Consider the following 128,829-nt stretch of genomic DNA (forward strand, 5'->3'; position numbering starts at 1 on the left):
TTATGTAGTCAACCAATCGCATGGCAGTTGCTTCAATGCATTTAGGGTTGTGGTCCTGGTCAAGACAATCTCCTGAACTCCAAACTGAATGTCATAATGGGAAAGAAAGGTGATTTAAGCAATTTTGAGCGTGGCATGGTTGTTGGTGCCAGGCGGGCCGGTCTAAGTATTTCATAATCTGCTCAGTTACTGGGATTTTCACGCACAACCATTTCTAGGGTTTACAAAGAATGGTGTGAAAAGGGAAAAACATCCAGAATGCGGCAGTCCTGTGGGCGAAAATGCCTTGTTGATGCTAGAGGTCAGAGCAGAATGGGCCGACTGATTCAAGCTGATAGAAGAGCAACGTTGACTGAAATAACCACTCGTTACAACCGAGGTATGCAGCAAAGCATTTGTGAAGCCACAACACGCACAACCTTGAGGCGGATGGGCTACAACAGCAGAAGACCCCACCGGGTACCACTCATCTCCACTACAAATAGAAAAAGGGGCTACAATTTTCACGAGCTCACCAAAATTGGACTGTTGAAGACTGGAAAAATGTTGCCTGGTCTGATGAGTCTCGATTTGTGTTGAGACATTCAAATGGTAGAGTCCGAATTTGGCGTAAACAGAATGAGAACATGTATCCATCATGCCTTGTTACCACTGTGCAGGCTGGTGGTGTAATGGTGTGGGGGATGTTTTCTGGGCACACTTTAGGCCCCTTAGTGCCAATTGGCCATCGTTTAAATGCCACGGGCTACCTGAGCATTGTTTCTGACCATGTCCATCCCTTCATGACCATCATGTACCCATCCTCTGATGGCTACTTCCAGCAGGATAATGCACCATGTCACAAAGCTCGAATCATTTCAAATTGGTTTCTTGAACATGACAATGAGTTCACTGTACTAAAATGGCCCCCACAGTCACCAGATCTCAACCCAATAGAGCATCTTTGGGATGTGGTGGAACGGGAGCTTTGTGCCCTGGATGTGCATCCCTCAAATCTCCATCAACTGCAAGATGCTATCCTATCAATATGGGCCAACATTTCTAAAGAATGCTATCAGCACCTTGTTGAATCAATGCCACGTACAATTAAGGCAGTTCTGAAGGCAAAAGGGGGTCCAACACCGTATCAGTATGGTGTTCCTAATAATTCTTTAGGTGAGTGTATAGTTTACCTTTGATGCTATGGAATATAGGGATAGCAAAGCTTTAAAGGGAACCTGTCACCGGGATTTTGGGTATAGAGCTGAGGACATGGGTTGTTAGATGGCCGCTAGCACATCCACAATACCCAGTCCCCATAGCTCTGTGTGCTTTTATTGTGTAAAAAAAACGATTTGATATATATGCAAATTAACATAAAAGAGTCATATCTTACTTGTGTGACCAGAGAATAGTCATATTTTCAAGCTCTGACTCATCTCAGGTTAATTTGCATATGTATCAAATCAGTTTTTATACACAATAAAAGCACACAGAGCTATGGGGACTGGGTATTGCGGATGTGCTAGCGGCCATCTAGCAACCCATGTCCTCAGCTCTGTACACAAAATCCCGGTGACAGGTTCCCTTTAAAGAGATTTTCCAGGACCTTGATGTTGATGGCCTATGATTACCAGCACCCCCACTGATCAACTTAGTAAAGAAGACTCTTACGCCTTCTTTGTTTATCAGGCACAAAACTGTACATTTAATAGCGGCTGTCCATGGTACTGCAGTACTCTGCAGCTTAGTTTGATTCAAAGGAAAGGTACTAAGCTGCAATACCAGGCACAGCCACTAGCAAATGTATGTCACTGTACATGAGAATTGGCTTATTTGTTGGCTGATTACCAATTCGCCCATTATGGCACATTAAAGCAGCATACAAAAAATGTATTCGCCGACCATGATGTAAACTGTAGTGAAAGTAATCTTCTTACAGGTAACTTGTGAGTCATAACCTCCCTTCTGATCCTCACCTGTGTCATGTGAACAAGACTCTGATTCTCCAACTGACACAGGACAGGAAATCAGTTACTTCTCTATTTATTCCTATGAGGCTGACATTGAGCCTCCCATAGAAAAGTAACTGACTTCCTGTCCTGTGTCACATGAAGCAGCTCGGTGTCAGAAGGGAGGTTTTAACTCACAAATACAGTCACTGATAAGATTACCTTCATTACAGAGAGAATATCATTTTTTGGGGAGTTCTTTAACAGTGGCCAGTTATGGGGAAAAAGTGTTCATATGAACGTCCATTCCTAGTAATTGGCCTGATTATCTGCTAATTTAAAACGTTCCTTACTCCTCTCATGTCTTGGTCTTTCTCCCTTGTACTAATATCATGTTATGTGTCATTGATCCAAATGGCATGAAGAATTTCTGTAAAACTAGTAATGATATTCCGCAAACAGTAATTACAAAATAAAACATAAAGTCAATGTCAAAGCAATGTCTTTTAATGTATAGGGTATAATGTAGACCACCTAAACAGGGCGTCACCTCTGAAACACTGAAAACAAAGGCAGTACCAATCGGGTAAATATGGATACATTCAATCTCATTTGTGTACATGTGAATAGATTTGCTTTGATAGGTGCAAATAACATCCAATACATATTCAACAGGGCAAGAACAATTTTCAATCAAGTTATGAAAAAAAAGTGAAAAATTTTACGTGTTAGTAAATACTTATATGATGACAACTAACCTAATATCTTCTATAGATTCATTAATTATACTCAGATTTGTTATACTTTGTTGGCTTAGTTATATTTTGCCAACTTTCTGCTGGTGCTTTACTTGGTATACTAATGAAACCTCATAGGTCCATAGGATGTGGTACAAAAATACTGACCATATAAGCTTTTCTAAGACAAAATCTACCCTTTAATATATTTCCTTTACATTAGGCAGTGCAGTATATGTCGTAGTGTATGGAAGGCTCAAATGCACTTTGTTTGGGTCCTTTTTGGCAGTAAAAGAATCTTCACAGTTATAAAGTTGCTCCTGTTTGTTGGCACTATGGCAATGAAATTTAACAAGTCTTTGCATCTTGTGCAAGTAGCTGGTGAGTGTTTTGCAAAGTGACAAAAAATGAAAAAAAAAAAAAAAGACTCTTGTGAATTGTCAAGTGATTGCTGTGATGTTCGGAGATCAGTCCAGGGCGAGCAGTGGCTGGGTGTTTTCACTGTCTCTGTGGTCCTCATGCATCAGCGTGCCAGGTTCTACTACTGACTGAGACCTGCAAGAAATAAGGAAACATCACAAGCACTGCTACTATTCATGAAGTTAGTTTTGTTTGGTAAAAAACAGGCAAAGAGAAGAACCTAAGTGATAAATTCCTCACTGAATACATGAAAATCAGAGGCATAATTATTAGGAGTTGGCTATCACATAGCTGTCACAATGGTCCATTCTGCCACTCAAGTAGACACTAATATTTGGCCACTTTCACACGATCAGTATTTGTCATTATTTAAAGCCAAAACCAGGATTGGAACCAGGGGCATAGCGTGGGGGGGGGGGGGGGGGGGGGCTGGAGGGGCCGTTGCCCCAGGCGCCAAATTGCAGGGGCCTCACTAGGCCTGAAGCCTATAAGGCAGTAGAGCGATGCAGGACTCGGTCACGATAACATCACTGTGACCTCCTGCGTCAGATCTCGCGAGATGACGCAATGACGCGGCGCAGGAAGGCACAGTGAGGCGTTCGTGACCGCCTGCGCTGGGACACACAAGCAGTGATGGAGACAGGTTATTTTTTTAATGTAACCTTACCTAATTGCAGAGGCACTGGGGGCAGTATGGGGGGTGGGAGAGGACTGGAGCAGAAAGAGGATATCCTACTGATTGGCATAGTAATAAGAGTGGAGAGGCGGCCATTATATTAATAATAAAGAAGGGGGACATTATAATAATAATAAAGAGGGGGCCAGTACATTATTATTAGTGTAATGGCCCCCTCTTCATTATTAATGTAATGGCCCCCTCTTCATTATTAATGTAATGGCCCCCTCTTCGTTATTAATGTAATGGCCCCCTCTTTGTTATTAATGTAATGGCCCCTCTTTGTTATTAAAGAGGGGCCATTACATTAATAATAAAGAGGGGGCCATTACATTAATAATAAAGAGGGGGGCATTACATTAATAATAAAGAGGGGCCATTATATTAATAATAAAGAGGGGGCCAGAACATTAATAATAAAGAGGGGCCATTATAATATACAGGGGGAATAATATTATGGGGAATGGGGGACTATCTGTCTGACTCTAGCACAGTATTGGGGGGCAGCAGGATGACAGTGTTGAGCCACCAGGAAGGAGAGGATGATAGTAAAGTAAGGAACCTAAAACATTTTCTGTGAAACTCTGCAGAGACGAGAAGCGGCTGAAAGAAGGTATCATGGCGGTCTTATCTCTGAATGAAGACGTTGAGGAAAGTCTACATCACAGGAGACGTCACTAGATGTAACAGGTATAGTTCGGTATCATACTGTAATAATAATGTCCATGCACATATCTGTTTCACGGTAGGGTTGGGGGAGGAGATTGAGAATATGGCCCACCCTGCCGTATCCTGGCCCCAGACTTCAGGTCACACTGTGTTCTGAATTCTGGGGCCTCACACCTATCCACTACATTATCCTTACTCAGAGAGTTATCTCTGTGTTATCTGAGGTGTTACATAGGACTGCTAGTGATCCACTACAGTATCTGTTAAAAGGGGCGTGCCTGGGGTAGGGGGGGGCGCAATTTTTGGCTTGCCCCGGGTGCTGGCAACCCACGCTACGCCACTGATTGGAACCAAAAGAGGAAATGTGAAATGGAAAGATTTGTGCCTCTTTTGTATTTTGGACTCACTCCTGGTTTTGGCTTATAAATACTGATGCAAAATGCTGACCAAATACTGTCCATATGAAAGTGGCCTTATAAATGATCAGTATGTGGTCAGCATTTTGCATCAGCATTTATATGCCAAAACCAGGAGTGGGTCCAACACAACTCTTTCCATACTATGTTTCCTCTGAAGGCTCCACTCCTGGTTTTTGCTTACAAATACTGATACCAAATACTGACCATGGGAAAGTGGCCTTATGAATGGTATTTGGAGGGGCACTGCTACAGATTGTGTGTTTGGGCTCAAGAACGTCACAAGAGGAGGGTGACCATCGTTTGCAAGTTCATGCTTGAGTTCGGCAGCCTGTGAGGGATTCAGTCACTTTTGACATCAAGAATAGACTAGCATGCAGCCTTATTCTTGCTGTCAAATCAATTGAAACCTATCAGTATACTTGCAAAACTCCCCCTGAGCCTCTGGGAGGTTCCTGGAAAAAAGGAGAGGCCTCCCGGTCTCCCGGAAGAGAGTTTGCAGGTTTCACAGGTGTCACAGAAGTGTCTCAGCAATCAGCTCTCACTGGTTGTGGTGATAGGTTGCCAGACACAGCCACGGTGTCCAAACACACTGCGAGGGGGACACAGTGCAATTCAAAAAGGGTGTGACCCGTCTGTAAAGAGATGTGGCTTGCAAAATGGAAGGCCTTTGGCATCTAATGTAATCAGTAGATGGCCATTGATTTTGATGGGTGCCATGCAATGGTATATTCTTCCTTAGTATTCACTACAGTTCCCCATCCACTGTGGTGTTGCAGTGGATTTCCAAAGACTGTCAGCCAGCATTCCCCATAGAAGACTGCATTCACATGGCTATATTTACAGCCAGTATGCATTCTGTCTATTCTGTACAAGGAAGGCTCAATAGCAAGGATTAGAATGACACCCCTCCCAGCCTCAAAATGGAATCAGTGGCAGATGTAGGTGAGCAATCCCCCCAGCTGTGCCTGCTCACTATCTTACTGACACTGCATTGTTGTCTAATTATAGGTCTCACTGTGTAGGAAAGGTCTCAGGCTACTGCTCCCGCATAGTTGCCATCAGTCCCCAATTTACAAGTACTGTCACTAATTTTTTGTGACAGTCCTGGCAAATGTGGGCTGTCTCGAGCCAAAAGTGGGTGTGGCCTATGTAAGCCCTACTCATAAGTGGCCATTCTTGGGTGGGTTTGGTGTCCTGGGTAGGGCTGCTTAAATATGCTTAACTTACCAACTGTTAGTAAGCAGATGTGGATCCACTGTAGTCACGGTCTAGCCAATGTCAAGGCAGACAGAGTCATGCAATTCAGTGAGTCCAAGTGTCAGGAGAGGATGGTCAGGGTTAGTACGGAGATAATATAGAGGTCAGGCCGCAAAAGGTTAAATTCAGAGATCAGGACAAAGTCGTTACATAGGCAGATAGACAAGATAACAGCACACCTTTGCAGGACACTAGAGTACTAGGACCTATTGCTCAGACATCCTCTCACAAGGGAAGGTGCCTGAAATACAATGTGGGGGCCAGTCGTAGGGTGGGGAAGATTTAGGTGTGCATACACTGGCCTTTTAAGAGACAGAGACAGAGGCAGCACAGAAACAGGCCTCAGCCTGGATGGAGTGGACGGAGCATGCTACTTGGTGGTTGTGCCCACTGGGAAGAAGCAGAAAGATGCCAGACTGCTGAGGACAAGACCGGGGGAATATCTTGGCAACTGTATTGGCCGGGAAGAAGGAGATGGTGGCAGGTATGGCCCACCGGTGATGCTTTCATCATACTGACACTGCAAAGAAGCTGTAGTCTGACACAGCAACGTTGGTTTATTTTTAGATCATCTATTAAATGGATACCAACTGAACACTTTGTACGACTGAGTTTGACGGTTCATGGCTCTTCCGAGTTCTGTTAATTACCTAATTAGTCTAATAAAGCTTTGATTAGATCAATTGTCTACATCTCGCAAAGAGAGGGCTAACCTGCTAATAAATTCTGCTGTTTGATTTATATTAGAGAACTCAGAGGATGTTCTAAATTATGTAACCATGAATTCTAATTCATGTGAAGGTCAAACTTTAGCAAGATGGGAAATGTGGCTAATTCATTTTAGGGAATTAGAACATTACTCTATAATGGCCTCGAGTTTTCCAAAACACTTTAAGTGCTCAAGTGCTTCTCTGTATAAAAGGCATCAGTTATAAATCATTTTGATCAAGACCTTCAATGTCTAAATGTCCACAAAAACATTTTACAGAATGTGCTGTAGAATATTATTATTACAGAAAAACCTGGTGCACTCTGATCTTGCAGTCATTGTTACTGTCCTCTATGTGCTTTCTTTTATTGGGACCTGGAGAAACATTGCCTGTGATTATGCAACAATCCATGGCTCTGTTCACCTATTTTTCAACCTTACCAACATATGCTTCTGATAGATGGATGTGATTCAGTGTAGACATTAGTGGCACATGATCCCAATAGGGTCTCATAGTAAAAAAAAAAGTATTGGTGCAAATGCTGAATGTAAGTCACAAATGTAATGTGAACATAGCCTATTATATTGTTGGAGATGTTTTTGAGATTTCCGATGTCAGAGAAAGGGAATGTGCCTTTCTAGAGACACTGTAACCCCATTGAGATCAGTTTAATATTTGCTACAATATGTCCAGTCCTATCCAACACTCTGGAAAGCAATAGATAAGGGTACTTTCACACTTGCGTTTTTCTTTTCCGGCATAGAGTTCCGTCACAGGGGCTCTCTACCGGAAAATAACTGATCAGGCATATCCCCATGCATTCTGAATGGAGAGCAATCCGTTCAGTTTGCATCAGGATGTCTTCAGTTCAGTCGTTTTGACTGATCAGGCAAAAGAGAAAACCGTAGCATGCTACGGTTTTATCTCCGGCGAAAAAAACTGAAGACTTGCCTGAATGCCGGATCCGGCATTTTTTTCCATAGGAATGTATTAGTGCCGTTCAAAATACCGGAATGCCGGATCCGTCCTTCCGGTCTGCGCATGCGCAGACCTTTAAAAATGAAAAAAAAAAAAAAAAAACGGATCCGTTTTGCCTGATGACACCGGAAAAACGGATCCGGTATTGCAATGCATTTTTCTGACTGATCAGGCGTTTTTCTGACTGATCAGGATCCTGATCAGTCTGAAAAATGCCTGATCAGTCTGAAAAAATGACATCCGTTTGCATACAGTTTGCCTGATCAGGCAGTCAGTTCAGGCAACGGAACTGCCTGCCGGAATCAAGCAACGCAAATGTGAAAGTACCCTAACATGGCACTCCAAAAGTTGGGGGTGTACGGATAGGATCTCACTCTTTGGCAAAAAGGATCCATCACTCAATAGATGAAATTTGCTGTGATTTTCATTTGCAATCCAAAATCAAATAAATGACACATTCAGCCATAATGACCCTTATGAAACCCAGATTGCAGCAGAATGACTGTGTGTGTTTAGCACTAGGTAACTCTACAGCAATCCGAGTTTGATTAGGTCAATGTCTGACTAAAATTTTTCACTTATATGAATGATTTTGGAAATCAAATAAAATACTCTACTGTGACCAAAATATACTAAATGCACAAAGAAGGAGTTGATGAAACTAAAAATCAAATGAAACTTTCTATGTGTGATGTAATGATGATATATGTAAGAAATTACAATATTACAGTGAAAGGAGACGTTTATTGGGGAAAACTGTACAATTGAAAGGAAGCTCTAGTACCCTGTTGGTCAGCCTCAAGTCTGGGTACAAGATGAGATATGGATTGGTATAGAAGCATACAGGTTCCGTATGGTATCCTGCGGCACATTTGCCCACAGATGTTGCAGCTGGGCCTGTAGATCCTACACACTCATAGATTGTCGGTCCCATAAATACTCAATTGGTGATAAATCTGGCGACCAGGCAGGCCAAGGAAGTGTTGTAATCTGGTGGAGACATTTCTCGAAAACCCTTGCTGTGTGTTGGCGAGCATTATCCTGCTCAAAAATGCCAATTGGAAGCCCTGCCATAAGAGGCAACACATGTGGCCACAGGATGTCCTGCATATATCACTGAGCTATTAGTGTCCTTCATATCACTACTAGAGGTGACCGGCTGTCGCATGCGATGGCTCCCAGATCATCACACCAGCAGTTGGAGAAGTGTTTTGCTCTACAGCAAAGGCAGAGTTGAAGTGCTCAACATAAGGCCTTCATTCCTGAGCCCTACCATTGTGCAATCCCAAACAGAACTTGGATTCATCTCTAGAGATGATAAGGTTTCAGTTTGTTGCAGTCCATGTTTCTCGTTCATGACACCACTGCAAATGAAGGAGTCAGCAAATGTCACATGTAATGGGTGCTGTGACATCAAATTTTCTTCTGCTAAGGAAATGGTCCAGGCAGAGACAGGGGTGTGTAATAGAAGTGCGATCTGTGTCTGGAAGGGAGAACTAAACAAAACTATGGGATCTAACAATCCTCTCTACTGGTGGTCTGTTCTCTGCGTATGCATACCCATATCTAATCCCTGCTCCCAACACCTCCTAACAGCTAGGTTATAATGGCCTAGGTCTGTAGTGGCTAACCTCCGGAACTCCAGTTATGGTAAAACTACAACTCTACCGAATACTATTTAGAATGCAAACTACTGTTTTAATTGAAAGCATGTCCTTGGTCTAGGTCAATGGCATTAATCTGATTGCAAGTCCCAGCTGTGACTGCTGAACCATGCTTACATCTCGTGCTGGGGACATGTGGTTTCTCCCTTCCATTTATGTCATATTCTTTAGGTACACGTTATACACCCCAAAAATGATGTGCCATATTTGTCAGTCACAACACCGTTTTACAAGAAGACAGGTGAAGTGGTGGGTGCCACATGTAGGGTCTGCTGTGGGTTTTATGCAGCAGAAAAAGAACTATGCACCCTGGCGCCAACTAATACTTTTATCCTTGTATCTCCTTAAAAATAAAAATAAAGCAGATTGGATGCATAGTCACAGAAAAGACTACTGTCGTGTGCATGATGCCTTAGTGAAATCAAAGGATGGCGAGTACTACCACAAACCATACAGCAAATAGCGACCTACAGATCATGGCATGAAACTTACGCCTCTCATGTCTATCATTGTTACCCAATAAACAAGAATACTGGTACCCACCACCATGATTTGTAAAGCATTTTCTGTATTGTTGAGCTAGTGTCCTTCAGCCGATATATCTTACATCATGAATTAGATTCCATTCTTTAAACTTAAAGGGAAAGTGTCATCAGTAAATTACCTATTGTTCAAATCATGTTTTTATGTATAACATATTTAGATTTTTTTCCCGATGTTATTTAGAATTTTCTATTTTAATATCTATATTTAAACAAAAAACATAAAATCCTGCAGTTTTCGCACCACCACCACTAAGCCTAATAATCTTGGTCTGTACAGATCACTTTACTGCAGTTATCTGCTTATCTGTCATTCTAATTGAGCCTATAATGATATAACTTCTGTGTATAGATAAGACAAGATCCAACATTCACAATAGGTTATTATAAGGATGAGCGAATTGACTTTGGATAAAACATCTAAAGTTGATTCGCATAAAACTTCGTTCAAATACTATACGAAGCACGAGCTCCTTACAGTATAACAATGTATTGGCTCTGATGAGCCAAAGTTATTGCGTCTGTAAAAAAACATTTCCCAAACTCGTGTTCAGTTCCAATGTACCACTTGGTGCATCTCCCTGGGTCTCCAACACCTCTGCCTCAAGGTCGGGATTTAGGGCGGATATAACTACCCCTTCACACAATATTGGACCAGAATCTTTCGAATCCCCCCCCCCCAGGAAAGCTACACAACAAAGCATCAGCCTTGAGTTTCTTAACCCCAGGGCGATAGGTGCCGATGAAATTAAATCTGGTAAAAAAACGACGACCATCTGGCCTGCCTCTGGTTCAGTCATTTAGCCGACTCCAGGTAAGCCAGATTTTTGTGATCAGTAAGCACAGTAATAGGATGAATTACTCCTTCCAACCAATGACGCCACTCCTCAAAAGCCAACTTAACGGCCAGCAACTCTCTATTACCCACATCATAATTCCTTTCTGCAGCCGAGAGTTTCTTAGAGAAGAATACACAAGTGCGTCATTTACTAGGTGAAGGACTCTGCGATAAGACTGCTGGTTGGTGAACCTCAAAAACCGTATAAGCGCCTTCAGACTTTTGGGTCGATCCCAGTCCTACACAGCACAGACCTTCTCTGGATCCATACGAAAACCTGAAGATGAGAGTAGGTAACCCAGGAATTGCACTTCCTGAACTGCAAAAGCACACTTCTCCATTTTAGCATACAATTTATTCTCTCTTAGGATCTGTAACACCTGTCTCATGTGACCCTGATGAGTCTCCATATCTGGAGAATAAATTAGTATGTCATCCAGATACACCACAACAAACCTTCCCACCAGATGATGAAAGCCAAATTAAAATTCTGGAAAACCGCAGGAGCATTAGTTAACCCAAGCGGCATGACCAGACTCTCAAAATGACCCTCTGGGGTATTAAACGCCGTCTTCCATTCATCCCCTTCCTTGATCCTGACCAGATTATATGCCCCTCTTAAGCCCAACTTGGAGAACACCTTTGCACCACCAATCTGGTTAAACAAGTCAGGAATCAAAGGAAGGGGGTACAGATCACAGACCGTAATCCGATTGAGCTCACCGAAGTCCAGACATGGCAAAGAGAAACCCTGCTGACACTGGGGACTTGGAAGGTCTAATATGTCCCTTAGCCATACTCTTGGCAATATATTCTCGCATGGCCGATCTTTCAGGTTCTGAAAGGTTATATAACCTAGATTTGGGCAAATTCGCTTTGGGAATAAGATTGATAGGACAATCATATTCCCGATGTGGGGGTAAAGCCGGGCAACCACTCTCAGAAAATACGTCTGAAAAATCAGAAATGAAACAGGGAACAGCTTTAGTGGTCACGACAGAAAAAGATGTATTAATACAGTTGTCCATGCAATAATCACTCCAATTGAGAATCCGTCTCGCTTGCCAGTTGTCACGCCTTGCCCTGTGAATGTGCGGAGATCTGTCATATTGGCTGAACATGTCTGACTTCTTTGTTTGTTTTGATTTGGATTTGAGCTGGATCCACCTTCCCTCAGGTGTACTGGGTTTCATTGTTAGTGAGGATATTTATCCCTCCTTCCCCCAGTTCCTGGGAGCTCTTGATTTGTGGTGGATCGTCTGCTCCAGCTCTGCTCAAGATAAGTCCTCTCCTTTATTTCCCTTTGTGTGTTTTATCTAGGCCTCTAGGGAGACGCTTGCTTCCTCCTGGTTTGAAGAAGCAGGTAGCCTCTTCCCTTTTCCCTGCTGCTTAGGGTTTGCCCAGGGTATTAAGGCTTAGGCATGAGGACATGTGCATATCCACCCTAAGGGTATGCACATGGGCACAGCAGTTTAGGGAAAGCTTTTAGGAATCACTAGGAGGTGACCCTTTTCCCCTAGCTTTTGGGCCTAGTTGTTTGTTCTGTTTGTTTTCTCATGTTTGGTTATTTCCCTGCTTACCTACCTATCGTGACACCAGTCAATGGTAGGATTATGTTTGCTCAACCATGGTAAACCCAAAACCAATGGAGCAGGCAGACCCTTTAGCACAAAACACGAAATGTATTCCTGATGAAAATCACCCACTATTAAACGGATTTCCTGCACCATCTGTGACAAACATTTCTGAGTAAGTGGTCCAGAGTCTATTGCAAACACTGAAATATTTTTCTCTAATGCACTTGTTGTCAACCCATGCAAACAGTAAACTGACCATCAACTAAGTTAACCCCTGCCCCACTGTCAATAAACACCTTAATTCCCACAGTTTTGGACTCTAGCGCCACCTCGGCAGACAGGAGAAATCGGGTACTACCAGTAAATGACAAAAGTAAGTTCTCTGACTCCCCACCCATACCACCAATAGTAACATGGGAAATAAACGTTTTTTTTTGTTTGTTTTGACCTTGACGCTGAACGTAAGGACAAACATTAACAAAATGTCCTCTTTTTCCACAGAAAAAACATACTCCCTTCTTATAAGTAAAACTCTTGCAAGCAGGCCCAGAGGTAGCTCCCTCTAACTGCATAGGTTCATCAACAGGCATAAACTCATTAGTCTCTCCACCCAAGGTGTCAGAGGAAGCCGCTACGATATATTATAGTTCGTCCTGAAAGTAAGGGATCTTAGATCTCTCTCTCAGGAGTCTATCCATACGTACAGCAAGGGACATAGCCACCTTCACTCACTCAGGATTTTCGTAAAAAGCCAACGCGTTATTTAGCCTCTCGGATAATCCCTGACAGAATTGGCTACAGAGAGCTGGATCATTCCACTGCGTATCCATAGCCCATCTCCTAAATTCAGAGCAATACATAAGGAGAGAAAGAAAAAAAAAGAGCGGAGGCAGTGCCCCGTGTGTGATACTGTTATGTATAGTTATAGTGATTTTATGTAGATTGTGCTTACCCTTTAGGGTTGTGAGGAGTCACAATGTCTATAATTCGCTTTGCTAAAAAAAATCCCATTCAGTGTTCGGGAAGAAATCTGCTGCTGCAGCCAGGTCCTTGCCCTTCACCGTGGGTTGCGGTTTCTGGGATGGGTAGATGCGCCAGTAGAGTAGAAGATCGGACCCTTTTTTCGGCGCTGAAGTCCCTCCAGGGCCCCTGAAACACGTTGACTTTGAATAAAACTCCTTTTTTCACCAATATTATCCTGGTCCTAAGTTCATCTGCTTCAGCGCCGAAAAAAAGGGTCTGATCTTCTACTCCACTGACACATCTAAATTCAGAGCAATAGATCTCCATAGAACGCTCTCCCTGCTGTAAACCACGTAACTTGGTCTTGGCCAGGGAGATCCAATCCGGGTCATTGTAGATAAGACCTAGAGCTTCGAAAAATTAATCTACCGACCGGATCACAGTCCCTCTGGTCGGTAGATGAATTTTTCGAAGCTCTAGGTCTTATCTAGCCCAAGACTGAGCGTCCCTTTTAAGCAACAACATGATTATACCCACTCTTTGAATCTCATCCATAGATGAGAGCGGACATAACTTAAAATATAATTTACACGACTCTCTGAACCAAATGAAATTATCTCTTTCCCCCGAAAATCTGTCCAGAAGTGCAACCTTAGGTTCAGGACAGGCGTGATAACTACTACTAGCACCAACAGTCTATGATCCCTGGATCTGCATGTGGAGGTCAGCTACCTCTATAGAAAGACCCTGCAATTGTCTAGCCAGTGCAGCGATTGGATCCATAGCCTCACTGACACAAACAAAAAAAGACGGTTTTGGGCGGTTGATAATGTCACAGCGCGGGGTGGGTAGCAAACTCCACAACGAACACAGGAGGGAATGGAAAAGGTAATAGGCCTGGAAACTAGGGAAAGGGGAAAGGTCACCCGAGCCCTGACTACTATCAGTATGAACAGACCTCGATGGTAGGAATGTTCATACACAGGAACCTAGAACCCTATCTGACCCTAAGAGGGCCCTGGAAATACAGTAGTGTCAGGACAAAAGATGACCTGTTCCCTCCCAGCTGAAGGAACAGGAGACTCCCTCAGGCCTAATACCAAAAGATAGGAGAATACAACAAACTAGAAATAGGTAAAAGACACTTAACTCCGAAGTACGCAGACGAGCAGGAACTCAGAGGAGAACCAAACACCAGCACTTCAACAACCAGAAAGGAGCTATCAACCGCATAGCATGATGGGTGAGACCAGACTAAAAGGAGGCGTTGGAATGACCACTTAAGCTACACCTGAGACAAGAGGTGTGGTCATAACCAGCAACAACACAGAAACAAGTGAAACCAAAGATCTTCTGACCCCTGTCACGGGAGAGACCGTGACAGTTTCATCTGAAGTTGATTCGCTCATTCCTAGTGAAACTATCAAATCTTATCTATTCTTTCCTTGACCTTTGCATAAGTCACAGAGCATGCCTAGTAAACTCTACCATAGAAGTCAATAGGGTCCCTTCCTGACCATTGTGTCTATGGCCCATGGGGCTGCCGTAATTTTGTTAATGCTTTATAAATGCTAAGAACAGCTCAGGCAAGATGGCCTCCCCATAATCATCAGAAACAGAATAAAAAAATCTGCAATCAGAAAATAAAAACAGATTAGAAAAAAGAAGACATGTTACTATATGATTTTAACTGGCAGATAAAATTTTGGGTGACACATTTCCTTTAAGCAGTAACACATCACATGGAAATAGCTCCTTAAAAGGGTATTCCTATCTGAGATAATGGGGGCATCTCTCTAGGATATGCCACCTTTGTCTGATAGGTGCGGGTCTAAGAGAATGGAGCGAGGAAGGTGGTTGCCGGAGGACCCTGGGTTTCACCATGTCCAGCCACCACCGAGCGCTCTCCCATTAATTTCTATAAGGCTGACGGAAATAGACAAGTCAGTGCTCGGCTATTTTAGGAGGCCACATAGAAATGAATGGAGGGCGGCTGCACATCCGCAGTGCGCCCTCCACAACTTTGGGGCCTTTGTGAAAATCGCAGCATGCTCTATTTTGTGCGTTTTTCACATAACGCAGGCCCTATAGAAATGAATAGAGTTGCGTGAAAATCGCAAGCAAGTGCCGATCCAGTGCGATTTTCGCACGGTTGCTAGGACACAAGCGGGATGGAGACCCGATCATTATTATTTTCCCTTATAACATGGTTATAAGGGAAAATAATAGCATTCTGAATACAGAATGCATAGTAAAATAGCGCTGGAGGGGTTAAAAAAAATAAAAAATTATTTAACTCACCTTAATCCACTTGATCGCGCAGCCGGCATCTCTTCTGTCTGCTTTCTTTGCTGTGTGCAGGAACAGGACCTGTGGTGACGTCACTCCGGTCATCACATGATCTTTTACCATGGTGATGGATCATGTGATGGACCATGTGATGACCGGAGTGACGTCACCACAGGTCCTGTTCCTGCACACAGCAAAGAAAGCAGACAGAAGAGATGCCGGCTGCGCGATCAAGTGGATTAAGGTGAGTTAAATTAATTTTTTATTTTTTTTAACCCCTCCAGCGCTATTTTACTATGCATTCTGTATTCAGAATGCTATTATTTTCCCTTATAACCATGATATAAGGGAAAATAATACAATCTACAGAACACCGATCCCAAGAAGAATCTGTGAAGAAGTTCAGGTGCCAAACATGCCGATTTTTCTCACACGAGTGCAAAACGCATTACAATGTTTTGCACTCGTGCGGAAAAATCGAGCATATTCCCGCAACGCACCTGCACCTTTTCCTGTAACGCCCGTGTGAAAGAGGCCAAAGAGTTGCTGAGGCTTCACACTGTTGTACCATAAACACTTCATGTGCTGCCACATGGTGCTGATGTCCCACACTGCATTATAGAGCAGTGCTTCTGTTGGTAATGTGGCAAATATACAAAGACGGGGGTTATGAACCCTAGTCTTAGCATAATGTCTGTCAACGTAGAGTGTACCAAATCTTCAAAGAGGCGCATCCTCTTAAAGGGAGTCTATCACTTAAATTTCCCTAATATCTTTAACCAGCAATGGCTATCGGACCGTTATGAAAGCATTCTAACTGTACCTTTATGTCATCTGCCGCCCTTCTCCGCTATCTGCCCCTTCCCTAACTTCTAAAAGCTTTTTCCTCGGAATCGCTGTGACACCAGGGGAGAGGGGAGGATTCAGAAAAGAACATATGGAAGTAATTGCTGTATAGCCCTATGTGTGGGTATTTTCAATTTCTATCGTCAGTGGAGAAAGCTAAAGAACCTTTGATGATGTCATCACAGGTCCTGTACATCTAGCAAGGGAACTACAGTGTAGTTCCCACACTAGAACAGTGACTCTGACAGAGCCTGTGATGACATCATCTTCAGCATCACAGGTCATGCACAATCTAGCAAAGGAAATTCACCAAGAATGGTGTGGTTCCCAGGTTTGAAAGGTGCATCTGCCAGGACCTGTGATGACTTCATTACAGGCCCTTTAACCCCTAACAGCAAGGATTAGAAGTGCAAAATGTGCTCTGCATTGATCAATTAGGACTAGAATGGAGTGGTAAGAAGAGGTCCTCCACTTTTCTCTTTGTTTGCCCCACCCACTCACCCACCCACCCATGCCGTTTTTACACATTGCTCACTCATATACTGTATAATACTGCAGACAGTTACAATCACCACTACCTTGTGTACCTCACACACAGTGACCCAGGGGTGGACACAGGCAGCAAATACCCCCTGTGCAAAGGATGTACCTGGGCCACCCCCCCAACCACACATACAAATATAAACATATATGTGCAAATAAAAAACATCTTGTGAATATGTTTACAATATGTATATATATTCTTTTCATACTAGGCCATGCCTCTAACTCTGCCCAAAGCATAACTATACACACCCAGTCCCCTTAAAGGGGTTCTGCAGTTATTTTAAACTAATGATCTATCCTCTGGATAGATCATCAGCATCTGATCAGCGGGGGTCCAACACCCGGTACCCCCGCCGATCAGCTGTTTGAGAAGGCAGCGGCGCTGGCAGTAGTACCAAGGCCTTCTCACTGTTTACCGCAGGCCCAGTAACGTCACGACTAGCATCACTGGCCTGGGCGCGGCTAAGCTCCATTCAAGTGAACAGAGCTTATCCTTACCTAGGCCAGTAATAATAGTCGCTGCTTTCTCAAACAGCTGATGGGCGGGGGTCCCAGGTGTAGGACCCCAGCCGATCAGTTTAAAATAACTGTAGAACCCCTTTAATGCCCCCACATAGTAAGGCCTCATGCACACGACCGTTGTGTGCATCCGCGGACGTTGTTCCGTTTTCCATTTTTTTTCCGCGGACCCATTGACTTTCAATGGGTCCGTGGAAAAATCGGAGAATGCACCGTTTGGCATCCGCGTCCGTGAAAAAAATATGACCTGTCCTATTTTTTTCACGGACAACGGTTCACGGACCCATTCAAGTCAATAGGTGATCTGTGTCCGTTTTTTCCTATCATTTCAAAGGCAAACTTGACTTAGATTTTTTTTTCATTTTTCATGTCCGTGGATCCTCCAAAAATCAAGGAAGACCCATGGAAGAAAAAACGGACACGGATCACGGAACTATGGAAACCGTTATTCGCGGACCGCAAAAAAAAAAGTCTGTGTGCATGAGGCCTAATTATTCCCCATTTGTGCCAGTACATAGTAGATATGCCCTGATATGTGCCCCCTCACAGTAGTAATGGTCAGATATGTGCCCCCTCACAGTAGTAATGGTCAGATATGTGCCCCCTCACAGTAGTAATGGTCAGATATGTGCCCCCTCACAGAAGTAATGGTCAGATATGTGCCCCCTCACAGAAGTAATGGTCAGATATGTGCCCCCTCACAGAAGTAATGGTCAGATATGTGCCCCCTCACAGAAGTAATGGTCAGATATGTGCCCCCTCACAGAAGTAATGGTCAGATATGTGCCCCCTCACAGAAGTAATGGTCAGATATGTGCCCCCTCACAGAAGTAATGGTCAGATATGTGCCCCCTCACAGAAGTAATGGTCAGATATGTGCCCCCTTCACAGGAGTAATGGTCAGATATGTGCCCCCTTCACAGGAAGTAAAAAAAATATACTCACCTAATTTCTCATGATCACAGTTCAGCCGCTGGTGCTCCACAGCAGCAGCAGGCTGTAGTGTCACACATTGCTCTGCTGGTCTGTGTAGGAGGAGGAGCACAGCAGATTTCCGGCCGCACCGCTCCTCCTCATACACAGACCAGCAGTGTGATGTGTGACACTACATCCTGCTGCTGCTGTGGAGCCAGGTCCATACTTAGATTTGATGCTGCCCTAGGCACTTTAGTGCCAGCTTACTCCCCCCAATGAAGTCCATAGCTGATGGTAAAATGCTCCTAGGCCTTCAGCTATCCCTCAGCACTCCCTCATACACTTGGACAATTAGTGGACTGACCTGTTACGTGTGCGCTTGGCAGCTGAAGGCATCTGTGTTGGTCCCATGTTCTTATGTGCCTGCATTGCTGAGAAAAATGATGTTTTATTCTTTAAATATTTTATTGTTTATACAAACGGGGGCGTTACCATTACACCTAGAGGCTCTGTAACTGCTGCGCCCTCTGCACTTTAACATGGCCTGGTGGGATGACATTTTCACTGCCAGGCCCTGTCAAAGTAGACAGGGAGCAGCAATTGCAGAGACAGCAGAGCCTCTAGGTGTAATGGTAACGCCCCCATTGCTCCTAGAGGATCATTTGCATATATTCAAATATTCATTTTTTTTCTCAATAATGCAGGCATATATGAACATGGGCCCAACACAGACCGGCACTGATGGGTGGCTTTAGCGCTGCCCTAGCCATTTTACAGGCTAAGGCAGAGCTAAAGCATGTCCATTAGTGCCAGCGACATCACCGGACTCACTGCCAGGCGGAAGCCACCCCCAAATAGTATGGTAATAAGGCTCCCTACAGTGCCCTCAGTACTAATAAGGCCTCCTTATAGGACACCTCTTATAATCTAGAAGGCACTTCTATAGAGCCCTCAGTAGTAGTAACGCCCTCCACCACTGCCCACAGTATTTATAATCTTCCCTGCAGTGCCCCCTGTAATTATACCTCCTGCCGTACCCCCCGAAGTTATAATAATCTCTGTAGTGCCCCCATAAATTATAATGCCCGTCCTCGCTCTCCAGTCTTCTATATCATGTAGTCCCATGTAAATAACACCAGTCCTCTCCCACCAGTCTTCTATATGATAGAGTCCCATGTAAATAACTCCACTCCTCTCCTTTCAGTCTTGTATACCATGCAGTCCCATGTAAATAACACAAGTCCTCTCCCTCCAGTCCCATATAAATAACGTCTCTTCCTTATAGCGCTCTATAACATGCAGTCCCATGTAAATAACTTAAATCCCCTCCTTCACCCCCCTTCAACACATTGTTCCATATAAATAACATCACTCCTTACCCTCCAGTCTTCTAAAATATCCAGTCCCATGCACATAACACCAGTCATCTCCCTCCAATCTTCTATAACATACAGTCCCATCTAAAAAACATATCTTTCTTATAGTCTTCTATAACACACAGTCCTATGTAACAGACACCCCTCCCCTCTGTTCAGCCCCTCTAACATACAGTCCCAGTTAAATAACATATTTCCCTCCCACTAAGCAGGGAGGAGATATAATGGGGAGAACCACATCTCCCAGCATTTCTCTGGCACTCACATTCATTCCATGGCAACACAGGTCTCTAACTGCTGATTCGCAGTAAGTACTAATAACCCCCCAACTCCGCCCCCTTCCGACCTCCACCCCAAGGTGCCCAGTTTACCCTGTTGGCAGAGGTAAGGAATGAAAAATATGATAAGATAAAAAATAAACCCCTCTGCTGGCACTGGGATGGCCCCCTCCCTTGCTGCGCCCCTGTGCAGCTGAACCAGCTGCACAGGCGGCATATCCACCCCTGCAGTGACCCTAATGTACACACTGCATCTATTATACCTTGTATGTCTAATATCAGTTATATATTATCTCTCTCTCTCTCTCTCTCTCTCTCTCTATATATATATTTACTAGCTGAAGGACCCGGCTTCGCTCGGGTATATTTCCTCTATTTCATTTTATTTCATTTAATGTTTGTGTGTGTCGTTAAAAGATATCAACAGTATTCCCGCATAACAGTGTCATCTACAGTACCCCGCTGCCTTAACAGTGACCACCACAGCCCCCCACCCCTTAACACTGTGCCCCATCTCCTTAAAATGGGACCTCCACAGCAGCCCACCCCCTTCACTTTGACCTTCACAGCAGCCTGCCCCTTTAACAGGGAGTTTCACAGCACACCATCCCCTTGACAATGACCACCCCAGGGGCCCGCCCCCTTAAAGGGAACCTGTCACCGGGATTTTGGGTATAGAGCTGAGGACATGGGTTGCTAGATGGCCGCTAGCACATCCTGCAATACCCAGTCCCCATAGCTCTGTGTGCTTTTATTGTGTAAAAAAAAAAAAAACGATTTGATACATATGCAAATTAACCTGAGATGTGTCCTGTCCCTCAGATGAGTCAAGCGTGAAGGCGCTCAGCACCGCCCCACATCCTCCGAATCTCCTCCTTGCTTCCCGACGTCAGAAAGCTAGAGCACCGTAATCTCGCGATGCGCGAGCTAGCGCATACGCAGTTTGTTCCCTGAGGCTGATGCCAGCACATGTGCTAGCTCGCGCATCGCAAGATTATGGCGCTCTAGCTTTCTGACGTCGTGAGATTACAGCACTGTAACTTTGTGAGCAAGGAGGAGATTCCTGGATGCAGGCGGTACTGGGCTCCTTTACAGGGGGCGTGGATGGGCTCCTTAACCGTGAGTAACCACGCCTTGGGCACCTTACTTGGCTAATTTAAATATCTATAAAATCACTTTTTAAATGAAATAAAACCACACAGAGCTAAGGGACAGGTATATTGCGGACATGCTAGCGGAGATCTATCTGTGCATGTCCGCAGCTCTATAGGGTAAAACTGGGTGACAGATTCCCTTTAACAGCATAAAAAATACATATGTATATATGAATCCCACAAAAAACTAAGTATAAAATACATAATACAAAATACAACACTTGTTCTGAATCCGGACTCTAGCTTTAAAGGGACACGGACAGGCCCAATAAGCATAATTATCTATATATACAGACGTGGACAAAATTGTTGGTACCCTTTGGTCAATGAAAGAAAAAGTCACAATGGTCACAGAAATAACTTTAATCTGACAAAAGTAATAATAAATTAAAATTCTATAAATGTTAACCAATGAAAGTCAGACATTGTTTTTCAACCATGCTTCAACAGAATTATGTAAAAAAATAAACTCATGAAACAGGCATGGACAAAAATGATGGTACCCCTAACTTAATATTTTGTTGCGCAACCTTTTGAGGCAATCACTGCAATCAAACGCTTCCTGTAACTGTCAATGAGACATCTGCACCTCTCAGCAGGTATTTTGGCCCACTCCTCATGAGCAAACTGCTCCAGTTGTGTCCGGTTTGAAGGGTGCCTTTTCCAGACTGCATGTTTCAGCTCCTTCCAAAGATGCTCAATAGGATTGAGGTCAGGGCTCATAGAAGGCCACTTTAGAATAGTCCAATTTTTTCCTCTTAGCCATTCTTGGGTGTTTTTAGCGGTGTGTTTTGGGTCATTGTCCTGTTGCAAGACCCATGACCTGCGACTGAGACCAAGCTTTCTGACACTGGCTAGTACATTTCTCTCTAGAATTCCTTGATAGTCTTGAGATTTCATTGTACCCTGCACAGATTCAAGACACCCTGTGCCAGACGCAGCAAAGCAGCCCCAGAACATAACAGAGCCTCCTCCATGTTTCACAGTAGGGACAGTGTTCTTTTCTTGATATGCTTCATTTTTTCGTCTGTGAACATACAGCTGATGTGCCTTGGCAAAAACTTCGATTTTTGTCTCATCTGTCCACAGGACATTCTCCCAGAAGCTTTGTGGCTTGTCAACATGTAGTTTGGCATATTCCAGTCTTGCTTTTTTATGATTCGTTTTCAACAATGGTGTCCTCCTTGGTCGTCTCCCATGTAGTCCACTTTGGCTCAAACAACGACGGATGGTGCGATCTGACACTGATGTTCCTTGAGCATGAAGTTCACCTTGAATCTCTTTAGAAGTCTTTCTAGGCTCTTTTGTTACCATTCGGATTATCCGTCTCTTAGATTTGTCATCAATTTTCCTCCTGCGGCCACGTCCAGGGAGGTTGGCTACAGTCCCATGGATCTTAAACTTATGAATAATATGTGCAACTGTACTCACAGGAACATCTAGTTGCTTGGAGATGGTCTTATAGCCTTTACCTTTAACATGCTTGTCTATAATTTTCTTTCTGATCTCTTGAGACAGCTCTTTCCTTTGCTTCCTCTGGTCCATGTCGAGTGTGGTACACACCATATCACCAAACAACACAGTGATTACCTGGAGCCATATATATAGGCCCAATGGCTGATTACAAGGTTGTAGACACCTGTGATGCTAATTAGTGGACACACCTTGAATTAACATGTCCCTTTGGTCACATTATGTTCTGTGTTTTCTAGGGGTACCATCATTTTTGTCCATGCCTGTTTCATGAGTTTATTTTTTTACATAATTCTGTTGAAGCATGGTTGAAAAACAATGTCTGACTTTCATTGGTTAACATTTATAGAATTTTAATTTATTATTACTTTTGTCAGATTAAAGTTATTTCTGTGACCATTGTGACTTTTTCTTTCATTGACCAAAGGGTACCAACAATTTTGTCCACGTCTGTATATGCATGCACAGGTCTTCTAATGTGGATTAAAAACATGTCAGTATAACCCCTGTCCACCTTATAAATACAGCAAACTCATGTTATCGCTCTTCTTTCTGCCCAAGGGGCGGCGTTTCAGCTTCACTTGCGCCCAGCCACCCGCGCCCCAACAGCCGCCCACTTCGCTGTGCGGCTTCTGCTATCCCCAACGTTCCGAGATCCCGCGCATGCCCAATAGAAAGCTATGGGATCTCGGAATGTCGGGGACAGCAGAAGCCGCCCAGCGAAGTGAATATTGATGAGCTGGGCAGCGCGTCAAAACGGCCATTGGGCAGAAAGAAGAGCGATTACATCAGGTTATAAAACATGAGTTTGCGGTATTTATAAGGTAGGCAGGGGTTATACTTATATGTTTTTAATCCACATAAGAAGACCTGTGCATGCATATATATATAGATAATTATGCTTATTGGGCCTGTCCGTGTCCCTTTAAGTATTTTCGCCCGGAAAAACTGCATAGTGTGAAAGGGATAAAAAGTCAAACATGAAAAATAGGTATAAATAAAGAAGACATCTAAATTACTAGGACATCTTCATATAACTATCGGTGAAACAAAATAATGGCTGTTGGTTGGGGGAGTGGGTCTACTTAAACCTGGAGGTTTGGCAGTCCATACGGTTACAACTAAGAACGCTACAGTTCGAAACGCGTCAATTGTGCAGTGGTGTAAGGTGGTGTCCACATGTTGTAATTTGTTACCAAAAATAAAGACGAAGCAACGAAACGATTTATAAGTGCTGGAACTTTCTTTACATTGTTTACGTCTGGAGAACTTGCCTGGTTCGTTCGGTGCACGGAGGATGATGGATACATGATGGTGAGCTGGATTTTTGTTTGTGGCCATTTGGCATTGCACTGCATTGTATGCAACATTAAATGGTGCCATTAGAAAATACAACTTGTCCCGCAAGAAAAAAAAAAAAAAAAAAAAAAAAAAGTTATGGCCCGGGAAGGCAGGGAGTAAAAAAACCTAAAATCCAAAAACGCAAAACAACAACAGGTTCTTGAAGGGATTAATTTCTTGTTTCCCAGTGTTTCTTCAATATTTGAGTTGCATATGGTTTCTGACCATCACTCTAACCTGAATGTGACCCTCAAGGTAAGAAAAAATAGGGACTTTTGACTTACAGTCTGCATATTTCACTAAACATTTAAACATTGATGCACATTCTCATTTTATGTCTTGTAAAATATTGTATACAATAAAGCACTAAACACTGAAGCTTGTTATATATTGTGAACCACATGCACATTCCCTAAGTAGATTATTACCTTTTCATATATTTCGGCGAGCAGTCTCTCTCTAGATTGGAAGGTGCATACTTCACATGGATAGCGTTGTAAGAAGTGTGGGTATACTCATTCTCATCATTGTAATCAGGACCAAGCAGAGTCCTTGCCCATGTTCCCATATCATATGGAGGGAGTGTACCCCCAAATTCCGATGGTAAACATTCTGGGTGGATCAACTGGTGCAGACTGTTTAGATTGTTACCATGGAGGAAAATCTGTAAAATACAAACAATAATAATTTATAAAACCATTACTTGCTGTAAACTAGGTATGCAAATGAGCTGTTAGCAAGTGCTGCCTCTGATGCCACTAGATGTAAGGCAGCTATCCTATAAGTCAATGTTTGACCTTTTACACAGGCCTAGAGACATGACTTGGGTAATAATTAAGCCAGCATCTCATCTGCAGACAGCTGTTTTGGGTTAATTGCCCCCTCATCAGTGCAGAGCAGAGAGTACTGGCTAGTATAAAGACATTTAGAAATTTGCTGTTTTTTTTAGGAGCGCCAAATTTTTTATGCACTGTTCCACAGAGGTCAGATAAAGTCGGTGAGACCGAGGGTGACTTTTTATTATATTTTTTTAATTTCATTAGATTTAATTCATCAGAAACCTGGGGCATTATGCTTTGTGTTCCACATTGCCTGGGATTTGGGGGTACTGTTTCTCCTCGGCATGAGGAGACTTATAGGCCATACATGCTCCTCTGGAATTCTGAGAAGAAAGGGATGCAAATGAGCTTGTAGCAAGCTCTGCCTCCAATGCCACCAGATGTAAGGCAGCTATCCTATAAGTCAATGTTCGACCCTTTAAATAGGCCTTGAGACATGACTCAGATATTAAATAAGCCAGGGCCTTATCTGCAGACAGCTGTTTCGGGTTGATTGCCCCTCATTAGTGCAGAACAGAGAGTACTGGCTTAACTGGGTGAGAGGCCTAAGTCAGGATTTGGGAGGTACTATCTCTCCTTGGAGAGAGAGCGCCTGGGAGTGCTTGACGCACACATAGTGGGAAACTGGCGGCACAGGGGGGCCTATACTAGGTTTAGGTATGGGGCCCTATGACAGCTTTGTACACCCCTGGCTGCTACATACCTGGGTAGTGGCGCATGAATAGTTGCTGCTCCTGAAGCTGAAGAAGAGCCTTTGCACTTGCACCGCTACTCATTGCAGAAGTGCAAGTGCCTGATTGTCAAGGCCAGGTGAGATGTCCGACCCTGTCAATCAACAGATCAACAGACAATTGGGCTCTTCTTCACCTGTGGGTAAAGGCTACCACAGAAGAAGAATGCTGATGAGATGGATCAATTCATTAGATACGATTTACTCATCTCTAATGAAGACAAATTAGAAAATAGAGTACTGTAATAAAAAGTTGCCCACTTCAAAAGTGTCCATAATGCAATGAAAGATGTTGAAAATGGTCAATGGGTTCTATCATCTGCAAATCCATATTGCACATCGTGTTTTTGTAATATGGATGTCACGGCATTTTGTGTGCGCTGTGGCACTTTTTACTGTCAAGGTGGGGAGTGGGGAAAACCCCCCACCGTACGATGACTGGGGGATAAGGAAAGCAACTAGGCCTGAACACAAGGATAAGGGAGCAGGTCACCTCCTAATGCATCCCTATACCTAGCCCTAACTCCTCACCGTATGAGCGGACCTGGATGGTAGGACGGCTCATACCCTGGATACCTAAGGCCCTGAGAATCCCTCACAAAGGAGCTGAGGAGAGGCGCCCTGTTATTCCAGGACACGGAAGAACAGGAGTCTCAAAAGGCCTAGAAGCAGGGAAAGGAAAAAACCATATGCAGCAAGAGAATCGGCAGGTAAGAAAACAAGACAACACACTTACCTGCCGCTGCCACCACGACTGGAACCTGAGACTACGTACCGGAGCCCTAACACCAAACAAGACACCGTAACAGCAACTCACACAGGTATCCAGCACACCAGACTCCGCCAGGACCCCTATGCCTCAAGGTGCATGGCAGACCCAGGTGGCACTGCATACAGGCTAGGAAGTCTAGCAACCATCCTGGAAGATATCACCAAACATACCAGACAAGGAACACCAAGCTAGACATTACAACACACCAAATCATAACCCCACACCAAACACACAACACATGTAAGGGAGGGAAGACATCGCTGGAGACCTCGATGTCCCACTAGGAGGCCCTCAATCTGGGAGATGGAAACATGAAGACCAGGAGCATATCTCCAACACACACCATGGCTGGAGTACCACTGACTCCTGGCCTCTAGCCCCAGGTAAGATGAAGCACCTAGTGACCACGCCCAACAAGGTGGTTAACCCCTCCAGCACCGAACAGAGGAGAAAACAACTGAAAGGGAAAGTGCACACACCAGCATAAATAGCTACAAGTTGACGTAGGCAACAACATGCAAGGCAACCATGTCACGGCACATACCACAAAGGCCGTGACACTGCCCCCGCATGCTGAAACAGCAACACGTTGCCACGGGCAACAGCAAGTGTCACAGCGCACACCAAAGGCCGTGACAATGGATCTATCACAAAATACTTTACTTGTGTATGATTTATCGCTGACCCCTGAACTTGTTATATGATGTTATATGCGGATATCAGAGGGTAAGATTATATCCTCAACTATACTAAGCACTCCGAATCATTCACTCTGTGTAAGAGGAGACAGAAAATAATCTCGTCTTCCAGTTCTATCTAAAGACTGTACATGCTTTGTGCATTAATATGCTCGGGAGAATATGACTAAGCTGAACAATACAGCCGCAGGAAAATAATGAAATTATAAAAGAGAACACCTTCTGCTGTAAACAGATATGCTCGATTATGTACGGCAGCTGAGCCTTTATACTGTCTGTAATTACACATTCCTACTGCCAGTAGTTTAATAGATTCCCCCTTCATATCACACATGAGATTCGGACTGGTTAGTTCCTGTTCTTTCTAAAGATCAAAGATGCCCTCATCCCAAAGCCTCGCAATGAATATAATCCATTCGCCATAGCTTTATTGATCGGAAGCAGACAATCTAAAAATCACAGCTGTGACCGCAGCACACCATATGCCTTAATCTCAGAGGTCACCAGGAAAAACCATCTGCGAGTCTCTGGAGATTTGGAGAAAGTACAGGAGGCAGCCTTGTATGACTTCTCATGTCTTACCCGTTTCCGTGTCTTGTCTTTAAGGAAAGGTTTAATTAAAGTATATAGAGCATGGATGTACCAAGGTTGATTCACGAAGTGGATGCCTCCAAAGCGAGCTGGAAAACTGTCCTAGAAGCAAGAAGAAAACAGACGCTCATTACTGGATATAATAGGATGGCCAGCTGGTCAGAAAGGCAATCCATTACACAAGTGACATGAGTTTAGAACAATTTTATCACTGTACCCAATTATATTTCTGCATCTAGAGGCTAAAACATACATGTTAGTCAGCAATAAAGAATTACATGCTGACTCCTATTAGGCATAGCATATGTAGGCTAATCTCGTGATTTTATATAAAGAAACTTCAAGTGACCCCTTATTCATGAGCTCACAAATAATGTGTAGCTATAGAGCATAGTCTGAGGTAGTCTGAGACACACCTCCTGTCTCATCATTGGTTTAGGCGGCAGCAGGGGGTGAACTCATACTACCTGTAGGCAGTGTAGCTGTACTACTATAATTTTTAAGCTCCTCACTAGATGGTTTGAGAACGTATTCAAATGGAATTTCCTTTATATAGTGTCATTGGCATTAGAAGGGGTGTAGCTAGGTGGAAGGCATGTAGATCAGGCAATGGCACCAACAAGTAAGGCTTCTTTCACATTAATGTAATAACTCTGAACAGCCTGACAGAGGTCTCTGGATCCAGCATTGCCAGATGTTACCGCAATGCTCGCCCTTTCCTGCAGAGATTTTTGCCCAGCCAAATCCTGGTATATTTGCTGGGCAATGGCCGGATCTCCACCGGACCCCATTATAGTCAATCAGACCTGTGGGCATTGCGGTAACATCCAGAGAACAGCCTGTCGTAACTAGTGTTGATCACGAATATTCGAATTGCAAATTTTTATCTCGAATATCAGCACTTCGAGAATTCGCGAATATTTAGAATATGGTGATATATATTAGTAATTTCGAAGATTTGAGATTTTTTTTAATCAGTACACATGATCCCTCCCTGCTTCTAGCTTGCGGGCCAATGAGAAGGCTGCAATATCTTTGATTTTAGGAGTAGTGTTGATTGCGAATTTTCGTAATGCAAATTTTTGTAATGAGAATTTTCGTAATGAGAATTTTCGTAATGAGAATCAATGATATCATGAAAACTCAGATCCGATGGTATATTCTAACCCCCAGGCATTCCCATGGTGACGGGAATACTTGTCAGGGAGGAGTATGCCAAAGTGGAACAACTGTACAGATAATTAAAAAAAAATGACGAATATTCTAAAAAATGAATATATTCAATATAGTGCTATATATTCCTTTTTTCGAATATTCGTAATATTCTAAAACAAGAATAGCAATATTCGAAACAAATGTAGAACAATTTAGCTAATATAGTGCTATAATGTTTTTTTTATAGTTGTAATTTTTTTCCAATCTGAACTTTAGATGAGAAAAAAATTACAACTATTAGAAAAAGAAGATTATAGCACTATATTAGCTAAATTTCTCTATATTAGTTTTTTTTCTGAATATTCGCTATATTGATATATATTCTTGTTTTTGAATATTATGAATATTCTAAAAAACGAATATATTCATTTTCTAGAATATTCGTCTTTTTTTCTAAATCTGTACAGTTGTTCCACTTTGTCATACTCCTCCCCGACAAGCGTCCCCGTCACCATGGGAACGCCTGGGGGTTAGAATATACCATCTGATCTCATTGATTCTCATTACAAAAATTTGGATTATTCGCAATCAACACTACTCCTAACGAATATTCGAATTTGCGAATATTCTACGAAATATTCGTGAAATATTGCGAATTCGAATATGACCCCTGCCGCTCATCACTAGTCGTAACTAATAAGCTAGTGTAAATGTTATGAGCAGCGGGTTGAGAACCCGCTGCCCCATGTGGTCAACTCCCTCTAAAGGCGATGTCTAAGCACATGTTCTTCACAAGATACCTTTGATTAATAGAGAGACTTTCCTGAGGGTAGTACCTAGTGCTAACTCAGAGGGGAACTGGAACACGAGGGAATCTGGACCAGAGTGTGAACCCACTGGACTGACCTCCAGATGACACAACACAACAGTGGATGCTGAAAGACCAGAGGCTGATCAGACGGAAGCATAGTCAGGGTACGAAGGCAGAAGTCAGAGCAGGCATCAGTCAGGCAAAGTCCGTAAATGTAGATCAGAGTTAGGGCAGGCAGCAATCAGGCAAAGTCCGTAAAACGTAATCCAAAGTCCGGTACACAGAATGACAATAATCAATAGAACACCTTCGCTCAAATCTGAAACTAGACAAGCTAGGAACCTAAGAGTTGCTCAGGCGCCTTCCTGGGGCAGGAGGCACCTTTAAATACTTTCTGCAATCCAGCCATATGCTGGGAAAATAGAGGGCGTGTACGTGCTGACTCACAAGGAAGCAGAGACACACCCATGCAAGCCTGAACAAACAGTACAGGACTCAAGCAGGAAGTAAGCTTTGGCATGGAGCACAGATACAACAGTTGAGCTACCTGCTGCCCACGCTTGTCAGTACAGCGCATGGCAGGAGGATGGTAAGAGGGAGCCCGGCACATATGCCTGTGGGTATGGGTAGCAGCACCAGCATGGACCGCTGGGGTAACAGTACAACTAGCCTAATTATACCTTTATCAGGGTATTTACCTATAGGGTTAGGGTAGAAAACTTAACATTTGCCTTGGGTAAAGAAAAGGCTAGCTACAACTGAAACCACAAGTGTAGACCGGGGTGTTATTGGGGTGGAGGCAACAGGGTTATTTGGACCGGATGCTGAATACTGGGCGAGAATATTTAGATATAGGGTGTTACTTTGACAGTCTGTGCACACAGCTGCCTTTCTACTTCAGGCCAGTATGGGCTTCGCCCCACTCACCCTATGTCTGTCGCAGGTCCATTGCCCCAGACCATGTATTCTGATAGTTTCAATGAACCTTACCTCATTCTACAGTTTTGCAAGAATTAACCCTCCTTTGATTCTGTGTGCTGCAAGGCTGTTATTAATGTGTTAATCAACTTCTGCTATTTATGCTGTGCTGTTTGTCTCACTATGCCTGAGCAATAGCTTGCTAGATCCTGCAAAGGTGCGCTTTACTCTGCTTGTCTACCCATGTACTGACTTCTGCCTGATTCCTGGATTCTGACTCTCTGCCACCTGACCTGACCTGTGCCTTATTTCCGTACTTCACTCCCTTGTGGCTTGCTAGATTCTGCAAAGGTGCACTTTCCTCTGCTAGTCTACCTGTGTACTGACCTTTGCCTGATTCCCAGATTCTAACTCTCGCCTGCCTGACCTGTGCGGCAAACTCCAGATTCCTGTATAGGGGTTAAAGAATGAAAACCAGGGGACTACCAAAGTAATGCCCTTAAGATTAGCCCAAAGTCAAACTGGTTGGTTGATGGAGTGGTTCCACACCCACTGGCCATGGAACCTGCTGCCCCATCCAAGCTAGGTCTGCCTGAGGTGTTCAAGGAATTGACCACCCAGCATGGTCACCAGGACCAATTGCTGCAATACCTCAATGCGCTTTATGCCCGCCTTGACCATTGCCTCTCTGATACCGCAACTTCCAGCCACAGTATCTGCTTTGACACTTCCGCAAGTCACAGTCTCCAGTGGCTCTGGTATGCCTCTGCCATTTCCCCCATGATATAATAGAGACCTCCAGACATGCCAAGGCTTTTAAAATCAGTGTACTATACATTATGAAGTGTAACCACACTAGTTCCCCACCGACCAGGCTAAAGTATCCTTCCTTGTCTCTCTCCTGACAGGAGAAGCTCTTGCCATGGTTACCCCTCTCTGGGAGAAAAGTGGTCCTCTGTACAGCAACCTACAAGGATTTCTGACCACCTTCTGCTAGGTTTTTGAGGAACCTGGCCAAACTACATATGCTGATCCTTCCCTTCTGCTTTTGCATGGTATTTTATTTGCTCTTGAGAAAGGGGAGTATACACCCTGAAACGCGTTGAGATACTAACCAATAAAGAACTCTCCACTTGGAACCCTGGTGTAATTCTTCTGGGATGTGGAGGCGAGTTCATACCACTCTATCAAGCAATCTCGGCGGGGGAGGGAAGGGTATAGGTGTCATATGCTTATCCTATACTGCCCTCCCTGGTGAAGTAAGTCCCCCATCTCCGCCTCATATATATACGCATTTATATATTACACTCTTTTCAGTACTACAATTTCGTACTGTTATTATTGTTTTAATACCACTAATTCCAGATTTTAATACCCACAACCACAGACTTCTTTTTATAGGAAAATATGCATATATACATATTTCCTTGTTAATTTCTTTTTCTCTTTCTTCCTTTACATATGTTCATATATTCATTTATTTAACTATATATATATATATATAATTATATATTTTTATATATATATTCTTTCCTTTTTAATATAAGATTTTAGCATAAGATTTTGGTCATCCAACCACCCCCCTTGGCGCCCCAGTACAAATCCCCCCTCTACTATCACCAAGCTACTTAGGGGAATCCCTAGCACACACATTTTTCCTTTTTCCTTTTTACGACAATCAGCTGCAGTGCACGGGAGTGCATGGCATACGTAAGGGTGCTGCCTCGGGAACTGTCATATGCCTTTTTTATTTCCTCTTTCTTTTTCCACCACCCAGTAGTCTCCCTGGCGCTTCTGTTACCACCCTCTTCATCATCCTCATTTTCTGGTTTCTTTTTTCCTAACTTATATATACCTTCTGCTTTTGTGCCAGGGCAATCAGACAGTTGGTCAGTAAGCCAAACAGTTTCACACTCTGGCTTCTGAACTAGCCTAAAACAATGAGTCCCTGGCAGGAGGTTTTCTGGGAAGGTCTGTCTGGGTGAATTAAAGATCAACTGGCAGGTCAAGATATACCTTTCACACTGGAGAAACTGATTTTTCTTGCTACCTGCATTGACATTTAATTCTGTGAGTGGCAAGGAGGTTACACGTGAGAGGAGAGCTCTCAGACTTGAAGCTTCCTTCCAGAGACCTCTAACTCCCCCACATCTGGCTCCAGCACAGAAACCCATGCAGGTGAATGAAGTCAGGCTAACAGAAGAGGGACGTTAGCAAAGGCATACCAATGTGCCTGTGTTGCAGAGCCAAGGGTCACCATGTCCGTACCTGTCCTAACAAGGAGGGAAACTCCAGATCCTAGGGTCAGTAGAAGAGATGACCCTAGGTGAATATAATCTCTCTCCAAAATATACTATATCTGTGTTGCTATGCTGTGGTGATACTTGGCTTACTGTGCAGGCCTTCCTGGATTCTCACTAGGCAGGAAACTTCCTGCATTAGGCCTTGGTGTATCATCACATACCTACCCCGCACCTTGAGAAGTCCTTGGTGGTGACAACAGTGAATGGGATAGTACTTCTTAAATTCATCTAGTACATCCTGGTGCCTATGGTAGTAGTTGCACTTCACTTGAAAAAGATCTCTTTTTGCATCCTGCCTGTGTCTACCAGTTACCTTCTTCTGGGACTGCTCAGGCTTCATCTGTACTGTCCAGATCTGTATTGGAAGTCTCTCTCATTGCCTGATGCCTGTACAGCCTGGTCGTGCACTACCTATTCCTCAAAATCTGCCAGGGTTGACTTCTGCTCGTGCCAGATACATTGACATCTTTGAGACGCTGCCTCCATATTGTCCCTATGATTCCCCCATTGATCTGTTGTCGGGGACAATTCCTTCTCATGGCCAGTTGTATCCATTGTCTCTACCTGAGACCTAGGATATGAAGGAGAACCTGGAAAAGGGCTTTACATAAAAGTCTTCCTCTCTGGCGGGAGCTGGGTTATCCTTTGTCAAAAATAATGATGGCTCTCTTTGAATGTGTATTGACTGCAAGTATTTCCCGCCATTGGTTTCTGAGCTCTTTGACAGGGTCTGTGAATCCAAAATCTTTACAAACCTGAATCTCCAGGTATATAAGGGGGACGAGTGGATGATGGCATTTAACACCCGCGATGGCCACTATGAATATCTTGTTATGCCCTTTGGCCTGTGTAATGTAATATCTGTGTGAGAACTGGCTATGTACCAATGTTTGTTTGAATAGATGTCCTTACCCTTCCTGGGCTATATTATTTCAGATATGGTATTTATATGGTTCCCGAGAAGTTGTCAGCAGTCTTGGAGTGCCCTTTTCCTACTGGTCTGCGAGCTACACAGCGTTTTTTCTGATTTGCCAAGTATTACAGACATTTTATACCATGTTCCTCCTCCCAGAACTGCTCCCATCAGTGCTCTCACCCTGAAGGGAGTGGATGCTAAGAACTGTACTCCTAAATCTGGGTCAGCCTTACAGTCCCTTAAACATGCCTTCGCTTGTGTGTCTATTCTTTACGGGCCAGATGTCACCAAGCAGTTCTTTGTGGCGGTGGACCCAACCTCCATAGGGGCCAGAGCCAAAAAAGTGATTCAGGAAAGATATTAGGGTGGTCCTTTTCTAAAGCCTTCTCTTCAGCTGAACACAACTACTCCATTGGTGACAGGGAGCTGTTGGCCTTTAAGATGGTGTTTGAGGACTGATGTCACCTTCTGGAAGGGAACAGTCATCCTTTTGTGATTTACACTGACCACAAGAATCTAACCTACATACAGTCTGTCCAGCGAATCAACCGACTTCAGGCTCAATAGTCATTATTCTTTGCCTGCTTTGACTTCGTCCTGCATTTCCATTTGGCCGACAAGAACATCAAGGCTTACGCCCTATTTCGCTCTTTTGATCTGGCTAACCAGGAGGAGAAGCTTTAGCACATCATCGACCTGGACCGCATTATTTCCATTGCGCCAATACAGATTAAGGACATCCTTCCATGAAAAACTGTGAAAAAATATGGTCCTTTGGTATAGGGGTTCATAAGACCATGGAACTCCTCTCAATGAACTATTAGTGTCCAATTCTTCCACCAGATATTCAGGAGATAATCACTTCCTATGTGAATTGCACTCTGAAAAAGTCTCTCAGACAGAGGCCTGCTAGCCTACTTCTTTTGCTGGTACTTGATGCTCTGTGCAACACATCTGGATAAACATGTATCACTCCTCAGACCTCTTGCGCTGAATCACTACTCCAAATCTTGTATATCTATGTCTGAAGATGACTTTGAAGTCAGGAGTATTTTGTATATGAAAAAAGTCAGAGGAAAGACTTTTTATCTGGTGGACTGGAAGGGCTTTGGACCAGAACAGAGAACTTTGGAGCCTGCTGAAAATGTTAATGCCACTGTCCTTTTGAAGAAGTTTTATGAAAATCTCTGGGGGTACTACTACTTTGGCAGTATTTGTCCTACTACTTATGGAACTCTGCTGTCCTGACCTCAGCATGTTACCAATTTGGAGCTTTCCCTGATCGCTTGGTGCTTCACACTGATGTCTCTCATCCCCATGGGAACCACACTGAGACTACTCCAGGAGGTAGTAGCCTGGTGTTTCCTCTGCAGCAAAGTCCAGATCCCTGTATTAGGGGTTACATGGTGAAAACCAGTGGACTGCCAGGATAACACCCTTATGGATTAACCCAAAGTCAAACCAGGTGTTTAAAACAGTGGTACAACACCCACTGCTGTAGCACAGGGAGAGAGCAGGAAAATTAACCTTTCCTGCAGGTAAGGGCTTTAGGCATCAGCATATAGCGTGATGCCGATTCCCCAGTGATAAGTACAGTGTTCCGGTGGTTCATCTGTCAAGGTAAGTGCAGGTATGACATACCCTTTTTTCAGTAGTAGTAAAGTAAAATTAAATTCTTATAGATCATCTCAGGGTATTGTCACACGGTTAGGTTTCCTAATGCAGTTTTTAATGCTTTTTTAAATTCACTCCTGATTTTTGCCAAAACGACATCATGAAACCTGAACACGTGGCCATAGCCTGAGCAACGTATGTACTGTATGGAGTGTAATATACTTGGCCCCTGTAGTCTAAATGAGCCACACATTGCTTGCATAAGTTAACTAAATTAACAGCTGCTACAGTGTCATTCCCACTGGAGAGTTCATTTTTTTGCACTGACAGTCGAAGGCTATAGACATCTGTGATCACTAATCATAGGTGGACATTGAATTAATGAAAATAAATTACTTATGTATGACAAAGAACCTCATGTTTATGTGTATAGGTAATACAGCAGTAATACAATTCAAAATCTATATATAATTTTTGTGTGCTGATCCATCTTGTCTTTGCTTTCTTTTCTGCAGCCATGGCATGCATGCAACTGCACATTTATTTATTTTATAGGACGTACTGACTAGCATTGTCCTACTAGGAGGATTATAGTCTAAAAAACAGTTGCTATACTTTGCTAACTAGTAGACACTGCATATTGCTTTGAAATGTTTGATTAAGAAGACCCTAATCTTGCTTAGACCAGTGGTCCCCAACCTTTTTTGCACCAAGGACCAGTTTCATGTAGGACAATTTTTCCAGGGACCGGGGGAGGGGGGGTTCTGGGGGGGGGGGGGGGGTTCTGGGGCGGGGCTTAGGGGGTGGGCGGGGTTTATGGGGGTGCTGGTCAGCGCTGACTGATTCACGCGCACGACAAAACACAAGGTGCATATTAAGCTATATAACACTATATAACGATTACATTTATTATTTAAATGTGACTCCAAAAAAAAGTATTGCAACTCCAATTCGATACCATGAAGAAAAAAAATACTCACACGTTAACCACATGTTGCATGGGGTTAACGTGTGAGTATTTTTTAATTTTTGCAAAGTATCAATTGCCCATTATGTGAGGAGGTACTTGATGGGGTCACTTGCTATTAATGTGAAGCAAAGTCTAAATTGATAAAGCCTTGTGCCTCATATTAATAGTAACACCAGCAAGTACTTCCTGACATAATGGACATCGAGCAGCATGGGGTTAATGTGTAGGCTGGTGTTGGGTACCACAGTATGATAAGGTTACTGGCTATTAATGTGAGGCACATGGATTCTAAATTGATGAAACCATGTGCCACATATTAATAGCAACCTCGTCAAGTACCACGCTTAACATAATGGACAACATGGGGTTAATGGCATCAGGTACATGCTGTTAATATGAGGCACATTGTTTTATCAATTTGGACCTGCATGTGCCTCACATTAATAGTAAGAAACCTCATTATGTGTACCTCATATTAATGGTTTACCCAATGTTGCCCATTATTTGATGATGTGCTTGGGGGCCACATACTTTTAATCTGAGGTACATGGGGTACTAATGTAATAGCACCATGTACCTCAGATTAATAATAGGTGACCCCCATCTGTGGGACAGTGTGTGGGTACCTGTGCTTTCCGGATCACTAATGGCTGGGGACTGGTCTGAGAACACAAGTGTCAGGGGGAGGAGGAGGCTGCCGCTGCTGCCGTTTGCCGAGCGCACTAGCTGAGACGGTGCAGCGGTAAACCCTCCCCCGTCCCGCCTCCTACTTTAATATTAGAGACATATTCATTGGTGGCAGTGGTGCGGCGCCTCAGAGCCCGCTCATTGTATTGGGCTCTGCAGCGGCCGCGTCATGGGAGGGAGGGATTCCCTCTCTCCGTCCCTCCCTCCGTCTCCACTAATGTTGGCAAGATGAACGCGCCGGCCGCGCATGCGCCTGGCGTCTGCGCTCCTCTCTCCTCTTTGGCCCGGCAACATATCTCCCAGGGCCCGGTCCTGGGCCGCGGCCCGGTGGTTGGGGACCGCTGGCTTAGACCACATGTTTAATATTTCTTACAGACATATTAGCAAAGTGTGGTCACCAAGAGCTGCTCTAGGTGGTCAGATGTTGTGTAGAGCCCCGTTTATGTAGTCATAATAATTTAAAGCTACACATTTTAGTGATCAAGCTGGGCCATTATGAAACAATTCATTATTTGGTTTTGCACTTTACAATGTTATTTTGGGTGGATCCTTGTCATGAATAGTGATGAGCGGCAGGGGCAATATTCAAATTTGCAATATTTAGCAAATATTTGGTAGAATATTCGTCATATATTTGCAAACTCGAGATTATTTTCTTGATCGTGAAAAATCGGCAATGTAATATTCGCGTAATGCGCGCGAAATACAGGCGTGGGTCACTATAGCTACATTTTTCAAGCTGCTAGAAGTTTCCTGAGACTGGAGAAAATGGTTGGCACAGCAGGACATTACAATAGCTTTATATGCAGATAGAGTGCTCCAGTATAATCGCGATTGCGAAATCAGCACTAATGATGCAAATATTTTGGCGCAATACGTGCAACTTCACATTTTAACAGGTCTGACTGCTTATTAGTGATTTGTGCACTAAGTATTGTTGTGAGCTTGTGACATCACAGCACTATGTATGTATGTATGTAGCATGTATGTATGGACAGCAGAACCTCGGAAATCAGCTACACTATATCAGGATATAACCTACACGGACTATCTCCCACTAACTATCTGTATTATATATATATAAGCTAAAACTATCTAATGCAATGACACAGGAAAGCACAGAGCACAGCAATGACACTGCTGTCTCTCTCAGATGTGCAAAATACTGCATACAAGGGCTGCTGGGGAGGTTCTTATATAGTAAGGGGTAGGCGACTTTCCTATTGGTTGCTAGGGATGTTGCTAAGCTCAGACAAAGACATTGCAGCCTTCTCATTGGCCCACAAGCGAGAAGGGAGGTTACTGATGAAAAAAAAATCTAGAATATTCGAAATAACGAATATATATCACTATATTCTAGATATTCGCGAATTCTCGAAGTGCAGATATTCACGATTAATATTCGCTAAACGAACAGTGTATAGTGTGATGGAAAAATAAATCCAGCTAGGAAAAGAAGCAATATGAACAATCACAATACATTAGTAAGTGGCTTGTATTAACTTCCTATACATAATAAATACCGTTTGCTGAAGTGAAACAACTCCTTTAAATGAGTAAAACGTTTGCTATCTTTTACAGCATTTGCAGCACATCACAAAAGTTTTTTTTTTTTTGTATTCTGCTAAAATACCCCTTTAATGAAGCAATAAAACATTTTACTTGAGATCTGTCATCAGGAAATTCACTGCTAAACCAGCACCAATGCCTAGTAGGGCTAGCTCATTTCAATGTAATGATACCTTAACTAGTGATCCAATACTTTATTCTGTAAGTACCTTTAATCCATATGCAAATGAGCCGGTAAGTGCACCAAGGGTGAGACCATGCCTTGCTCCTCCTGCTTCCTCTGCCAGCCTCCCACCTCCCTCCATCTTGATGGACAGGGCCAGATGAGATGACAATGCAGTAATGTCTCAAGAAGAATGAGAAGGCTGCACAAGCAATGGATTGCTAAGTGAAACGTACCATCACATTTGGCTGAGCTATACCTCCAAGACATCGTAGCTGCCTCCCTCTTAAAAACACAAGCAATGTTGCGGCTGAGTACATAGTCCGCACAATTTACATATAATAGAACATTGAGGTAAAATTGCCAATTTGTCGGACTCATTCCTTTAATAGAGCATTTGTTATGCAGGGTGTGCACTATGCTGCAGACCGTCTAATGGCTTTTGTGTTGTAGCGTTTTGTTCTTCACCCACGCAATCCCATAGGTCCTCAATGAAGCCACCTGAATATAACTATCCAGAACACAAAGAATGTCTGTGCATAATTAAAAAGTCCTAATTCCCAGTGTATTCCCTAACATGCAAAAGAGCAAAAATGAAAACATTCAGTAGCGACAAAATCTCTATATTCACGGTATGCTGTATTCATAATATTCACATCTCTCTGCTGCAGTTGGTCACAGAAAGTTTCTGCTTTGCGGATGGAACATGAATATATTAATGATTTATTTTTCAACTGTGGCCACTTCTATGGACATAGCAAAAAAAGCCAGTGGAGATAATATATACAAAATAGTATAAATTTTTTTGTATATAAAAATATGTAGAAAAAGGACGCAGATCGTGGATCTCACGGACATCTGGGGAATTCCCATACATTGTGGTGTCACGTTGTATAGTCCCCCATTGGGGTGTTTATGTTATTTTCCATCAGTGGTACATACATTGGGTGTCTGAGTCACAGTGTCTGACCTGGTACCCAGTAGGTGCTTATCAGCCTTGCGGGGATACATGACAGTCCAGTATTATATTTTGCCCTTCGCTTCTCTGTACAGTTTTTTCCATCTTGCCTTTTTCTACATATTTTTATATACAATAAAATTGATACTATTTTGGATATATTATCTCCACTGGCTTTTTTTGCTATGACATTGGATGTTCTTCCAGGTGGAATGTTGTGCTGTCAATCATATACAGATAGGTTTTGTAGGTTTACAAACACTTCTATGGACACACTGTTTAACACTGGTATGGCGGAACTGTATCTGGCTCAGCTTGTAATCTACCAGGGTCAAAATGCACAAATATAGGGCTTTAACATGGTCATATTGGCAGTCTACGTGCAGTGACCAGCATACGGGTCCACTCTTTCCTCCCTCACGGCACTCCCTTATATTGGGGACTCCTGCATGAGGTTAGGTGGGGTGCCCTTGGTGTTATATGAGTGTTTGGCAGAGTGGAAGGCAGCGGTATAGATGCAGGCCTGTTGGCTGCAACAAATAAAGTCTCTTTACTGAGTTGATGATGAGGCTTCCAGTACAGCTAGTGACAATAGCACAATTCAGATGTGTTTCCGATGCTGTATTTCCCCAATGGCTGTATATGGACAGAAATAATTATGGCAATTGTAGAACTCCCAGTCTCTCTCTTTCTGTCTAAAGACACTTTGCAATCCCTCTTAATAACCATACGCATGCTATCCTTTCTTCAGTTCCCGAGCTTAGGGATGCAGATTTAAAATCTGGATGGCCAATCTATATCTAAGCATGGCAGGTTCCCACTCTACTGCAGCAAAGTCCCTTGCCATAAATAGGCTGCACCTCACCGAAGTTATCTTCCATGAGAGGGATGTGGTGTTAGACCTTCTAAGATGGCTTGTCTCCTTCTCTCATGTGTACCTTAGTGTTGTAGTTGTTCCCTAGGCAGGTGAAGCCTCAGAGATAAGGGGTCTTTGAGAGGGAGGCTTGGTCTGCAGAGACTTTCTCACAAACATCTCCTTTGCTCTGCTCAGACTAGACTCAATAACCAGGTTTGGACCTTGGTCCATAATCCTGGTAACCTGACCAGTAAACAAATGTTAACCAAGTAACTGCCTATACATTTTCCATTCAGGTGTTCTTTTTTCATTTTCTGTCAGTGTATAACATACTACAGTCTACAAGTATGGAGCTGTTTAAGTTTTACTTAAATAAGTGCAGGAATATCCACTGTGAATAACGATCATTCATTAAAAGATCCTTCAATCCTGCATTACCTATTAAAAGATTTATACCTGCTCCCTACTGCTCTGGTGCTGCACACTGACTCCCGTTCCTCCATCTTCCAGTCCCCGGCTTCTTTTCTTCTGGTATGGACATGGTCACATGCTCCAATGATGTGTACCCAAGTGATGTGTCACCGCTGAAGCCAGTTATTGGCTTCAGCAGCACAGATGACCATAATCATGACCCAGCCGGAAAAAAAAACTGGGGACCGGAAGATGGAGGAATTGGAGCCAGTACGCAGTACCAGAGCCTGGGGACCGAAAGATGCAGGAATTGGAGCCAGTACGCAGTACCAGAGCCTGGGGACCGGAAGATGGAGGAATTGGAGCCAGTGCGCAGGTGAATATGAATCTTTCAACAGGGCATGCAGGCAAGCAGCTGTCAATTAATAATTAATTGTTCCTATAAAACCCCTTCCCATCTCGATGTTCATGGCATATCCCCAGAATGGGGCAGGAGACCTCTGTTGTTGAGATAAGTGCAAGTCCCAGAGGTACGACCTATGGGACATTTCTGGCATGCACTATGGAAATACCATATATGCAGATTTGGGAATGATCCTTTAGATATTAATTTATTTATTTAGCTTATTTGCTTCTGCTAACATAGACATTTCATTTTGAGTATGTGTGTATAATGTAAAAGCTAAGTCTAACATAATAAACTGACAAAGCTGGTGTGCCAAATCATAATGTGTGTGGCTAAGTGGAGGATCAATTGTGTGAAACTACTGCAATAAACGGAATCTCAAATGCAGTAAAGAAAATCACTTTGTGTGAAATGTTAGCAATGTTCTAGCAGTGAAACATCTGATTAACAGACTGAAAAATCTGTAACTGTGTAATGTGCACTTTATAGCCTATAAATAACCGGTAAAAGAATTGCTGGTGACCAGAGCTGGCAATTTCTGATTTTATAGAGGCTGAAGGTCTGCAGCTACTAGATTGTATATGGATAGAGAGATCTGTCTCACATGCCAACAGTAACCCCCATAGGTATCCTACATGGTAGTAGAGCCCAATTGTGTGCCTCACATTGTATTACTATCTTATGTACTCAGTAAAAGTAATGATGCCCACCTTGGTATTAAACAAGTCGTTTGACCCCATTTCAGCGGCGAGGCTCCTGTCACTGCTCCTTCCAGTTCTCGGCAGACTGCAAGTGTGACATTTCACCACCTGTGGTCATGCGCACAACTGCAGCCATTGACTGGCCTCAGTCGGGATGTGTTGCTTGGGGACATGTTACCGCTTAGGCCAATAAGTGGCTACAGAAATGCATGAGACCAAGGACAGGAAATCACTGTTCTGGTTCAGCAGGGGACCGGAAAGGAGCCTTGGCGCTAGAACGGAGAGGTGGTGAATACGCGAGTGCCTTTATTTCTTTATGTTAAACACTTTCTCATTTCAGAATTCAAATAGTTTTTGAGGTCAGAGAACTTTTTTCATGATCTCCAAAGTTCCTGCCAAATAAACAGTGTACCCGTAGCTTCACCTAGCTCCCAGAACAATTGGAGCACCCCAAGCTACAGGCCTTTGCAGACCTTTATCCTTCACTGTCAGGTGCCCAGGGCTGGCAAGAGCAAACAAGTCCTTGCATTCCACCAGTCTGTTCTAAGGTCCCAGTATTTCTTATGCTGCAGATCTGCAAGAGTAAATGGCTAGGAGGGCAGGATACAGTTGAACGTGGCATTCATCTGGTATTCTAGGGCACTGGATCAAACAATCCTGCTTCCAGGAAGTAGATCAGACGGACAGATTGATATGGCTGGCATATATAAAGATATGCAATAAATGTACTATATGTGAATGAAGAAAGTCCCATCAACAGATACATATTCTGGAAAGAGCGTTGGCACCATAAAGGCACATTCCACTGAATCGTATTCAGCTTGATGGAATTAATTCAAAATCCAAACTATTTATATCAAACTTTATTTCTTTGGAACTGGAATTTATAGAAGGTAATGCAGAACAAAAGTACTTTAATTTAACAGTATTCTAGTTTGCTATGTATATATTGTCTTCTCAAGAATATGAAAAGATGTATATCAATACAGGTCCATCTTAATACATTAGAATATTACCGAAAAGTTAATGTATTTCAGTAATTCAATCAAAAAGTGAAGCTTATACACTACGTGATATAGATATATGATGTGTATATGATGTATATGATATAGATAGACTATTTACACACAGAGTGATCTATTTAAAGTTTTTATTTCTTTTAATGTTGATGATCATGGTTTACAGCTAATGGAAACTCAAAAATCAGTATCTTAGAAAATTAGAATATTGTTAAGTTTAATATTGTAGACTCATGGTCTCAGATTTATCATATCTTCACTCCAGAATTCTGGCTTCAAAAAGCTGCAAATTAGGGCTCTTGCAACTTTTTACAACCCCACATTTTGCGACTTTTTGCATTTTTACACCACTGACTCCAGTTTTGTAATATGGGTGGAAAGGTGGGTGTGGTTAGCTATGCTAATGAGTTTCACTATTTTTATTATTGTGACTAGAGATGAGGGAATTTCTCCAAAATTCGATTTGGTTCGCCGAATTTTCCGAAAAGATTTGATTCAAATTAATTTGTGGCAAATCGCGTTAATAAACAGCTATTTTCTGGCTGCAGAGAGCCTGTATAGTGGTGTAAAATACTGTGCCTTGCAGTAACACGCATACTGCGTCTGCTTTGGTAGTGAAACAATACAGTAAGTCAGTATGAAATGCAGATGACAGGCGTCGCTCTTAGAATCACTGCACACTTCACTTCTTTGGGAAGTTACGGGGCCAAAACTGACCAAATAACTTAAGTGTGAACTCAGCCTTACAGGTCGATGTTAGCATCAGGTATAAAGAACCGTGTAGAGGCCCAAGATCCTACTATAGCAGTGAGGGCTAACCTTGGCACTCCAGCTGTAGTGAAACTACGACTTGCATGCTCCATTTATTTCTATAGAGTTCTGAGAGCAGCCAAGCAAGGGGGGCATCTTGAGAGTTGTAGTTTTACCACAGCTGGAGTGCCAAGGTTAGCCATCACTGTACTATAGCATGAAAGAGCGCACTTATTTTACACTGTTGTCAGCTGATTCAACATAGATGTCTACAGACCTGTTCTATTAATCGCTCATACGAGTAGAGCTCCCCCGACAGAGTGGAGAGGGTGTCAGCAGTAAGTTTGTGTTGACGTCACTGATTATTTTGCCCTTCCTCTGATCCGTCAGAACAATAACCCCCCAAAAAACATATCCTGTCTGTTGAGCATCCGCCTTCACTCGGTCAGCATTTGGTCAGTAATCCATCAGTATTGCTAAAAAAACAGAAGTGGATCCAAAGCAGAGAAGACACATGAATGGAATTTTTGTTTGTCTTCTGTGTTTTGTACCCACTCCTGCTTTTGGATACCAAATCATAAGCCAATTCTGTTGGGACCATACAGGCCTTACACCAGAGAGAATTGAGCCTTGTATTATCTGTGCACTTTTGATAAATAAAGCCGGAGAACCTGACACTTCAAGAAAAAGTGAGTGCTGGAGTCTGAATTTCTTTATTATTTCCATACAGGCCTTACAGCTGCTACACAGACAGGATCTGTTATGTGTCTAATTTTTCCTTCCTTCTGACAGATCAGAAGAAGGGTCAAATAAGTGATTATGTCAACAGGCCAAAAAGGCAAAATAGTGTCCCAGTCATGAAGTGGGGAGGGGGGAAACAGCATGAGACGTCCACAGAGTGTCTCAATGACGTAGTGTGGAGGTGGCAGCAGCATGAGGAGACCACAGAGTGGCAAGGTCACATTATGTGGAGGTAGCAGCAGCATCAGAAGACTACAGAGTGGCACAATGACAGAGTGTGGAGGTGGCAGCAGCAGCATGAGGAGGCCACAGTGTGGCAAGTTGACATAGTGTTGAGGTAGCAGCAGCATCAGAAAACCACAGAGTGGCAAGGGGACATAGTGTGGAGTTGGCATCAGGAGACCACAGACTAGCAAGGTGACATAGTGTGGAGGTGGCAGCAGCAGCAGCATGAGGAGGCCACAGAGTGGCACAATGACAGAGTGTGGAGGTGGCAGCAGCAGCATGAGAAGACCATACAGGCCTTACAGCTGCTACACAGACAGGATCTGTTATGTGTCTAATTTTTCCTTCCTTCTGACAGATCAGAAGAAGGGTCAAATAAGTGATTATGTCAACAGGCCAAAAAAGCAAAATAGAGTCCCAGTCATGAAGTGAGGAGGGTGGAAACAGCATGAGACGTCCACAGAGTGTCCCAATGACAGAGTGTGGAGGTGGCAGCAGCAGCATGAGAAGGCCACAGAGTGGCAAGGTGACATAGTGTGGAGGTGGCAGCAGCATCAGGAGACCACAGAGTGGCAAGGTGACATAGTGTGGAGGTAGCAGCAGCATCAGGAGACCACAGAGGGACCCGGTGACAGAGTGAGGAGGTGGGTGGCATTAACAGTAACTGCTGACGATGGTGGGTGTAAGAAGGAGCACTTGGCATCAGATGTGTGGCATCAGGCAGGTGGCAGCATCAGAATAGTAGCTGAGGCAGGTAGCCAGGAGAAACCAGTCTCTTTTGTCAAGGTTTGGGTAAGGCAGCAAGGATGATCTAATCTGATGCATCAGGCATTGTTGGGTGGAAATCCTGGCTGATCCACGCCTGATTCATCTTGACAAAGGTCAGTCTCTCCACATTTTGGGTGGACAGGCGAGTTCTCCTTGGGGTAACTATGGCCCCCACCGCACTAAACACCCACTCTGATGCCACATCACTGGCTGGGCAGGACAGCTTTTCCAGGGCAAACTCGGCCAGTTGTGGCCAAAAATCCAGTTTGGCTGCCCAGTAGTCCAGCGGATCTTTAATGACGGCTGGCAGGGTGCACTCCATCTGCTGGTTCTGGTTCTGCACTATGTCTAGCTGCTGGTGAGTAGTTTCTTAACTATTTGGGTGAAGAAAGCTGCTCATCAGTGACTCTAGACTCTGGCTGCTGCTAATGGAGCTGGTACTGCTCCTGCCACCCCACCCCCACTCCCTGCTGACTGTCCTCTAGTAGCTTGTCCTCGCTGTATAGTGGAGCTAAGCCAACAGCATAAAATACTTCTCTGGCTGAGGGAACAGAAAAGGACAGAGGCAGGTTGAGGATAGGTGAAGGCACAGGGTCTGCTCCCGTGCCATGCCAACTAAGGGTTGTGTCTGACGAACCCACCGACTCTTGGCTGGGGGTGTCTGATGTCACTTGCAACAAAGTCCAAGAACGAGTCAACCATTTAAGAACTGCTGGGTTGCTGGTCAAGACACGAACGCTAGCTGACACTGGGAGCTCAGGCTTCTCGAAGTGATCCCTGTTGCCACACCCCCTTACTCTGCTGTGACCTGTGCCTGCGCCAGAAACATTTAGGCCTTTGCCCCTCCACTGTGCAGGGCCTGGCACTTCTCTGTCTGACATACTGTTAGATCAGATAAGTAAATAAAAAGAAAAATTAATACACGCCAAAAAGGGCTTTAATTTTCTCACTTCAACACACAACAGCTAATAAGCCTCTCCCGCCCCCCCCCCCACCGGTACACGACAAAAAAAAGGCTTTAGAACATATAACTGCGGCAAATAATATATTTTTCCCCACTAATACACGCCAAAAAGGGCTGTGATTTTCTCACTTCACCACACAACGGCAAATAAGCCCTTTTTCTTTTTCCCCACTAATACACTCCAAAAAAGGTTTTAGAACATATAACTGCGGCCGTAAACGGCAAATAAAGGTTTTTTGCCTCTAATACACGCCAAAAAGGGCTTTAATCTTCTGCTAATAAGCCCCCCCCCCCCCCACTAATACACAACAACAAAAAGGCTTTAGAACATATATATAACTGCACCACACAAGGGCTAATAAGACCTCAATAACAAGAACGGTTTGCTGGAATTACAGAGGTATGATCTATTGCAAACCTGAAAGCAGCAGTATAATGGCAATTTGGATCTGCAGTCAGTGCAGCAAGGTGTAATAGGATTGTTCCTATTACCCAGGCTGTACACTCTCCTATTGGACCCTGTTCTGCTTCAATACTGTGGAATAATTCCTCCCTATCTTTCCCCTACATTTCTAATGCTTTTTCTCTGAACTTCTATTGAGCAAATAATACGTTTTCAAGTCTTTCCTAGCACTGTCCCTAGCGCCTGCTGACGTCTCTCCCTGCACTAAGTACACTGAAAAATGGCTGAATCCAAGATGGCTATCTATAGGGCTGTGACATCACAGGGCTGGCTGGCTGGCTGCTGATTGGCTGCATGCATGGCATTGTGGGTGATCCCTCATTCCCAGAGTTCCTTGCTCCATGTCCTAACATGTGCAGCAGCCACTTTAGGAAAAATGCATCGTTACCACGAAGGGTGAGGAAATTTGGATTCGGTGCAAATCGAATAATTCCTGAAATTCGGATCAAATTCCACTTCGTCAGCTTCGATTCACTCATCTCTAATTGCGACTTTTTAAAACAGTCACAGTCTTACTCCAGGAGGAGGGTTGAGTAGGAAAACTGGAGCTGCTTTTCTAGACAGAACTGTTAGGTTTAAAGGGAACCTGTCACCTGGATTTTGGGTATAGAGCTGAGAACATGGGTTGCTAGATGGCCACTAGCACATCCGCAATACCCAGTCCCCATAGCTCTGTGTGCTTTTATTGTGTATAAAAACCGATTTGATACATATGCAAATTAACCTAAGATGAGTCAGAGCTTGAAAATATGACTCTTCTCTGGTCACACAAGTAAGATATGACTCTTTTATGTTCATTTGCATATGTATCAAATTGATTTTTTGACACAATAAAAGCACACAGAGCTATGGGGACTGGATATTGCGGATGTGCTAGTGGCCATCTAGCAACCCATGTCCTTAGTTCTATACCCAAAATCCCGGTGACAGGTTCCCTTTAAAGACAAGACAAATTTATCAAACAACTTGCGACATTTGATAAATATGGCACAAAGTACTCCAACACAAACCCAAGCAAAACTGACGTCAAATATTCCCTTCATGGTTTTACATTCATGGTGTCACACTCTCGACCACCCCCTAAAAAGCTCACAACCACAACATGTGGTCATACCCTTATAAATATAAAGCAGTCTTGCAAAGGTTTGCTTTCAGTTGGTATATCTTACCGTTTTATATAACAGGTATGACTACATTTCAACTGATCTACTAAGGGAAGCCTATAATGTTTTTTAAATGCTTTTTAGCCTTGCGGAGCTTAACTTTTTCTTCTTTTATAGACTGGTATTCATCTGATTCTACTTTCTTACATTGGTACTGCCAGTGGAGCCGAGAAGATCTATCACGTTCATGCTACCAAACATATACAGATGTTCAGCTACCTAATAAAGATTGGTTTGCTAAAAGCCATCTCCAAATGATTCATACTGCACTGTAACCCTACATTCAAGTCAAAATTATACATATTCAACTCAATATCCATTGTTACTATTCCCATTAAAGCCATAAAATATTTCATTTACTTATATTACATCAAAGCTGCATGTTTTTATTTGAACAGATGCTGAATATTTTAATCCCCAAACCTCTATTGAAGGATTACACGAAAATCTCTAAATGTCATTTAGTAAAAAGAATACCAGCTGTAACCATGATGTCAGAAGAAACCGAACACAGATTCTGCCATCTCACACTAGGCAGCTGTAGTAGTTATAATCTTTTTCTCCACATACCTGCAACCCTTCAATGGCTAGCCTGAGGATTGAAGGGGTAAGCTTGGAGGCTTGCTTGAAGGAAAAATTGCTCCAATCTATAATTAAAACAAAGCCATTGATTTGAAGCTCTTGGTCTTCTATTAGAACTTCTAGTGAAAGGAGAATGGCCCGTAAGATATCCACAAAGGAGTTCCTTAAAGAAAAGACATGAAAATTAAGGAGTCAGGAACAGCTTGAGAAAATGTAAGCTTCACACGATTTTACATTTCAGAAAGCAAGATCATTTAAGCCAGGCATGTTCAACCTGTGGCCCTCCAGCTGTTGCAAAACTAAAACTCCCTTCATTCCTTGAAGGCCTACAGCTATTATCCTACAGAAGGGCATCGTGGGAGTTGTAGTCTTACAACAGCTGAAATCAGGTTGAGCATCCCTGATTTAAGCCAACTGAAAGCATATATTGTGTACTACTGATGAATACTTCAAATGTCCCAAAGTATGGTAAACCTTTTTGAGTTACATACTGCTTGTACTTAATTGGTGATTTTTAGGGATTTTTAGTTTATCTACAGTTGTGCCCACCATTACATAAGCTCTAATTTTGTTAAAAGAGTTTTCAAGAATTTGTTCCCTTTATTTAGCCGCCCTAGAGTGTGGTACCCAATCAAGGAATCATACTCACCTTCTGCTCCATTCAACAATCTCTGATCTCAATTTTGTTAACCTCCATCCAGTGTACAGATAAGGTCATGTGTGCAACTGCAGTGTCACGACGGGGAGTGGGGGAAACCCCCCACCGTGCGGTATCAAAGGGATAAAGGGTAGCTGCTAGGCCAGGACGCTGGGATCAGGAAGCAGGTCACCTCCTATTGCATCCCTAATCCTCTCCCTAGCTCCTAACCGTATGAGCCAACCCAGATGGTAGGAGGGCTCATACTCCGGAACCTCGGGGCCCTACTAACCCTCAAGAAATCCCTGGACTAGGAGCAGGGTAAAGACGACCTTTTCCTCCACAACATGGAGGAACAGGAGTCTCTAAAGGCCTAGCTGCAAGGAGAGGGGAACACATACAGCATATGGAGATGGCAGGTAAGTGAAACCAGTAAGACACTTACCTGTAACAGACACACTGGAAGGGACAGGATAGGAAGGAGACACCGGAATAACATTGATAACCACAAGGGTGGTCCTCACTGGACAGATGGAATATGAAGACCAGGAGAATAGCTCCAGCACACACCATGTCGGGAGTACCAATGACTCCTGGCCTCTAGCGGAGTCTAAATAGCCCAAGCAGCCACACCCACACACACATAAACCCAGTGTTCACAAAACACTAGGAAGGGAGTTAACCCTTCCAACACCAGACAAGGGAGGGAAGCCACTTAAAGGGGAAGTGCACACCCAAGCATAGAAAGCTATACGTTGCCGCAGGCAACAACATGCGTGGCAACCATGTCACGGCAATCACCCAGAAGGCTGAGACACTGCCACCGCATGCACACACAGCAACACGTTGCCGTGGGCAACCGCAAGTGTAGCAACAGTGTCACAGCGCACACCATAGGCCGTGACATGCAGCCAATGACCGGCATCTGTGGAAACATGTCCCCATATTGAACGTGACTCACCAGTGAGGTGCTGCTTGTGAACACGTCCCCACTGAGGACAGTCATTGGTTGAAGTAGTGCACATAACTCCATCCATAGCTGGAAGATCACAGAACTGGGCCAGGATGCCAGAACAAAGCAGCAAGGAGCAGATGGGATTCCACATACTAGATGGCTTAATTAAAAAGGGAGAGAATCCTGGAAAACCCCTTTAAGGACTCCAGTTTCTCATTAAACCAATTCAATACAATATTGTGACATGCTAACAAAACCCTTTACAGACTGCAATTCACAACACAGCCACTAGGTGGCCACACCCAAACATATACAGGATTGAGATCTCTTGACACAATATCACGAAATCATGTTGTTCTGAAAGGCTTATCACCTCGTCACACACAAATAAGGATTCAGGAGATGTCCAGCCACAAAAGAAGGTAAGGAAGGACACTGTATAGTGGAACAAGAGCATATAAATTGGCATAAGAGATCAGCTTGTCTCATGCCTGCCAATTAGTGTCACGCTTGTGGGATAAGATTATAAATGTCAGCTGGGATAGCAGGCACCTGGGACTTATATCTGCAACTTGTGGTAATGCCAATCGCAGACTTTTAACCATTCAGATGTTGTGGTCCCCGGCATCTGTATAAGGCAGGGAGCCGAACAAAGTGGGCGGCAGCCTCTGTCCTCCTGAGTGACAAGAGGCTGCTAAACATTAGTTTCTATTGAGCCCCTGCCTGTGGCAGGCCTCAATAGGAATACAGTGTATTTCTTATACACTCCAATGCTAATGCATTAAAGTGTAAGAGAGAAGCAGTCTGATGATTCTTGCTATAGTTCCCTATGGGAACTAAAGAAAACTATGAAAAAAAAAGTTTTTAAAAATAAAACAAATTAAACAATATAACATTTGAAATTACTCCCCAAAATATAAATAAAAATACGTAAACAATAAAAATACACATCATGGGCATCACTGCTTGCGAAGATGCCCGTACTATTAAAATCTAAAAATAATTATCCCATACAGCAAGCAACGAAATGGAAAAAAGTCAAAATGGCAGATTCAGCATTTTTTGGTCACTTCACATCCCACAAAAAATGAAATAAAAAGTGATCAAAAAGTCGTACACACCTCAACATGGTATCAATGAAAAGTACAGATCACCCAGCAAAACATGAGCCCTCATACAGCTAAGTACACAAAACTAGAAAAAACGTATAAGGGTCGGAATATGTCGACAGAAATAATAATAATAATAATAATAATAATAATAAGAAGAAGAAGAAGAAGAAAAACTAATGAACGCATGAAAGTATCAGGTCAATTTTACTGTATAGGGAACATTATAATTTTTTCCAATCTCACCCCATTTGGAATTTTTGTCCAGCTCCCCACTACATTGTATGCAATATTAAATGGTGGAATTAGAAAGTGCAACTTGGCCTGCAAAAAAACGGTTCTATGAGTGGAAAAATAAAAAAGTTATAGCCCCGGAAAGGCAGGTAATGAAAAATGAAAATGCAAAAATGAAAAAATCTCCACTGCTGAAAGGGTTAAAGGTAAAATGTATGTGTAACAACATAACATTCTAAGGTACATTTTTTTCAGGAATGATGAATTGCTGGAAAGGACTATTTTTGCTCAATATCTTAAATTTGTGCCTTCACTTTTAAGAGCAGTTTTTTTCTACGCTCATGTTTCTGGATTTGTACCAACATATAACGTTTTATAGACATACTTTATGTATGTTCCAAAGAAGGTCGGCACTGCTCGAGAGGTGTAGTGGTGCACGTGTCTGCGGGCAGGGATCCCAGTAGATAATTCGCAAATAAAGACCGACACTCGCTGATGAATATTTCTTGTAGGTTTATTCAGTCACATATTCCATCATAGTGACGTGTGCGTTTCAGCAAATAATATGCTTTCATCAGACATGTGTAAATACCTTACCACTAGCTCTGATATATATACAAAGGAAATGACATCACATTGTTACTATAGGCTCCTCCCACAATCTGGTGTCTGGGGAGTATGCGAATCAACTCAATCAAACAGGTGAAACATATTGTCAGAAATATCTAGTTTCATCACAAAAAAACTGAGCAAAATGATCATACAAATAATCGTATTACATGAAGGTACTGACATTATAATCTCTATTGAGACCTTTTGGATCCATACAGTTCACCATAAATTCTTAGATACCTGGGTATTACTAGGGGATGATGGGCTTATTCATACTGACCTTTTCATCAAAAACACAGATCGGAACAGTCTACTCTCTTTCACCAGTAGTCATCCAGAACCATCCAGAGAAAATCTATTCCATTCTCACAGTATCAGCTACTCAAGCAGCCTCACGGGAAGATCTTAGGAAAGTAAACAACTAAACACCTACCTGTAGATTCTGACTTCCATATAATTTGTGAGCTGGTCCAGACCCATTCCTATCCACTGCTACCTGTACCCTAACTACAGCTGTATAAAAGAACTTTGCACCCATTTGCACATGCCACATGGGCCACCGCACATGCTTAGACTCGAATTCCCTCCTGGCTTTGGTTAGATCCTTTCAATAGAGTGTTTAGATCTTGACATGATGACAGGTCATCAATAACGTCACATCACTTGACCATTTCTTTCAATCCACAACATGTTGTTTTGCTTAGAATGGCTTTATCATGGACAATATGTAATTTGTCAGGGATCTAAGAACTAAAGTACAGTTTCAGACAAGGATATTGCAATTTCAATGTGAGTAGAGGCATCTTCTTATTGTTTGAAACCCCTTTTTAAAATGAATCTCGTTGCAGGATATTATAGCTTTGCTCTAGATGTATAGTTTTTGGTGTGGACTTTCGGTGGTAAATTACATTAAAAGATACTTGTAAATGGTGTTTTTTTTTTCTATTTATGTTTTTATCCCCTTTGAAAAAGCTTGTAATATTAAAATATATTGACTCCGGTTTGGTGTCATCTGAAATAGTCATCTACCTTGAAAAAAGTGGAAAAAAGCTCAAGTAGACTATGAAAAAATATATATTTTAGGAATGCTTAATTCCAAAATTACATTTTATATTTGGAGACAGAAGCATCAATGAGGCCTGGTCACACGGCAGACAGGGGTTACATTTGAGCACTTAAGGGCAATTTATGGAACTGGAGTAGAGATACAGAAAATGATTAATCATTCTTTTTGCAATAATGGAACATTTCTGTTGCCATCTTCTGATATTCTGAAGTATCTCCTGGCAAACTAGTATGGAAGCTGATTCTTCTGAGGCAGTACTTATAGGAAAATCCAATAATAGATTTTTCAATCACAAACACAATGTTGCAAATAACAGAGGTGACAATACACATCATCTCCTTTCATGGTCAATAAAATAGCACAAGGAACGTATGGGTTGTAATTTTTTTTTCTGTTTAGTCCATATAAACCTTTCTGTGCTGCTAGAGATGCCCATTAGTTGCAGCAAGCTCCATTCGTATCAGTGCCAATCAATGTACATCCTGTGCTGTGTATGCTCTCCTTGAACAACTGTTTGAGAGGGCATATTGTTGTGTGGGTGTGTAAGAATTGCTTGTATGGATGCCCAGATTTTGAATCTAAATGAGCAACTCTTAACACTGGGTGAGGAGTTTGCTGCTCACTGAGCAGACACTCGCTGGGGTAGATGCGAGGGAGGATGGCAGCATGGAGATTCAAGATGACGAGGCAGTTAGCTGGGTGACATTTAGACGGGAGGAGTATAGAAAAGACTGTCAGACACTAGCTAGTCCTGATCTGGAAAATCTTAATAAGTTTGCCAAGTTGGTGGATGGGGAGGAATCAGTTCAAGTGTAGCACTGTCGCAGCAAGATACTTTCTCTAAGCGAATGTTAGCACAGGAAAGGCAAGACAGGTGCTGGTTGTGGGGGACTGAATTATTAGTGGAGCAACATCTCACCATAGGGTTGACTGATGAGAGGCTGGTGAAGGTTCAGTGGTCTTGACAAAGGTAGAGTTATATGGAAAGTCCTTGAACATGATTTCATGGACATGGGTAGAAAGCTCAGGGCAAGAAACTCTTTAGAGTAATATTTTCTCAAATACTACATATATCCTGTGCCACATAGGGAGTTGGAGATTAGGGCGATAAACAAGAACTAGTGTAGAAAGAAGGGGTTGGAGAACAGGTTTGGCTTATTGGAGAACTGGACCAGCTTCTCAGTCAGCTACAGGCTCCACCAGGGATGGGCTGCACCTCAATAGGGAAGGTGCAGCTATGTTTGAGAGAAGATGGCTAGAAGGTTGGAGCAGTGTTTAAACTATGGAATTTCTGGCTATTGTTTTGTCCGAGACAAAAGCAGACTGAATGCTGAAGAGGATAGACCTGCATTCCAGCCTCCATTGCCATCTTGCTGTGCACAATGATAATTATTGTGAGTGGTGGCATGAGGTCATTTCAATGGAACTCCTGTAGCTGGACGTCTGGATCTTAGCCCAGTGTTGTGCAAATGCCTTCTGATGGTTTGTGTCGACACTGTTTGCCACTCTTCGCTTGAGATGTGACATCCAATTTCACTTGCAGTATAGAATGGATCACTAGGCTCCATTCTTCTAGTTAGACAATCTGGCTGTGCAGGGGTTTTCCTATGTGCGCATCTTGCTGTCATTCCAGTTCATAGTAATTTTCCCAATCACCATGAGAAGCAATCCTGAACACTGCAGACATCTCGGCCTAGATGTGTAGCCATCTACCAAGGTCTCTCAGTTTAAGGATTCTTTCCATCTCAGTTTATGGCCTCATGCACACGGACGTTTTTTTTTGCGGTCCGCTAAAACGGGTTCCGTAGTTCCGTGATCCGTGTCCGTTTTTTCTTCCGTGGGTCTTCCTTGATTTTTGGAGGATCCACGAACATGAAGGAAAAAGTCGTTTTGGTGTCCGCCTGGCCGTGTGGAGCCAAACGGATCCGTCCTGACTTACAATGCAAGTCAATGGGGACGGATCCGTTTGACGTTGACACAATATGGTGCAATTGCAAACGGATCCGTCCCCCATTGACTTTCAATGTAAAGTCAGGAGTCCCTATTATACCATCGGATTGGAGTTTTCTCCAATCCGATGGTATATTTTAACTTGAAGCGTCCCCATCACTATGGGAACGCCTCTATGTTAGAATATATCATTGGATTTGAGTTAGATCGTGAAACTCAGATCCAGTGTGTGCCCCCCCTGGCCTCCCCTCCCTCCCTCTATTGTATTAATTTCATTGGTGGCCAGTGTGTGGCCTCCCCCCCCCCGATCATTGGTGGCAGCGGAAAGTTCCGATCGGAGTCCCAGTTTAATCGCTGGGGCTCCGATCGGTAACCATGGCTACTGCAGTCCTGGTTGCCATGGTTACTTAGCAATATTAGACGCATTATACTTACCTGCTGCGCTGTCTGTGACCGGCCAGGAGCTCCTCCTACTGGTAAGTGACAGGTCTGTGCGGTGCATTGCTTAATGATCTGTCACTTACCAGTAGGAGGAGTGCCCGGCAAGTCACAGATAGCACTGCAGCTAAGTATGATGATTCTAATATTGCTAAGTAACCATGGCAACCAGGACTGCAGTAGCGTCCTGGTTGCCATGGTTACCGATCGGAGCCCCAGTGATTAAACTGGGACTCCGATCGGAACTCTCCGCTGCCACCAATGATCGGGGAGGGGGGGGAGGCCGCACACTGGTCACCAATGAAATTAATACAATAGAGGGAGGGAGGGGGGCCGGGGGGGCCGCACACTGGCTACCAATGAAATTAATACAATAGAGTGGGGGTTGAGGGGCCGCACACTGGCCACCAATAAAATTAATACAATAGAGGGAGGGAGGGGGGCCGCAGTGGCCACCAATGAAATTAATACAGTAGAGGGAGGGAGGGGGGTCGGGGGGTCCGCACTGGCCACCAATGACATTAAAACTGGGGAGGGAGGGGGGTCTTCCCCCTGCTGCCTGGCAGCCCCTGATCTCTTACAGGGGGCTATGATACGCACAATTAACCCCTCAGGTGCGGCACCTGAAGGGTTAATTGTGCAGATCGCAGCCCCCTGTAAGAGATCGGGTGCTGCCAGGCAGCAGGGGGCAGTCATGTACACAGTTCATAGTATATTCTAACTTGAAGCGTCCCCATCACTATGGGAACGCCTCTGTGTTAGCATATACTGTCGGATCTGAGTTTTCACGAAGTAAAAACTCAGCTCTGAAAAAGCTTTTATGCAAACGGATCTTCGGATCCGTCTGTATGAAAGTAGCCTACGGCCACGGATCACGGACGCGGATGTCAATCTTGTGTGCATCCGTGTTTTTTCACGGACCCATTGACTTGAATGGGTCTGTGAACCGTTGTCCGTCAAAAAAATAGGACAGGTCCTATTTTTTTGATGGACAGGAAACACGGATCACGGACGCGGATGAACAAAGGTGCATTTTCCGAGCTTTCAACAGACCCATTGAAAGTCAATGGGTCCGCAGAAAATCACGGAAAACGGCACAACGGACACGGATGCACACAACGGTCGTGTGCATGAGGCCTAAGTCAAATGTTTATAACTGGCATGTTCTAGAACAGGAGGTATCGCACAATCATCCCACTCAACTCATCTGATTTTTTTAGTTTTCATGTGCAAAAGACTTTGCTTTCAATCTGGCTTTAATGTCCCTCCCACATGCCACAAATTGGAGCTAGGTGCTTGAAAATTGTAAAAGGCATTGAAAACAGTATAAAAATAAATAAAATAAATAAAAGTTATTTAAAAATGAAATCAATGTGTTATCTTTAAAATGTAGATGATGAAAAGAACATAATACAGCAGGAAATATGCAGTTGCATAATGACTCCACAGACATAACTTGGGTCTAGTGTTCGACTAAGGTTCCTTGGACTCACCAGTAATATTTGTTCTGGGGGCCCACTGGTAGGCAGCAGCAAGACGCTCAAGATGATTGATTATGGGCGCCCTTGCTGTGATTTCTAGAATGGTTGGCAGTTTGCTGGCAGTGGTTCTGGACAGTGACTTCTGTATTCTTCCTCCTTTTCCTACCATTCTGTATTTGTAGAATCCATGCAATTTTTTCACACAGCTGGCTGCAGTGCTGCTTCTGACAAGACCACACTGCACCTGGCTGCAGTTAGCGCAGGGATAATATCATATGCTCTTCCTGCTCTCTCCCTCTCTTCTTTTCAGTATTAGAGATACCAACACAGATGAAAGAGTGAGAAGAGGACCCGCAGCAGAATCTACAGGGGCAGCGAAGGTTGAGTGTCTGTGCCAGCACAGAGGAGAGGAAATCCCTCATGGGCTATAGCAGGAATAATCAGTCCAGGAATGAAGCTGTGCTGACATATGAGAGAAAGTGAAAGTAGCAGCATTCTGGACACACAAACCTCATGTCCAGCATATACTAATGGGAGGGACACATCCATAAGAGAAAAGCCTGAAACTAGGAGCAGGCTGCAAACTGAATATCAGAAAGTCGAAAAAATAAATAAATAACGAAGGGTCCAGACTTACAGCAACCATTTAGAATCAAGATAACCACTTATATCTGTAAAAATCATGTTTCCCTTGTCACAGGTGTCCATAGCCTTTAAACAAATATCAGGTTTGAGTACACTTAATCACGGTATCCCAGTATACCACGTGAGTAAGGGCTCATTCACACGACCGTAGTTTGGTTCAGCATATGAGCCGCATTTTTTCACTTCAATGGGGCCGCAAAAGATGCGGATAGCACTCCGTTCCATTGCTCCGTTCCGTGGCCCCGCAAAAAATTATAAGTCATGTCCTATTCCAGTCCATTTTGCGGACAAGAATAGACATTTCTATAAAAGGCTGTCCGTTCCGTTCAGCAAATTGCGGAAGGCACACAGGCGGCATCCGTGTTTTGCGGATCTGCAATTTGCAGACCGCAATTCATGACACGGTCGTGTGAATAAGCCCTAATACAGTAAGTTACCAGCGGAACCCTTGTTCCTTTAATAGAGAGTAGAACTAATGCAGGCCTCTAGTATGAAAATTAATCTAAACCTCTTAGATCTAAGCCTGATGGACCACCATTTTATAGGAGCAGAAAGAGGTTGTGCTAAACTGCAAACCTACTTTTTCATTGAATAAACATTCAATCACTGTAAGCAGAGATTTTGATATCCATCTGCAATTTATACACACAACGTAACATCTCAACTTAAAGGGGTTGTCCAGAGCCTGGAAAAAATTGGGGATACCAGGCACAGTATGTGAGTACAAAAAAACCCACTTACTTGCTTAGGTCATCCAAGTTCTTGCAGTGTGTCTACGTCCACGCTGCTTCCACGTGGCTGGAAGAGTGATATGCCAAATCCACGCATGTCACTGCTGCTGGCCATTAAGTGGCCTGAACAGTAACATGGTTGTAAGTGGCTGGGTAGGGAACACGTATGCAAGTATGTCAAACTTCTGCTCAAGTGGGGACCAGAAACAGCAGGGAGTTGTACACACATCTGGGATGACCAGAACAGGTAAGTCGTTTTTTGCCTTTACTCACAATTAGAGTTGAGCGAACACCTGGATGTTCGGGTTCGAGAAGTTCGGCCGAACTTCCCGAAAATGTTCGGGTTCGGGATCCGAACCCGATCCGAACTTCGTCCCGAACCCCATTGAAGTCAATGGGGACCCGAACTTTTTGGCACTAAAAAGGCTGTAAAACAGCCCAGGAAAGGGCTAGAGGGCTGCAAAAGGCAGCAACATGTAGGTAAATCCCCTGCAAACAAATGTGGATAGGGAAATGAATTAAAATAAAAATTAAATAAATAAAAATTAACCAAAATCAATTGGAGAGAGGTCCCATAGCAGAGAATCTGGCTTCCCGTCACCCACCACTGGAACAGTCCATTCTCAGATATTTAGGCCCCGGAACCCAGGCAGAGGAGAGAGGTCCCGTAACAGAGAATCTGGCTTCATGTCAGCAGAGAATTAGTCTGCATGTCATAGCAGAGAATGAGGCTTCACGTCAGCCACCACTGCAACAGTCCATTGGCATATATTTAGGCCCAGCACCCAGGCAGAGGAGAGAGGTCCCGTAACAGACAATCATGCTTCATGTCAGCAGAGAATCAGTCTTCATGTCATAGCAGAGAATCAGGCTTCACGTCACCCACCACTGTAAGAGTCCATTTTCATAAATTTAGACCCAGCACCCAGGCAGAGGAGAGAGGTCCCGTAACAGAGGATCTGGCTTCATGTCAGCAGAGTAGTCTGCATGTCATAGCAGAGAATGAGGCTTCACGTCAGCCACCACTGCAACAGTCCATTGGCATATATTTAGGCCCAGCACACAGGCAGAGGAGAGAGGTCCCGTAACAGACAATCTGGCTTCATGTCAGCAGAGAATCAGTCTGCATGTCATAGCAGAGAATCAGGCTTCACGTCACCCACCACTGCAACAGTCCATTGTCATAAATTTAGGCCCAGCACCCAGGCAGAGGAGAGAGGTCCCGTAACAGACAATCTGGCTTCATGTCAGCAGAGAATTAGTCTGCATGTCATAGCAGAGAATGAGGCTTCACGTCACCCACCACTGTAAGAGTCCATTTTCATAAGTTTAGGCCCAGCACCCAGGCAGAGGAGAGAGGTCCCGTAACAGAGGATCTGGCTTCATGTCAGCAGAGAATCAGTCTTCATGTCATAGCAGAGAATCAGGCTTCACGTCAGCCACCACTGCAACAGTCCATTGGCATATATTTAGGCCCAGCACACAGGCAGAGGAGAGAGGTCCCGTAACAGACAATCTGGTTTCATGTCAGCAGAGAATCAGTCTGCATGTCATAGCAGAGAATGAGGCTTCACGTCAGCCACCACTGCAACAGTCCATTGGCATATATTTAGGCCCAGCACACAGGCAGAGGAGAGAGGTCCCGTAACAGAGAATCTGGCTTCATGTCAGCAGAGAATCAGTCTTCATGTCATAGCAGAGAATCAGGCTTCACGTCACCCACCACTGTAAGAGTCCATTTTCATAAATTTAGACCCAGCACCCAGGCAGAGGAGAGAGGTCCCGTAACAGAGGATCTGGCTTCATGTCAGCAGAGAATTAGTCTGCATGTCATAGCAGAGAATGAGGCTTCACGTCACCCACCACTGCAACAGTCCATTGGCATATATTTAGGCCCAGCACCCAGGCAGAGGAGAGAGGTCCCGTAACAGACAATCTGGCTTCATGTCAGCAGAGAATCAGTCTGCATGTCATAGCAGAGAATGAGGCTTCACGTCAGCCACCACTGCAACAGTCCATTGGCATATATTTAGGCCCAGCACACAGGCAGAGGAGAGAGGTCCCGTAACAGACAATCTGGCTTCATGTCAGTAGAGAATCAGTCTGCATGTCATAGCAGAGAATCAGGCTTCACGTCACCCACCACTGCAACAGTCCATTTTCATAAGTTTAGGCCAAGCACCCAGGCAGAGGAGAGAGGTCCCGTAACAGACAATCTGGCTTCATGTCAGCAGAGAATTAGTCTGCATGTCATAGCAGAGAATGAGGCTTCACGTCACCCACCACTGCAACAGTCCATTGGCATATATTTAGGCCCAGCACCCAGGCAGAGGAGAGAGGTCCCGTAACAGACAATCTGACTTCATGTCAGCAGAGAATCAGTCTGCATGTCATAGCAGAGAATGAGGCTTCACGTCAGCCACCACTGCAACAGTCCATTGGCATATATTTAGGCCCAGCACACAGGCAGAGGAGAGAGGTCCCGTAACAGACAATCTGGCTTCATGTCAGTAGAGAATCAGTCTGCATGTCATAGCAGAGAATCAGGCTTCACGTCACCCACCACTGCAACAGTCCATTGTCATAAATTTAGGCCCAGCACCCAGGCAGAGGAGAGAGGTCCCGTAACAGACAACCTGGCTTCATGTCAGCAGAGAATTAGTCTGCATGTCATAGCAGAGAATGAGGCTTCACGTCACCCACCACTGGAAGAGTCCATTTTCATAAGTTTAGGCCCAGCACCCAGGCAGAGGAGAGAGGTCCCGTAACAGAGGATCTGACTTCATGTCAGCAGAGAATTAGTCTGCATGTCATAGCAGAGAATGAGGCTTCACGTCAGCCACCACTGCAACAGTCCATTGGCATATATTTAGGCCCAGCACCCAGGCAGAGGAGAGAGGTCCCGTAACAGACAATCTGGCTTCATGTCAGCAGAGAATCAGTCTTCATATCATAGCAGAGAATCAGGCTTCACGTCACCCACCACTGTAAGAGTCCATTTTCATAAATTTAGGCCCAGCACCCAGGCAGAGGAGAGAGGTCCCGTAACAGAGGATCTGGCTTCATGTCAGCAGAGAATCATTCTGCATGTCATAGCAGAGAATCAGGCTTCACGTCACCCAACATTGGAACAGTCCATTGGCATATATTTAGGCCCCGGCACCCAGACAGAGGAGAGGTTCATTCAACTTTGGGTAGCCTCGCAATATAATGGTAAAATGAAAATAAAAATAGGATTGAATGAGGAAGTGCCCTGGAGTCCAATAATATATGGTTAAGGGGAGGTAGTTAAGGTCTAATCTGGACAAGGGACGGACAGATCCTGTGGGATCCATGCCTGGTTCATTTTTATGAACGTCAGCTTGTCCACATTGGCTGTAGACAGGCGGCTGCGTTTGTCTGTAATGACGCCCCCTGCCGTGCTGAATACACGTTCAGACAAAACGCTGGCCGCCGGGCAGGCCAGCACCTCCAAGGCATAAAAGGCTAGCTCTGGCCACGTGGACAATTTAGAGACCCAGAAGTTGAATGGGGCCGAACCATCAGTCAGTACGTGGAGGGGTGTGCACATGTACTGTTCCACCATGTTAGTGAAATGTTGCCTCCTGCTAACACGTTGCGTATCAGGTGGTGGTGCAGTTAGCTGTGGCGTGTTGACAAAAGTTTTCCACATCTCTGCCATGCTAACCCTGCCCTCAAAGGAGCTGGCATTGACACAGCTGCCTTGGCGACCTCTTGCTCCTCCTCTGCCTTGGCCTTGGGCTTCCACTTGTTCCCCTGTGACATTTGGGAATGCTCTCAGTAGCGCGTCTACCAACGTGCGCTTGTACTCGCGCATCTTCCTATCACGCTCCAGTGCAGGAAGTAAGGTGGGCACATTGTCTTTGTAGCGTGGATCCAGCAGGGTGGCAACCCAGTAGTCCGCACAGGTTAAAATGTGGGCAACTCTGCTGTCGTTGCGCAGGCACTGCAGCATGTAGTCGCTCATGTGTGCCAGGCTGCCCAGGGGTAAGGACAAGCTGTCCTCTGTGGGAGGCGTATCGTCATCGTCCTGCCTTTCCCCCCAGCCACGCACCAGTGATGGACCCGAGCTGCGTTGGGTGCCACCCCGCTGTGACCATGCTTCATCCTCATCCTCCTCCACCTCCTCCTCATCCTCGTCCTCCTCGTCCTCCAGTAGTGGGCCCTGGCTGGCCACATTTGTACCTGGCCTCTGCTGTTGCCAAAAACCTCCCTCTGAGTCACTTCGAAGAGACTGGCCTGAAAGTGCTAAAAATGACCCCTCTTCCTCCTCCTCCTCCTCCTCCTCCTGGGCCACCTCCTCTTGCATCATCGCCCTAAGTGTTTTCTCAAGGAGACATAGAAGTGGTATTGTAACGCTGATAACGGCATCATCGCCACTGGCCATGTTGGTGGAGTACTCGAAACAGCGCAACAGGGCACACAGGTCTCGCATGGAGGCCCAGTCATTGGTGGTGAAGTGGTGCTGTTCTGTAGTGCGACTGACCCGTGCGTGCTGCAGCTGAAACTCCACTATGGCCTGCTGCTGCTCGCACAGTTTGTCCAGCATGTGCAAGGTGGAGTTCCACCTGGTGGGCACGTCGCATATGAGGCGGTGAGCGGGAAGGCCGAAGTTACGCTGTAGCGCAGACAGGCGAGCAGCAGCAGGATGTGAACGCCGGAAGCGCGAACAGACGGCCCGCACTTTATGCAGCAGCTCTGACATGTCGGGGTAGTTGTGTATGAACTTCTGCACCACCAAATTCAGCACATGCGCCAAGCAAGGGATGTGCGTCAAATTGGCTAGTCCCAGAGCTGCAACGAGATTTCGCCCATTATCACACACCACCAGGCCGGGCTTGAGGCTCACCGGCAGCAACCACTCGTCGGTCTGTTGTTCTATACCCCGCCACAACTCCTGTGCGGTGTGGGGCCTGTCCCCCAAACATATGAGTTTCAGAATGGCCTGCTGACGTTTACCCCGGGCTGTGCTGAAGTTGGTGGTGAAGGTGTGTGGCTGACTGGATGAGCAGGTGGAAGAAGAGGAGGAGGAAGCCGAGAAGGAGGAGGTGGCAACAGGAGGCAAAGAATGTTGCCCTGCGATCCTTGGCGGCGGAAGGACGTGCGCCAAACAGCTCTCCGCCTGGGGCCCAGCTGCCACTACATTTACCCAGTGTGCAGTTAGGGAGATATAGCGTCCCTGGCCGTGCTTACTGGTCCACGTATCTGTGGTTAGGTGGACCTTGCTACAGATGGCGTTGCGCAGTGCACACTTGATTTTATCAGATACTTGGTTGTGCAGGGAAGGCACGGCTCTCTTGGAGAAGTAGTGGCGGCTGGGAACAACATACTGTGGGACAGCAAGCGACATGAGCTGTTTGAAGCTGTCTGTGTCCACCAGCCTAAATGACAGCATTTCATAGGCCAGTAGTTTAGAAATGCTGGCATTCAGGGCCAGGGATCGAGGGTGGCTAGGTGGGAATTTACGCTTTCTCTCAAATGTTTGTGAGATGGAGAGCTGAACGCTGCCGTGTGACATGGTTGAGACGCTTGGTGACGGAGGTGGTGGTGGTGGTGTTGGTGGTACATCCCCTGTTTGCTGGGCGGCAGGTGCCAACGTTCCTCCAGAGGCGGAGGAAGAGGCCGAGGCGGCAGCAGCAGAAGAGGCCGAGGCGGCAGCAGCAGAAGAGGTAGCAGGGGGAGCCTGAGTGACTTCCTTGGTTTTAAGGTGTTTACTCCACTGCAGTTCATGCTTTGCATGCAGGTGCCTGGTCATGCAGGTTGTGCTCAGGTTCAGAACGTTAATGCCTCGCTTCAGGCTCTGATGGCACAGTGTGCAAACCACTCGGGTCTTGTCGTCAGCACATTGTTTGAAGAAGTGCCATGCCAGGGAACTCCTTGAAGCTGCCTTTGGGGTGCTCGGTCCCAGATGGCGGCAGTCAGTAGCAGGCGGAGTCTCTTGGCGGCGGGTGTTCTGCTTTTGCCCACTGCTCCCTCTTTTGCTACGCTGTTGGCTCGGTCTCACCACTGCCTCTTCCTCCGAACTGTGAAAGTCAGTGGCACGACCTTCATTCCATGTGGGGTCTAGGACCTCATCGTCCCCTGCATCGTCTTCCACCCAGTCTTGATCCCTGACCTCCTGTTCAGTCTGCACACTGCAGAAAGACGCAGCAGTTGGCACCTGTGTTTCGTCATCATCAGAGACATGCTGAGGTGGTATTCCCATGTCCTCATCATCAGGAAACATAAGTGGTTGTGCGTCAGTGCATTCTATGTCTTTCACCGCTGGGGAAGGGCTAGGTGGATGCCCTTGGGAAACCCTGCCAGCGGAGTCTTCAAACAGCATAAGAGACTGCTGCATAACTTGAGGCTGAGACAGTTTCCCTGGTATGCATGGGGGTGATGTGACAGACTGATGGGGTTGGTTTTCAGGCGCCATCTGTGCGCTTTCTGCAGAAGACTGGGTGGGAGATAATGTGAACGTGCTGGATCCACTGTCGGCCACCCAATTGACTAATGCATGTACCTGCTCAGGCCTTACCATCCTTAGAACGGCATTGGGCCCCACCATATATCGCTGTAAATTCTGGCGGCTACTGGGACCTGAGGTAGTTGGTACACTAGGACGTGTGGATGTGGCAGAACGGCCACGTCCTCTCCCAGCACCAGAGGGTCCACTAACATCACCACGACCATGTCCACGTCCGCGTCCCTTACTAGATGTTTTCCTCATTGTTATGGTTCACCACAACAACAAAAATATTATTTGGCCCAATGTATTGTATTCAAATTCAGCGGGATATAAATTTGAGGCCTAGTATTTAGGCGCTGGGTGACCGGTATGGATTTACTAACAGAATTGGACTTGGAAATGCACAGTAGCGTGTGTGTGAAGTTATTCTGAATGACCCTATGTGCACCTTGAATATTATATACCCTTTTAGGGATAGATTTCAAATAGCTCTGATATAGCAGAAACCACTAAATTATGAAATTGCTAAATTGGGAATTGTATTTCAACCCTGAACAAAAAATGTGCTTTGACGGACACTAAATAACTTGCCCAGCCACAACAGTACAGCGGTAACGACAGATTTAGCGGGATATAAATTTGAGGCCTAGTATTTAGGCGCTGGGTGATCGGTATGGATTTAGTGACAGAATTAGACTGGGATATGGCCAAAAAATAACCACACTATTGCTGGTTAAATGCACTTGGTGACGGGCGCAGCTTGCCCCTGATGTAGTATATGGCCAAAAAATGAACAGACTATTGCTGGTTAAATGCACTTGGTGTCACAGCTTGACCAACCACACTACTGAGGGTTAAATGCACTTGGTGACGGGCGCAGCTTGCCCCTGATGTAGTATATGGCCAAAAAATGAACAGACTATTGCTGGTTAAATGCACTTGGTGTGATAGCTTGACCAACCACACTACTGAGGGTTAAATGCACTTGGTGACAGGCGCAGCTTGCCCCTGATTTAGTATATGGCCAAAAAATGAACAGACTATTGCTGGTTAAATGCACTTGGTGACGGGCGCAGCTTGCCCCTGATTTAGTATATGGCCAAAAAATGAACAGACTATTGCTGGTTAAATGCACTTGGTGTGATAGCTTGACCAACCACACTACTGAGGGTTAAATGCACTTGGTGACGGGCGCAGCTTGCCCCTGATTTAGTATATGGCCAAAAAATGAACAGACTATTGCTGGTTAAATGCACTTGGTGTGACAGCTTCACCCTGATGTAGGCTTTAGCCAAAAAACAACCACACCATTGAGGGTTAAATGCACTTGGTGACAGGCGCAGCTTGCCCCTGATGTAGTATATGGCCAAAAAATGAACAGACTATTGCTGGTTAAATGCACTTGGTGTGACAGCTTGACCAACCACACTACTGAGGGTTAAATGCACTTGGTGACGGGCGCAGCTTGCCCCTGATTTAGTATATGGCCAAAAAATGAACAGACTATTGCTGGTTAAATGCACTTGGTGTGATAGCTTGACCAACCACACTACTGAGGGTTAAATGCACTTGGTGACGGGCGCAGCTTGCCCCTGATTTAGTATATGGCCAAAAAATGAACAGACTATTGCTGGTTAAATGCACTTGGTGTGACAGCTTCACCCTGATGTAGGCTTTAGCCAAAAAACAACCACACCATTGAGGGTTAAATGCACTTGGTGACAGGCGCAGCTTGCCCCTGATGTAGTATATGGCCAAAAAATGAACAGACTATTGCTGGTTAAATGCACTTGGTGTGACAGCTTGACCAACCACACTACTGAGGGTTAAATGCACTTGGTGACGGGCGCAGCTTGCCCCTGATGTAGTATATGGCCAAAAAATGAACAGACTATTGCTGGTTAAATGCACTTGGTGTCACAGCTTGACCAACCACACTACTGAGGGTTAAATGCACTTGGTGACGGGCGCAGCTTGCCCCTGATGTAGTATATGGCCAAAAAATGAACAGACTATTGCTGGTTAAATGCACTTGGTGACGGGCGCAGCTTGCCCCTGATTTAGTATATGGCCAAAAAATGAACAGACTATTGCTGGTTAAATGCACTTGGTGTGATAGCTTGACCAACCACACTACTGAGGGTTAAATGCACTTGGTGACGGGCGCAGCTTGCCCCTGATGTAGTATATGGCCAAAAAATGAACAGACTATTGCTGGTTAAATGCACTTGGTGTCACAGCTTGACCAACCACACTACTGAGGGTTAAATGCACTTGGTGACGGGCGCAGCTTGCCCCTGATGTAGTATATGGCCAAAAAATGAACAGACTATTGCTGGTTAAATGCACTTGGTGACGGGCGCAGCTTGCCCCTGATTTAGTATATGGCCAAAAAATGAGCAGACTATTGCTGGTTAAATGCACTTGGTGTGATAGCTTGACCAACCACACTACTGAGGGTTAAATGCACTTGGTGACGGGCGCAGCTTGCCCCTGATGTAGTATATGGCCAAAAAATAAACAGACTATTGCTGGTTAAATGCACTTGGTGTGACAGCTTCACCCTGATGTAGGCTTTAGCCAAAAAACAACCACACCATTGAGGGTTAAATGCACTTGGTCGCAGCTTGTGCTGGCGCACCACAAGACACAAAATGGCCGCCGATCACCCCAGAAAAATGTGACTGACAAACGGTCTGGGCAGCCTAAAAACAGTGAGCAATTGAGTATCAGCAGCTCAATGACCCACAGCTGCAGATCGATCAATAATCAAGTCCTTTGGAGGAGTTAATCTGCCTAATCTCGCCCTACTGTCGCAGCCGCAACCTCTCCCTACGCTAATCAGAGCAGAGTGACGGGCGGCGCTATGTGACTCCAGCTTAAATAGAGGCTGGGTCACATGGTGCTCTGGCCAATCACAGCCATGCCAATAGTAGGCATGGCTGTGATGGCCTCTTGGGGCAAGTAGTATGACGCTTGTTGATTGGCTGCTTTGCAGCCTTTCAAAAAGCGCCAAGAAAGCGTCACAAAAGCGCCAAGAAAGCGACGAACACCGAACCCGAACCCGGACTTTTACGAAAATGTCCGGGTTCGGGTCCGTGTCACGGACACCCCAAAATTCGGTACGAACCCGAACTATACAGTTCGAGTTCGCTCATCCCTACTCACAATCACAAGCCATTCCCAGTTTTTTTGTTTGTTCAGGGCCTAAACTCTTTAATGAATGAGCTTTGATTGCTTAAACCATAAAACCATAAATGAGGCTTCAAATCTGTTAGGCTACCTGCACATGGGTCCAGGCTTCCAAACAGAAAATCTGTGCAGATTTTCAAGTGGACTTTTGTTCGTTTCCACACTAAAGTGTACATGAGTTGAGTGATAGCCCCTTCAATGAAAGAAAAAAAGGATTTTTAATAAAGAGAAGATTGAGTTCAGTGTGCTTGGTACTTGTTGTGGTGCCATGGTCTACTGTCTAGGTTGGCGTTCCAATCTCACCTTCATCTGCTCTGTCCAGTGCCCCTGCTGCTCTGTCTGGCATCCACTCTCCCTGCTTCCTCTCCCCTTTCCTGAGCTCTGCAGATGTCCGCCTACTGTGACCTCTGGCAGTGCCCCTAGGTTTAGGGCGTACGCTCTGACCCTGGCTTCATAAAGGGAAGGTATGCCAATACTGTTTTGCCTCAGGGATAGTGCTGATTTCTAGTACCTGTACCATATCCTAATCTTGATATATTGTGATCAAGCAGATAATGCTCTATTTTTTACGACTATTAACCCAAAACTAGACTCAGAACAGCATCAATTATAGAAATACAAAATATTTTATTGGAAAGACATCAGCTTTCTCATCGCGGTCGCTTTCTCATCCCTTGAGAAAGCGACCGCGAAACACGTGTTGGGATCCAGGACTGTTTGGTCTGTATTTGCCTTCACTGCATGCTTTTCCCTTATGTCATCTTTTTTAGCTGATACACTATGCACTTTATATACTCTGATTCATGGCTATGATTGTTATCCATCACACAGCTTGGGAATTATTGCAAAGCTACATGTAATATAATGTGACAGACCTGTGGAGATCATCCTGTGTGATTTAATGCTGCTTATGTATACGGATGTCTATGTTTTATACAAGTGTATGTCCAATAAAATATTTAGTATTTCTATAATTTATGCTGTTCTGGGTCTAGTTTTGGGTTAATACTTGTAGTTAGTCTGGGCAGCAACAATACCGGGCGTTTACTCGCTTTGCGATTTGGGAGTATGTTTTACGACTAGTCAACGGAATACTTTTAGAGAAGAAATGGACAACTTTCCTTAAAATGGTCAACTATTTGAGAACAATGATACAGAACCTCTTGGCAGTGGCTGCTCTTAAGAACTTCGAACACTGCAAATAGCTTCCCAATCCCTCCAGCATCACATTTAGGAAAGTAAAAGTCAAATCAAATCTAACAACAACATACGGCGTGCTGTTAGGCAATTACAGACCTAGGCAAATAAGCACATTTACATAGAAATAACCATTCAAAGACCTCATAATAATTATGTTCCAATACTAGAACCACCGGCAGATTCCGTGCAGCATCTCTTGGTGAGATATGTAAGATATAAATCTTCTCTGCTAGGGAATGTGGCGTCCAAATGACATTACAAAACATGTTGATTATTAAAATGAACAATAAATCTATAATTTTACTGCTTCAAATAGTAAATTGTAAAGAGTTCCCCTTAATCAGAACATCTCACCGAAAATGTATTTTTTTAAATAGTGAACTATACAATCAATTAAATAATCATTTAAAAAAATAGTAAAACACATGGAAAGACAGCAATGCTGAAAACAACATTGTAATATCAAATATAAGGCTACTTTCACACTAGCATTAATATTTTCCAGTATTGAGATCCGTCATAGAGTCTCAATACCAGAAAAAAACGCTTCCGTTTTGTCCCTATTCATTGTCAATGGGGACAAAACGTAACTGAACAATACGCTCCAAAATGCATTCTGTTCCATTCTCATACCTTTCCGTCCTGGGATGCGGAGCAAAACGATCCGTTTTCTCTGACACAATCAGACATAATAGAAAACGGATTGACTTTCAAAACAGTTCATGACGGATCCGTCTTGGCAATGTTAAAGATAATACAACCGGATCCGTTCATAACGGATGCAGATGGTTCCATTATCAGTAACGGAAGCGTTTTTGATGAACCCTGCCGGATCTAGCAAAAACGCTAGTGTGAAAATAGCCTAATAATGTAATGTAATAATGTATTATAATAAAAAAAAAAAAACGCTGGGAGAATTTTTCATTTTAGGTGTATTTGAAATTACATTTAAGATTGGAGTTGCGATACTTACCTGTGCCAAATTTATGAACATGGCGCATGGCTTTTATAAATTTGGTGCAAATGCTATGTTCTATTGTGTCTATTTCAGTGAAAGCACACCTTAGGGGTTTGTGTAGTAGAGTTGCGACTTCTTCTGTGACATTTTAAAAAGTCGCACTTTATACAGTAAATGTTACTTAAAAGTGATCTACCTGACTAAAGTCTCACTCCGTCTCTGAAAGTGACCAAAAGTAGCAACATTTTTGCACAAAATGTCATGTGCTATATCACTGACTGTGATCAATCTGTACTATATTTACTGTTAAGGAAGTAAACAAAGGAGGGATCAGAAAACCAAGACTTCCACCCACTGTGCCCGTGACCACCAGACAAATCCTCCAGATAATCCAAAGTAAATGAACCGATCACAGCATTACAGGCTCCAAACTGCTCCAAAAGAAATTGTGACATTTCGGTGGAAAAAACACCTTTATCAAGGTTTTTCCACCAAAATGTTGCAATTTCCTTTGTGTTTGATGTACCTGGTACAATAAATGGTTTGGAGCAACGTTTGAAACTTGCAATGCGGGATAAAGTGGGACAAAGATTTTGAACATTCTGTTTTCATTGTGGGGTATTGAGAGGAGATTAATCTGGAAAAGCCTGATTTTTTTTAATGTTAGTCCAAGGTCACAACTAGAGATGAACAAATTGAAGTTGACGAAGTGGAATTTGATCCGAATTTCAGGAAAAATTTGATTCGCACAGAATCCGAATTTCCTCAGGCTTCGAGCTCTGGGAACGAGGGATCACCCACAATGCCATGCATGCAGCCAGTCAGTAGCCAGCCAGCCCTGTGATGTCACAACCCTATAAATAGCCTCAGCCATCTTGGATTCAGACATTTTTCAGTGTACTTAGTGCAGGGAGAGACATCAGCAGGCGCTAAGGACAGTGGTAGAAAAGACTTTAAAACTTTTATTTTGCTGTATAAAAGTTCAGAGAAAGTATAGGAAAGAATCATTCCACAGTATTGAAGCAGAACAGTGTTCAGTAGGAGAGTTTACAGCCTGGGTAATAGGAACAATCCTATTACACCTTGCTGCACTGATTGCAGATCCAAATTGCAATTATACAGCTTTGTAATTCCAGCAAACCGTTTTTGTTATTGGGGTGCAAATGCTGTTTGATACAGCCATTAACAGGGTTTATTACAAGGAAAAATTTCTGTGTCTTATTTGCCCTTGCGCGGTGCAGTTATATGTTCTAAATGCTTTTTTGTCTTGTATTAGTGGGAAAAAAGGGCTTATTAGCCATTGTGTGGTGAAGTGAAAAAATTGCAGCCCTTTTTAGCGTGTATTAGTGGCACAAAAATATGTTATTTGCCGTTCAGCGGTGCAGTTATATGTTCTAAAGCCTTTTGTAGCATGTATAAGTAGAAAAAAATAAGGGCCTATTTGCCGTTCAGCGGTGCTGTTATATGTTCTAAAGCCCTTTTTAGTGTGTATTAGTGGCAAAAAATATATATTATTTGCCGTTCAGCGGTGCAGCTATATGTTCTAAAGCCTTTTGTGGAGTGCATAAGTGGAAAAAAGTAAGGGCCTATTTGCCGTTCAGCGGTGCAGTTATATGTTCTAAAGCCCTTTTTGGTGTGTATTAGTGGCAAATAAATATATATTATTTGCCGTTCAGCAGTGCAGTTATATGTTCTAAAGCCCTTTTTAGTGTGTATTAGTGGCACAAAAAAAAAGTATTTGCCATTGTGTGGTGAAGTGAGAAAATTACAGCCCTTTTTGGCATGCATTAGTAGCAAAAAAATATATATTTGCCGTTCAATGGTGCAGTTACAGTATATGTTCTAAAGCCCTTGTTGGCGTGTATTAATGGCAAAAAAATATATATTATTTGCCGTTCAGCGGTGCAGTGATATGTTCTAAAGCCTTTTGTGGAGTGTATAAGTGGAAAAAAGAAAGGGCCTATTTGCCGTTCAGTGGTGCAGTTATATGCTCTAAAGCCCTTTTTGGCGTGTATTAGTGGCAAAAAAATGTATATTATTTGCCGTTCAGTGGTGCAGTTATATGTTCTAAAGCCTTTTGTGGTGTGTATAAGGGGAAAAAAAGGGCTTATTAGCCGTTGTGTGGTGAAGTGAGAAGTCAGCAGCTATTGGCCAGCCAAGATGTGGAGGAGACATCCACCGCTTCCTCCAGCAGGCGGGCAAGTAGTGATGAGGAGAGTGGCATGGGAGCTGGTGTTGCGAGACCGTTGAGGAGGACATCAGTGATGTGCAGACAGTACAAGATGATGATGATGTAGCTTATCGCACTTGGGAGCCGGATGAATTAGGGGCTTCATCATCATCGGGAGAAGAGGGTGGCAGCTTGCCCGTGTGGCAGCAGTGGAGTCAGCAAGTTGCTAGCGTGGCTGAGAGTCAGCAGGGTGGCAGCAGTAGGGGGTCGGGACCCAAACGTGCCTTGGGTAGACCACCCTCTTTGCGGGAGCCTACCTGCCCGGAAAGTAGTGGTGCATGGGTTCCTGGAAGCAGCGGCAGTAGCAAACAGTCAGTGTGCAGTGTTGGGGAGAAAATCATCTACTCGGCGGTGTGGCAATTGTGTGTTAAGCCGCTGGAGGAGGTTACCATGGCCATTTGTAGAATCTGTGGGCAGAAGATGAAGAGTGGCCAGGGTGCCAATGTTGGCACTACGGTTCTGCATCAACATATGCAGCATCACCATAAAGTGGCCTGGGAGAACCGTGGCGCCAATATGGTGGTCCAGCCTGCTGCAGCAACCACTGCATAACCCAGTGGCACGCACCCGATTTCAGGCAGTCAAGGCTTCACCACCTCAGCCGAAGGGAGCTGTCTGTCCTTCCCATCATCTGCTGGTCCTGATGCTCCTGATCCTCCTCCTACTCCTTGTCACTCATTCCATCAGCAATCGATCACCAAAGCGATTGCCAAGAGACAACACACTCATCCAACGCTGCAGAAGCTGAATGTGCTCCTGGCCAAGTTGCTGCTGCTGCAGTCCCTCCCTTTACAAGTGGTGGAATCTGCACCTTTCAGAGAACTGATGGCTTGTGCTGAGCCGAGGTGGAGAGTCCCAAGCCATCATTTCTTTGCCAAAAAGGCAGTACCAGCCCTGCACACATATGTAGAACAGAAGGTGGGCCAGTCCTTGAGCCTGTCGGTGTCTGCCAAAGTGCACAGCAGCGCCGATGTGTGGAGCTGTAACTACAGTCAGGGACAATACATGTCCTTTACAGCCCACTGAGTGAATGTGGTTCCTGCACAGCCACACCAGCAACTTGGCCAGGTAACGCCGCTTTCACCTCCACGTTCTCACACCGTTTGCCCTGCGACAATGTCCGCCTCTGCCTCGTCATCCTCCACCTGTCACGGAAGGTGTACAGAAAACTAGAAGACACAAAATGAAGATCCGACTGACTGGATCCAAAACTAAGGAACCAAAGGGTAAGCCCTGCAACAGACCTGGCTCTCTCCCTAACTGTTCAGCCTATGCAAAAATCTCAATGGTAGATGATTGCATATCCTCGTTCCTCGACTGTATAACACCTGAACACCCTATAATAGTGAGGGGACACAACCACCGGCTCCCTACACTTGATACGGAGGGAGTCAGGGTCACCTGGGATCCAGCAAGCAGGAAAACACAAATGAATGAACAAAACTTATCTGTAGAAAACTCAGTAGTAGCATCCAGCATGCACACACTCCAGGAAGTTGTATAAACCGCAAAGTGATGCAGTATGGGAAGGGATTTAAAGGGATGCAATCAGTGCAACTACATGACAGCTGAGAGAGGCTAACGAGATGAGAAAACGAAAGCAAAACAAAAGGAACCTCAAGCAGGAGGTTCTGAAGAACGTCTGACAGAGCTTCTCAGATGTCTGGTGGTGACAGTACCCCTCCTTCTACGAGTGGACTCCGGACACTCAGAGCCCACCTTCTCAGGATGGGACCTATGGAAAGCCCTGATGAGACGAGTGGCCTTAATGTCCGTCACTGGGACCCACATCCTCTCCTCAGGACCATAACCCTCCCAATGAACGAGGTACTGGAGAGAACCGCGGACAACACGAGAATCCACAATCCTAGAGACCTGAAATTCAAGATTACCATCAACCACAATCGGAGGAGGAGGCAAAGACGAGGGTACAATGGGTTGGACATAAGGTTTTAATAAGGACTTATGAAAAACATTATGGATCTTCCAAGTCTGAGGAAGATCAAGACGGTAGGCAACAGGATTGATGACGGACAAGATTTTGTAAGGCCCAATAAACTTAGGACCCAACTTCCAGGAGGGAACCTTCAATTTGATATTCTTAGTAGACAACCACACCAGATCACCAACATTCAGGTCCGGACCAGGCACACGTCTCTTATCCGCCACACGCTTATATCTCTCACTCATGCTCTTTAGATTATCCTAAATCTTTTGCCAAATAGATGACAAAGACGATGAGAATCTGTCCTCATCAGGTAAACCAGAAGACCCCTCTCCAGAGAATGTCCCAAACTGCGGATGAAACCCATATGCACCAAAAAATGGTGACTTATCAGAGGACTCCTGACAATGGTTATTTAAAGCAAACTCAGCAAGGGACAAAAAAGAACACCAATCCTCCTGATTCTCCGCCACAAAACAGTGCAGATATGTCTCCAGATTCTGAATGACGCGCTCTGTCTGGCCATTCGACTGCGGGTGGAAAGCAGAAGAGAATGACAACCGAACCCCCAAGCAAGAACAGAAAGCCTTCCAGAATCTGGAAACAAACTGCGTGCCCCTATCAGAGACTATGTCTGAAAGAATACCATGCAATTTGACAATGTGATCAATAAATGCCTGCGCCAGCGTCTTAGCATTGGGCAAGCCAGGAAAAGGAATGAAATGCACCATTTTGCTAAAACGGTCCACCACCACCAGAATCACAGTCTTCCCCGAGGAACGAGGCAGGTCCGTAATGAAGTCCATGGACAGATGTGTCCAAGGACGGGAAGGAATGGGTAACGGAAGGAGAGGACCTGGTGGCCGTGAATGAGGGACCTTGGCACGAGCGCAGGTCTCCCAGGCTGCCACAAAACCCTCAACCGACTTACGAAGCGCCGGCCACCAGAATCTCTGAGCGATGAGATCCACTGTGGCTCTTGCCCCCTGGTGCCCAGCAAGAACAGTATCGTGGTGCTCCTTAAAAATCTTGTGTCTTAAAGCGAGAGGCACAAACAACCTCCCAGGAGGACAAAGATCAGGAGCCTCTGACTGGGCTACCTGAACCTCTGCCTCCAATTCAGGATAAAGAGCAGAGACCACCACACCTTCAGCCAAAATGGGACCCGGGTCTTCAAAATTCCCACCTCCCGGAAAACAACGTGACAGGGCATCCGCCTTCACATTCTTAACCCCAGGGCGGAACGTAACAACAAAATTAAACCTTGAAAAGAACAAAGACCATCTGGCCTGTCTCGGGTTCAGACGCTTGGCTGACTCCAAGTAGGCTAGATTCTTATGGTCAGTAAACATGGTAATAGGGTGTCTGGCTCCCTCTAGCTAATGGCGCCATTCCTCAAAAGCTAACTTGATGGCCAACAACTCCCTATCTCCCACATCGTAATTTCTCTCTGCGGAGGAGAGTTTCTTCGAGAAAAAGGCACACGGTCGCCATTTGGCAGGAGAGGGACCCTGAGACAAGACCGCACCCACACCCACCTCAGAAGCGTCCACCTCAACTATGAAGGACAGAGAAATATCAGGTTGTACCAAAATGGGAGCGGAAGCAAAACTCTCCTTGATACTAGAAAAGGCCTTACGCGCCTCTACCGACCAGAAGGAAAAATCTACCCCCTTTCTAGTCATATCAGTGAGTGGTTTAACAACAGAGGAATAATTCAAAATAAACTTCCTGTAATAATTGGCAAAACCCAAAAAACGCATCAGCGCCTTCTGATTCTCAGGGAGCTCCCACTCAAGCACAGCGCGGACCTTCTCGGGGTCCATGCGAAAACCAGAAGCGGAGAGAAGAAACCCCAGAAATTGAATTTCTGGAACCGCAAACACACATTTTTCCAGTTTAGCGTACAATTTATTCTCCCGCAGGATGAGCAAGACCTGACGTAGGTGGTCCTTATGAGTTTTGAAATCAGGAGAAAAAATCAAAATGTCATCTAGATACACTAATACAAATTTCCCCATTAAATGATATAAAATGCTGTTCACAAAATGCTGAAAGACGGCTGGAGCATTCATCAAACCAAAAGGCATAACCAAATTCTCAAAATGGCCCTCAGGGGTATTGAAGGCCGTCTTCCATTCGTCTCCTTCTCTGACCCTGACCAGGTTGTATGCCCCTCTTAGATCCAACTTGGAAAAACCTTTAGCCCCAACAATCTGGTTAAACAGGTCCGGGATCAGAGGAAGCGGATAAGGGTCACGGATAGTGATACTGTTCAGCTCCCTGAAATCCAGACATGGTCTTAAAGAACCATCTTTTTTCTTAACAAAGAAAAAAACAGCGGCAACAGGTGACTTCGAGGGTCGTATGTGTCCCTTTCTCAGACTCTCAGAGATATAAGCACGCATAGCGACCCTTTCAGGTTGGGAGAGATTGTATAAACAAGATTTAGGCAGCTTGGCGCCTGGGGTGAGATTAATAGGGCAATCGTACTCCCTGTGAGGGGGCAAGTCCTGAACACCACTCTCAGAAAACACATCCGAAAATTCAGTGAGAAAAGATGGTACAGTCTTAGTAGAAACCTCAGAAACAGATGTCGTGAGGCAATTCTCTCTGCAAAAGTCACTCCAACCATTTATTTGCCTTGCTTGCCAATCAATGGTGGGGTTATGTTTAGTGAGCCAGGGTAGCCCCAACACTAGAGGAGTGGGCAACCCGCTTAGGACGAAACATGACACATCCTCAACATGAGTATCACTCACAATCAAACGGATATTGTGAACTATGCCCTTTAACGATTTCTGAGAAAGTGGAACGGAATCAATAGCAAAAACAGGTATATCCTTTCCCAAAGTGCATACCTGAAAACCATGAGTTATCGCAAATTGATTATCAATTAGATTGACAGCTGCTCCACTATCTACAAAAATGTCACAAAAAATGTTCTTGCTCTCTAGCGCCACCCTGGCAGGTAGGACAAAACGGGAACTACAAGCAAACGGAAAACCTTCAATTTCTGCATCAACCTTGCCAATAGTAACAGATGGAACGTTTTTAGAGGATTTTTTTCTTTTTGTTTCTTTATTACTCTCAAAAAACTGCCTGAATCTCCTAGAGGGACAAACATTTGCTAAATGATTTATACTTCCACAACAGAAACAAACCTTCCTATGAGAGATGAATCTTCTATTGTCAGAGGCAAGCAAACCCAGCTGCATGGGCTCCTGCTCAGAAGGGATTGAGAGCGACTGAGACCCCTGTGCACTGAATGAGACCGCCGCACTGTCCTTGGACTGAGTATGACAGGAAGGAGTGATCTCTCCTCTCTCTCTAAGACGCCTGTCAATACGAACGGCCCGAGACATGGCAGTGTCCAAGGAGGTAGGTCTCTCATGAAAGGCAAATGCATCTTTCAATCCCTCTGAAAGACCATGGCAAAATTGACTTCGGAGTGCAGCATCATTCCAACCAGTATCAGCTGCCCATCTCCGAAATTCTGAACAGTATATCTCTGCGGACTGTTTACCCTGGCATAAAAGACGTAGTCTAGACTCAGCCAGAGCAATACGATCCGGATCATCATATATCTGACCCAGGGCTAAAAAAAATTAATCCACTGAACAGAGGGGCCGTGCCCCCACCTGCAGCGAAAAGGCCCAGGACTGAGCGTTATCCCTAAGCAGCCAGATGATGATCCCCACCCTCCGCTCCTCATCACCAGAGGAATGGGGTAGTAGGCGAAAATGGAGTTTGCAAGCCTCTCTAAAACGAACAAAATTCTCACTACCCCCCGGAGAACGTATCCGGAGGCGAGATTTTAGGCTCAGAACAAATTCCATGAACGCAAGCAGAAACGGTCACCTCAAACTGAGAGACAGTTTTCCGGAGATCTGCTACCTCCAGTGAAAGACCCTGCATGCGGTCAATCAAGGTTGAAACCGGATTCATGCTTAAAATGGTTTGGGCGGTTTATAATGTCACGGAAGGTGTACAGAAAACTAGAATACACAAAATGAAGATCCGACTGACTGGATCCAAAACTAAGGAACCAAAGGGTAAGCCCTGCAACAGACCTGGCTCTCTCCCTAACTGCTCAGCCTATGCAAAAATCTCAATGGTAGATGATTGCATATCCTCGTTCCTCGACTGTATAACACCTGAACACCCTATAATAGTGAGGGGACACGACCACCGGCTCCCTACACTTGATACGGAAGGAGTCAGGGTCACCTGGGATCCAGCAAACAGGAAAACACAAATGAATGAACAAAACTTATCTGTAGAAGACTCAGTAGTAGCATCCAGCATGCACACACTCCAGGAAGTTGTATAAACCGCAAAGTGATGCAGTATGGGAAAGGATTTAAAGGGATGCAATCAGTGCAACTACATGACAGCTGAGAGAGGCTAACGAGATGAGAAAACTAAAGCAAAATAAAAGGAACCTCAAGCAGGAGGTTCTGAAGAATGTCTGACAGAGCTTCTCAGATGTCTGGTGGTGACACCACCACTGTGTCCTCAGCCTCAACTGCACAGACAATTCACAGTGCCCCTCCAGCATACCACATGTGCAGGGCATGGCGGTGTCACGCTGTTTTGCACCTCGTTTGCCTGGGCGAACAGAGTCACACATGGGATGAACTACTCCATGTCATTCATCAAGAAATCAAATCCTGGCTTTCTCTGCGACAACTCAAAATCAGAACCATGGTGACCGATAACGGGAAGAACAGGGTGCCGGCACTGCATCAAGGAGGGCTGAGCCATGTGCAGCGTCCCACTACGTGTGTGTGGGCACTGCTTAAAAGCACTTTTTACCTTGTCAATTGCATTATGTTGTATTGTGGTACTTTGTAATAATGTATCTGCAAAATCCCTGTTACCAGGCAGATTAGGTGTAATTTATACATCCCACCACTAGATGGGGATATAGCTTAGGTCATATATATATATACACCTAGGTCAGGCCTAGTTAGTCAGTTGAGACCAGAGATCAGATGAGTGATTAAAAATGTAGTCAGAGTCTAGAGCAGATCTGAGGAGGTCAGATTAGATTAGTGGGGGAAAATGTAGAGTGAAGACTCCATGACACAGATTAGTGAGTGGAGCCAACTTGGCTATGAGGTGATACTAAGATGTGAGGCGCAGAAGAGCGTTTTCCTTCTGTGGCCGGACTATACACTTGTATCCCTGACCAGTAGGAGAGAGTTTGCCTCCCTCGAATAGAAACAAGCTTCCTAAGGAATCATCGGTGATAAGAGTCATTATTGATGGCCACAGACACCTGGAGGACTTATTGCTTCTGGCAGCCACACCATACTTCTGAGAGACAGTTGAGTTTTCCTGTCCAAATGTTCAGCTTGTAGGGAAAGGACAAGGAATAGGACTAAGCATATCAATAGGAACAATGTACACCTAACCCACAGCTCCAAGTTAAACCCAAAAAGCCTAGAAACAGTGGATTTGCAGATCTACTCTGTTAACATCAAGAGACTGCATTTTTGTACTGCTGCAACCAAAGTCATCAACAGTAAAAGTTGTGAGTTGCATCTTACCAATGTCTACCTCATTATTACTACTAATGGTTGTACCACCATTAACGGTACTGGCGTCACAACAAAAACCATCAAGGGACTCAGCCGCAACAAGCACCCTAAGCACCCCTAACATCAAGGGCACCTCAACCACCATCTTGGCTGAAGCTTCCCTACCACAGAGCATGCCCCGGAGGATCTCGTGCTGTCCACCTCAACACTGTGCTTCCAGCTCAGGGAGGCTTTCTGCTAACTGTGAGTAAACTGATGAACTGTGTGTTATAATTTGGCCCCTCATCGGTCCACCGTGCACCTCACGTGTTGCCCCTGTGCTACTGGCTGGCTTCACATGCGTCGGGGAATGTGTTCAATCTGGTTGTCAAGCGGTTCCTGAAGTCTTCCACCCATATGCAAGACATCCTAAAAATGGCCAGGAAACTTTGCATGCACTTCAGCCACTCGTACACCGCAAAGCACACCCTTGTTCAGCTGCAGCTGCAGAAAGGCATCCCCCAACATAGGCTGATCTGCAAAGTTTTCACCCTCCATATGTTAGACCGAAGATACGAACAGAGAAAGGCGATAAATGATTTCTTGATGATCCAAGCGGACAGGAGTACTCCCCAGTGTAACTTCGATGTCAGCCAGTGGCAGCTCATGCGTGACACCTGCTGTTTGCTCAGGCCCTTTGAGGAGGCCATGTTATTGGTCAGTCGCCAGGACTACGGGATGAACAATGTCATTCCACTGCTTCATGTCCTGGAACAGATGCTGGTAAATCTGGCTGGTCAGGGGACAGGAAACTTGGTGCCTAGATCTCACAGCCACATGAGCCCTGTGGAGGCTGAACTGGAGGAGGAGAAGGACATTGGAGCACAAGCAATGTGTAGCGAAATGGGTGGTTTTTCTTCACAGGTGACAGGAGAGGAGGAGCAGGAGCAGCCGGAGGAGCAAGAGGAAGATGAGGCAGGGGACCCAGACACACTGTAGCAGTATGCAGTGGAGATGGAAGCAGGGAGTCCCTTCGAGTCACTTGCACAAATGGTCCGATGCATGCTCACTTTCTTGGGTAGTGACAGCTGAATTGTCACCATTCGGCAGAGGGATGACTTCTGGCTCTCCACCTTGATGGACCCTTGCTACCGGTCCACAATGGGGGCCTTTTTTTACACCTGCTGAGAGGGAGGACAAACTGATCTACTATAGAGACATCCTATGTAGTCAGTTGGCTGCTGCCTTTCTGCGCCATTGTCCATCTTCTCGCATGTCTGACCAGGGGGGGCCCTTTGCGCTCAAGTTTCCCTGTCATGGCTGCTGTGGCAGGGTGGGGGGGGGGGGTGGAGCAGTTCTAGCTCCATCAGCAGCAACTTGAGTCTAGAGTCGCTGACGAGCAGCTTTGTTCAGCCGCCTAGTGAAGAAACTACTCACCAGCAGCAGCAGCTAGACCTGGAGCAGGGCCTGAACCAGCAGGTGGTGGCATACTTGGAGTGCACCCTGCCAGCCGCCATTGAAGATCCACTGGATTACTGGGCAGCCAAACTGGATTTGTGGCCGAAACTGGACGAGATTGCCCTGCAAAATCTGTCCTGCCTGGCCAGTAGTGTGGCATCAGAGCGGGTGTTTAGTGCGGCAAGGGCCATAGTTAACCAAGAAGAACTCGGCAGACTGACCTTTGTCAAGATGAATAAAGCGTGGATCAGCTAGGATTTCCACCCACCAATGCCTGATGCATCAGACTAGATCATCCATTGTGCCAAACCAACACTTTGGCAAAAGAGACCAGTTTCTTCTGACTACCTGCCTCAGCTGCTATTCTGATGCTGCCACCGCCTGATGCCACACATCTGATGCCAAGTGCTCCTTCTTTCACCCACCATCTTCAGCTGGTACTGGTATTGCTAGCCAACTCCCCACTCTGTCACCGGATCACTCTGCGGTCTCCTAATGCTGCTGCCACCTCCACACTATGTCGCTTTGCCACTCTGTAGTCTAATAATGCTGCTGCCACCTCCACACTATGTCAGCTTGCCACTCTGTAGTCTCCTGATGCTGCTGCCACCTCAACACTATGTCATCTTGCCACTTTGTGGTCTCCTGATGCTGCTGACACTTCAACTTTATGTCACCTTGCCACCGTGTGGTCTCCTGATGCTGCTGCCACCTCCACACTATGTAACCTTGCCACTATGTGGCCTCCTGATGCTGCTGCTACCTCAACACTATGTCACCTAGCCACTCTGTGGTCTCCTAATGCTGCTACCACTTCCACTTCATGTCACCTTGCCGCTCTGTGGTCTCCTGATGCTGCTGCCACCTCCACACTCTGTCATTGTGCCACCCTGTGGCCAAATCCTGATGCTACTGCTGCCGCCACCTCCGCACTCTGTCGTTCTGCAACTCTGTGGCCTCCTGATGTTGCTTCCATCTCCACACTGTCATTTTGCCAGCCTGTGGCCTCCTCCTGATGCTGCTGCCACCACCTCCACACCCTGTCATTGTGCCACTATGTGGCCTCCTGATGCTGCTGCTGCCACCTCCACACTGTCATTGCGCCACTCTATTTGCTTATTTTCATTGAGGTACTTCAAGATAGCATCTCTTAGAAAACCTTCAAACAGTTTACTCACCAGCCTATAGTTTCCGGGCTCTGTTTTTGGACCCTTTTTGAATATTGGCACCACATTTGCTATGCACCAATCCTGTGGAAAACTCCCTGTCAGTATAGAGTCCTTAAATATCAGAAATAAGGGTCTGGCTATGACATTACTTAATTCTCTTAGGATACGGGGATGTATGCCATCCGATCCTGGCGATTTGTCTATTTTAATCTTTTTAAGACGCCGCTGTACTTCTTCCTGGGTCAGACAGGGCACTTTTAATGGGGAATTTACTTTTACATTCTGCATATCATCTGACAGTTTATTTTCTTCAGTGAATACAGTGGAGAAAAAAATATTTAATAGCTTTTCTTTCTTCTTATCGCTCTCTGCAACTCCCCCATCATTACTTTGTAGAGGGCCGACACCTTCAGATTTATACTTTTTACCATTTATATAATTGAAGAACATTTTAGGGTTAGTTTTGCTCTCTTTGGCATTTAATCTCTCGGTCTCTAGTTTGGCTGCTTTTATTTGTTTTTTACATATTTTATTATATTTTCTTTTTGTCATTTATTGCTTTCTTTACATTTCTATATATCCACATTGTTTTTTTTCTTGTTCCTTAATCTTTTATTCCCATAAGGCATGTACCTCTCACAATTAGATTTTAGGATGCTTTTAAAAATATCCCATTTTTGTGTATTTTTATTTTTGAGGACTTTGTCCAAGTTAGTTAGGGCCCATGGCCTCTCTTGGTTGGCTAAATTTTGCTTTTTTGAAGTTTGTTATTTTTGTTCCTCCCTGAAGAAACACTCTTTTGAATAACACATCTGTTGTTCTGTCAGGTCTATTGGTTAAAGTGTAACTGCATTTTATTTTTTATTCCCTAATGGTATAGTACACCCTGCTGTATAAGTGCTTTAAAATTTGATCATTTCAGTTACCTGCTAATAACTCTCACAAATGCATGCTACTTTCCTATTCAGCAGCTATCATCCCACAGCGTTGCCATGTGCAGTCCATCTTTAATAACACTCAGCCGTCTGCTTTACTCTCTCTGGCATGCGCCGGGTTTTTCCATTGTGCACGTGCCCGGCGCATGCGCAGAGGCAGAAAAGCGTCCAGCTGAGTGCCGAAGACGGGATCGCTCGGTGACAAGAAGTGCACCGCGCATGCGCGAGACTTGCACGATCCCAGCCTCACCGCAGGATGTCAATCATAGTGAAGGGAGGATGGGTAAGGGGCGAACTTAGCTTGACTTGAAGCGAGGAGGCCGCTGCCCCCCTTGACTTCAAACTCTGCTGTTACATAGCGCGTGCAGGCGATTAAAGTTAGTTTTTCTAGATTTTGGTGCATCTGGCCGAAGAAAGAAAATGATCTTTAGGAATATACTGCTGGCTACTTTAAGGTATTGCTGGTGGTTTGGGAGGTGTTTTTTAAGTGACAGGTTCCCTTTAAGAGGTTAAAAGAAATGCTTACTGATTTAATGTAATTGCAGGGCTTGTGTCACGGCTGTAAGTGAGCAACACACAGTAAATAGCAACTGACCGGACCCAAACTAGGGAGGATAAAGGGTGACCCCTGTCAGACCCTAAAAGCTCTCCCTAAGCTGCTATGCACATGTCCAGATCCATATGGTGGATCGAGACATGCCCGCGTACCTGAGGCTGATGACCACTGAAACCCCTACAATAGTGGAAGGGGCACGTCCACCGGTGCCCTGCTCAGTATATGGACGGAACCGGGGTTGCCTCGGATCCAGTCAGCAAAGAAACAGAAACACACAATGTCTGAACACTTAACTGAAGGAGCTGCGGCTGCAGTGAAAACAGATCCAAAGTCAGCAGACAATATCCGAAGTACTTGCTTCAGCAGAACACAGATCCAGTGAAAAGCTATCACACAGGTGAAGATACTCAAGCGAGAGATACAGCTCAAATGAAAAGTATAATCCGCACCTCTACAAAGGAGGAGGGGTGATTTAAAGGCAGCAAAATCAAACACAGGAGAGACAGCTGGGAGGAAGGAAACAGAAAGTAAAGACCTCATCACAGGGGCGGAGAAACAGGGCAGAGGGAACTCCTCCAAGCTCTAGTAGTGACATCATCACAGGGGTGGAGAAACAGAGCTGTGAGAACGTCTCAAAGCTCTGGTAGTGACAGTATCCCCCCCTCTACGGGTGGACTCCGGACACCCAGGACCCACCTTCTCAGGATGAGCCCTATGAAATGCCCTGATGAGGCGAGTGGCTTTAATGTCCGACACTGGAACCCACATCCTCTCCTCAGGACCATAACCCTTCCAATGAACGAGGTACTGAAGAGAACCGCGGACAATGCGAGAGTCCGCAATTCTGGAAACCTCAAACTCCAGATTGCCATCAACCAAAATCGGAGGAGGAGGCAAAGAAGAGGGTACCGTGGGCTGGACATATGGTTTTAAAAGAGCCCGGTGAAATACATTATGTATCTTCCAAACCCGTGGAAGATCAAGACGGAAGGCAACCGGATTGACGACTGACAAGATTTTATAAGGCCCAATAAACTTGGGACCCAATTTCCAGGAGGGAACCTTCAGTTTAATATTTCTTGTAGACAACCACACCAGATCACCCACATTCAGGTCCGGACCAGGCACACGTCTCTTATCAGCCACACGCTTATATTTCTCACTCATCTTTCTAAGATTACTCTGAATCTTTTGCCAAATGGTAGACAAAGACGAGGAAAATCTCTCCTCCTCAGGCAAATCAGAGGGAGCCCCTCCCGAGAATGTCCCAAACTGCGGATGGAACCCATATGCACCAAAGAATGGTGACTTATCAGAAGATTCCTGACGACGGTTGTTCAGAGCAAACTCAGCAAGAGGGAGAAATGAACACCAATCCTCCTGGTTCTCTGCCACAAAACAGCGCAAATATGTCTCCAGATTCTGGTTGACGCGTTCAGTCTGACCATTCGACTGCGGGTGAAAAGCAGAAGAGAAGGACAGCCGAACCCCCAGGCGAGAACAGAAAGCCTTCCAGAATCTGGACACAAACTGCGTGCCTCTATCGGAAACAATATCCGAGGGAATGCCATGCAATTTGACAATATGGTCGACAAAAGCTTGCGCCAACGTTTTAGCACTGAGTAAACCAGGGAAGGGTACGAAATGAGCCATCTTGCTAAAACGGTCCACCACCACCAGGATCACCGACTTCCCTGAGGAACGAGGAAGATCTGTGATAAAGTCCATGGAGAGGTGTGTCCAAGGACGGGAAGGTATGGGTAACGGGAGAAGGGGACCTGAAGGCCGTGAACGAAGGACCTTAGCGCGAGCGCACGTCTCACAAGCAGCAACAAAACCCTCCACCGACTTACGAAGAGCCGTCCACCAAAATCTCCAAGCAATGAGATCAGATCTACCGTGGCTCTACTCCCGGGGTGACCAGCAAGAACAGTATCATGATGCTCCTTGAACAGTTTGTGACGTAACTCAGGAGGCACAAACAACTTCCCAGGAGGACAACGGGCAGGTACCTCAGTCTGGGCAGCCTGGACCTTGGCCTCCAAATCAGAATACAGAGCAGAAACAACCACCCCCTCCGCCAAAATGGGACCCGGGTCCTCGGAGTTTCCTCCTCCCGGAAAACAGTAAGAGAGAGCATCATAGTTTCTCTCTGCCGGGGAGAGTTTTTTAGAGAAAAAGGCACAGGGTCGCCACTTGGCAGGAGAAGGGCCCTGGGACAAAACCGCACCCACACCCACCTCGGAAGCATCCACCTCAACGATAAAAGGTAAGGAAACATCGGGATGCACCAAGACGGGAGCAGACGCAAAACTCTCTTTAATCTTAGAAAAAGCTGCAAGCGCCTCCTCCGACCAAGAGGAAAAATCTGCCTCCTTTTTTGTCATGTCAGTGAGGGGTTTGACAACAGAGGAATAATTCAAAATGAACTTTCTGTAATAGTTTGCAAAACCCAGAAAGCGCATCAATGCCTTCTGATTCTCAGGAAGCTCCCACTCCAGCACAGCACGGACCTTCTCCGGATCCATGCGAAAACCAGAAGCAGAGAGGAGAAAGCCCAGAAATTGAATCTCTGATACCATAAAAACACATTTCTCCAGCTTGGCGTACAATTTATTCTCCCGCAGAATCCGCAGAACCTGAAAAAGATGATCCTGAAACCCCTACAATAGTGGAAGGGGCACGGCCACTGGTGCCCTGCTCAGTATATGGATGGAACCGGGGTCGCCTCGGATCCAGTCAGCAAAGAAACAGAAACACACAATGTCTGAACACTTAACTGAAGGAGCTGGGGCTGCAGTGAAAACAGATCCAAAGTCAGCAGACAATATCCGAAGTACTTGCTTCAGCAGAACACATATCCAGTGAAAAGCTATTACACAGGTGAAGATACTTAAGCGAGAGATACAGCTCAAATGAAAAGTATAATCCGCACCTCTACAAAGGAGAAGGGGTGATTTAAAGGCAGCGAAATCAAACACAGGAGAGACAGCTGGGAGGAAGGAAACAGAAAGTAAAGACCTCATCACAGGGGCGGAGAAACAGGGCAGAGGGAACTCCCCCAAGCTCTAGTAGTGACATCATCACAGGGGTGGAGAAACAGAGCTGTGAGAACGTCTCAAAGCTCTGGTAGTGACAGCTTGTCTCTGGTTAGCTGTATGTGAGGATACACACTGCTCTGGGTACTGTGGGAAGTTATCTGCGTTCTGATTGGTCCTGCTTGTTCATGTGAGGAGAGCAAGGGCTTATGGGAAGTGAGGGAAATACAGGATGGCCTCAAGGAAGGGCAAAGATCATCACAGGAAGAGCAGCAGAGGCCGTCTTAGGAACTTGCTGAAATAGAGGCACAGAGAAATATGGTTGCTAAGGGCTGAATACAGACATCAGAAAAGTAAAATTAGCTAAAAAATGCAGCTTCAGGAATGTCTTCCCTTCAGCATCACATATGTTAGGAATTTCATTTTTGGTAGTGAAATGGCAGTTACACTTTAATACTAAGTCCTGTATGGCCATCCCTCTAGTCAGGTCCTGAAACAGTTTTAATACTTGAAAAAATGAAAACTAACAAACACAGTATCTTCAATATGTGAGGCATAAAACCATAATGCATGACCTTCCAAAGGCAATGTAAAATTACCATGGCAACCAATCAGAATTCCAAATGTCAGTTATTTTGGGGGGGGGGAAAAGCATCAGTTGACAACTGCAGATGTTTAAAACTCATTAACCAAAGGTAGTGGCTTACATAGATTGTTTTAAAGGGGTTATCCGGGATTTTATTTTTGATAGCCTATACTCAGAATAGACCATCAATATCTGATTGGCAGAGGTCCAGTACCCCACACCAACAACATCAATAATCTGTTTTGGGATAGCTGTAGTGCTGTAGTTGGTGCCAGAATTACATGACACAGTGCACTGTGTATTGATGGGGGTCCCTCTGGAGTGAATGGAAGCAGTGCTGCACCAACCAGCTCCATCCACTGCAAAATAGATGAAGCTGTGTAGTTCCCGTGTTGACTTCCCATGCCAGAGGTACCACTAAACAGCTGATCAGCAGAGGCCATTTATTGTAAAATCTTGGAGAACCGCTTAAGGTGTATTGGTTATTCACTGAAATGTCTAATACTATAAATGGCAACATAACAGATAACTAACGCAATATAAATTATAATAATCTTTATGTCTACTTTAAGTACATACAGTAAGTTTACTTCCTTGTCTGAAAGCATAAATTGTTATAGAAATAAAATATTTCCCCTCTGGTTCTTAACCTTAGCCAAGAGTACAGTGAGATCATTGACACTACTCCCAAATGCATTATTATAGTATATTACCTATGACTAATATACATACTGATAATTAAATATTTATTAATATTTATTAAAATAAATCGAATTGCATACATAATTCAGGCTATTCAATATAACATTCAGTAAAAGGACAAATACTATCTACATTTACCTACTCTGGTCCCAGTTCGCTGCAAAAAGTATAAGAATCTTCCTCCCATAGTGATCACGGCTGTCGAGCACACCAGGAAAACCATCCATGAGGGCACGCTTAACCCCTGGATCATCTGCTTTAAGATTTTTAAACATGTCCAAATTAAGCTGACGATACTGGAAATACTGAGCGAGAAGTCGGAAAGCTTCCATCTGGTTGAACTTTCTTGCCCTTAGAAACCTTAATATGAAGGCATCATCTGTCCGTAGGAAGCCAATATCTGGTCTAGTGATGATCATGTCTCTAACTTGTTGGATATCCTGATGTAAAGTGTCTGGATTTTCATTCAGTTCCAAGCGAGCTTTCTCTACCGTCTCCGGACTTAGTCCAATTTGTAGGTGGGTCATCTTTTTAAACTGTGGATCTGCTAAAGGTTGGACATCAAATCCTTCCAAATGATATATTATTTCAAACTCTGTCTAACAATATCAGTCAGGAGTAAATTGAAGAGTGAAATGAAGCAGATGTATCCAGAAACATAGTCTTGATACCTACAAAAATAGGAAACACAAAGTTTGAGTTGACAATTCTGAAAAATGTATTCTACCTTACACAATTCCACTATGTTATTGCTCTGATTTTATTCCCTTTATTTTCACATTTAATTGATGGAGGTACAGTATATAACATTAAAAGGGTTGTCCACCCCCACTGATTCACTTCAATGGGAGCTGAGCTGCAGTCTGCCGGCACGGCCACTACACAGTGGATGGAGCCTTCTGCTAAATGGAGGCTTCTGCTTCCTGCTCCGTCCACTGTTATATTTCCGGAGCCTGCAGCAAACAGTTGATCAGTGGGGGTGCTGGGTGACAGAACTCCACAGATCTGATATTGATCACCTATCCTGAGGTCATCAATATCCCAAATATGGCTCAAGGCCAAAGCTACTTTGGGACACAAAGCTTTACCACAACTTGTATGTAACTTCAATAATCCCCTTTGAGGTAAAAAGTAATATTCAGCTGGCAATAGGAAAAGTTGGGATTGTCAAATGTCCTATAGAGAAACATTAAGGTTGCACCATATGGCTCCATGAGACCTCCTGAAATGTTCAGTAGACGACTGGTGTCTCTAAGGTTTACATATTTAGACTTCTTCACTTTGGGGGAACAAATGTGCTAATCTAAAGAAAACATGTTATGGATTCATAAAATCACGGCATTACACTAATTTGCCTCCATGTTTCCCTGTGGTCGAAAATGCCATCCCCGATAAGCCACCTTTGATTCATTACCTAAAAAGAAGTCTGACAGCTTTTAATGTGGTCAACTTCCCTGCTTACATGATTACATTGCTACAGAGTTGATGAGGTGGAAAACAGACGCAGGTCCATCAAGTCCAACCAATAATAATACTGAGTTGATCCAGAAGAAGGCAAAACCCCTATGAGATGGTTGTCAATTACTTCACTTTAGGGGGGAAAATTACTTCCTGAGCCTAATTATCACAATCAAAATAAATCCCTGCATCAATGTCCCATCTTCAAATCTAGTAACCTTAACTTGTAATATTAAATACTTTAAAGAAAGGCATATAGGCCCTCCTTGAACTTGCTTAGTGAATTGCAACACCACAACATCTTGTGGCAGAGAGTTCAATGGTGTCACTGCTCTTACCTTAAAGAATACCCATCTATTTTGATGGTGAAACCTTCTTTCTCTAGGCATTCCCCCAGGTCACTGACTGCTATGACATGCACATTGACGACACCTCACCACTGCAGCCATTTACTATCCTAAGCTATAGACCTCTGAGGACAGTGATTGACTGCAGCGGTCACGTGTCCTAACCTGGTATGTCACTGCTGCTGTTTGAAAGCAAGGAGTAGAGGACCAGTACCACAGAGGACTTTGCTGGAGGAACAGGTGAGTATATAATACTTTTTTGTTTTGAGAAACTGTAGGAGTTGTCTGAGATTTTAAACTGTCTTGGACAATCCCTTTAAATTTACTGCCTACCATTATCTCTGTCTTTTCCAGTGGCAGTTTTATTATTTAATACATAATTGTTCATTTTGTTTCCTCAGCCCAAGTCCATAATTTTACATTTATCCAAAAGAACTTCATTTGCCATTCATCTGCCCAAGCTTCCGACTTCCCCAAATCTCTCTATAATATTACATTATCCTGAGCTGTGTCGATTATCCTTATAGAGCTTAGCATCATCTGCAAATATTGAATCTGTACTCTGTAAGCTCCCCACAAGGTCATTAATGAACGTATTAAAGAGAAGAGGGCCTGCTCGTAGAGACTCTACAATCATAGAGAAGCTAATCTAGAGGAAGTGTGTGCAGAAGACAGGGTCCTTTAACAGATATTTATTAGTTCCGCTCGGTAAATATATGTAAATAGCTGGAGAGGAACTAGTAAATATATGGTTGTAGTGGAAATAAGTGTTAATATTATTTAATAACAATATAGAAAAGTAATATCCGACAGAGATCTTTAAACTATGGTAGCTGTCAAGTGTTCATAGCACATTTAAGGCTAGTTTCACACTGGCGTTTCTGGGTCCGCTTCTGAGATCCGTTTCAGGGCTCTCTCTCACAAGCGGCAATGCATTCTGAATAGATAAGGATCAGTTCAGAATGCATCAATTTGGCTACGTTTGGTCTCCGTTGCACTTTTTACACGGTCACTAAAACGCAGCTTGCAGCGTTTTGGTGACCGTCTAACGATGCAGAGCCAAACAGATCCGTCCTGACTTACAATGTAAGTCAATGGGGACGGATCCGTTTTTCAATGACACAATATAATGCAATTGAAAACGAATCTGTCCCCCATTGACTTTCAATGTAAGTGTGAAAGTAGCCTAATAATGCATTAACATCTACTTTACTTATGCTACAACTAGGGTTGAGTGAACGCCCTGGAAGTTTGGGTTCGCCGGCTTCGGCCGAACTTCGCCGCAAAGTTCGGTTTCGGCACCTGAACTTGACCCCGAAACCCGAACCCCATTTCTTTTCAAATTTACCTCATTTGCAGTTTTCTCTTATCCCCCATGCTTGAATTCTACTTCCTGGTTTGTCATGTGACTGCTGTCCCATCATGCCTTAGGGCAGTGAGATGTCCTGACATCAGCAGATCATGTGACACTAACCAGTTTATTTTCTTCATCCTCATATTCAAAATTCTGAGTGTGACTGAATCTATCTATCTATCTATCCATCCATCATCTGTTTATTGTCTGTCCATCCATCCATAACTGACACTGTAACTGACATATAACTGACACTGCACATATAGGAGTAGTTATTGAAGGCAAGGAGAAGAAGCGCTGTGAGCATGTGCGTCCTGTATTACAAGGCTCCACTGCAGGACATAACCAACAATAAATGAAATCAACTGGCTTGCCACAGGGTGCAATAATAGGCTAAACACTTTAAAATAAGGCAGTTTTGATAAATGGTGTTTTTTTTGGGGAAAGTGATATAACAGTGATATCTGTTGGGTGGGATACATTTCTATTAATGACACAACCCCTTTAAGACTACATTTCCCAGAATACACATTATCAGTGCACAGACACTGCACATGCGAGGAGTGCTGGGTGCATTGAGTTTGGCAGCCTAGGGATTAGAATGGCTTGTAGTGAATCTGTCAAATGACTAAAGTATTTATGTGGATTATTCTGGGTTTTTAAGTTTTTTTCCTGAAAAAGAATATCAAAGGTTATCAATGTGTGATCAGTGGAAGGTTAATCCCCTGCTCCCCACCAGAATGAAGGGGCCACATTGCTTTTGGTTCCCTTGACTAGGCTTTAGCTGCAGTACCAGGAGCAGCCACATACGCAGTGCCTGGATAAACACTGAAGGGCTATCCTTCATACTGCTGTTTAGTAGGGATACCGTAACTATGGTCAAGACCAGACATTCATGCCTAAGGACTTTAGGCATGAATACATGTTTTAAAGCCAGTTTAGAAAATCCATTTTCACATACTCTATAGGGAATTATGAGTTAATATGGGGGGGGTAAATATATAACTAAATATATATAAAGAGTGGAGCGCAGTATTATATAACGGAGTTGCAAATAAAAAAAGTTGTACGTCTCAAAGTTAATAGTGTTCACTGAAAAATAAAAAAGTCTTATTAATAGGTATTTATTAAGAGTGAAGAAACACCCATAACAGGCTACCTTTTCTGAGGATCCTTCAAAGATGTATATAATACTGGGAGTACTGGTGACTAACCACTGATAATTGTAGGTAAATTCCTATAAGCAAGGTGCGCTGAGAGGAAGGCAATACACCTTTGTTACTCCCAATATACTAGTGAGTTTGTCACAGACATTTAAATAAAGGCCGGATCATGCTGTATTGAGGGGATCAGATTAAGTGAGATTCCTGCCAGATACAGGATAAGGATCTAGTCCCCCTACCTGAGAGTCTTAGGCCTCTTTCAGACGGGCGTTGCGGGAAAAGGTGCGGGTGCGTTGCGGGAACACGCGTGATTTTTCCGCACGAGTGCAAAACATTGTAATGCGTTTTGCACTCGCGTGAGAAAAATCACGCATGTTTGGTACCCAAACCAGAACTTCTTCACAGAAGTTCAGGCTTGGGATCGGTGTTCTGTACATTGTATTATTTTCCCTTATAACATGGTTATACGGGAAAATAATAGCATTCTGAATACAGAACGCATAGTAAAATAGCGCTGTAGGGATTAAAGAAAAATGTAAACATTTTTTACTCACCTTAGTCCACTTGATCGCGAGGCCGGCATCTCCTTCTGTCTTCATCTTAGCTGTGTATAGGAACAGGACCTGTGGTGACGTCACTCCGATCATCACATGATCCATCACATGATCTTTTACCATGGTGATGGATCATGTGATGACCGGAGTGACGTCACCACAGGTCCTGTTCCTCCACACAGCACAGAAGACAGACAGAAGAGATGCCGGGCTGCGCGATCAAGTGGATTAAGGGGAGTTAAATTATTATTATTATTTTTTTAACCCCTACAGCACTATTGTACTATGCATTCTGTATTCAGAATGCTATTATTTTCCCTTATAACCATGTTATAAGTGAAAATAATAATGATCGGGTCTCCATCCCGATCGTCTCCTAGCAACCGTGCATGAAAATCGCACCGCATCCGCACTTGCTTGCGGATGCTTGCGATTTTCACGCAATCCCCATTTCTATGGGGCCTGCGTTATGTGAAAAACGCACAAAATAGAGCATGCTGCGATTTTCACTCAACGCATAAGTGATGCGTGAAAATCACCGCTCATGTGAACAGCCCCATAGGAAATGAATGGGTCGGGATTCAGTGCGGGTGCAATGCGTTCAACTCACGCATCGCATCCGCGCGGAATACTCGTCCGTGTGAAAGGGGCCTTAGTGCTCTGGGAGCAAAACGGAGCAGGAGATGACTATATGTCTCCTGGTTCCTCTGCCTTCTCTCTGGGAGACATACTGAAGCCGCAAGAGTAGGTGCAATGCCGCTTGCTACTGCTCTGTAGTACGAGCTCACTACTCCTATATATGTGCTCAAGAGTGGTAACAAAGAATATCTCCTAGGGTGGGTTCACATCAGCGTTATGGATTCCGTATGGCTTACGGAATCCATAAGACAGAAATCAAAACGGAAGCCTTTAAGAGGCATTCCGTTTTGATCAGTCATAATAGAAGTCTATTTGCAATCATAACAGATCCGTCTGGTTCCCGTTATGCAAGACGGAAAACAAAGTCCTGTCGACAGGACTTTTTTTTTTCGTTCTGCATAATGAAAACGGGATGGATCCGTTATGATTCCCATAGGCTTCTATTATGACGGAAAGGACCTTCTATCTTCATTCAGCAGGAACTGTGCTGACGTCACCGCGCTCACCACGTGGTGAGAGCGATGACGTCAGCGAAGGTCCTTTTGCCGGTCCTTCAAGAAGAAAAAATAAGAGGATCCCGGCTGCGTTGATGAGGTGAGTTATGTTTTTATTTATTTTTTAACCCTCAATTGACATTATACGTAACATTCTGTATTAAAGAATGCTATTATTTTCCAGTATAATCATGTTATAATGGAAAATAATAAAATAAATGGGGTCCCGGGACAAACATCCCTTGTCTCCTTAGCAACCATGCGTGAAAATCGCACCGCATCTGCAAGCAGGTGCGGCTGCGGTGCGATTTTCACGCAGCCCCATTCATTTCTATGGGGCCTGCGTTGCATAAAAACAGAATATATTGCAGAATATAGAACATGCTGCGATTTTCACGCAACACACAAGCGTGAAAAACGTCGCTCATGTACACTGCCCAATTTAAATGAATGGGTCAGGATTCAGTGCGGGTGCAATGCGCTCACCTCACATTGCACCTGCGCGGAATAAGTGTGAAAGGGGCCTAAGGAAATACCTGATGTTGCTAATGCACGTGTCATTCTATCAGTCAAGAAGAAGATTGAATGCAACCACATGATTAAGCTGGCCTATTCTCCAATCCCTTGTAAATGAAATAGTTCAAGGCAGTGCTCAATCCTACTAATGCTCTGCTTCACAAAAGGCTTCTCAAGATCAGCTCAGCAGCTGAGAAAGATGTCTGCGCTCCACAATGGAGCAGATGTTCAGTGAAAAGAATGTGTGCACATATGGTAATGGTCTGTCAGAATAGAAACCAAGTCCACAAACACTGCACCGATGTACACAAAGAAAATCATAAAGGATATTACAAATAACGGAGAATTCAAGTGCAACTGTAATGCAAGTTTACACTATATATTACACCCATTTAGCCAATGCATCAGATTCCATCATATTGATAGATACGGTAGATGATAGAAACATAGATAGATAGATACTATATTAAAATATAATGATTAGACTTATACAGGGGCAGTGATGGCCAGTACGCCATGTTTGCCCCTGAAAACACATGCGGGCTGCCATCTTGACTCACAAGGCCGGCGATGCACAGGCCAGGAACCTTCATCGGGCTGTTCTCGAAACTGCCTGATCCCGGTGACCGCATTTGATTTCAGACCGGCTCGCGGCACAGGCAAAGGTAAGGGCTTACCTATGCATTGCCGGACTTGTGAGTTAAGATGGCAGATGGCAGCCCACTGCGAAGTGGCCATCATTGTACAGTGGTGCACCTAGCCTTTCTGCTGCCTGAGGCAAAAACTGAATTGGTGCTCCCCCCAATGCCAATTCCTTAACCTAACCCCTTTGCCACAATGAAATAGCTCATTGCCCATGGCCCTTCCACTGCCCCCCTCTTTCCCCTACCTGATGCTGCCTGAGGCAATCGCCTCACCTTGCCTCATTGGTGGTGCACCCCTGGACATATAGGTAGATCAATGATGAATGCATAGTTATCAATAAAGACAGATAGATAGATACTATATCAACATTTAATGATTAGACTTATACGTAGATCAATGATGAATGCACAGTTTTCAATAAAAATAGATAGATGGATGGATAGAAAGATGATAGATAGAGAGATGAGATAGATAGATAGATAGTAGTGTTGAGCGAGCATGCTCGGCCGAATACCGTGTGTGCTTGAGCACGATGCTCGAGTCTCCTACCCGCACGTTTGTTGCTATGCAGCCAATAAACGTGCAGGTAAGTACTGCCACTCACTGTATGCCGTAGCGATGTTGGTTACTGGCATTACAGTGATTGGCTGGCCGGAACGCGTCATCGGGTGCTACATAGTCAGGGAGAGATGTGCTGTAGAAGGGACAGATAGTGTAGGGAATTGAATTTTATTTTTTTGTTAGGCAGGGTTGGTGTTAGAGACCCAAAAGTCCTTTTAAGGACTATTGTCGTTTCTGGCAGCAATATATATTTTTTAGCGCAACCTGCACTAAATTGCGTGCAATTGTAGAGATCCAAAAGTCCTTTTAGGGACTATTGTTGTTTCTGGCAGCAATATATATTTTTAGCGCAACCTGCGCTTAATAGCTTGCAATTGTTTGGCCGCTGCAGACAGCGACATTATCTGCACTGCATCTCCTGTGTAACGCCTGCGCAGCCTAAAACTATCTGTGACATCTAGTGTACTTTTTCCGTAGACGCTGCGGACAGCGACATTATCTGCACTACATCTCCTGCTTAACGAGTGTGCATACAAAAATATCTGTGACATCCGGTGTACTTTTTCCGTAGATGCTGCGGACAGCGACAATATCTGCGCTACATCTCCTGTTTAACATGTGTGCATACTAAAAATATCTGGATCATTCAGTGTACTTTATCCGTAGACAGTGTCTGCTGCTGACAGTTACATTACCTGCGCTACATCTCCTGTATCATGTTTCCGCATTCCAAATATCAGTGACATTGACTGTCATTTTTTCTTAGCCCCTGGTGACAGCAGCGCTATTACCTGTGGTACCTCTCCTATATAATGTTTCCGCATCCCAAATGTCAGTGACATTGACTGTAATTTTTTCTTAGCCGCTGTTGACAGCAGCGCCATTACTTGTCGTACCTCTGTTATATAAAGTTTCCGCATCCCAAATATCTGTGACATTAACTGTAATTTATTTGCACATACACTTAAAAAAACTGTGCTACTGTACGTGTGACATACTTGAAAGCATATATACCATTTAATATGGAGCAAGTAGAGGCCGTGGCCCTGGGCGCAGTGAAACTGTGCCTGCTGGCAAAGCACAAGAAACACACTCATCCACGATACCTAGCTTCATGTCCCAGTTTGCAGGGCGGCGCAGGACACCACTCTCGAAGTCAGAACAGTGCGAGCAGGTGGTCGGTTGGATTGCAGCATCTAATGTTTCCAGTTGGTTAAGCACCACCCTGTCTTCCACAAAGTCCAATCTCAATAGCCAAGAGTCTGGTCAACCGAATCCTCGCCCTGATCCTCCTTCCTCCCACAATGACCATGCAGTCTTTGCAAACAAGTGATCCACACTCGGATATTCCGAGGAGCTCTTTTCATCGCCATTGCTTAATCTGGGCGCTTGAAGAGGGACATGAGGAGATATTGTGCCCTGATTCCCAAACTCTTGAGCATCCACAGTCAGAAGAAGATGGCGTTAGGGAACGGCAATTAGTGTTTCACGAGGTGGATGACGATGATGATGAGACACAGTTGCCAATAAGTCAACGGCAATTACTGTAGTGTCTTAAGAGGTTGATGATAAGGATGAGAAATAGTTGTCAATAAGTGAGGTTGTTAGGTAAAACAAGTCAGGAGGATGACCAGAGTGAGGAAGTGGAAGAGGAGGTGGTGGACAATGAAATCACTGACCCAACCTTGGAAGGTGGCAAGGAGGCAAGCCGAGCGAGGACAGCAGTACAGAGGAGGAGCGATCCGCAGCACCACAGCAGGCTGGAAGAGGCAGTGGGGTGGCAAAAGGGAGTAGGCGGGCCCCACCAAACAGGCCTGCAACTGTTTCCCGGAGCGCCCCCTTGTGGAAATCTCCCTTGCCAAGGGGTAGGTGTTCCGCAATTGTCATTTGAAACCTGTGCCGTACCAAAATGAGCAGGGGCGTGAACACTAGCAACCTCACCAACACTAGCATGATCCGCCACATGGCATCAAAGCACCCTAATATGTGGGCCGAATGCCTGGGTCCATAATAAGTGTCTGTGAGTCACACCACTGCCTCCTCTTCCCCTGTGTTACGTGCTGGCCAATTCCCTGTCCAAGACGCTACATTTCCCTTACGGCACACTGGGTGAACGTTGTGGAGGCCGGGAAAGAGTCGTACCCTGGGATGGAACAGGTGCTACCGACGTCAAGGATTGCGGGCCCTACTTCCATCAGGATTTCATACATTAGTGGCTGCAATCCCCCCTCTCCTCCTCCACTGCTCTACCTCTGAATTCTCATCTTGCAGCACCAGTCAGCCATCAGTCAGTAGCTGGAAGCAGTGTAGCACTGCAGTGGGGAGCAGCACAGGTCGTGCTGAAACTTAGGTGACAAACAGCACACCGCCGAGGAGCTATGACAGGGTATAAGAGACCAGACTGAGCTGTACCTCTCACCACTCAACCTACAACCAGGCATGGTTGTGTCTGATAACGGCCATAACTTTGTGGCGGCTTTGGAGCTCGGCAAGCTCACACACATACCATGCCTAGCCCACGTGTTAAAGTTAGAGGCTCAGCGGTTTCTCAAAACCTACCCCAATTTGCCTGAGCTACTGGTATAGGTGTGCTGCATGTGTGCCCACTGTCCATTTCCAAAAGTCATCTACAGCTGCCGCCGGTATGGCTGTCCTGCAGCAACGCTTGCAATTGCCAGCTCACCGACTGTTGTGCGATGTGACTCCACGTTCCCCATGTTGGCCAGGCTCTGTGAGCAGCAGAGGGCAGTAGTGGAATACCAGCTGAAACATGATCGTCGCCTTTCCAGTCAGCTTCCGCTCTTCACAAGTGACGAGTGGGCATGGATGTCTGACCTCTGTGAGGTTTTATGTACATTTTAGGAATCAACACAGATAGTGAGTGGCGATGCCGCTATCTGTTATTAGCGTAACCATCCCACTTCTGTGTCTACTGAACCGCTCTCTGTTCACAATGAAGGCAGACGCTTTGCATTTGGAAGAGGTAAAAATGGGGGAAGACAGTACACAGGGTGATAGTCAGACCACCCTCATTTCATCTTCTCAGCGCGAATTGTGGAAGGTACAGTATTGTTTTTTCAGAAAAGGGAGTGTTTACATTAAAAAGCTTGTAGAGGCATGCTATAGACACCAGAACTTCTACGTTTTGCTGTTGTGGTTCTGGTGACTATAGTGTCCCTTAATCCTTAATATAGAGGGGAAAAAAGAATCAGCACAAAAGTTTCAAATAAGATGGCTGCATCATTATTTTAAAAATTAAAAAAGCACAACTTCTGACACAAATATATAGTATTTTTCAGGTTACTTTTTTTTTTTTACAATGTGCAGATAGTACTGTACTACTATCCCCTCCTTCCACCCCTACATACAGGGTAATACAGTGCCACATACCTCTTAAATCCAGTGATGTCTCTTTTATGTAGATGTTCTCTTTCCTCATCTCCTTTCAGACCTTCAGACCAGAACACCATTTTTCTGCCATTTCTCATCTCTGCAGTTTGACAAACAAAATCTTAGTTTACTACTTTTCCATCATCCTCCCATCTTCTGGACAAATAATCCTACCACCCCCAATACTGTGCCGCTGTGCTCCCCACTATACTGCAGAAACAGATAAACCCCCTGATAATAGTAGTACCATGCACACTGTGCCCTAAATTAACTGCGCCCAACAAATAGTGCCCCTGACACTAATAGTGTAAACATAACATCCCCCAAAAATAATTGTGGTAAGCTGATACTGTGCCAAGGTGCCCCCACAGTAATAGTGCTCCCAAAAGTCCCACCAATAGGAATAATTCTCTGCTAAAGCACACATAGTAGTAATAGTGCTCCTACAGTGCCCCCAATATGTCCCCACTGTGCCCCAGAAGTAATAATGCTTCCATAGTGCCCATACTAGTAATCATGTTCCCCATAGACCCCGCAGTAGTATTAAAGCCCATCATAATGCCCCCCAGTAGTAATAATTCTCCTTATAATGTGCCAGTGCAAAAAATTATCCCTTTTAATGCCCCCAGTTGAGGTAATTTCCCCATAGTGCCCCCATAATGTGCCAGTATAAAATACCCCTATATAGTGCCCCAGGCAAATGCCCCCATAGTGCTCCTCTCCCCCTTCTTCCTAGTGCCTCCCATAATGTAACAGTATAACATGCCCCATATATAGTGCCCCAGTAGAGGCCCTCAGTGTCCCCCATAATTAGCATGTATAAAATTCCCCTTCTTAGTGTCCCCCATAGATGAGCCTATAGTACTCCTCTCTCCCCTTCCCCATAGTACCCCCATAATGTGCCCCAGTATAAAATGCCCCTATACAGAGCCCCCATATAAAATACTCCTTCTTTGTGGCCTCAGTAGAAGCCCCCATAGTGTTCCTCTCCCCCTTCCCCCATATAAAATACCCCTTCTTTGTGATTTCAGTAGATGCCCCCAATAATGTGCCAGTAAGAAGTGCCACCATAGATGCCCCCATAGTGGCGCCTAATAATGTGCCAGTAAAAAGTGCAACCAATAATGTGCCAGTAAGAAGTGCCCCCATAGATGCCCCCTCAGTGCCCCCCAATAATGTGCCAGTAAGATGTGCCCCATAGATGCCCCCCAATAATGCGCCAGTAAGAAGTGCCTCCATAGATGCCCCCCAATCATGTGCCAGTAACAAATACCCCCATAGATGCCCCCAATCATGTGCCAGTAAGTAGTACCATATAAAAAAATAAACGCATATACTTACCTCCATCAGGCTGGAAGCGATGAGATGCAGGCCTCTTCCGGTCTGTGTGTCATGCTGTATGGCTCAGGCGGCGCGATGATGTCATTGTGCCGCCTGCACCGGCCTCTGATAGGCTAGTGCCTGCAGCCTATCATAGAAACGGGGAAGGGAGAAGCCTCTCTCTCTTCTGCCCCGCCGTAGCACATCTATGGAATGGAAGCGCTCATCTCCCTGTGCCCTGCCGCCGCCCTTCACTTGTCACCAGGGCCGCGCCTCCTGTGTCCATCGCCTCACTTTGCCTGATTGGCGGTGCGGCCCTGCTAGCGCCCCCTGGAATTTTGTGCCCGGGGATAGGCCCCCCCACGCTGGCCAGCAGGGCTCAAGAAGCTGACTTGGGCCCCCCAGGCGCAACTGGCTCCGGGGCAGCTGCCCCGCATTAAAAACGACCCTGCCGTCTGTCAACTAAAAATGCTGACCGGTTTACTCTTATCAAAATGACCAAGGCCTGGATTGCCCCTGACTTCTGTACTACACCAGAGGAAAGCGGTTGAACATAAAGGCACTTTCAATGTGGCTTTTATGGTGTATTGAATACACTGTATTCCCATGCACCCCTTCCACCACTAAAAAGTGTATATGGTTCAATCTTTCCTTTTCTCATCCTCCTCCTCCATCATATCAACATGCTTATTAGGCTGCCCTCGCTCCTAAAGTTTTAGAGAGTCAGCTCACCAGCAGACCCTCAACCATAATTTTTTCGATGCTCCGCTCAGCAGCAGGCCCTCAACCATAATTTTTTCGATGGTCCACTCAGCAGCAGGCCCTCGACCCTAATGTTTTAGATTGTCAGCTCAGCAGCAGACCCTCGCCCCTAATGTTTTAGAGGGTAACCAGCAGGCCCTTGCTCCTAATGTTTTTAAGGGTCACCAGCAAGCCATCAATCATAATTTTTCAAGGGTGTGTATGATGCCCTCCTTTATGTGTAATAAAGGGTGTATTAGGGTGCCGGTTCCTTGTAATTTTTGGCAGCCCTTTCACTTAGTGCATAGTCTTTATGAGTGTAGGCGTCCCACTACCTGAACTATTGTACCACAATGTGAATAAGGCCCTCCTTTATGTGATATACAGGTTGTATCGGAGTGCCTCTTCCTTGTAATTTTTGGCAGCACTTGCACTTTGTATACAAGTAAATATACAGGAAAGAATGTTTCCTAACAATTTTTCCTCTAAAATCGATTTTATCTTCAGTTGTATGCGTATTATTGTCAGTCTGTAAAAGTGGCGTACTACTCGGACAACATCGTTCCCAGCAGCGACCTGGGAGTCCAAGATGCATCCAGACATCCTCCCCATGCGGTTTCCGAACCATTTTGGTGGTGTTTCCATCATTTTTTGACCTTTTCATGTGAACCAGACACCCTCCCCTCTTCAGGGCGGCGGGTGCCTGGGGTTCTCCTATTGACTTCCATTGTGCTTGGGTGCTCGGTAGAGCACCCGAGCTTCCGGAGGTGTTCTACCCGAGCACTTTAGTGAGATAATAGATAGAAAGATGATAGATAGATAGATAATGTTAGATATAGGTTATATTTTTATATAGTATCTATCTTTCTATAGGTAGGTAGATAGATTAGATAAATAGATCAATAGATACACAGATATATAGATGATAGATAGATGATTGATAGATACATGATAAATACATGATAGATAGATAGATAGATAGATAGATACAAACATCAATACAGACAGAAAGATGGATACATTTCTGATTAATCGATGCTGTAAATGCACAAATTTGTCTTGATAACCTGCTAACCATTAAACAATGATAGTAGAATTTACGACCGCCCTACAGCGCTGAATTATTAAACTGAATTTCCAATAAGTAATGGAGCAGAATCAATATTAACTAATTGTTATGCTGGAGCATTTCATTTACACCCTGCATCTTTAGGATCCTTGCTTTGCGTACTTTCCATCTGTCACAGTCAAGCAAACCCCCGCTGGTCAATGAAAATTTGCTTCCACATTGTTCTTAGCTTCCCTTCTATTACTACGGACAAGAACCACAATCAGAAGTCTGGATATTGTTCTCTGCTCCTTACACTGAAGACTTGTGAAAAGGGAAGCACTATAAGGCCTCTTTCACATGACTGTATGGCTATTTCAGTGTTTTGCGGTCCGTTTTTCACAGATCCGTTGTTCAGGTTTTTTGTTTTCGTTGTGTTTCCGTTTCGGTTCCGTTTTTTCGTTTCCGTTTTTCTGTATGGCATATACAGTATGCAGTAATTGCATAGAAATAATTGGGCTGGGCATAAAATTTTCAATAGATGGTTCCGCAAAAACTGAACTTATACGGAAGACATACGGATGCATTTCTATATGTGTACCATTTTTTGGGGGGACCTATTGACTTAAATGGAGCCACAGAACGTGATTTGCGGACAATAATAGGACAAGACTCAAACTGTAGTGGAACGGAAATGCGGACATACGGAAACGGAATGCTCACGGAGTACATTCAGTTTTTTTTTGCGGACCTATTGAAATGAATGGTTCCGTATACGGACCGTATACGGAACGCAATAAACGGCCCGTATACGGAACGCAAAAAACGTTAGTGTGAACGAGCCCTAAGAATTGTATGTGATATACTAGGAGGAGTGCAGAGACTGACTGTGCTACATTAGGAACAGTCATTGTACAGCAAAGGGTTACCTTGCATTCAGTGTGTATAATACAGAACATCTTATACAGGGACTTACTAATACTAATGTTCAGCTGAACATATGCCCCAGAATGTATACAATTACAGTCATATATTATTACATATGGCTGCCATTGACTCCTATGGACCATGTAGTATAGGAGGTCACACAGTTTTTGAGTTCATGTATATTACTGTTGAGACAAAGGTATATATACTTATATTGACCAAAGTCGTATCAATGTGACACATAGTTGTGGAACTTACATTCTGACACCAAAAGAGATATAATACAGTGTGGGCTCAGCATGCATGTGGAACCTGCATTCCCTACATTTAATAGAGGCCAGTATGGCACCAATGGATGTAGTATTTAGTGTAGGTTCCTGTACTAAAGAGATCACCTTCTCATTGGCGGGCAGGCACAAATGATTTTGTACAAAATGTATTTGCCAAGAATCTCACATTTATAAGGTAGCTTTAGCACTAGTACATTTTCTATAGTGAGTATGGCACGATTGTATTTACTTTGTGATTTGTGGTGGCAGAGTTCTGTTGCATTGTGTTTGTTTTTGCTTTTGTGCTTTCAGCCGTAGCGATGTGCACCTGCACACTGGGATGTGCTGACTAACCCCCATTTTTTCTTTCCTGACACATATTTGCGGCTGATGATAATCTAGGGGAAATGTTACATGTACTGTTAACCTCATGAGAATTACCCAATATAAACACGTAGCATAGACCCCCACATGGTGTGAACTTAAAGGGTTTCTGTCACCTGAAAAATGGGTATTAAGCTGGCTGACATTAACGATGTGCTAATGTCAGCTGAACATAACTATATTAGGCTACTTTCACACTAGCGTTGTTTAAATCCGGCGCTCAATTCCGACACCGGAACTGCCCGCCGGATCCGGAAAAACGTGTGAAAACGGATTACATTTGAATCCTGATCAGGATTTTGATCACAATGAAAAAATGCATTGGAAAAAACGGATCCGCCATTTTTTTCAAATTTTTCGGGTTTAACATGCAAAAGCCGGATCCAGTTTCACTGAACACACGGCGCCGGATCTGGCGTTATTGCAAGTCAATGGGAAAAAGGCCGGATCCGGCGTTCAGTCAAAGTGTTGAGGATTTTTGGCCGGAGGTAAAAATACAACATGCTACGGTTTTCTGAAAAGCCTGATCAGTCAAAAAGACTGAACTGAAGACATCCTGATGCATCCTGAACGGATTACTCTCCATTCAGAATGCATTAGGATAAAACTGATCAGTTATTTTCCGGATTTGAGCCCCTAGGATGGAACTCGGCGCCGGAAAAGAAAAACGCTAGTGTGAAAGTACCCTTAGAGCCATCTCACTGCCTGCCGCCGTTCTTGAGAAAAACAAACTTTTATAATATGCTAATTAGCCTCTAGGAGCAGGGGGGGCATTGCACCTGCTCCTAGAGGCTCCGTTTGCCCACCTCTTTTCACGCAATTCTACTCTTGATTGACAGGGCCAAGGCAGCGCTGCTCTCCTCCCGCCGGCTGTGTCTGCAGTGTAAATCTCGCACCGTTCAGTATTCGGCGCAGGCGCAGTGAGGGAAGGACACTCGGCAGTTGCCGACTTCCTCACTGCTCCTGTGCCGAAATACTGAACGGTGCGAGATTTACACTGCAGACATGGCCGGCGGGAGAAAAGCAGCGCTGCCTTGGCCCTGTCAATCAAGAGAAGAATTGCGTGAAAAGAGGTGAAAGAACGGAGCCTCTAGGAGAAGGTGCAACACCCCCCCCCCCCCCGCTCCTAGAGGCTAATTAGCATATTATCAAAGTTCGTTTTTCTAAAAAAAAGGCTTCAGCCAGTGAGATGGCACTAATATAGTTATGTTCAGCTGACATTAGCACATCACTAATGTCAGCCAGTATCTATATATTTCATGACATCACGTTTTATAGCATTTCTGGCATCCTGAGTAATTATCATATTTGTTTCTGATCAAACTAGAAAACAACCAATATTGCATCTTTCACTAGTTTTTTTTTTCACCCAGATTTCTCAAACCAAATCAACATAAATATGCGTAGATCTACCCCTGTCTCCAATTTCTCTACATGGAAGGAAGGTTTGCTGTATGCATCCCTTAGGTCCCTTTCACACGAGCGTGATTTCCGCGCGGGTGCAGTGCGTGACGTGAACGCATAGCACCCGCACTGAATCCTGACCCATTCATTTCAATGGGGCTGTGTACATGAGCGTTTTTTTTTCACGCATCACTTCTGCAATGCTTTGAAATCGCAGCATGTTCTATATTCTGCGTTTGTAACGCAGGACAGGCCCCATAGAAGTAAATGGGGCTGCGTGAAAAACGCATTGCATCCGCAAGCAAGTGCGGGTGCGATGCGTTTTTCACTGATGGTTGCTAAGAGACGTTGTTTGTAAACATTCAGTTTTTTATCACGCGCGTGAAAAACGCATCAAAACGCATCAAAACGCATTGCACCCGCGCGGAAAAAACTGAACAACTTAACGCAATCGCAGACAAAACTGACTTGTTTTAGTGCCAAAATCGCAGCATTTTCACTGAACGCACCCTGAACACATCCGGCCCCAATCTGCAACGCCCGTGTGAAACCAGCCTTAGGGTATGTTCACACGTTTACCGCCTAATAATCGGACACAGCCAATACATATTAAAAAAATTGGCCCCCAACCTGTCAACCTTAAGGGCACCTAAAGAATATACTGGAAAATCTAGAAGGTGATAATAAAGCCTGTGTAGAATCGTATATTTGATGGTTGAATTTCTGTGAAACAGATTATACTGAATTTAGCATAAAATAGGTCCCATATCCCTTTCCCAATGTTTTCTAAAATTATAAGATGTTGTAGAGGCATTATTATCAATCACATACAGTATAAAGATTGAACCCTCCCAACTGTGGAATATACTGATTGTTCCATAGGGGGGAGACAGAATGAAATTGTTCCTAAGAAAACTTTTTTTTTTTTTTTATCACGCTGACAAACATGTTAGGGTACTTTCACACTAGCGTTTTTCTTTTCCGGCGCTGAGTTCCGTCCTAGGGGCTCAAATCCGGAAAAGAACTGATCAGTTTTATCCTAATGAATTCTGAATGGAGAGTAATCCGTTCAGGATGCATCAGGATGTCTTCATTTCAGTCTTTTTGACTGATCAGGCTTTTCAGAAAACCGTAGCATGCAGTATTTTTACCTCCGGCCAAAAATCCTGAACACTTTGACTGAACGCCGGATCCGACGCCGTGTGTTCATTAACGCCGGATCCGGCGCCGTGTGTTCAGTCAAACCGGATCCGGCTTTTGCATGTTAAACCAGAAAAATGTGAAAAAAAAGTTAAAGTCCATAAATGGCGGATCCGTTTTTTCCAATGCATTTTTACATTGTGATCAAAATCCTGATCAGGATTCAAATGTAATCCATTTTCACACGTTTTTCCGGATCCGGCGGGAAGTTCCAGTGTTGGAATTGAACGCCGGATTTAAACAACGCTAGTGTGAAAGTAGCCTAAAATGATGGATTTTACCTATACTTGTTGGGAACAAACCCACTTTGATCCAGATGAACCAAATGATATTAAATCTAGCAACCAATACCCTGCCCAGAAGTTTAGCTTTACAACTAATCAGTGATATCGGGTGATAAGCGCCAATTTGAAATGCATCTTTACCTTTTTTGGAACCAGCGCAATCAGTGACCCCAACATAGATACAGGCAAAGAATCTTGTAAACATGCACCACCACCACTTGAAACTTTGACTAAGTCTCTGAAGGAAGCCCATCAGGGCCTGGATATTTAAACCTGACTCTTTTAGTGCTTTTATTAGCTCCTCCAAGGTAATAGGGGCCTCAAGTAGAAGCTGTTGTGCTTCTGACAATGCAGGGAATGGTATTTCCCTGGTAAAGGCCTGCAGTTCATCTTACATACAGGTCCTTCTCAAAAGATTAGCATATTGTGATAAAGTTCATTATTTTCTGTAATGTACTGATAAACATTAGACTTTCATATATTTTAGATTCATTACACACCAACTGAAGTAGTTCAAGCCTTTTATTGTTTTAATATTAATGATTTTGGCATACAGCTCATGAAAACCCCAAATTCCTATCTCGAAAAATTAGCATATCATGAAAAGGCTCTCTAAACGAGTTATTAACCTAATCATCTGAATCAATTAATTAACTCTAAACACCTGCAAAAGATTCCTGAGGCTTTTAAAAACTCCCAGCCTGGTTCATTACTCAAAACCGCAATCATGGGTAAGACTGCCAACCTGACTGCTGTCCAGAAGGCCATCATTGACACCCTCAAGCAAGAGGGTAAGCCACAGAAAGAAATTTCTGAACGAATAGGCTGTTCCCAGAGTGCTGTATCAAGGCACCTCAGTGGGAAGTCTGTGGGAAGGAAAAGGTATGGCAGAAAACGCTGCACAATGAGAAGAGGTGACCGGACCCTGAGGAAGATTGTGGAGAAGGACCGATTCCAGACCTTGGGGGACCTGCGGAAGCAGTGGACTGAATCTGGAGTGGAAACATCCAGAGCCACCGTGTACAGGCGTGTGCAGGAAATGGGCTACAGGTGCCGCATTCCCCAGGTCAAGCCACTTTTGAACCAGAAACAGCGGCAGAAGCGCCTGACCTGGGCTACAGAGAAGCAGCACTGGACTGTTGCATGTCATTCGGAAATCAAGGTGCCAGAGTCTGGAGGAAGACTGGGGAGAGGGAAATGCCAAAATGCCTGAAGTCCAGTGTCAAGTACCCACAGTCAGTGATGGTCTGGGGTGCCATGTCAGCTGCTGGTGTTGGTCCACTGTGTTTTATCAAGGGCAAGGTCAATGCAGCTAGCTATCAGGAGATTTTGGAGCACTTCATGCTTCCATCTGCTGAAAAGCTTTATGGAGATGAAGATTTCATTTTTCAGCACGACCTGGCACCTGCTCACAGTGCCAAAACCACTGGTAAATGGTTTACTGACCATGGTATTACTGTGCTCAATTGGCCTGCCAACTCTCCTGACCTGAACCCCATAGAGAATCTGTGGGATATTGGGAAGAGAAAGTTGAGACGCAAGACCCAACACTCTGGATGAGCTTAAGGCCACTATCGAAGCATCCTGGGCTTCCATAACACTTCAGCAGTGCCACAGGCTGATTGCCTCCATGCCACGCCGCATTGAAGCAGTCATTTCTGCAAAAGGATTCCAGACCAAGTATTGAGTGCATAACTGAACATAATTATTTGAAGGTTGACTTTTTTGTATTAAAAACACTTTTCGTTTATTGGTTGGATGAAATATGCTAATTTTTTGAGATAGGAAATTTGGGTTTTCATGAGCTGTATGCCAAAATCATCAATATTAAAACAATAAAAGGCTTGAACTACTTCATTTGGTGTGTAATGAATCTATAATATATGAAAGTCTAATGTTTATCAGTACATTACAGAAAATAATGAACTTTATCACAATATGCTAATTTTTTGAGAAGGACCTGTATACTTAGCTCTTGAAGTAGATAATGATTAGAGAGGAGCAATGTTCTCAAAACTTCGATTCGGCTGCTTTGCCGAATTTCATAAAGAAATTTGCTTTGTGATAAATTGCTTTGTCACAAAGCGCATTTTTTGGGGGATAGCGGGCACAATGATGGGTAACGGTGATTGCGCTGCCCCCGTCATTGAACCCTTCAGATTCTACGTTCACTTTGTGGACTTTGATTTTATGAACACTAAAAACAATACATAGGAGTGAAAAAAAAAAATGCATTCATCACTTCGCTTTGATCTTTGTGGCTTGCCCCGCTCTGATTTTTTATTGCAATTGTGAGATACCTTTCTGTAGGATCCAAAACCATTTTAGCCAAAAAGGCTCCTGGCCTCCCAGCTTCAGCATATCTCTCTTAAACCCTACAGAAAAAGGATTATACGGGCCTTCCCTGTCAAAAACAAATCGTTTTAGGTTTGTGCCTCCTGCCATTTTGTCCTAGATGGTTCTGTAGCACATAGAATGTATTCGTTTCCAGGATCAGCTGGTTTTGCTTTTATGTCCCTTTCTCTTTCTCCATTTGTCTTTTAGGTGATGAGAAAGACTTAATCTGAAGACCTATAATAAAGGCCTTAGAGTAGTCCCAGATAATCTGTACTGATAAACAATCTCTATTAATTTCAATTCTACCATGTTGGATCATACTTCCTCGCAGTTTGTAAACAGATCAAGCCAAAAAGAGTAAAATGTGAACAAAGCAGGGATATACTTTTTTAACTTTACTGAGCATTGCCAATAAAGGAAAGTGAACTGAGACCCCTCGTAACTCATAAGACACCTAAGAGAGCATAGGTAACAGAATATTAACACTTTGCAGGTTTTATTTTGACAAGAAAACAAAACCTTTTCTGGATTCATCTCCTGCCACACATCAACCTAGCCCAAATTTGACACCAGAAATTTTAATGTAAACAAGATACCAGAAAGCTGAATTATTTCATGTTTCCTGCCCAACTCTTCATTTATAACACAGTTAAAATTGCCAAATATAAAGAATGGGTACTCCATCTTATCTATAATAAATTGTTATAGTTTAACCAAAACCAATGAATAATATGGGGGTGATATATATAAATATATATATATATATATATATATATATATACACACACAGTTAGGTCCATATATATTGGGACAGCAACACAATTGTAACATTTTTGGCTCTATACACCACCACAATGGATTTGAAATGACACGAACAAGATGTGCTTTAACTGAAGACTGTCAGCTTTAATTTGAGGGTATTTACACTTGTTAAGGAACCACTTGTTAAGGAACCAAAAGTAATGGGACAATTGACTTCTCGGCTGTTCCATGGCCAGGTGTGTGTTATTCCCTCATTATCCCAATTACAAAGAGTAGATAAAAGGTCCAGAGTCCATTTCAAATGTGCTATTTGCATTTGGAATCTGTTGCTGTCAACTCTCAAGATGAGATCCAAAGAATTGTCACTATCAGTGAAGCAAGCCATAATTATGATGAAAAAACAAAACAAACCCATCAGAGAGATAGCAAAAACATTAGGTGCAGCCAAAACAACTGTTTGGAACATTCTTAAAAAGAAGGAACGCACCGGTGAGCTAAGCAACACCAAAATACCCGGAAGACCACGGAAAACAACTGTGGTGGATGACCGAAGAATTCTTTCCCTTGTGAAGATAACACCCTTCACAACAGTTGGCCAGATCAAGAACACTCTCCAGGAGAGAGGTGTATGTGTGTCAAAGTCAACAATAGAGAGAAGACTTCACCAGAGTGAATACAGAGGGTTCACCACAAGAAGTAAACCATTGGCCTCAAAAACAGGAAGGCCAGATTGGCAAACTCTAAACGACATCTAAAAAAGCCTTCACAGTTCTGTAACATCATCCTATGGACAGGTGAGCCCAAGATCAACTTGTACCAGAGTGATGGGAAGAGAAGAGTATGGAGAAGGAAATGAACTGCTCATGATTCTAAGCATACCACCTCATCAGTGAAGCATGGTGGTGGTAGTGTCATGGCGTGGGCATGTATGGCTGCCAATGGAACTGGTTCTCTTGTATTTATTGATGATGTGACTGCTGACAAAAGCAGCAGGATGAATTCTGAAGTGTTTCGGGCAATATTATCTGCTCATATTCAGCCAAATGCTTCAGAACTCATTGGACGGCACTCCATAGTGCAGATGGACAATGGCCCAAAGCATACTGCAAAAGCAACCAAAGAGTTTTTTAAGGGAAAGAAGTGGAATGTTATGCAATGGCCAAGTCAATCACCTGACCTGAATCCAATTGAGCATGCATTTCACTTGCTGAAGACAAAACTGAAGGGAAAATGCCCCAAGAACAAGCAGGAACTGAAGACAGTTGCAGTAGAGGCCTGGCAGAGCATCACCAGGGATGAAACCCAGCGTCTGGTGATGTCTATGCGTTCCAGACTTCAGGCTGTAATTGACTGCAAAGGATTTGCAACCAAGTATTAAAAAAGTGAAAGTTTGATTTATGATTATTATTCTGTCCCATTACTTTTGGTTCCTTAACAAGTAGGAGGCACATATGCAAACTGTTGTAATTCCTACACCGTTCACCTGATTTGGATGTAAATACCCTCAAATTAAAGCTGACAGTCTGCAGTTAAAACACATATTGTTTGTTTCATTTCAAATCCATTGTGGTGGTGTATAGAGCCAAAAATGTTAGAATTGTGTTGATGTCCCAATATTTATGGACCTGACTGTATATATACCAGAACAAATTGTATGCCGTCAATGGAACAGAAGATAAAAATATACCAACTCTGATTATCTAAAGAAATCAACATTTTCTGAAACCTGATATCCCTGTGTACTAATACACTAACCCCCATGAGTAACCTGTGCGATGTGTATGGAACCTTTTTATTTTATATTTTTTTATGATGTGTGTATGTGTATGGAACCTGCCCAACCTACCCAGCATTTTTTTCAACAAAACCCACATCATCGCTAACCAGATGTGTCTCTTGGAGGTAAACTATGGCTAGGAGTTATCATTTAATAAAAAATGGCAGTGTGGTTAATCCTATTACTTAATCCTCTTACATTTTATGTTAAGATTTTCAAAGACATTTAAAAAACAAATGGAGAAAAAAAAAAAGGACAGAAAGACCTCGTCCCCTTCCTTTCGTTCCTCCATCCCTACCCCTCTCTCCCATCTATTGGCCAACCAGGCATATATAACATATCTATCAGTCTCTAGCCTAGCATGGCTGCAACCTACCACCTCCCAACCCCTCTGTTACACTTCCAACTGAAAATCAATATGGCTAACAAAAGCACTACCTTATTAATCAAAGTCAACAACCATGTGAGTCTATCCATTGCAGAGCATCTGTAGCTGTAGAAAATGAGTACAGAACCTTCAAAAACAAAGCCTGAACTTTGCAGAAAAAAAAGCATAGAATACTTAATCTCATCCTTCCTAAGCCTTGCTTTTATGTCCTTAAATTCTTGTCCTGCATTGTTTGCAAAAATCAGGAAAAAATCTAATATGCTGACCATTATAAGCCATTTGCTGGTCAGATCTTGCTGCCCTCAGAATAGCATCCCTGTCTAAAGATAGTAATACTTTAGCCAGTATGTTCCATAGATAATTGCCAGGTGCCACTTGACCCACCAGTACACAGTGTGCATGTTCAATTGAAAACAACCTAGAGAACACATGCTTTGAAAATAACTCTCAAAGTCATCTCTGTGCAAATTTAGTACAGTCCACACCTTTCACTTTTTCAGGAAATCCAAGCAGTCTGATATTAGACTTCCTCGACTGGTCTTCAAATTCCACCAGTTTGACAATAATATTATTTTTCATGGTGGTTAATGATTTAGTCTCTTTGTACAATAGATGGAGCTGTGTAGATCTGGTGCTGAAGCTACTGTACTCTGTAACAACTGATCAGTAAGGGGTGTTGGACCTTTGCTCATCAGATGTTGATGGCCTACCTTGCACTGTGCACCGTTGTTCCCCTGCTTACAGCCACAGTCCCGGCCACTGTGTTCAACGGTGATCTGCTGCCAGTGCTTCCCATTCACTGCTGCAGTCCTTGGCTCTGTCTGTGTAGGTACTATTGTTCTGGGATCCGCTCCACAGTTTCCTCTCAGCCCTGGCCGCAGCGTGCTTGCTGCTTGTTCCCTGCAGAACTTCTTTAAGGGCCGGCGCTTGTCACTTCCTGTGCTTTATGGGTTAGGTCATGTGACCTCACTGACCAATCCTAGCCCTCCCACACATATTTAAGTGGCTAAGCCCCCTTCCCAGATGCCTCAGTGTCAAGGTCCTTGTGTCCTGCTAAGGTTCCTGATATCTACTTGTGTTCATGAACTCTGCTACCTGTTTGATCCCTGCCTGCTTGCCTTGACTCTCCTGTTGCCGGATTTCCTGACCTGAACCTGTGCCACCTACCCTGACCTATCGCCTGTTTGACTTCGCCTCTGCCTCATCCTTCGGTCCTGCACTGTTGCTCCTGGTTATGACTCAGCCTGCTGACAACACCTGTGTCTCTGGTACCTTGCTCAGGTACCTCCTGGTCCGCCTGGACCAGCTGCCTCGTGTTCCAATCCTTCCTAAGAGGTAGTGATCTGGTGTTCCCCTCAGGAAAGTCTATCCCCACCATCAGGGGTACTGTAAAGATCAGGGGGTTCACTTAGACAATGCCCTTAGAGGAGGTAGGACACCTCGCCACATACTACATGCATATTGTCACTGCAGCGTACTTGTTATTTTAAATTTTTAATGTTTTTGAGGTCCCAAAAATGGCACTATATATGGGTGGTCAGAGCGCAGATTATTCTGTGTATAAATTACAAGCAGCGAGTGCTTGCAGCTAAACTTTTTGATTTAACTCTATGATGAAAATCACTGGGTTCTGATCTCTGTATAATGATAACAGAATCCTGACTCCCCCTATAATGTTACCTGTTGTCGTTTTTAGGTGAAGGACTATAGAACACCATGGGGGAGTTTTATCAAAACTGGTGTTACAGGAAAACTGGCTTAATCGCTTATATCAAACAATTAGATTCCATCTTTTTATTTTCTAAAGGAGCTATAGGTCCTTGGCCAATGCTCTGTGGACCAAATGGTCAATTTGGCCTTTTTGTTATATTATAATATTGTTTTTGCTTCGGTAAAATGACATCATGACTTCGTACAGAATAGTACACAATAGGACAAGATTAAGTAGATCTGTTCATTGTCAGTATACAGTATTGGGGTTATTTTGGGTTACAATTACAAATGCTGCAAAATTCTGTCATTGAATCTCATCTGAACACCGTAAAGCTGGGTTTCCACTAGTGGTGCAACGGTTAGCCGTACTACTACAGTATCTGGAAAAAAGCATAAGGTGCATGTACATGTGGCTTTCTCTGGGTAATTTTTGTGTTTTTCTAAATTAAAGGAAACAGACATTATGAGGATACCCTAACATACCCTTTTCACTGGGAATTGCAGCAGCAGATTGTTTCTACAGGCATTTAGTAATTGACGTGGTATAAGCCCATAGGGATCAATCTGTGTATGTATCATGGGATGAGCATATGTCAACAAACAATGCACCCTTCTCTCCCTGCCCCCATGCAAAGCACTGAACTTTAAAGGGGACCTGTCACCACTCCAGACATGCCTGTTTTAGTAAATAACTGTATTTCACATGAAATGACAATTCTGGAACATTTATTCTTATGACGCTGTTTTGCCATGCTTCTATTCTTGCTAGAAGTTTATGGATAAAGGTACATATGGACGTTACCAGTTGGGGGTGTGTCCCTGCACAGTCTAGCCATGAGTGGACTGTTCTGGGACACCCCCCATCCCCTCCAAGCTGGTGTCGCCCATCTGTACCTTTATCCATAAACTTCTAGCAGGAATAAGAGAAAAATGGCACAACATAGAGCAATAAGAAATTAATCTCCAGAATTGTAATTCCATGGGGAGTTTAAGTAGCTACTAAAACAGACATGTCAGGAGATGTAACAGGTCCTCTTTAACACAATATTGTATATTCTTAAAAATAAAAAAAGAAGTGAAACCTGTTTAAATTTAAACACCTCATGATCCAGGTACAATGGAGAATTTGCTTTAAAAAAATCTATTTCTTGCTGATGAAATCACATTCTTGTTTTCTCTCTTGTTAGAGGAGCAGGATACGTCTATACTATCTCAATAGGCTTAAAGGAAAGGCTACAACTTCCGAGCTGCATTCCAGAACATATTAAGCAATTACGTGATATTATGTTATAATTTAACACACTGGCGTGCTTCAATAATTATCTGTAGGGTTGCCGGGGGAATTTCAGATTCATTGTGGTCACCCCGCACATCTAACAGTAGACTATGGAGGGAAGATAGTCTGCTGAGTACCTAACCCTCCATCACTCTGCTGATGCCACCATCTCCACTGTGCACAGACCAGCCACGGGCTCTTCTACTCCGATTCCGACTGGATTTGAACTCGAGTCTTTCTGTTCAGCAGCATACTGTAAACACAACAGGAGGACTTAGGAACACATCTGGTCAGGACCTGAGCGGAAGAGCCTTCATCCATTCCAGTCACATGACATGCAGTGTCAATGGCAAAGATGGTGGGTTAAGTATTGAGCAGACTTTCTTCCCTCCTCAGGTCAGCACATACCAAGATTTCCAAGGAAGCCTGGAGATCTGCTTTAAGGCTTACTGTGGCATAGGTCCTCTGCCTTTAGCCTTATCAGTTTTCCTCTACATTTCTTGCTACTTCATCTCTTTCATATGGTGGGCCAAAGCATAGAATGAGTTGTCACCATGTAAAAGCAAAAAATGGTCATGGGAAAGGTGTAGGATTTCTATTAAAGCTAGGCCACTATCAGGTTTAGATCACTCATGTTCCTACCAATGACTGGAAATTATTATAGTAAAGAGGGGCCCATGTGTCAATCTGTCTACAGCAGAAAAAAATTGTGCAAAAATATCAGAAAATAGGACTCAAGAAATACGTTCATTGCCTGTTCCTGCTCACCATATTCGGACACTTTACGTTTTTCTCTAGGGGTCTGGCAGAGCCTAGGCAAAAAAGCATGTTCCAAATTTCAACATTTGTGCAGTAATTATACAACCCACAAAGTCTTTCTGTGCCAGCAAGAACCCGACAGGTTAAGAATTTAGGCACAAGTATAAAAAGTTGTTAGTTCATCAGATTTAAACAATGTCTGATGAACTAACAATGTCACAAAACCACCCTTTATGTACGCCACATCACAACGTATTGTCATATAGAATTCACACACTGTAATCCACTTCTCTATAAAGGCCATTGACTACAATTTCAAGTTGCAGGAGATTTGTATATTCAGACTGAGGTGCATGATGAAGCATTATTGAAGAAACCTAAGACTATATTTCCAAAATAATTTATTTATTGGGTCTTAGTAGAGTTTAGGTCTAATGTATACACTAATTTATAGATTTTCTGAAGCTATGATCTGGAAGAAAACTATTCCAGGTTATTATTTTCATCTTGATTTACATAAGCCACATAAAATGCCATCTGAAATTGTATCTCTAAAAATATAATAAATTAAAATTGTATAACTGCCCTCACATCAGAATATCATATGTCCATCCATCTGCAAAAAATGCAAGTTATTGTAATTCAATTCCATGATAGAAAAAATACGGTAAGTGGAGAAAAAGCTATTACCTACCTGATAGATAAGGGTTATAGAGATCTCTACAAATGACTATAAAAATATATACTGACAGAGTATATTAGTGAATGTATTATTTCACTACTAAAGGAACTTGCTATAGCATATTCAGCACCCCATGGTTAGGCTTCTTCTGTAAACCGTCACTTCACCTTCTCTTGTACCATCATCTTTGTTTCCTCCAATCTGCATTAACACATTCATCTCAAAAGACCTAAGACCACCACCAGCAGCAGCATCTGCTCTCCTAACACATTCATCTACATAATTTAATCTTCTCACCAGCAGCCTCATAACCATTGCACCCAATCACTTTTCCGCCTGCTTATTGCCCACGACTTCACCCCCATACTGCTTCCTGTCTTTGATTGCTTTGTCTTTCGTTCTACCTTTTTTCCCCCTTTTAACTATATGTAGAATGGCATAATATATTGGATTCATAAGTATGGTATATGACAGAGTCCATGTTTTTTTTTTAGCTTCTGCTCCCCTCTGCTGTATATTGATGCAGTCCATGTTATTTTAGCTTCTGCTCCCCTATGCTGACTCCCCAGAACCTCGGCATGTCCTGGCCCTGAACTCCTGTGCCTTTTGTCTCTGTAATGTGATTGTGTGTGGCAAATTATGCAGAGCATTGTTGGACAGGGAAGGCTTGAGCGGAGACACTGCAGATGGGAGCTGTCCATGCGCTGAAGTGCTGAAATGCTGCAGCTACATTGAATCCTATCATCGTATCATCTTCACATACCTGTTACGTGTTAAATCCGTGTGGAAAGAACCAAGCTGTCCATCCCGAATATGGAAAAATGAGCTGTCTACTTTCGTCAAGTTTCCAGAATAATGTCTTCAGCTGTAGGCTTTGCCAGAAGTCTTGCGTGCCAGAGAATGAGCTGGAAGGAGGCAGTGAAAGAGTCCTCCCCAGCAGTGCTTGTCTTCAAGGCAATAGAGGAAAAAAAAAAAAAAAGCTTTGCTTGCAAGAGCAGACCCACCCCTGGTATCTTATTGGTCTGTCTGAAATTGTGGAGCAAATATTTGAACTGAATTTCACATTTCTTTGTAGAACAGATATAGTCTAATATATGTGGAAAAGGGCAGGTGATAACACGGTGTCTATGACTGTGCAAAATTTAATAAAAACTGGATCTGATTTCCTCTGTATGACATTATTATGATCCTGCTGTTAAGAATTTCAAAGAAATGAAAGCAACGTCTGTAAAACGGATAAGTAAAAAGATAAATAAATGTGAATTTAGAGATATGGAAGAGGAAAATATTCATAGGTCATATACGCATAGCATTACATCTAAAGTAGCGCATTGCTTTGGAGATGAGTGAAACGAGCAGGTGGAAAACATACAAGCTCCGAGCAGATGTTGCACCTCAGTTAGATTCAATATTGCAAGGTAGTATCCTTTTTAGTGTTGAAGTTATAAAAAGAGGGTAATGTTGGTTGAAATAGTTATAGGGTTTACAGGCAGCCATGGGATTCAGCCAGTTCCCTCAGGTTTTCCAGATCCAATTGTTAAAATTACAGCCAGATCGGAGAACCGGGTTACTGCCATGGTCTAGCAGCAGCAGCAGCTGGAGATGAGCACAACCGTTCCATAGTTTAGCTTCTTAGGCTTTTTAAAAGTTGGGTGGTATGTGTGTGTAGTGTATATATGGTGTATTTATGTGTGTTGCATATATATGATGTATGTATATGTAAACAAACGTCGTGATGCCGCGTGTCCGCCGTTGAGTAGGGAACCTGTTGTTAAAAATGTTAATCCCACCCCTGGGTTTGTGTCATTTCAAGCATTGGGGACACATTGCAAAGATTTGCCATCAATAACTGATAGCTGCAGGTCTCAGAGGTGAGACCCAAAACTATCTCTAAAATAGAGCTCACAAAGTGAAGAAGAGTGGACCGCACATGTGTGGCCACCCTGTATTAATTTCTATAGGACTGCTGAAAATATCTTGGCTATTTCCATCAGCCCCATAGTGGTGTCCGTGCTTGCACAGTTCGCTTCCCATTCATTTCTACGGGACTTCCGAAAATAGGTAAGTGTGCTGCTCAGCTATTTTCATCAATCCCATAGAAATGAATAGACAGTGGCTGCACATGCACGGTCCACTATCCTTCTTTTTGTGGGCTCAGCTTTAGAGCTATCAGACATTGGTGGCATATTCTAGGGATATGCCACCAATACTTGAGATGACACGACCTCTTTAATACAGGGCACAATAGATTATATCTCACCAATCCCCTGCCGCTGGCATTCCAATGCTTACCTGGTGCATGATAGACTCGACTTACTGGTCCCAGCTTGACATATAGGTGTGCACATTTATTCTCAGGTCTAGTGTTGGGCGAGCATGCTCAGCCGAACGCCATTTTGACTTGAGCATCGCGAGGCTCGGCACATCGCGGTGGTCGGCCGAACACTGCGTGTTCCCGAGAGCGATGCTCGAGTCTCCTCCCCGCACATTTGTTGGCTGCTTTGCAGACAATAAACGTGCAGGGAAGTACTGGCACTCACTGTAATGCCGTAGCCATGTTGGTTACTGGCATTACAATGATTGGCTGGCCGGAACGTGTCATCGGGTGCTATATAGCACTCGATGACACGTGGTTCGGCTTAGTCCTAGTCAGGGAGAGCTGCAGCAGAAGGGTCAGATAGTGTAGGGACAGGAATAGTTTATTTTTTTAGGCAGGGTTTACTGTTGAAAGGTGTTAGAGACCCAAAAGTCCTTTTAAGGTCTATTGTTTTATCTGGCTGCAATATATATTATTAGCGCAACCTGTACTAAATTGCGTGCAGTTGTTTGGCCGCTGCTGACAGTGACACAACCTCTGCTACACCTGTTGTGTTACACCAAGGGGTAGGTGTTCCGCAGTCTGGCGCTTTTTTGCTGAAAGTGCGGACGATAAAATAATTGCCTCCTCTTCCCCTGTGTTACGCGCTGGCCAATCCCCTGTCCAAGACGCAGGCATGGATGCCTCCCACCCTACACCTGGACCTTCGCAAGAACCATCAGGTAGCACATCTACTTTTGTGTCCCAGCTCAGCATGCAGATGTCCATACCCCAGGCCTTTGAAAGAAAGCGCAAATACCCAGCCACCCACCCACAGGCCATAGCACTAAATGTGCACCTTATCAAATAGCTGACCCTGGAAATGTTGCCCTTTAGGCTTGTGGACACTGAGGCTTTCCAGATGTCGCTCGTTATTCAGTCCCCAGCCACCACTATTTTTACTGATGTGCCGTCCCCGCCTTACACCAGCATGTGTCACGGAATATCACCCGTGCCCTGACCAACGCAATTATTGGGAAGGTCCACTTAATGACTGACACTGCTCTGTAGTAATGCGCTATCCCATCTCCTGCTGCCACTGTTAGCTGGGTTTCAGGGGCGCAATGCACATGTGTGAGACTTGGGGAATCGCGGCCCCACTGAAGGCTGTCACTCTCAGGCAAGAGGGGATGTTTAGTGGGCGTGGTTACCTTGCCTTGAAGCAAGGAGGCCGCTGCCTCATTGACTTCAAGCTGGCTGGAACTATAGCGCTGATGGAGAATAAAACTGAGTTTTTTTTACTTAAGAAGCATAGGACAACAGGATGAAACATATGATTATAAACAGGCTGCGGGCTACTATGAGGTACTGCTGGCGGGTGTAGATGCATTTTTTAGGCAATAGGTTCCCTTTAATCAGTATTTTGTGGAAGCAGGTATATCACAACCCTCAATCAGTATTTTGTAGAAGCATGTATATCAAACCCCTTAATTAGTATTTTATGGAAGCAGGTATATCGCAGGCCTCAATCAATATTTGGTGAAAACAGGTATATCGAACCCCTTAATCAATATTTTGTGGAAACAGGTATATCGCAACCCTTAATCAGTATTTTGTGGCAGCAGGTATATCAAACCCCTTAATCAGTATTTTGTGGAAGAAGGTATATCGCAGCCCTCAATCTGTATTTAGTGGAAGCTGGTATATCAAACCCCTTAATCAGTATTTAGTGGAAGCAGGTATATCGCACCCCTCAATCAATATTTGGTGGAAACATGTATATCGAACCCCTAATCAGTATTTTGTGGAAGCAGGTATATTGCATCCCTCAATCAGTATTTTGTGGAAGAAGGTATATCAAACCCCTTAATCAGTATTTTGTAGATGCAGGTATTTCGCAGGACACAATCAATATTTGGTGGAAACATATATCGAACCCCTTAATCAGTATTTTGTGGAAGCAGGTATATTGCAGGCCTCAAAAGGACTTTTGTGGCCCTATTAGCTAGCGTTTGGTATCCCTAACAGCCTGTCCCTGCTCCACAAAGCAACCTCTCCCTACACTGGCAAAACACAGAATGTAAAATGGCTGCCAGATTGGGTTCTTTTATAGGGTGGGGCTGTGTCCATGTGCTAAAACGTCTCAATTGGTTGTCCTGTCCTACCTGATGGGTGTGTCATGGGTCAAAGTTCAGCGCAATGCAAAAGAATATGGCACTGGTGGACATCTCCATATGTTCACATGTTCAGTGAATCGCAAATGCGCAAAGTTTGCTGCGAAACGACTGCCGGGCGAACCGCAAGGCCATCTCTAGAAACAGACTGACCTATCCTCTCTACTGGAGAGACCACGTCATTGCCTAGTGTAGTTCCTGGATTTGCACAACATTATTCGGTAAGGTATTTTCACCTTGAGTCCTTATCTGGGAATTCTAAGGTGTTTCACAAGGGAGCGCCCCCTATTGTTTTTGATTTTCCCTACCAACTTGGATGACCTGTCTTAAATGACAGCCACCAACTAGTTGACTATGTTGACTAAATGCAAGGACAAAATAAGAACTGCAGGGACCTGTTCACACAGCCGGAACCCAAGCATACCAAACAGACATGAAAAAGGAACACAAGACCAGACCAAAGACACAGAATCCAGCAGCGGTATTCATGCTTGCACACTATAGGAAAATGCAACAGCCTATGTGTGCTCCCATGTCCCCGGCCACTAGAGTTGCCAGATAAATGCCATTTGCTGAAGTGAGACAACCCCTTTAATTCTTCCATGAACAAACACAGAGAGCATACAAGTCACAGGGCACTGTTCACACACCCACCCACAGATGACCGCAGCCAGCAAGCTCAACACAAGCAACCAGCATACATTGTAAAACATTTTATCCGCAGCCAGTGCGCAACAACACAGGCTGCCAGTCTATGAGACAACATGGTATCACAGTGAACTACGCTGTGACAACAGCTATAATAAATAACGTGATGTCACAATACTGATATATTAAACAGACTTATAAACAGACAACACAAGTATAAAAGAATCAGTGAAGTCACAGCACATGTATAATAAATACGTTGACCCAGATTTACTAATACTGTCAGACTCTGCACAGTCTATGAATATGAATCCCAGTTTTAACTTTAGACAAATTTACTTTTGAGGCGCATGGATGTTTATAAACTTGGAGTATTGTAGATCCTGTGCTAGATTTACGCCAGAATTCTGTCTATGTGGCAAAACTTATTTCTGTGTGCCAAAATGCTGTCGTAGTTTCTGAACTGTATTTTGTTTTTGCCACTGACAGAAGACAGTCGGGAAACAGAATACCAGACTTATTGCAGTGGCTGATGATGGCTGATAAACATGGCAGATCTTTAGACTGTCTAGTTTATATAATCTATAACTTGGTGCATTTTTGGCAGATGGTGGTGCATTAAGACACAACTCCTTTTTAATCGTTTTGTTGATTTTTACCTGCAAAAATGTGTAGAAACTTTACTATCTTTTGAGTTAATGGAGTTCATTTGGAGAGGGATATGTTGCTTGTTAACATACAAAGTTGAGTCCCTATACACCTCTATATGTCATGATCATGGACTGAGGGCGTCGAGATTCTTTTTGGAGATGACCAGTTTAGGCTAGTTTCACACTAGAGGCAGGGGAGTACTGCATGCAGTACTTTTAGTCCGGCTGCCTCTCGGCGTGTGCTGCCCTGCTGTCTTCAATGGGGACGGAGTGGCAGTCCGGGGGCACACGTGAACTAGCGGCAGGGTGGATCCGACAGGCTGTTCACCCACCGGAACAGCCTGCCAGAGTCCCCTGCACCTAGTGTGAAAGTACCCTTAGGCCCCTTTCACCCAGGCGAGTATTCCACGCGGATGCGATGCGTGAGTTGAACTCATTGCACCCGCACTGAATACCGACCCATTCATTTCTATGGGGCTGTTCACATGAGCGCTGATTTTCACGCATCACTTATGCGTTGCGTGAAAATCGCAGCACTCTCCTCTTTGTGCGTTGCGGTGCGATAATCCACGCAACGCAGGCCCCATAGAAGTGAATGGGGTTGCGTGAAAATCGCAAGCATCCGCAAGCAAGTGCGGATGCGGTGCGATTTTTACGCGCGGTTGCTAGGAGACGATCGGGATGGAGACCCGATCATTATTATTTTCCCTTATAACATGGTTATAAGGGAAAATAATAGCATTCTGAATACAGAATGCATAGTCAAATAGTGCTGGAGGGGTTAAAAAAATAATAATTATTATTTAACTCACCTTAGTCCACTTGTTCGCGTAGCCGGCATCTCCTTCTGTCTCCTTTGCTGAACAGGACCTGGGGTGAGCATTAATTACATGAACAGGACCTGTGATGATGTCACTACGGTCATCACATGTTCCCTCACATGATCCATCACCATGGTAAAAGATCATGTGACGGACCATGTGATGACCGCTCACCCCAGGTCCTGTTCAGCAAAGGAGACAGAAGGAGATGCCGGGCTGCGCGAACAAGTGGACTAAGGTGAGTTAAATAATATATTTATTTTTTTAACCCCTCCAGTGTTATTTGACTATGCATTCTGTATTCAGAAAGCCATTATTTTCCCTTATAACCATGTTATAAGGGAAAATAATACAATCCAGAACACCGATCCCAAGCCCGAACTTCTGTGAAGAAGTTCGGGTTTGGGTACCAAACATGTGCGATTTTTTTCACGCGAGTGCAAAACGCATTACAATGTTTTGCACTTGCGCAGAAAAATCACGGGTGTTCCCGTAACGCACCCGCAAATTTTCCCGCAACGCCTGTGTGAAAGGGGCCTTAGACAGAGATTTGATTGATTTAATATTGGTGTTACTGCAATTTGCCTTAACACACAATATTTTTACTTTTAAAGATAATTTCTTCCTACATCTCCGGGGGACAGCTATGTGGGTGACTTGTGTGCCCTCATATTCTAATCTGTTACTAGGGCTGGGGAAGATAGAGAAAGTGATGAAAATGGAGGGTCACAATGCCGTAGTCTCGTGGTCAAGATATCTAGATGACGTTTTATTCATCTGGCAGGGCTTGACGTCGCATTTGGAATAATTCTTTGTTGGTTTGAATTGGAATGATTTGAACATAAAATTAACATGGCAAGTTAGTCAGGAAAAAGCTGAGTTTCTTAACCTTTTAATCTTTGTGGATGAGGGGGGCTTCCTGGGCACGGATTTGTACATGAAGCCAAAACCTCTACTAACTCACTATTGCATTCCACCTCTTCTCACCATCCACAGGTCTCCAAGGCTATTACCCACTGACCAATTTTGTAGAATAAGACGAATATGCTCAAGTGATACTCGTTTTGAACAACAGGCCGAGGATCTTTCTAGACGTTTTGAGGAAAGAGGTTATAGAAGTAGACTTATCTTAGACTTCTGAAGGTAATTGGTTGCACCAGAGCTTATTATGGGCATCCTAAGAAAGGGGGTGAATACATACAGTACACACATGCCAATTTTCTGTTTTCTATTTCTAAACAATAGCTTTATTTAGATATTTTTCTCATTTCACTTCACCAACTTAGACTATCGTGTTCAGGTCCATCACATAAAATTCAGATTAACAAAACATTGAATTTAAGGCCGTAATGTAACAAAATACTAAAAAAGTCAAGGGGGGGGGGGGGGGTGTGAATACTTTTGCAAGGCACTGTATATCTGTTAAAAACCCTAGTAATCCCTGAAAACCCCTTTAAAGCTCTTCTCAGAAATGTGTTGTGGCTTCCGTTCATAAATAAAGGAAACCACTACTTTGCTGTGTCTGACCCAGTTTACATTGAATCCCACTGTGACGTGTTATCAGAGTCAATTTTAGTTTGGCTACATCTGTAGTATTAAGAAAAGACCTGTCATAGATGCTTGTGAGCACAGACAGCATATCTATTATCTCTGTAATACTTTTATAGTTTAACCTGTTTTACATGTACTAAGATCTGAATATCATTAATATTCTGTAGTATCAAATGGCCCATGGAAAAAAGTGGGAAGAATTCAGATTAATAAAACATTGAACTTAAGGCCTTAATGTAACAAAATACAAAAAAAAAAAGTCAAGGGGGGTGAATACTTTTGCAAGGCACTGTATCTATCTACCCCACATCTCCCTGGAAGCCCTGCATTATTCTACCCATCCAGACCTCTGCATTGTATAGAACCTGCGATCAATGATCCGGGCTGCGCACTGGAGACTGCCGCCGAGGACCCCGCCAGCAGCTGGGGACTGTGACTGAGTCATCACCGAAGGGAGGGGAACTGATCCTGGCGGCAGAGCCGGGGACACTTCCACACCCGGGCCGAGGCAAGATGGTTCCTCACTGGCTTCTGTGCTCTGATGGGCAGAGGACGGCTGGGTAATGCTGATGGCTTGAGCACAACGTGTGTGCGGTGCTGGTCATGTATGGGTCGTGCGAGCATCGGTAACTATGACTCCTCACAGACAAGAGAGAACCGTTGTTAAACCCCGCCAGTCCTGCTGCCCTCTGGCTTGGAGGATTCAGCACACGGCGTGGCAGGCTGCGTTACAGAAGTGTTCTTCTCCAGACTCGATGTGCCCGATATGGAAACTGAGAGCAGACCGGTGTGGGCAGCGTGTGGAGCGCTGTGTGCCAATTGGTATCTGAGAGGTCTATTTTCCAGTCTAGTTTATGTATGGAGGGCATTGTTCAGAGATCACACAGAGGACTAAGGGTTACACTATACTAGGGCTGAAAGGATTAATCAATTTAATCGAGTTATTCAACACAAAAAGCCAATGTGGTCAAGTTCCCTTGACATTTAAGATCTACTGTTCCTACTAATGTTTATGCACTACTGTTCTAGCGCCCGTTATTCTAACGGGCTTAATGTGTAATTATTATTATTTATTATTAAAGCGGCATTCATTCCATAGCGCTGTACATATGATAAGGGGTGCACATACATAATACAGACAATTGCACTAATCATAAACAAGACGAGTTACAAACTGGTACAGAAGGAGAGAGGGCCCTGCCCGTGAGGGCTTACAATCTACATGGTATGGGAGAAGGACACAGTAGGTGCGGGTTAAGTTGGTCATGGCGGTATAGAGGCTGCAGGGTCACTGGTTGTAGGCTTGTCTAAAGAGGTGGGTTTTCAGGTTTCTTTTGAAGGATTCCACTGTAGGTGAGAGTCTGATATGTTGGGGTAGCGAGTTCCAGAGTATGGGGGATGCACGGGAGAAATCTGGGGGTCGATTGTGGGAAGAGGCAATAAGAGGAGAAGAGAGAAGGAGGTCTCGTGAGGATCAGAGAGTGCGTGTGTGGGTGTATTGGGAAAGTAGATCAGAGATGTAGAGAGGGGACAGGTTATGGACGGCCTTGTATGTATTTGTTAGTACTTTGAAGTGAATTTGTTGGGCAATTGGGAGCCAGTGAAGGGATTGGCAGAGGGGAGAGGCAGAGGAGTACTAAGGTGAGAGGTGGATTAGTCGGGCAGCAGAGTTGAGGATAGATTGGAGGGGTGCGAGGGTGCTAGATGGAAGGCCACAGAGGAGAATGTTGCAGTAGTCTAGGTGGGAGATAATGAGGGCATGTACAAGCATTTTTGCAGATTCAAAGTTAAGGAAAGCACAGATGCGGGAGATGTTTTTGAGTTGGAGGCGGCAGGTGGTGAAAAGGGCTTGGATGTGTGGTCGGAAGGAAAGGGCAGAATCCAGGGTCACTCCAAGGCAGCGGGCTTTGTTGGCTGGGGAGAATGTGCAGCCATTGATCATGATAGATAGGTCTGTTAGGGGGGTTGAACAAGATGGGGGAAAGATTATGAATTCTGTCTTATCCATGTTAAGTTTAAGAAAGCGAGAGGCGAAGAAGGATGATATAGAAGATAGACATTGTGGGATTCTTGATAGTAAGTGGTGATGTCTGGACCAGAGAGGTAGATTTGTGTGTCGTCAGCGTAAGAGTGATACTGAAAGCCATGGGACTCTATGAGCTGTCCCAGGCCAAAAGTGTAGATAGAGAAGAGCAGGGGTCCTAGAACAGAGCCTTGCGGGACACCAACAGAGAGGGAATGAGACGAGGAGGTGGTGCTGGAGTGGGAGACGCTAAATATCCGGTCTGTGAGCTATGATGTGATCCAGGAGAGGGCCAGGTCAGTGATGCCAAGAGATGAGAGAGTTTGCAACAGAAGGGAGTGGTCAACAGTGTCGAAGGCAGAGGACAGGTCAAGGAGAAGGAGGACAGAGTATTGTTTCTTGGTTTTGGCTGTCAGTAGGTCATTGGTGACTTGTAAAATATATATATATATATATATATATATATATAATTTCAAAAATTAGTTAAATGAATGAATAAATCAATAAAAGGTTTAATAAATTAATAAAAAAATATATAAATAAACTCATCGATAAGAAAAAAAATTGCTTGCCAAAAAAAATACAGAAAGAAATTCAACAATAGAGAAATAAATAAAGTCATCAATAAATAGATAAATATATAAAAAATGCATCTATAAATAAATACATAAATAAATTCATCAATAAATACATAAATAAATTCATCAATGCAGAAATATATAAATAAAGTTATACATAAATAAATAAATGTATTAAAAAATGAATCCATAAATAAATATATAAATAAATAAATGTAAATAAATTTATCAAGAAAAATATATATAAGTTAAAAAACAACGAAGTTTGGGAGGGAGAGCCAAGGAGAGGGATTGACAAGGGACCCTTCAGCGCCCGGAACCGACGGAGGGGGCCAAAAAGTCGCTGCCGATCCAGGATTCGTTCCTTTTGATTAATGTCAGTCTGTTTACGGAGTCAGTGGACAGACGGGTCTGCTTGTCGGTGACCACCCCACCTGCTGTGCTGAATGTCCACTCAGACAGTACGCTGGAGGGGGGGCAAGACAGTACTTCCAGCGCATACTGAGCGAGCTCACGGCAGGTGTCCAGCCTGGCAACCCAGTACTCCATGGGGTCATCGGTGCTCATGCTGTCGGAAGCACCGACGGACCCCATGCTGCTTCTGCTACTAGAACGCGCAGACTCGTAGAACAACCTCATCTCACCTATAAGATCACCGACTCGGCTGGAGCTGTGTAGGACAGCCACCTGCTGGGTGAGATGGGCGGGGAGAACTGGAGCGTGAGGCTAAGTGGTTTGCCTGCTCCAGCCGGAGGATCAGACAGGCCCGCAGGTTATTCATACGGACATCCCTCCGGCTGCCTGAGATGAACTGCTCCAGTTTCCCCTTGCAGCGAAGGTCTAAAAGGGTGGCCAACCAAAAATCATCCCTCTCCTTAATTTTCTTGATCTGGGATCCCTCCTGAGGCATCGCAGCATGTATACAGCCATGGGGAAGAGGACAGCCCGCTGTGACTCTTCTTGGCTGCCCGGGACCATGACATCTTGATCCTCCTGCTGCTGCTGCTCCCT

The 128,829-nt window shown here is 44.2% G+C and overlaps 1 protein-coding gene across 1 annotated transcript; it reads right to left on the reverse strand.

Annotated features, from left to right (window-relative positions):
- Positions 1-3,135: 3,135 nt before the first annotated feature.
- CLVS1 (clavesin 1) lies at positions 3,136-89,212 on the reverse strand. Its single transcript, XM_044295311.1, has 5 exons — positions 88,824-89,212; positions 48,850-49,024; positions 27,740-27,850; positions 24,547-24,782; positions 3,136-3,223 (listed from the first exon to the last, which is right to left on the reverse strand). The coding sequence occupies exons 1-5, from the start codon at positions 89,210-89,212 to the stop codon at positions 3,136-3,138; spliced, it is 999 nt and encodes a 332-aa protein (XP_044151246.1).
- Positions 89,213-128,829: the final 39,617 nt, after the last annotated feature.

This window comes from Bufo gargarizans, chromosome 5, assembly GCF_014858855.1.
Source record: "Bufo gargarizans isolate SCDJY-AF-19 chromosome 5, ASM1485885v1, whole genome shotgun sequence".
Taxonomy (NCBI): domain Eukaryota; kingdom Metazoa; phylum Chordata; class Amphibia; order Anura; family Bufonidae; genus Bufo; species Bufo gargarizans.

Coding starts and splice junctions, on each gene's coding strand:
- CLVS1 (XM_044295311.1), bottom strand. CDS start 89,212: ATGACCCACCTACAAATTGGACTAAGTCCGGAGACGGTAGAGAAAGCT. Junction 24,783..27,739: donor AAGACAAGACACGGAAACGG/GTAAGACATGAG, acceptor TGTATTTTACAG/ATTTTCCTCCATGGTAACAA. Junction 3,224..24,546: donor TCGCCGAAATATATGAAAAG/GTAATAATCTAC, acceptor TATTTCTTGCAG/GTCTCAGTCAGTAGTAGAAC.